The sequence below is a fragment of the Pelobates fuscus genome, chromosome 13, assembly GCF_036172605.1.
Source record: "Pelobates fuscus isolate aPelFus1 chromosome 13, aPelFus1.pri, whole genome shotgun sequence".
In the NCBI taxonomy this organism is placed as follows: domain Eukaryota; kingdom Metazoa; phylum Chordata; class Amphibia; order Anura; family Pelobatidae; genus Pelobates; species Pelobates fuscus.
This window is the reverse complement of record NC_086329.1, coordinates 54752975-54889185: the sequence shown is the minus strand read 5'-3', so window position 1 is coordinate 54889185 and position 136211 is coordinate 54752975. Positions and strand designations below refer to the sequence as shown.

The 136211-nt window shown below is 41.8% G+C and overlaps 2 protein-coding genes across 3 annotated transcripts; one reads left to right on the top strand and one right to left on the bottom strand.

The window, feature by feature from the left end:
• Positions 1-25462: 25462 nt before the first annotated feature.
• SAV1 (salvador family WW domain containing protein 1) lies at positions 25463-64716 on the top strand. Its single transcript, XM_063438985.1, has 5 exons — positions 25463-25742; positions 35940-36383; positions 54594-54864; positions 55346-55501; positions 64431-64716. The coding sequence occupies exons 1-5, from the start codon at positions 25649-25651 to the stop codon at positions 64627-64629; spliced, it is 1164 nt and encodes a 387-aa protein (XP_063295055.1). The 5' UTR covers positions 25463-25648; the 3' UTR covers positions 64630-64716.
• Positions 64717-78290: 13574 nt separating this feature from the next.
• ATL1 (atlastin GTPase 1) lies at positions 78291-133308 on the bottom strand. 2 transcript variants are annotated; one of them, XM_063438983.1, is made up of 14 exons: positions 133197-133308; positions 124853-125100; positions 118162-118296; positions 114944-115048; positions 114691-114741; positions 113448-113504; positions 101917-102009; positions 99455-99593; positions 98474-98601; positions 93856-93912; positions 92589-92660; positions 91105-91536; positions 83830-83844; positions 78291-79410 (listed from the first exon to the last, which is right to left on the bottom strand). In XM_063438983.1, the coding sequence occupies exons 1-14, from the start codon at positions 133228-133230 to the stop codon at positions 79315-79317; spliced, it is 1662 nt and encodes a 553-aa protein (XP_063295053.1). In that variant the 5' UTR covers positions 133231-133308; the 3' UTR covers positions 78291-79314. The 2 variants fall into 2 exon arrangements, with proteins under 2 accessions (XP_063295053.1, XP_063295054.1); XM_063438984.1 differs by lacking the exon at positions 83830-83844.
• Between the last annotated feature and the right edge of the window lie 2903 nt (positions 133309-136211).

Sequence of the window (136211 nt, the reverse complement as noted above, 5' to 3'; positions counted from 1 at the left end):
ATAATTACTGTATAATCATAATGCACTGTGATGTCTAATTCACTAATATTACGCATAAATAATGATACAACATTTTGTTCCTGTTAATAATAATGATTATTCCTATATTAATGATGAAAAAATGACTATGCATCGCTGTGTTGGTCAGGCTGATAGTAATAATAATAATAATTACTATTAATGACTGCCTCTAAGGATAATAATAATGATGACTATATTAAGTAGTAATAATAAAAAGACTGCGTCTCGCTGTGTTGGCCAGGCTGTCCTATCCCGGCTATTCACGGGCGCGATCCCACTACTGATCGGCACGGGGGTTTTGACCTGCTCCGTTTCCGACCTGGGCCGGGTCACCCCTCATTAGACAACCTGGTGAGGCTGAGCTCCCTCGGCCCCACCATATTGATACCAAACTTAGTGCGGACACCCGATCGACATAGCGCAGGATAGACCAGAACTCCTGGACTCAAGCGATCCGCCAGCCTCAGCCTCCCAGCAGCAGGATTACAGGCGCACGCCACTGCACCCGGCCCTGACTCAACGCTGCTCAGTGAGACAAGAAGCTACATTCACTCTGACGTCATGCTCTGCAATGAGCGACATCTACGGGCAGCTTGATACACTGCACAAACACACTGTATAGACTGGGCTACTAATGCAGCGCTCTATAATAAACACTGGGCTACTAATGCAGCGCTCTATAATAAACACTGGGCTACTAATGCAGGGCTCTATAATACACACTGGGCTAGTAATACAGGGCTCTATAATACACACTGGGCTAGTAATACAGGGCTCTATAATACACACTGGGCTAGTAATACAGGGCTCTATAATACACACTGGGCTAGTAATACAGGGCTCTATAATACACACTGGGCTAGTAATACAGGGCTCTACAATACACACTGGGCTACTAATACAGGGCTCTATAATACACACTGGGCTAGTAATACAGGGCTCTATAATACACACTGGGCTAGTCATACAGGGCTCTATAATACACACTGGGCTAGTAATACAGGGCTCTATAATACACACTGGGCTAGTCATACAGGGCTCTATAATACACACTGGGCTAGTAATACAGGGCTCTATAATACACACTGGGCTAGTAATACATGGCTATATAATACACACTGGGCTAGTAATACAGAGCTCTATAATACACACTGGGCTAGTAATACAGGGCTCTATAATACACAATGGGCTAGTAATACAGGGCTCTATAATACACACTGGGCTAGTAATGCAGGGCTCTATAATACACACTGGGCTAGTAATACAGGGCTCTATAATACACACTGGGCTAGTAATACAGGGCTCTATAATACACACTGGGCTAGTAATACAGGGCTCTACAATACACACTGGGCTACTAATACAGGGCTCTATAATACACACTGGGCTAGTAATACAGGGCTCTATAATACACACTGGGCTAGTCATACAGGGCTCTATAATACACACTGGGCTAGTAATACAGGGCTCTATAATACACACTGGGCTAGTAATACAGGGCTATATAATACACACTGGGCTAGTAATACAGGGCTCTATAATACACACTGGGCTAGTAATACAGGGCTCTACAATACACACTGGGCTACTAATACAGGGCTCTATAATACACACTGGGCTAGTAATACAGGGCTCTATAATACACACTGGGCTAGTAATACAGGGCTCTATAATACACACTGGGCTAGTAATACAGGGCTCTATAATACACACTGGGCTAGTAATGCAGGGCTCTATAATACACACTGGGCTAGTAATACAGGGCTCTATAATACACAATGGGCTAGTAATACAGGGCTCTATAATACACACTGGGCTAGTAATACAGGGCTCTATAATACACACTGGGCTAGTAATACAGGGCTCTATAATACACACGGGGCTAGTAATACAGGGCTCTATAATACACACTGGGCTAGTAATACAGGGCCCTATAATACACACTGGGCTAGTAATACAGAGCTCTACAATACACACTGGGCTAGTAATACAGAGCTCTACAATACACACTGGGCTAGTAATACAGGGCTCAATAATACACACTGGGCTAGTAATACAAGGTTCTATAATACACACTGGGCTAGTAATACAGGGCTCTATAATACACACTGGGCTAGTAATACAGGGCTCTATAATACACACTGGGCTAGTAATACAGGGCTCTACAATACACACTGGGCTACTAATACAGGGCTCTATAATACACACTGGGCTAGTAATACAGAGCTCTATAATACACACTGGGCTACTAATACAGGGCTCTATAATACACACTGGGCTAGTAATACAGAGCTCTATAATACACACTGGGCTACTAATGCAGGGCTCTATAATACACACTGGGCTAGTAATACAGGGCTCTATAATACACACTGGGCTAGTAATACAGGGCTCTATAATACACACTGGGCTAGTAATACAGGGCTCTACAATACACACTGGGCTACTAATACAGGGCTCTATAATACACACTGGGCTAGTAACACAAAGCTCTATAATACACACTGGGCTAGTAATACAGGGCTCTATAATACACACTGGGCTAGTAATACAGGGCTCTATAATACACACTGGGCTAGTAATACAGGGCTCTATAATACACACTGGGCTAGTAATACAGAGCTCTATAATACACACTGGGCTAGTAATACAGGGCTCTATAATACACACTGGGCTAGTAATACAGGGCTCTATAATACACACTGGGCTAGTAATACAGGGCTCTATAATACACACTGGGCTAGTAATACAGGGCCCTATAATACACACTGGGCTAGTAATACAGAGCTCTACAATACACACTGGGCTAGTAATACAGGGCTCAATAATACACACTGGGCTAGTAATACAAGGCTCTATAATACACACTGGGCTAGTAATACAGGGCTCTATAATACACACTGGGCTAGTAATACAGGGCTCTACAATACACACTGGGCTACTAATACAGGGCTCTATAATACACACTGGGCTAGTAATACAGAGCTCTATAATACACACTGGGCTACTAATACAGGGCTCTATAATACACACTGGGCTAGTAATACAGAGCTCTATAATACACACTGGGCTACTAATGCAGGGCTCTATAATACACACTGGGCTAGTAATACAGGGCTCTATAATACACACTGGGCTAGTAATACAGGGCTCTATAATACACACTGGGCTAGTAATACAGGGCTCTACAATACACACTGGGCTACTAATACAGGGCTCTATAATACACACTGGGCTAGTAATACAAAGCTCTATAATACACACTGGGCTAGTAATACAGGGCTCTATAATACACACTGGGCTAGTAATACAGGGCCCTATAATACACACTGGGCTAGTAATACAGAGCTCTACAATACACACTGGGCTAGTAATACAGGGCTCAATAATACACACTGGGCTAGTAATACAAGGCTCTATAATACACACTGGGCTAGTAATACAGGGCTCTATAATACACACTGGGCTAGTAATACAGGGCTCTACAATACACACTGGGCTACTAATACAGGGCTCTATAATACACACTGGGCTAGTAATACAGAGCTCTATAATACACACTGGGCTACTAATACAGGGCTCTATAATACACACTGGGCTAGTAATACAGAGCTCTATAATACACACTGGGCTACTAATGCAGGGCTCTATAATACACACTGGGCTAGTAATACAGGGCTCTATAATACACACTGGGCTAGTAATACAGGGCTCTATAATACACACTGGGCTAGTAATACAGGGCTCTACAATACACACTGGGCTACTAATACAGGGCTCTATAATACACACTGGGCTAGTAATACAAAGCTCTATAATACACACTGGGCTAGTAATACAGGGCTCTATAATACACACTGGGCTAGTAATACAGGGCTCTATAATACACACTGGGCTAGTAATACAGGGCTCTATAATACACACTGGGCAAGTAATACAGAGCTCTATAATACACACTGGGCTAGTAATACAGGGCTCTATAATACACACTGGGCTAGTAATACAGGGCTCTATAATACACACTGGGCTAGTAATACAGGGCTCTATAATACACACTGGGCTAGTAATACAGGGCTCTATAATACACACTGGGCTAGTAATACAGGGCTCTATAATACACACTGGGTTAGTAATACAGGGCCCTATAATACACACTGGGCTAGTAATACAGAGCTCTATAATACACACTGGGCTAGTAATACAGAGCTCTATAATACACACTGGGCTACTAATGCAGGGCTCTATAATACACACTGGGCTAGTAATACAGGGCTCTATAATACAGCCTGAGCTATTAATTCAATCCAGTGTATAATACAGAGTGGCCCAGTAATGCAAGGCAGTGTATAATACAGACTGGTCTCAATCTGAGGTCACCTACTCTACTAAGAATCACCCCAAGCATTTGCACATTGGGCAGAAAAAAGCCTGCAAAGTGATTGAAGACGAGAATAGCATTTGCCTGACAATGTATGAGGCTGCCTGACTCATATACCATATTGCCAATAATATCAATTATAATAATACATTTGTGTCATAATAATAATAATTAAAAAACATAATTTTTCCCTGTGTTTAAGTTAAAGCAACATAAAAGCATTAGGAATACAGACACTTATTCCAAATGCTTTATAGCATTCCTGTCCCTAGTTATATAGGTTCCCACCCATTTGTGCCATAGATAAAAAATTAACTTGTTACTTAGCTCTTTCCAGACCAAGGCTCCGTCTGCGCTGATTACCTCTCCTCCCACTACGTCATGGAGGAGTCATGGCCTCCTGCGCAATGTTACATGTGGATCAAAAATATCTATGAAACCACACTATTACACTAAAGGTCTCTTTGGTAACATGGTACTTATACCAGACAAAGGCAGAATTTACAGGGTGTCTCCAACTCTTTTTTTGTAAAAGCCATTGGCATTATTCTATCGATGCTCCCCAAAATAAATGCTCAAAGAGCATTTTAAATGTAAGTTTTACTTACCTTAATCTAGCTTTGTCACAGGAGTTTGACGTCAGGGGAGCCATGCCGAGGTCCAATCAAAGGCTTCTCATAGCTAGAGGTTGGCTTTGTCCTGTGACAGAATGAGGATATCGGCCAGGTACATTATCAACCTGACACCTCTGACCTGCAGCAAGGCCATAACTGGTCGCAGCAGCTTGGTGAAGCCAACAAGAGGCCAAAAGGTAGGCAAGTAAAACTTCTAAAGTTAAAGTTTCACTATCCAATCCCCAGTGAGGAGCAAGTCGCGAGGAAAGTGATTTCCCTCCATCTCGTAATGTCTGCAGCACACCATTTATAGAACCGCATCTGGCTACCCTCTTTAGAACCAAGAAAAAGTTGCTCAAGAGGACGGGCATGTGGGCTCTACTGCCCCTTTTGAGGTGTAGATCCTCCAGTCCTGAATTGACCAGGTGTTTATCAGACCTGGTGAAAATTATAGGATGGGGAGAATGCAACTGTACAGGGGTCCTTACAAACCCGTATATGGTACCGTTAGACCGTCCGGAGAACCCAAGCATCCAAAGTGACAGCGAGCTGAGAGTAAAAAAAGTGGGTGAACCATTCCTCAACAGGTAACAGGGAAGAAAGGTGAATTAGATGGTGACTCCCCGAATGGGCATCTAGAAGGAGCAAATCCTATAGCCTCTGAAACTCCAAGATTAACCCTTCTGTGGGAAGAAGGGGGATAGAGTCCTAGTGTCCTGGAAAGCACTTATCTAGGAGGAGGAGGTAGGGCCTTGACTCTGCCAGAGCAAGCCTGAGGAGAAAGCACGGCCGCCAGGATGGCCACTTTAGCCGCCAGCCGTTGCAGAGACCTTTCTGGCAAAGACCTTGTGCATGGAGTGTTGCTCTTGTCAAGGGCAGGAAAGGCATCTGTCTCTGCCTAGGTCTTTATGAATGAATCTTCAAAGAGTAGCCCATCAGTGTCCTTTCCTATCTCGGTAAGAGCAAAATTTGCAAGCTTAGGCTCGATCTTAAACAATAAAGCCTTCAGTCTCTCTATGGAAAGGGAAGTATTAACATGCCCAGCCTGGCAAATGGTCCGTTTGACCCAATCCAACATTAGATGTGGATCTAGAGGGCGGCCGTCACAAATGTCACAATTCAAATATGTCCAGGTGCTTGTCTTGGCAAGCTTTCAAGGCCGATTCTAGGCCTTTACAGGGGTTCCACCTCAGCTTTATGAGAGACTCATCTTAGGTCAACTGCGGGTGTCTCGCACACACATGGCCGGCCATCAAAGGGCGAGGGCATTCAGCTCTGAGCTCATTCCGGGTAGCCTTAGAGAGGGGGCACCTAACCCTCAACTGCAAGTAAGATACTTTATGGTCGACAGGAACTTACTCTGCCAACCAGGGATGATGCAGTTCTTCTGGGTCAAAGAGCGGATCTCCCAAGGGATCTAAAATAGCTTCCGTATAAGACCCAGGTTTCAAATCGCCTTTTAGAGTCTGTGAAGGGGCAGGGCTAGGATTAGGGAAATTGCCCACATACTTGACAGCAGTAGAACTGTCGTCGGGCTCCGAGGCAGAGTCCATCAAAACCTCCTCTTGAAACCTGAATTCAAATTCGGAGTGCTCTGGCACTTTTCCATTTACGCATCCATTTTACCTGACGCGGTAAGGCTCATTTGCACGGCAAGTGCCGTGTCTTAGCAATCGCTTTCTTGCCTGTAGCAGTAAGGGACATAGGCTGGGGACCAGAAGGGCCAGCCCTGGCAGACAGGGTTGATCCCCAAAGTAGGCAGGGCGTACCTACAGCAATGTCTGGGCAATCGATTGGGTAATGGTAGAAGACCACTCTACCGTGGCAGGCATAATTGCATCACATAGGCTAAGCTGAAAGCAGCAGAAACATCCCAAGGGGCAATGGAGCTTGATCCCTGGGCTCAGGAGAGGAGGGAGGGCCAGAAGGCTAAGGGCTGTGAGATTCCCCATCATCCCTACTGGTAACAGGGGGAACAAACTGCCAGACTGGGACATCTTGAAGCCAGAAAAAGGCTACAGCAGATTATTTGGGATGGCTATTCATGAGGGTGGAGTTTGGGAGGTCACATGTTAAGCATCATTTTTACTTATTGTTTTTTTCTTTGTTGCTGTGTTTAAGTAAAGAAAGAGATATTCACAATATGATAAAATTAACAATTGCTTATACTTTTGTTATTTTAAGATTATGTTGTTGATTTGATGTTTATTTTTGTTTATGACCCACTGACTGGTGACCACTGCGGGACACGGGTGAGCTAGAGATGTGCTATTTTTTTTCATTTTTTTTAAATTCTTTATTTTTGTCATGCAGGTGAGTACAACAGAGCTCGAAGTGCCATAACAGCAGTCTCAAGCGCGAATACATGAAAACAATATAACATGAGTATAGCATGAGGAAGACTTGCACATTTTTAAGTAAAAAGTGGTTCACCGTCAAAACAAGATAACATAAGAGAGTGATGAGTGCATGTTTGCATGCGTGTGGGAAGAAGTATTGTTCGCTTATTCTGAGTTTTGCACAGAGATAGAAATATTAAAGATAAAATAAAAATACAAATATAGTGAGGTAGACATGCTAAGCCGTGGTAGTTAGTTTGGAAGACTAATTAGGCAAGAAGCATGAAGCTCTAAAATTTATATATAAAAGACTTATATATTTATATATAAAAGGTAGTGCAGACATCGAGTGGCTATGAGGTATAAAAAGATTAAAAACAGGATGAGAACAAAGTAGGCATATTACTATAGCTTAGTATATCATGGGGATCTGTACAGTCGTATAGTTAGGATAAGAGGGTATATATTAAGCACCTGTGTCTAGGTGCAAGTTAAATTCTGACTAATGCCGCTAGATTATATAAAAGTATGTGTAGGCACGTTAAAGTGATGTTTTTTTCAACCGGGTGTAAAGGAACTGCTTGGGGGTCATACTCCTCTATAAGTAGGCATAAAGGTAAATCCGGCTGCGAGGCGGTGTCACCGCTAGGTGCAAAGTGAAATATATATTTATACAGTGTTATAAAAGGAAAGATACGTATTAAGCTGGTGCATACATGAAGAGCCTGTCAGCGTGAGGGGAAGGCTATATGTTTCTTATCCGTCTGTGGTTATCAGCAACCGGCTAACCGTTGCAGGCCGGTGTGGGTCCCTTGAAGCCGTGGGTTAGCGGTGGGAGTATGAGTAGTGAACTAAATATTTAAATAAAAACAACTAAGCATGTCATTAACATATTTAGACATTAAACAACATATATGTTAAACTTATGTCGGGCAGTCGGCATACGGCTACCCTTTGATTGTCTTGACCGCGTTTTGGGAGCAAGTGGTGTGCGGTCTGTCCCCTGCTGCGGGCAGTCTGCATTGTCGTCTCTGTTCCGTGCCCTCAGGTCGTGACCGAGGCATACGTAGTCCCCTGGGTCCCCCGTGGTATGAAGGTGGTGACGGTCGCCGGGTCCCAGTTGTGTGGAGTGTTCTCCAGGTGGTGCTTGGCCTTGGAGATTGCGTCGGGAGGGAGTCCCAGGTTCCCCAGGATCGCGGCTGCTTCTTCTAGCTTGTGGATCGTGTACGAAGCCCTCTCGTGGGTGATTATCATCTTTTGGGCCGGTCTCCACCGGTAGGTGATGGTGTGTGTACGAAGCAGCGTTGTGAGAGGCTGTAATGATTTTCGCCACTTCAGTGTGTCCCCTGACAAGTCTGCAAAGAAGGTGAGGGAAGAGTTTTCAAACTCGAAGGGTGAGTGTCCCCGTAAGGCGTTCAACACTGCAGTTTTGTCTTGTCTTGTCTGAAAGCATATAATCAAGTCCCTAGGCGCCTCGACAGGAGCTCTGATGGGTTTAGTGATCCTGAAAGAGTTCTCAATTATCATTGATTTTGCTTGTTTCGGGGGCAAGATTGTGCCCAGTAGGCGTCTCACAAAGTGCGGTAATTCCGCGTCAGGCACTGTCTCTGCTATCCCTCTAACCTTTAGGTTTGTGGCCCGTCTGGCGTCCTCCATGGATGTGACCTTTTGTTCCAGGTCGGCATGGTGTTTCTGCAATGATTGCAATTCCGTTTGCAAGTGAGTTACTTGTTGCATTGTGTTGTGGGAGTCTGTTTCCAGAGCTCCCATGCGGCCTGTCAGGCCCTGGAGGTGGGTGCGGAGTGCGGTAACGTCCACGTGTATATCCAGTCGGAGGCCTGCCAGCAGCTCTTGCATGTCGGCTTTAGTTACCGGCGATGAGGCCTTCTCGGTCGGGGTTAGTGTCGGGGTCACTCTTGGTCTGTGTGGTTCCTGCATGAGGAGGTCTCCATCCCCCAGGGTGTGATCATCCGAGAAATCGGAGCTGGTGTCGGGGTAGGACGCCATCTTGTCTAGCGAGGCGCCATGTGCTTGCCGCCACATGTTTCCGATGGTCATACCCAGGGTAGGTTTATCGGCCCTTTGTTTCTTGGTCTTGCGTCCCATTGCGGTCCGGGTTGGTCGGGGGTCCCGCAGGATTGATTTTAGCAGGTTTTGAGTGGGTTTTGCGCGTATTTCAGGTCCGATTACCCGGAGCTCAAGGGAGATGCGACCGCTCAGGTTAGATGCTAGGCTCCGCCCCCAGAGATGTGCTATTTTAAAGAATAGACCAAGCTGGAATAAGATGACCCAATAGACCTCAGCCCTGGCCCCCACCAGATCTCTCAAAACTGGGAGTGTCATAAGCGCTGACCAATTACGGAAAATAATGACTCTAAGAAATATCTTTTAACCCAAAAGTGTTGAATAGCCCTGGAAAATATAGACTCCTTCTGTTAGGGATCAAAAGACTTTGAGTAAACCTGCAGAAGACCCATATAGCCAAGTCCATATAGCCAAGTTATTATTTGTTATTGCTACTGTTATTGCCAATACTGCTTTTACTATATATATAATAAAGTACTTATAGTTTTAAAGAGATATTCTCTTTTTTTATTATTTTATATATATATATATATATATATATATATATATTTCTACTTTCTCCTGTCATCTACGTTCCTGGTGTATCCTGCATATCCTGGGTGGGGATAATACCACCAACGCTCTCCATACCAGAGCAAGTCATGCTCTGGATATTGTAAGTAGGATACCATCTTTTTATTCTTTTTATTTAAGCTTGTGCATACTACGCCATAAGGTTTTCTATTGTGCCTCCCCATATATACTGGAGGATAAGAACTGCAGATCCATATATATATACACAGACGGGGATTGTACCGTCCAGGCGATTATCAGCAGAGCTCTCCGTAGCTCAATTAATTTTGAGTGCGCACTTTACACACTTTACTTAACATTAAATATTGCTGCTACATATTGCACTATTTGTGTATATTCTTTCAGTTTTTTCAAGATACTTTGGAGTCACAGATGTCATCAGATATATAAGTATATACACCTCTGTTTGCACTATCAGCACTGTATATTCACTTTATAGGGCGCGGTTTATCACTCTGTCTACCTATATTCTCTCTCATGTAGTGTTTTGTGTATATATGCTTGTATAGTTTAGAATCAGGTTTCTTTCACCTGTGACGCCACCCCCCCCCCCTCCGCCTTTTTTTATTTCATCCGAAAAGGCTGTTTTTTTTTTCTTTTTATGTTTTAATTCAAAATGCAAAGTAAATGTAAATTAAATAACTAAAGCCTCAAATTAATAAGCTTTCAAAATGATTTAATACTGTTAGAAAAACGTCTACAAAAATATCTACAGAAGTCAACATTAAAGTCTATAGGAATTGTTGTTGATATATCATTTGGATAGTTATTTCTAACAACAATGAAACACTTGGAATTCATAATAAACAGAGGCTTGAATCAGATAAAATATATGTGTAAGTCAAAGGGGAGTGAAGCATAAATGAACGCATATAAAACAAACTTTTTCTATGTTTGGGAGCTCAGTGATTGTCAGTGAGGTGGTATGTAGCTCCTAGTAAGGGGTTTATCGGATCCACTGGAAGTTGACTATTCAGTATGGTCAAAGTCATCAAAATAAATGGGTGCACCGTTTCACTTTTGGACAGAATGCAGATATGGTCCAGATAGCAATATAAGAGCTAATGTATAGGCTGTAAGAAAACAAAAGAAAAATATATATTTTGCATCGTGTGCTGTAATGTCTGAAGCAAAGTATACAGGACAGAAGTATAATACAGTACATGGCCAAGTGGCTCATATATATTATCCACAACATGGACGAGGAGACAGTCATCTCATCTGAATGCAAATGAATAAAGTCAGTATCGCCATTTCCCCAGCAGATGTCAGAGGTTGGTAAAGGCATCCTAAAAGAAAAGTCATTTTATAGTATAGTGTAGATGGTATAGAAATAGTAAAAGACATAACAGAGATACAATACCAAAGATATAATACTGCTAGAAATACAGAGCATTGCAGGAAAAAGGATCTAGGACAGTGATGGCAACCTTATTACCTTTGGTGAAGGAGGGGGGACACAGCCATCCCTGGTGGTCCGGTGGTGGTAAGTATAAGTCTGCGAAGCAGCATCTTCTATCCTCCCGCGCGATGCTGTGTGGAGCGTTGCCATGGTAACGCGCGGTAACGCTCCACACAGATTGCTTGTGGGAGGACAGGTGAGCTGCTTCCTAGAGCCCTCCCCCTCGCTCCGGACACGGAAGCAGAGTAGGAGCCTGCCATTTTGGGCAGGCAGGTGCCTACTCTGCATTGATGCAAGCAGCCAGTGGCCCCCTCCCCCGGCGACCTATGGCCATGTGCCCACAGAGAGGGCCCAGCGTGTCACCTGTGGTACGCGTGCCATAGGTTCGCCATTACTGATCTAGGACCTCAAATCCTGCATAAAATGAGGTATGTAACTTATGCAACTATTAAATATATAGCAGAACCATGGTAGAGCCATGGTTGTCCCATTTAGTCTTCCCAGTAAGGTCAATATCTCCTTAAGGTGTCAGTGGGTCAGTGGGTGTCATTGTAAATATAGATCTTTTCATTGACACCAACTGATACCTAAAGGAGATTTACATATTTATATATATATATATATAGAGAGAGAGAGAGAGAGAGAGAGAGAAAAGATAGAGAGTTAAAGAGAGATACAGATAAAATGCATGCACTTGAAACAATGATTATGAATAGATGGGCAGTGAGGGTGGAGTAGGAGATATATGTTGCCCCTGTGAAGATCACTAAGGATAGTCTAAGTTTAGTCATAGTAGTATTCTTCAGATATTCAAGCAATAAGATATGTGCCTCTCTGTGACATGAGCAAGGAGCATCTTAAAACGAGTAACTAATGTATACTTTTGTTAGGAAACATACTGATGCATCCGCGCCATTTCGGCCACAGTCCCTCGGATCTAGTAATAATCTTGGCGCATCTACATCAAATCAAGGTCCTCACTCCAAAATTAACTCAACCACATAAATCTCACCAAGGACCCAATGCTCTCACTCCAACATGAGTTCAGCCACGTCAATTCGATCCTATACATACACGGTCGTGTCAAACCCGAAGGCCCGGCGCATCATTTTGCACGCAGCATTATTGCGACTAGGCCAGGGTTGCTTCATTCTGGACACAATCAAACTTAAATTACACAATCCGCAACCTTTGTGCCTTTTTATACATCTATTGGTTGGTGTCCTTTCCGACTCACTGCACATGCGTCAATTATGTAAATTTGATGCAAGAGGCTAGGCTTCTATAAACTCCTGCATATCCATTGTCCTGTGCTCTTTCGTAGTTCCTTCAGCCCTTAGATCCTTATAGACCACATACTATTGCAGGGCTTTAACACCCATTGACATCATAGAATAGCATGCATTAAAAGTACCAACAGGGTTAAATCCAATCAGCCCCGCATATCATTGGATACCAGAGGGTCCCCTCTATATGGACAAAAGTATTGGGACACCTTACCATTACACCAACAGACACTTTTATGACATTGTATTCTGTTGTGGACATGAAATATTAACCTAATTCAAGTTAGTAAAATGTCTATTTACTTTATATAGTTTCAATCAATATTAATCCATTCATATGTGATTTACCTAAAAATGGCCGCTAGGGCCAGGGAGTTTCCCCTCGACATCGACTAACACCCTCACTAACAAGATGGCGCTGTATTATCTGGGGAGACCCGCAAGATACCAGTGACATCACACCCGGTAGGAAGAGCAATAAATCAACCACTTACCCTCTAACCAATTATTGATGTATTAATCCATGTTATGTCTGACAAGGCATATTATGTAATTTTGCTTTATAAGGGGCATGCCACCCCCTCTGAATAAACATTACTCAAGTTTTTCATTAACCTGAAACTTGTGTCGGGTGTGAATTACTTTGGGAGCGTGCACGCATTATTTATTTAATTTGGCCTGGGGCAGATACACAACCATAATCAATTTAATGATTGATTTCCACTTCATATTCTAAATACATAGACACCAATATGTAGTTAGACCCCCATTTGCAGCTATAACATCATCCACTCTTCAGGGAGCGCTTTCCACATGATTTTAGAGTGTTTCTGTGGGAATTTTTTGCCCATTCATCAAGTAGAGCATTTGTGAGGTCAGGCACTGAAGTTCAACGAGAAGGCCTGGCTCGCAATCTCCGCTCCCGGTCATTCCAAAGACGTTTGATGGGGTTGAGGTCAGGGCTCTGTGCGGGCCAGTCAAGTTCTTACACACACAACTCATGTCTTTATGTACTTTCCTTTGTCAAGGGTACACAGTCATGCTGCCATAGAAAGGGTCCTTCACTAAACTGTTCCCACAAAGTTGGAACTTGGAAGCATACCATTGTCAGAATTGCCGTGGTATGCTGAAGCATCACGATTGCCGTTCACTGAAGTAAGGGGCCTAGCCCAACCCCTGAAAAACAGCTCCATACCATTATCCCATCTCCACCTAGTTTTACAATGCAGTCAGGCAGGTAACATTCTCCTAGCATCTGTCAAATCCACACTCGCCCATCAGACTGCCAAACAGAGAAGCATGATTCGGCACTCCAGAACATGTTTCCACTGCTGCAGAGTCCACTCGAACTGAAGCTTGTACTTGGTGAAGTGATGCTTTCAAGCAGCTACTCGGCCATGGAAACCTATTGTATGAAGCTCGCACTACACAGTTTTTGTTCTGATCTTAATACCAGTGGTAGTCTTCAGCTATGGAATCAGCAGAGCGTTGGCAACTTTTACACACCATGCGCCTCAGTACTCGGTGACCCCTCTCTGTGACTTTACGTGGTCTTCCGCTTCATTGCTGCTGTTCATAAATGATTCCACTTTCCAATAATACCACTTACAGTTGAATGTGGAATATCTAACGGGGATGAAATCTCACACACTGACTAATTTCAAAGGTGGCATCCAATTACAATGGATCTGATTCTTAATTCTGATAATTAAGAGGTGTGTCCCAATACTTTTGTCCATATAGTGCAGCTGTTCATAGCCCTTTATTCCATTTAAATTCCTCAGACGTGGTAATTATGAGCCTGCCCCCACCTTAAACCAGTATCTTTTTTATACATTAGGGCCCCCTCCTCTCATCTAAGGCCTCAATTAGTTGCCCCAGACTGACATATGAGCGCTGAACATGGTCCTTTAAATCACCGTGATTCTGAGCTTGTGCCAGCAATGGTGGATACACCAAGATCTCCTTGCATGCCTGTCTAAAAAAATAAAATAACAACAAAAAGGTAACACTGAAAAAAAAAAGACCCAATGCAATAGTGAAATTAAATCACATAAAAATGTACCATTCTCCTGTGCCTCCACGTTTGTACTCACGCCTAGTGGATGTTAACTCCTGTTAATAGTTTGCTAACACAGTATAATTGTTGACCGTATTATTTTATCTCTATTTTCTATCAGTTACTCGCCACGTCTAGTTTATATGCTTTACTTTCATTTCTGTGTACAACCATAAGACGTATATGTATTACTTGACTAACTTTATACCAACAAAAAAAATGTGCTAAACCTAAATGTCATAACTGTAAAATGCTGTAATAATACCAATCTTGCATATGCTGTTGTGGCATTGTGAGATGCTTATGTTCACTCAAGCACTCAAAAATAAAGAATTAAAAAAAATTAAAAAATAAAAAGTACCATTCTGCAGTAGTATGTGTAAAAGATGGGGTAGAAACCAAGCTATACAAATATAAGTAACCAATCTCTCTCTCTCTCTCTCTCTCTCTCTCTCTCTCTCTCTCTCTCTCTCTATATATATATATATATATATATACATATATATATATATAATATATATAGTTAATACATTGCTAAACACAAATACACACACCGGTCAAGCCATAAGACTGACACAACTCAGGAAGAGGAGCAAAGCCAGTGAACCACTCATGGACAGCTGTTTTGTTGTTAATGCATCAGGTTGGTTACTGGCTTGTTATGGAAACTTGGCGCTACTTGAAAAGTACATATCAAAACAGTTGAGGTGGGAAAAAAAGTTTGGATGAAAACCCCTTCCACCTGAAGTAAGTGGATAGTTAATACATAGTGATGTCGCGAACATAAAATTTTCGGTTCGCGAACGAGAACTTCCTCAAACATTAGCGAACCGGCGAACCGCCATTGACTTCAATGGGCAGGCGAATTTTAAAACCCACAGGGACTCTTTCTGGCCACAATAGTGATGGAAAAGTTGTTTCAAGGGGACTAACACCTGGACTGTGGCATGCCTGAGGGGGATCCATGGCAAAAATCCCATGGAAAATTACACAGTTGATGCAGAGTCTGCTTTTAATCCATAAAGGGCATAAATCACCTAACTTTCCTAAATCACAATGGATATGGATTGACACCTGACATATGACATATTGACACCTTGACATATGGATTGACACCTGTCCTCAGAGACCCTGATACACACTGACACAGAGCAGAATAGGGACTGTCCCCCCTACATAGGGTCACTTGGCAGATATGGATTGACACCTGTCCTCAGGGAGCCTGATACACACTGACACAGAGCAGAATAGGGACTGTTCCCCCTACATAGAGTCACTTGGCAGATATGGATTGTTACGGTTGCCTCCAGGCTGGCTGGAAGTTGGACCATAGAAAAGGATGCTCCTAGCGCTCACCAAAGGATCATCAGCACCGTAGACACCATAACTACTGCGTAGCCACCATAAGCACTGCAGACTCTACGAACCGCTGGGCTGGTATCTCGCCGTCTGCTCTGCGCCCTGGACCTACGACCAGGCTCCAGTAGGTGAGCCTCTTCCTTCTGTCGAGCGAAGCAGGATCAGGAACAAGAGCTCTTACAAGAGCTCAGTAGCTAAGGGAGTATGAAGAGCATAGCAATCCCTGTAGTGATTATATCTGTTCCCTACAAACATGAGTCAAGGCTGCAAGTTAGAGGGTCAGAAGAGGTCTGAGGTGCTGGCACACCCAGCCTGGTTTTTATTACGGTTGTGCACATACAGGACACACCCAGGAGGAGGCATAAAATAACCAATCAAGTAACAGTACAACACACACATCCCCTCCCCTCAGATAAGCAATTAACATAATTATTACATACAGTAAAAATACAGTTTCCACACATACTCTGTAACGTTAAAACCATACATCACATTCACATAAAAATACATATCCACAATCAATCCATTCAGGGGAACAACATATTAAAAAATGGCATGAATCAGACCAGGGGTTCAAAAGTTATCAGAAAAAGAAAAGAGGAGTGGCCATAATCCTTTCAAAAAGAATAAATAGAGAAATCATATATGAAGAAGTAGACATAGAAGGACGGTATCAGATATTAATATGTAAGTTGGAGGAGAAAGTTTACACTTTGGTAAACGTATACCTCCCAAACGTACTACCAACTAAATATTTTAAAGAGATTATGGAAAAAGTAGACAAAGTTAAAACAGGATTATTAGTTATTTCAGGATATTTCAACTGTGTGGTGGATACAGTTCTAGACAAAAAAACAAAAAATAATAAACCTATAACTAAACATTTGATAAACCAAGCTAGGATCTTGAGAAATACACTTCTAGAAAATAACTTATTAGATATATGGAGAGTATTTAACTCAGAGGAAAGAGAATATACGCACACTTCAAGGGTACATTCCTCACTTTCCAGAATAGACCTTGTGTTGGGGGAAGCTAATTTAGTAGAACAAATAAAAACCATATGTATAGAAGAGAATGTCTGGTCAGACCATAGTTATGTTATTTTTTTTTTATAAATGATGTCAAAAAATATAGACCTAATACGACATGGCGTCTAGATGACAGTATTCTGAAGAATAGTAAAGACCAATTACAAATTAGAGAATTGATCCAACTATACTTTAGAGAGAATATCTCAGAAGAACTCCCGATACGATAACCACTATATGGTGTGCATTTAAAGCGGTGGTACGGGGGTATCTGATTAAACTTAAAAAAGGGATTCAAATAAACAGAGGTCAGACTAGAGAAAAATTATATATAGAATACTATTTGTTGGCTAGAAGAAATAAAAGATTATTAAATAATGAATCATCTAAACAACTCTTTGAGATCAAAATGAAAATAGAAAAAATAGAGAAAGAAAGAATAGAGAAAAATCTAGAGAAGATGAAATCCAATCTTTATTATGATAACAACAAGATTAATAAACGGCTAACAAAAAAACTTAAAAACCCCAAAAATGGTAAAAACAGGATTAGTAGTATTAGAAACTAATCAATAATTTGTAGAAAACCAGAAACTATAGCAAAGGCGTTTCAAATATACTATGAAAAGTTGTATAATTTACCAAATCAATCAAAAGAAGAGGCTATAAATGATTACTTGAGGGAAATTAATTTTCCCAGGATTTCTGAAGATCAAAAAATAATGCTTAATGCCCCTTTACAAATTAGGGAATTTACAGGTGCCATTAAAAAACTTGTGAATTATAAGACCCCTGGCCCAGACGGTCTGACCAATAGATTCAGATATATAAGATATATGGAGATATTTTGGCAGAATATTTGACTAGAACATATAATGAAATCTCTCTGAAAGGTACAGGCCCTAAAGAATTATTACAAGCAAATATAATTCCTATCCATAAAAAAGATAAGGATCCGCAAGATTTAAAGAACTATCGCCCGATTTCACTTATTAATGTCGATTCTAAACTATTTTCATCTATACTGGCAGATAGGTTGAAAAAGATAATTATGGAATTGGTAGATAGAGACCAGCTAGGGTTTGTCCCAACTAGACAGGCTAGTACTAACATAAGGAGAATGATCAATGTTCTGGATTGGAGTGATAGAACGCGAATCCCCCTCCTGTCCCTGTCACTGGATGCAGAAAAGGCCTTTGACAGGGTCGGGTGGGGATATATGATGGGGGTGTTAAGGGCAATGGGTATAGATGGATGGATGTTGTCTGCAATAGGCTCTATTTATCAAAATCCTATGGCGAGGGTAGTGGGCATAGATTTATGCTCAGATTGGTTCCCATTGAAAAACGGTACACGGCAAGGGTGTCCACTCTCACCTATTTTATATATTCTCTCAATGGAACCCTTTGCAATTAGAATAAGAGAAAACCCGGACATCCGGGGAGTACCAACCTCTGATAGAGAATTAAAAATAAGCATGTATGCTGACTATACCATTTTGACCCTTATAGACCCAACCAAATCAATTGACAACTTGATAAAGGAAAAAAAAATATTTAGTACTATCTCAAACTATAAAATAAATTCAGATAAAACAATTGTGTTATTTAAGAACTGTAGCAAAGAGTGGAAAAATGAATTCTTGAAGACATATTGCTTTACGGATGCGAATGGGAGTTTTGAATATCTAGGAGTAATATTATCGGATAAGTTGGACAAAATGGTGGAGATTAACTTTACTAGGCTTCTGAAGTCCACAGGGATATCGTTAAAAAAATGGAATCCCTTGTTTCTTAGCTGGTTGGGAAGGATAAACGTAATAAATGCGTATATAGTACCTAGATGGACATACTTTTTCAGAATGGTTCCTCTAAAAATACCATTGCCATGGTTGGAGATAATACAGAGGCTTATTAAAAACTTTATTTGGAAGGGGGAAAAAAACCCGGTTTAGAACAACTAACGAATACTATAGAACATGGAGGGGTGAACTTTCCGAATATATTAAACCATTATGAATCCTCTATTATATTCTATACTCAGTTACTAACTAAAAAAAGATTCTGAAAAATCTGGCTGGTTTGATTTAGAGACCCAAGACTTAAATGGAAAAGAACTGATTAGGTATATCTGGCAACCCAAGAAAATTGGGAAAGAAGTCAGCAGTGTAATTTTAAAATATCTACTGAATGATCGGAATAAGATTAGAAAAAAACAAAAAATCTTGGGAAATATTTTTGGGTTCATGAAGATAGAAATATTAGAAGCCCTAATGCCAGATTTAAAAATGGATTCCTGGAGGGATAGGAAAATTGAAAACCTGGAGGATATAATAACAAGAGATAAAACCAAAGATTTTTTAACTCTGTCTAATGAATTTGGTCTCCCTCAGGCAGAGGCTTTTCGATATTTAAGAATAAAATCCTTTATAGATAAATCGCTTGCTAAGAGTAATATAACTAGTTGTATCCTTATAAAACAGATTTTTGGAAACAACAGCTCTCGGAAAAATATGGCAAATTGCTATGCCCTGATAAGATCGATCCCCAAAAGTATAAGGTCCAAACAAATAAAAAGTTGGGAAAAAGAATGTAATTTAAAAATAGACTCAATAAAGTGGGGAAATATGATGGCACAGTTAAAAAGGAATGTTCACAATGTTACCTTGTTTGAGCCACATTATAAAGTTTGCTATCGTTGGTATTTAGTGCCAATTAGATTAAACAGAATTGATCACAATGAATCTAAAATATGTTGGAGATGTGGAAGTAACTTGGGAAGTTTTATTCATATTTGGTGGAGTTGTAGATTAATTAAGAAATTATGGGATGAGGTCTTTAGAAAATTGTATGTTTGGGATAAAATTCTGATAGAACAATCTCCAATAACGGCCCTTCTACATCTTCAATGGCCTGATCTATTAATATACCAACAATTTCTGGTCTGTCATTCTTTTATGGCAGCAAAGATTTTGATAGCAAGAGGATGGAAAAACTCTATGACAATTGAAGTTAAACATTGGGAGAAACAATTAACACTTCAGATTAAAAATGAGATAGGGCTTTTTAAGAGGAAGGATACTGTACAGAAATACGAAATGGGGAATTTTTTTTTAAACCTCTTAGAAAACAAGGAGCAATATTAATTATTAACAATTAATAATCTCTTGTGATGTATACACAGAACTGTTAAATGACAAAATTGACTTTGTATGTATAAATTGATACCCTATTGTATGTTGCGGCCTACTCCCACTATGTATGTATGTCTGATTTATGAATGAATTGCGATAGAAGTTACATGGTATAGTATGAATGGTTTGATGTCTATTACCAATGTAGTAATTGTTCCTATTTTTGTATTTTGTATGATCTATGTGTTTTGATATTGACTCAAAAAATGTAAAACCAAATAAAGATATATTTGTAAAAAAAGAAAGAAAAGAGAGTGCTATATGTGATGGGTGTGAGAGTGCTGTGTTGTGTGAAAGTGCTGTGTTGTGTGAAAGCGCTGCGTTGTGTGAAAGTGCTGTGTGTGATGGGTGTGAGAGTGCTGTGTGTGAAAGTGCTGTGTGTGATGTGTGTGAAAGTGCTGTGTGTGATGGGTGTGAGAGGGCTGTGTGTGATGTGTGTGAAAGTGCTGTGTGTGATGGGTGTGAGAGGGCTGTGTGTGATGTGTGTGAAAGTGCTGTGTGTGATGTGTGTGAGAGTGCTGTGTTGTGTGAAAGTGCTGTGTGTGATGTGTGTGAGTGCTGTGTGAAAGTGCTGTTTGTGATGTGTGTGAGAGTGCTGTGTTGTGTGAAAGTGCTGTGTGTGATGGGTGTGAGAGGGCTGTGTGTGATGTGTGTGAGAGTGCTATATGTGATGGGTGTGAGAGTGCTGTGTTGTGTGAAAGCGCTGCGTTGTGTGAAAGTGCTGTGTGTGATGTGTGTGAGAGTGCTGTGTTGTGTGAAAGTGCTGTGTGTGATGGGTGTGAGAGTGCTGTGTGTGATGTGTGTGAAAGTGCTGTGTGTGATGGGTGTGAGAGTGCTGTGTTGTGTGAAAGTGCTGTGTGTGATGTGTGATGTGTGTGAGTGCTGTGTTGTGTGAAAGTGCTGTTTGTGATGTGTGTGAGAGTGCTGTGTTGTGTGAAAGTGCTGTGTGTGATGGGTGTGAGAGGGCTGTGTGTGAGAGGGGTGTGTGTGATGTGTGTGAGAGTGCTATGTGTGATGTGTGTGAGAGTGCTGTGTTGTGTGAAAGTGCTGTGTTGTGTGACAGTGCTGTGTGTGATGGGTGTGAGAGTGCTGTGTGTTAAAGGGCTGTGTGTGCTGGGTGTGAGAAGGCTGTGTGTGATGTGTGTGAAAGTGCTGTGTGTGATGGGTGTGAGAGGGCTGTGTGTGAGTGCTGTGTTGTGTGAAAGTGCTGTGTGTGATAGTGCTGAGTTGTGTGAAAAAAAAAGAAAAAAAAAAGTAGGCATTATGTCCCCCCCTCCCTTCTTACCTTTAGCCTTGGAGGGGGGGACCGGCAAGCTGGTACCTGGGAGAGAGGGGGGGGGGGGGGACCGGCAGAATCACAGAATCACACCACAGAATCCCTGGTGGTCCAGTGGTAAGTGAACTCTAGCCTGCGGGCTAGAGTTCACTCTCGCGAGATCCGGTCGTTGCCATGGCAACGCACCGGATCTCGCGAGCGGAACCCGGCGGAGCTGCAAGATTGAGCTCCGCTGGGTCCTCTCCCTCCCTCCCCAGCCGCATGTGCCGCAGGTCTGTCCAAGTGGGCCGGTAAGGGAGAGCTTTGATCTCCCCACCGGCCCGTCATGGAATACAGCAGGGCCGGCGCTCGGATACTGCCGGCCCTGCATAGACCGGCAGGGGAGATCTTGTGATCTCCCCTGCCGGCCTCGGCCCTACGGCCACCGCGGCCCACCGGGCATTTGCCCGGTGTGCCCGATGGCCAGTCCGGGCCTGGTGTCAGGAGTTCTCTTGCGCCAACTATTGTAAGTAGTCAGACCATTTTTGAACAGTTTGATTTATCACCTGGGGACCACTGGGCGCTGCTCCCCACCCCCACAACTAACGCTGCAGAAACAAAAGCTCCTTAGCAGGAACATACGTTAGCTCACCTGAGCTAAGCCCTGCAATGTTTGGAATAGCTCAGCAGAGCTTCTGGCTATCATAGAGACAGGGACTGCCACCGGTGGACTCAAAGTAAAAAGTCAAACTGTTAGACTGGTGCGCTGGAGTGGTTATGGTTCTTGGAATATTAATATATTGACCGAAAGGATGAGTGTCTCTGATTTGGCAGGGCTCTCCTGGCATGGCAAATAAATATGTATTATTATTTGTGGCATTTTTATAGCCCCAACATATTACGCAGGGCTTTACAATATTATGAAGGGGGAAGTTTAACAATAAATGAGACAATTACAAAATATTACAGGGACAATAGGTAGATGAGGACCCTGCTCAAACAAGCTTACAGTCTAGTTAATAATAATAATAATAACAACAATAATTATAATAAGACAGTGTCAAACATTTTGCCCTACTTGGGCTATTCGCAGGTTAATGTTACAATTAATGGAAATAAATAAAGTCTGATTATTAGTTTTAATAATATCCATAATAAATACACTGTGTAATTTGTGCAACCCTACCCTGCTAGCCATGGGTTAATAATAATAATAATAATAATATTAATAATTGTGTTAGCCAGGTTACCCTATCAAGGCTACTCAGAGGTTTCAATGAGGATAATAATAATTGTGTTAGAACATTACCATACAGCTAATGATATCAATCACAATCATAGAAGAATGTGATCATTAACAGTCCACATCACCCTTATGTCTAGATTTGTAATTTACAGTCAAGAGGAATAAATAATTTCACATAGTTATTCAAAATATATATAAAACACAAATAATAGATAATTATAATCATTATAACGCAATTAGACATTAATCACTAATGTCTAACTCACTCATAAATAAGGATAAAATATTTATTTAAGAGATTAATTATAATAATAAGAAAAACAACTGTGTTCGTGTATGTGTTGGTCAGGGTGATAATAATAATAATAATTCAAATGTATTAATGAATAATAAATGGACTGTGTTGGGCAGGCTAATGCTACTATTATTAATAGTAATTATAATAACAATTAAAAAGATTGTGTGTGTTGATCAGGCTGATAAATAATAATTAGTATAATATAAATATACTATTATTAGTAATAACAAAAAGACTGCGTCTCGCTGTGTTGGCCAGGCTGTCCTACCCCGGCTATTCACGGGCGCGATCCCACTACTGATCGGCACGGGGGTTTTGACCTGCTCCGTTTCCGACCTGGGCCGGGTCACCCCTCATTAGACAACCTGGTGAGGCTGAGCTCCCTCGGCCCCACCATATTGATACCAAACTTAGTGCGGACACCCGATCGACATAGCGCAGGATAGACCAGAACTCCTGGACTCAAGCGATCCGCCAGCCTCAGCCTCCCAGCAGCAGGATTACAGGCGCACGCCACTGCACCCGGCCCTGACTCAACGCTGCTCAGTGAGACAAGAAGCTACATTCACTCTGACGTCATGCTCTGCAATGAGCGACATCTACGGGCAGCTTGATACACTGCACAAACACACTGTATAGACTGGGCTACTAATGCAGCGCTCTATAATAAACACTGGGCTACTAATGCAGCGCTCTATAATAAACACTGGGCTACTAATGCAGGGCTCTATAATACACACTGGGCTAGTAATACAGGGCTCTATAATACACACTGGGCTAGTAATACAGGGCTCTATAATACACACTGGGCTAGTAATACAGGGCTCTATAATACACACTGGGCTAGTAATACAGGGCTCTATAATACACACTGGGCTAGTAATACAGGGCTCTACAATACACACTGGGCTACTAATACAGGGCTCTATAATACACACTGGGCTAGTAATACAGGGCTCTATAATACACACTGGGCTAGTCATACAGGGCTCTATAATACACACTGGGCTAGTAATACAGGGCTCTATAATACACACTGGGCTAGTCATACAGGGCTCTATAATACACACTGGGCTAGTAATACAGGGCTCTATAATACACACTGGGCTAGTAATACATGGCTATATAATACACACTGGGCTAGTAATACAGAGCTCTATAATACACACTGGGCTAGTAATACAGGGCTCTATAATACACAATGGGCTAGTAATACAGGGCTCTATAATACACACTGGGCTAGTAATGCAGGGCTCTATAATACACACTGGGCTAGTAATACAGGGCTCTATAATACACACTGGGCTAGTAATACAGGGCTCTATAATACACACTGGGCTAGTAATACAGGGCTCTACAATACACACTGGGCTACTAATACAGGGCTCTATAATACACACTGGGCTAGTAATACAGGGCTCTATAATACACACTGGGCTAGTCATACAGGGCTCTATAATACACACTGGGCTAGTAATACAGGGCTCTATAATACACACTGGGCTAGTAATACAGGGCTATATAATACACACTGGGCTAGTAATACAGGGCTCTATAATACACACTGGGCTAGTAATACAGGGCTCTACAATACACACTGGGCTACTAATACAGGGCTCTATAATACACACTGGGCTAGTAATACAGGGCTCTATAATACACACTGGGCTAGTAATACAGGGCTCTATAATACACACTGGGCTAGTAATACAGGGCTCTATAATACACACTGGGCTAGTAATGCAGGGCTCTATAATACACACTGGGCTAGTAATACAGGGCTCTATAATACACACTGGGCTAGTAATGAAGGACAGGTATCATACAGAGAGGGCTAGTAGTGTGGGACTGGGTATCATACAGAGAGGGCTAGTAATGTGGGACTGGGTATAATACAGAGAGGGCTAGTAATGTGGGACTGGGTATAATACAGAGAGGGCTAGTAATGTGGGACTGGGTATAATACAGAGAGGGCTAGTAGTGTGGGACAGTGTATAATACAGAGAGGGCTAGTAGTGTGATACTGGGTATAATACAGAGAGGGTTAGTAGTGTGGGACAGTGTATAATACAGAGAGGGCTAGTAGTGTGGGACAGTGTATAATACAGAGAGGGCTAGTAATGTGGGACAGTGTATAATACAGAGAGGGCTAGTAGTGTGGGACTGAGTATCATACAGAGAGGGCTGGTAGTGAAAAATAGTGTTTATAATATATATAGATGGGCGTGGCTAGGATTCAGGCATACCCTCTCCCAGAGGCAGACTGCGCTGGCCAATAGGAAGCAAGGCGTGGTGAAAACGTCATAGCCTGTTGCTCCTGCGCATGCGCACTGCCGATGTGCTGGGAGAAGTAAAGTTTGAGGCTCTCCGGCTGGCGGAGGGATCGGGGGGGGAGCTCGGGTGATGTGGCCGCAGACTCGGCGGTTGAGGCGGTGGGAGATCTAGTTCCCGGGGAGTGAACATGCCGCCTGGAGCCGCTGCCTGAAGCAGGGAGTTCCCGGGCTGAGGGAATGTTATCCAGAAAGAAAACCAAGAAAGAAGTGAATAAACCGGCCGAGGTGCAGGGGAAGTATGTGAAGAAGGAGACCTCCCCCCTGCTGCGGAGTGAGTGAGACCGGTCACTGCACCGGGGGCTAAACTGGGAGAGGGCAACTACTGGTCTGGGGGGAGCCAGCAGGCACAGGGCAGCAATGCACTGAGTGGGCAGGGGGCAGTGCAGGGCAAGTCACAGGGTGATTGGGAACAGTGTTTGAGGGGAGCGGCCATATGTGGATGGGCACAGAGCAGTGAATGCAATAGGTCAAGGGACACTGTGATATGTGCCATAGGGGCACAGGGCAATGCGTGCCATGGGATAAGGTGTAGAGTGTGGAATGGGTGCCATAGGGTGAGTGGCACTGAGCCCAGTGTGCCATAGGGTGAGTGGCACTGAGCCCAGTGTGCCATAGGGTGAGTGGCACTGAGCCCAGTGTGCCATAGGGTGAGTGGCACTGAGCCCAGTGTGCCATAGGGTGAGTGACACTGAGCCCAGTGTGCCATAGGGTGAGTGGCACTGAGCCCAGGGTGCCATAGGGTGAGTGGCACTGAGCCCAGGATGCCATAGGGTGAGTGGCACTGAGCCCAGGGTGCCATAGGGTGGGTGGCACTGAGCCCAGGGTGCCATAGGGTGAGTGGCACTGAGCCCTGGGTGCCATAGGGTGAGTGGATGCAGTGCAGGAGGTGCCCCAGGTTGAGTGGCACAGAGCCGTGTGTGCCCCAGGTTGAGTGGACGCAGTGCAGTAGGTGCCATATGCCAAAGAGCGTAATGTAGTGAGCAGCACAGAGCAATGGGTGCCGTTATTTGGGGTGAAAGGCACAATACATGTGTTATCATCATGGGTATCCACTGCATTTGACAATATGGAGCAAGTGACATTGCTCTTCCTTTAATTTAAGTGGTGCCTATTAAAGACCATGGCTACATATATAATTGGTTTGCCACCTATAGAAAATTTTCTGGCACTTCTGGTTGCCATGTTTTGAGTACCTTCTATGCCTGGGGTCAGTGTTGTGGATTCCATGGGGCCAGATCTGTGACCTGTTGTGCGAAGGATGCCATGGGATCAAGGGTTACATTGGGTGGCACAGTGTGTTGGGTGGCATGGGGTTTGGAGTAAGATGCAAGGGTTGACATTGACATGAGTGCTCTACGGTGAGGGCACAATCTGAAGATTGCTATGGGGTGAAGGGAGAAATTCAAGGAGTGTCATGGGTTGAAGGCCACTGTGGGTTCCATGTAATTGGGGCACAGTGAGAGGGGTAACACGGGATAATGGACACAGTGCTGTTGTTTACATGGATTGGAAAATGCAGTGAGAGGGCTCCCATTAGGTGAAGAACATAGTTCAGCTGGTTAGATGGGATGGCGTAAGGGGACAGTGTGTAGTGTGCCATGGGTTGAGGCGCATAGTGTGAATGGTGTCCTGTAGTGATGGGCACAGTGCATTGGGTGTATCTAGTTATCCGTACGTATTTCATAGCAAGAAACAAGAAAAGTTATAGCTTCCTCTGGGACTGCTTTGTTTATGTTTTCATGGTAGCAGCTGCAGCAGCTCTGGCTTGGTAAGGTCTCAGGGCAGTGGGATAAGCCATACCTCCCAGAGATGATTCATATGTTCAGTGTTTTATTCTTGGAGGCTGTTGGCTCCACTCAGTGCTATAAGATGTTTTAGAAGCTGCAAATCTTTATGATAATAATCATTTCTGGCACATCTTGTGCAAACTCACTTGGTATTTTTGGCAGCTCATCAGTGGTGTTCCAGCTGTATCCTATTGGTAAAAAAATGTGCAACCAAATTTTGTACAGCAGTATCCTATATAGCAGGGTTAGGCAACCGTCGGCACTCCAGATGTTGTGGACTACATCCCCCATAATGCTCTAACACACATAATGCTGGCAAACCATCAAGGGAGGTGTAGTCCAAAACATCTGCAGTGCTGAAGGTTGCCTATGCCTGCTATATAGTCTTACAACAATATCTCAAACTGCTTTTATATTTTTTTTGTATACTGCAAACACAGATTAAAAGGAATCCATGTTTAAAATGGAATGAGGCAAAAATTTGATTCTTTGTTAAACTAATTTGCATATGCGAACCCAGAATCCTTTGCGGTTGCAACATCGCTGCAGTTTTGGGATTTCTGTGGGAAAAGCAAGTCTTATGGCTTGACTGGTGTGCAGGTTTTTGTTTAACATTGTATTAACCAACTATATATATATATATTTGTACTTGTATAAAACAGATATACACATTCTAATTGTAAAGGAATAGAATGTTATAGTGTTATTGGTGCAGTAACCTGATTGCACTCCAGTAACTTTTAACTTCAAGGTTTAAGAATTTTAAATATATTTTATCGCCAAAAGTACAGCAATGTCTAATCCTTTTGCTCACTGCGTGTGATGTGACATACAGTTCACTGTTGTAGTGTTTAGAATTCAATGTACAACTATACTATATCAAGCTAAATGTATGGCTTGTCTCTGTTGGTTTGCAACAGGCATGCAGATACATACCGTTTGCTGCAAGGACAAGAAATTCAGATATTGATTACTAAAAGTGTGTACATGTGAGACGTGTGGGTGTAAAGAGCATCTGTGGATTATACAAGTAGAGCAGTCTCCATAGATACCAAGGGAATGTTTTTTTCTGATTGAGTTTTATTCCTCAAAGTTATCTTTATGCGTAAAAACGCCACTGACTGTCAGACATATGCATGTCACCTCTACATGTGTGAACTTAGCCTCCAGGGAGATTTGTCTGTATGGCTTTTTTATTTAATATTTATACCTGTCTGGGACAATTGTAGTCTTATAGCCTTAATCCTTGGAATCCAGTTAATGTTAATTTTTAGGCTCACTCTTTTAGATCTGTAAGAACGGGATTACATTTGAATGATTGTCTTCTAATTTAATGTCATTAGCTGTTTTAGAAGCAAAATAAATAACCCTTTTGCACCACGAGCAGTACTGCTAGCAGATAAAACATCCAGTCTATGTTTAGCAATTTTCTACTTACTCTGTACGTATAATGCATAGCGCTACATCCAACTGCTTTCTTTCCAACTGCTGTGAATTGACATCTGATGTATGTTAATGTTGCCAGATAGTCACCGTTACCATATGTGAATTCTAGGTTTATCGACTGGAACTAATTGCAAGTGACGATTGCTCCCAATAGATGCCCAGCCATGCTGAGAATGAAGTTGATCACTTTGTGTTGAATGGTTTAGAAACATATGATTTATATGATTTTGCTATTCCATGACGAAAAGTCATTTTTTTTTTAAGACACAGAGGCGATTATTGCATATCCCTTTCTTCACTGTCCACCAATAGCAACAAAGAATACAAAACAGTAAGAAAAACTGGTATACATGGTAATAGGCCACTCTCATACCAAGTCCCAGTATAATAGTCAGCACCTTTCTTCATACTTCCTCTTTCTTTGGAGATGCAACCACAGAAAACAAACCTTAAACAGAAACCAAAGAATCAGTCCAACTGCACAACGTCCTCTGAATCCCCTTGACCGCCATGGTCGACCACAGGATGGAAAGAATGGGGAATGGATCTTTGCCTCCTGGTAGTTGGGACACTGATTGAAGGAGCCTCTTCCTGAGCTGCGGGAAGAAAAGTAGCGGCAGACCTGGCGTCCTCAGCGAGATCAAACAGCTTGGCCAGGGGCCCAAAAATATCCAGGTGTTTATCCTGGCACAACACAAGTGCAGAGTTCAGGCTCTTATGTGGGTTCCAGCCCAACTTTGACAAGAATTTTCATCCTGGGGTCAACTTCCGGGGTCTCGCACACCTTGTTAGGTACCACTGGTCTAGGGCACTCAGCTCTGAGCTTGTTACGTGCCACCTTGCTAAGGGGGCGCCGCACCCAAATCTATGGGTAGCGGGCCGAATGGTCCGCCGGGAGCCACTCTGCCGACCTCTGGTGATGGTCATATGGGTCGAACAAGGGTTCACCCAGGTGGTCCATGAGGGCAGTCCCCACAGCTGCGGGAGGATCAGCCCCAGGGCTGTCATTCCCGCTGCGGCAGAGGTAAGGAGATCAAGACCCTATTGTCATTCTCCGAGTCACTATTGGACTCCATTCCAGCCTCCTCACTAGACCCAAACTCTGAGTCGGAGTCGCTCTCATTTTGTGCTCTTGGACCTTACCACCACCGCGCCAGTTCTGTGGAAAGGCTCTTTTGCGTGGGTTTGACACGCTTTCAGGGGCGTCCTGAGATACGCCAGTCATATTGTTTCTGGAGGCAGATGGAGAGATGGCCTAGATTTATGGCTTGCTTTTTTTTTGTGCATTCCCAAGGGAATCCGACTCATGACGCGGGGTATGCGTCGAGGGATCCGTGCCCCCTGCGTCCTCATAATGGCGTTAGTCACAGACCTCTGGAGCGCCAGTGATTACGCGTCCATCCTGCAGGGATTGGGGGTCCCCTGACGGGGGCTGGGGGGTAACCAGTCGTAGTTGGATTCTCAACCAACACTAGTGGGCTATCCAACTCTCCAGGGGTAGATGGGCATTCAGGCACCTTAGGCATGGTAAAACTAGCTAAGACCCACAAAATACTGACAGAGAAATAGATTTCTCAATAGCAATGCGGTCAGTGGAAAATGAGGTAATCAGTGAGGGTTGGTCACCCAAACTAGCACACCAAAAGGGACAGAAGGCAGCTCACCAGGGCTCAGACCAGCAGCTAGAAACACGAGGCAGAAGGAGGAGGGTACATGCAGAAACCAGAAGAAAAAAGCCCTGAAAGTCGCAAGATCAAGGTAAAAAACCTGCGATTTCGCAAGGAAAAACACCTGAACTGAGGAATTCGTATCGCGACCAAAGTGCAGTCACGTGCCGAATGCATCTAAGAAACAACTCGCGAAAGCAGCAGCAAAACAAACGGATGGTCGACTACGAATAAACCCGCGAATGAACAAACGTTCGCGGCACCAACTGCAATGATAAAATAGGCCAATGGACGTTTTCAAGCGAACATCTGAACATCCAACACTAGAAAACCACTCAACGTGCTGAACGTGCGCAAAAAATACACAAAAAGGGAGCCAAAATGGCCCCGGGACCCAGTGTAGCAAGTAGGGGAGACAGAAAACGGCAAGACACAAGCCCCCCTGAAGAGAAAGTCAGAAAAAAAAGTATATATAAAAAAAAAAATGGATGGAAAGAAAAAAAGTCTGGCACCCCGAGCACAGAAGCAAACAATATACAATAAAACAGGTACACAAACAGTTCTACAATGTTAACTCAAAGGTCAAGTTAAACTAAAATCCCCAGACAAATAATAACAAATACACAATAATTAATACAACTAAAGTCTCGAGACAAAATAGATGGTACTTATCGGTCGTGGAGCAGCAAAAGAAAGAAGTAGTATGAAGAGAGGTGCTGACTATTATACTGGTACTTGCTATGGGAGTGGGGTATTACTATGTATACCATTTTTTTCTTACGGTTTTGTATTCTTTGCTGCTATTGGTTGAACAGTTAAGAAAGGGATATGCAATATGAGCCTCAGTGTCTTGTTATAAAATCAATATTGGAACAAGTTTTAAAACCTCAAATTAGCATTTTCTCTTATTGTTTAGGGTGATTTGAGTCTGCAGGTAAGATGTAACAGACTTTTAATGGGTAAAATATATATATATGCTTTATAAACCGTGATCTCATTGAAGTGGTCTGGGTGCAACGTCACTGTCCCCTTAACCCTACAAGCGAAAACATTACAGTTTTATATTGCAGGGCTAAAACACTGCCTCTAGTGGCTGTCTCCAAGATGACCATTAGAGACGCTTCTGCAATCGATGCTTGACATCCTTGCATTTTGCATGACGGCATCCAGCATCTTGCAAATTCCCATAGGAAAGCATTGGTTCAATGCTTTCATATGGAGAATAACTAATGCGTGCTGTTCCTTTAGCCTTAAAGGACCACTCTAGTGCCAGGAAAACATACTCGTTTTCCTGGCACTAGAGTGCCCTGAGGGTGCCCCCACCCTCAGGGACCCACTCCCGCCGGGCTCTGGGGGGAGGAAGGGGTTAAACTTACCTCTTTCTCCAGCGCCGGGCAGGGAGCTTTCCTCCTCCTCTCCTTCTTCCTTGCGACGTCATCGGCTGAATGCGCATGCGCGGCAGGAGCCGCACTCACATTCAGCTGGTCGCATAGGAAAGCATTTACAATGCTTTCCTATGGACGCGTGCTCTCACTGTGATTTTAACAGTGAGAAGCACGCAAGCGCCTCTAGTGGCTGTCAATGAGACAGCCACTAGAGATTTTGGAGGCTGCATTAACCCTCAGTATAAACATAGCAGTTTCTCTGAAACTGCTATGTTTATAAAAAAAAGGGTTAATCCTAGAGGGACCAGGCACCCAGACCACTTCATTAATCTGAAGTGGTCTGGGTGCGTAGAGTGGTCCTTTAAGTTCCCTCATTGATGTGATGTGGCAGGAGGTTAAGACTGATCCAGTGCCAAGGGACTTCAGCGCTGGAATCAGGTAAGTGTTTAAAGGGTTAAAGACATTACTGGGGAGTAGAGTTTTGTATTTCTTTTTTGTAAATCTTTCTTTTATTATGGCATATGCGAAATGGGATACAGAATAGAAAGAGGAGGCATTGTGGGGTAACACGAGTTGATAACAAGACGGTGAGCAATACACCTCTGAGAAGGACTGCCATATTTTTTGTGTTTTTTTTGAAACGTCATGTAAACAGATTAATACAGGCTTGGTTCATAAAATAAAAATAAACTAACAATCAAATAATAATTAGAGTAGTCGTTGCTTAATCAGTGCTAGATCTGCTACACATAGAGCGCCATGGCAGGCGAAACAGTTGCACTTTTTCCGTTTAAAGATTTAAAGAGACAGGCTGCACCATAAATTGGTTAGTAAGACTTAAAACATTACAGGCTAGTGATCTTACGTTTCACATATACTAATAAGTCTAACAATGGCACGAGCGTCTGCACAGTTTTAGCTTTCAACAGGCTAGTAGTCGTAGACGTAACTGAACCGTCGGGTGCTGCCAGACAACTAAGTGTGTATGTAGGTAAGTCTGAATCGCAGACTGTAGACAGGTTGAGGCGTCTCACATGTTATATCAATTGCAAGTTGCCAGACACGGTGAGTAGGGCATGCATACGTTCAAAATGGACGTGTAAGCTGAATTTGCGCATTATAATTAAGCTCAATCTGTTTAACACGTCTCGAGAGTTACGAGATGGGTATAAGTCTCACTAGCCCCTCTAGCCCCACCAAACTATGGCAAATAATAATGCATAACAAATTGTGCATAACAGATAATAGGGTGAGATGGATATCCCGCAAGATATGTTAAAAAGTAAGATTACGTTAGGCTAGCAAGGGGCAGCATCACATCAACAGAAACAACAGTAGGCTATGTATTAAGCAAAAAGACATAAGTGGTAGCAGGTTTCGTTATAGTAACCCTCTCATAGCCGGCGTGAGGTGGCATGTTCTGGTTGACCGGAGCGTGAGTTGGGGGGAGTCCTTACAGTGAGGCGTATGGAGTAGAGGTACTCCGAGTCCACAGTACAGTCCCTTTGGTCCCATGCCTGATCCAGGCTTACAGGTTTGCGGCTTCAGCCCGCTGATGGGCATGTAGTGTGTGTCCGACGTTGGGTTGCAGTGTCCTGCTGCATACCAGGCAATGATACTGATGTCGCTTTAGGCCTAGGTTGGTCAGGAGGCCTGTGTTGATTTGCCATAATCTCGGTCGCCACTGGGGTCTGGAGTGTCCCGAGTCCACTGGGGTTCGCTGCGGGCGGGGGATGCTACGCCACGGTCCCTGTGGTGGCTTCTCCGCGGTCGAGGGCCGCTGGTCTTCGGCCTGAGGCCTGTATAGGTGCTCTCGCCCTGTGCCATTGGGCCCATCAACAGGTCCGTGGGCCCAGGGTTCCGCCGGATCCCAAGCTTCTCCCTGGGTGTATGGCAGGCTGTGGGGGGTGGGTTCCCTCCCTGTGAGCGCCCAGCTCAGAAGAAGAGCGAGCGGGCCCCATGACCGTGGCATTCGCAGGTGTGGTAGTTGGTGGATGTCGGGTGCCAGGGGTAGCTTCGGGTGCGAGGGCCTCTGTGTGGCATACCCCTGTATGCAGGTATAAATGATGGCAGATGGTAGGCCTGTGCTCGGGGTTGCTGGTAGTATGCACATGGTCTCCGCCATTTTGTGTGTCGGTCACAGGTTACGTGGCAGCGGTGTCTCAGTAAGCTGTTGAGTCTTAGTTTTGCGTGGACCGGGATCACCCCCCGGTCCAGTGGGGGGGGAAGCAGTACCGGGTCCGCAGGCTTCGTGTCGGGCTCCGTCGGGCGGGATAGCGTTGCGGCGGCCGTCCGCTTCACTCACCGCCAGTACAGGTCCCGCCTGGTGCAGCGGGCCCCATCCTCCGAGGGACTAAAACTGCGAGAGCAAGCCTCTCCTCGGCTCGGGCAGCCCGGGTACAACGATGGTCGCAGGAAATTGCCGGTATTTCCCACGATTTGTAGGCTAATTGTGGCCCTGTTCGCAGGAGCCGAGCTGTCCTGCGACCGCTCAGCTCGGCAGCCCGGCCCCGCCCCCGTATTTCTAATAGTTTAGTGTTCATTTAACCCCTTAATGATGGGCCCGGTCCGTCATGCTGGGGAAGCACTTAACGCCGGATGACGGGTCAGTCATGGCTAAAATTAACAGGCTGTCAGAGCGAGCACATGTGCTGCAGGAAGAGGACACACTCTTCACACATACAGCGTTTCGGCAAACTAAAGTAATTTATGTGTTAAGAGTGTGGCATCTGTTTTTCATTTTTATACAAAGTGAAGATTTCAAAACAATTATGTTTTATTGTTATAGATTATGATTATTATAAATTAACCTTGTTACACCACTTGTCTGTAAATCAGACGACCAGTCCTGTTAATTCCTGGTTGTTTAGCTCAGTGGAGCTAACCTCAATAGACTGGCTATTGCTCAGAGCACCTGTCTTGCAAAGTTTTCTTTTTGCTCCCTTGGAAAGTCTGTGATTGGACAACCACAGAATGTTTTGGTGCGGTTAGTATGGGAGGGCTTGTAAAAGTTTCAGACAAGAGATCTGCAGCCTTTGCAAGCTGTTTTTACATAAACAATTTACATTTACACAATAGAAAATAAATGCATAATTAAATGTATGCATGTTTTTGTTGGGGAAATATCTACTAAACAGTAATGGTATGCTGAGATTACAACTTTTATAGTAGTCAGAGTCCAAAACCGCTACACGAAAGTATATATTTGGGAAAGCGCATTCCCCAGGTTATATAAAGGACCACTCCACACTTTCAAAAAATACCCACAGTTTACTAGATAACCCAATAGTCTAAAAGAGCTTACAAAGCTGCAGTTCTTATGACTGTAGCCTTTGTAAGGCCTCCCTTTTTAAAAAAAAAAAAGAGACTTGGTCTCTTCACCGGGAAGTTTAGACTTTCAGTCTCTTCTCATTGAGAAGCCTCTGACTTGGTCCCGACGTTCACACGCGCACATCTGGAACTGTCGAGCTGGCCTGATGTCTGTGAGGGAGGGGGAGGCACACTTTTTACTGTGTTTTTATAGAAGCGCCTTTAGTGGCTGTCCATAAAAGAGGGGCACTTGGCACCCAGACCACTCTATTGAGATAAAGTGGTCTGGGCACCTAAAGGATTCTTTTACGTCCTACAGGGTACAGAATTGAGCAGTGAGACTGCAAGGGCATAATCTATATATATATATATATATATATATATATACCAACACTGCTTCATTAAGCTAAAGGTGGTGTTAATTTGGCGACTTTAATATCCCTTTAAATTATGTAAAATAATGACATGATAAATCTTATCCCAGATAATGAGCTGTATAAATTGATCAGTAGACCATTAAAGAGCAATGCATGCACACATTAAGCCGTTTTAAAGTTAAAAAGGTATTGTAAACACTATAACTGCTACAAAAAAAATAGATGTAATCTATAAGGATTGGAACATTTATTAACCTCTGTTACACGTTACTTTTTATTTTGGTAGAATGCAGATAATATTCAGGTGTGATGCATAAAGTGCGGTCGCTGTATTTTATTTTTTACATGTGTGGTAACGCAGTTCCAGTAAACTGATCTTTGTGGTTATTAACTCTTTCACTTGTTTTTCTGGATTCAAATTTAGATTTATTTTTAAAGGTCATATTATGGATATTTTTGTAATGCACACACTTTTTTTTTTCTTTTTTCTTTTTCAGATTTGATGCCCTCCTTTATACGCCATGGTCCAACCATCCCACGACGAACTGATGTCTGTCCCCCTGAACCAAAGCCTTCCCATTACACCCCGCCAGGAGATGGCGCTGTGTCCAGGAACCAAAGTTTTTTACGGACTCATATCCAGAGAGCACCACAAGAAGTCATGCGCAGGGAAAGCAACAGACTTTCCGCTCCTTCCTATTTGGTCCGGGGACTGGGTGAAGTGCCCAGGGAATATGGCAACTCTTCACAGTCCTTTCTAACTGAGGTTAATTCTGTGAGGGAAAATGGGGATGGTAATGCCAGATATTATTGTTCAGATCAACAGTTTGATGGACAGAGGAGGAGGCAAGTTGATCGTGCCCATGACGAATACAGATATTATGATCATAACAGTGACCATGTACAGAGGATTATTCACGGACAAGGAAGGCCACAAGCAGGTAGCAATAACACATATATACTTGTACTATTGATCATTTAGCACTTTCTGTTTGCTGGTTCATTGTACTACTCTCAAAATATTGGTAGCAAACTCTGGCCACACAGATGTTGATGGCCAGAAAGTGATGGGTGTTTTAGTTTAGCAAAATTGAGGGGGAAGTAGTGGCCTTGAGATGCATGTTCTAAACTATTCGTTGTTAAAACAAGTCTACGTTTATTTTATACATTTACTTTAGTAGAACCACTACAATAAGCACAGACCAATAATTTATGAAGAGAGAAGTTGTATAATGTGGTGCCAGGAGTGGCTGTCTTGTTGACTTCTGAGCATTCCATAAAAAATAAAGGCACGTACAATAATATTTTTTTTTTACAAGCATGTTTTAAGTTAATAGAAACCATTGTATCAGATGGATTGCATATCACTAACTCCAGTGCAGCTTCCTTCTTGGCAAGAAGTGTGAGGGGTCTAGTACAGTTATTTTCTTAACATTTGGGATTGTTGACCCTGACTTTGGGAGTTCTCGTATGGGAGTACGGTATTTAGAAGCATAGAACGTCTCATTACTTCACAGCCCATTATTTTAAAACCAACATATTAGTTTTGACTGTTTTGGGGCTGTATTTATCAAGGCTAAACAACTCGGTTCTGGACAGAAATGCATAGGTCACAAATTAAATAAATATTGTGACGAAGCTCCTGGTAAACCGGCCGGGTACCTAGGTCAAGCTCGCTTCCTAGCTCTCCACCGAGACACCTGTAGAGCTTCATGCCCTAGCTGCCTCAGCTTGGCTGGGGTCTCTCCGTAGCTTCCTGCCCTTGAACAGGGTCCTTGGTAGAGCTCCAAGTGATCACTCTCTCCTTCAGAGTTTATAGCTGTATAGCTCTGACCCAAACACTAGTCGAGACTTAGTGATGAGTGAAGTAGAAATGGTTTTATTGATTAAACCACAGGTTTATATAGAAGTAATCAGAACAGGGGGGTCATCACACAAAACAATACAAGTCACTCCTTGGTGTGTAGGACAAAATTAGGTCAAGAGTCCATATTTGAATTACCTGCCTGACACCAGGATCCATTGCACAATAGCTATTGTATTATAAACTAATTTCTTCCTTTCTGTTGACCTAAAACACATATAATAACATACAGCAAATGAAAGAGTCTCTGGAACAAAGGGACAGTGCCTGTCTGGGAAAACAACAAGGAAAGGGGGGAAGGAGAATAACGAACAAATACAATTACACACCATGTACCTGTAATGGAAACAGAGAGACTAAAACATATGAATAATCTGGGGACCTCCATAAAGTGTCTGTCTTCAGCCCCCCCCCGTGATGTTGACTAACGTCACAAATATAATCTAACAGCTGTCCTAGAGGTTGCGGCCTTAGGTCGTTCATTGGCTGCGGCTATGTCAGCAGGGCCTGGCAATTGGGTTGGGTGCTGTAGTCAAGGGGATTGTTGGGTAGGAGGGGGGGATGCTGAGGGGGTAGTGGGAAAGACTACGTAGAGGGAGGTTGGGAGCTGCTGCCCTCCTGGGTACGCTCTCCGAGCCCCGAGTAGGTTGGGTTGGGGGTTGGTTGGGTGGGTGTCTATTGCTTCGTTCGCTGTATGTTGGTGGTGTTGGTCGTGTGGTCTTGTAGGTCACCATGGGAGGGCGCTGTGTCCTTCTAGCCACGGGTCCCAAACTTTGTGAAATGATTTAGGGGTGTCGTGTATTTGCGCTGTTAGTTTGTCCATATCTACGCTGTCCGTGATTTTTGTGTGTATTTGAGGGTGAGTGGGAATACGTGGCGTGGACCATGTTTCCGCAATTGCTCTGCGTGTGGCAAGGGCCACTCTTGCTATGAGTTTATTTTCGCTACGGGTGAAGGTGTCCAAGGGTTTAGAGAGTAGAAGGGCCCACGGGTCAAGGGGTACAGGTTTGTCAAGTATTCTGGTTAGGAGGGTCGTTATTGTTTCCCACAAGGGTGTGAGTTTTGGGCACGTCCACCAGCAGTGGAGGAATGTGCCAGTTTCGCCACATAATTTCCAGCAGAGGTTGGTGGGGCTTTGTTTCATAGCCTTTAAGCGGCAGGGGGTGAGGTACCATCTGAAGAGCATTTTGTATGCCTGCTCTTTATGGGTGACCCATATTGAGATGGATTTAAGAGATGCCCAGATGTCAGCCCAATCTGTGGGGTCCTCGGGGGGGGTCCCAGGTCTTTCTCCCATGCCGTGATGTATGGGAGGGCTATCTGAGTATGATGTGTGGTTAGTGTCATGTATATGGTTGATATTTGGCTCTTTCTGGATGGTGAGTGGAGGGTGTCTGTTTCAAACCCGGTCAGGGACGAGGTGGCTGCCATGCGAACTGTGTCCGTTGCTGCGAAGCTTCGGAGTTGGAGGTAGCGAAAGTAGTCATATGTGGTTAGGCTTTCCGGGTTGGGGATGTCAGTATATTGCAGGAGCTTGCCATTGGGGTAAAGGTGTCCTAGCCTGACTATGTCGCGATCTTCGAAGTGGTCATAGTGTTGTGGTGTGAGGCCTGGTGGGAACATCTTGTTGCGGAGGATTGGGGTGAGGGGCGATAAGCCCGTGGACAGCTCAAATTTGTCGCTGAGGTGGTCCCAGAGGTCCAGGGAGTGGGTGATCGTTGGGGAGGTGGGGGGTGGCAGTGATCTGTATTGTTTCTGGTGCCACATGTATTGGGAGGGGTGGTCCAGACCAAAGATGAGGTGTTCCAAGTCCACCCATCGTTTGTGTGTGGGGGGAAGATGCCAATGCTGGATTTGTGTTAGGTGAGCTGCATGTAGGTAGAGTGTAAGGTTGGGAAGGCCTAGCCCTCCGGAGGGTTTGGGTACGTATAGTGTGGATCTACGGACTCGGGGTTTCTTTCCGTTCCAGATGAATCGGTCTATGGCAGTTTGTAGTTGTTTGAGGTCTGTCTTTCTACAGGGGATGGGTAATGCTTGGAAGGCGTAAAGGAATTTGACTGAAGCTATTCTTCCTAGCCAGGATATATTCATCGGTTTCCAGCGTTCCAGGTTTAGGAATGCTCTCCGGAATAGTGGGGGGTAGTTGGCTGTGTAAAGGGCGGTGGTATCGTTGGTGATTTGAACCCCTAGATAAGTGATTGCCGATGGGCAGATACAGAAGGGGAGTTCCCCTTTCAGGGTATGGATAATGGGTTCCATGAGATTGAGCGGCATGAGGTCTGATTTAGTGGCGTTGAGTTGGTATCCCGAGATCTTTGAGTAGTCTTGCAGGGTTGTTAAGAGGGCGGTTAGGGTCGGGGTGGGTTTGGTCAGGGTAAGGAGGATGTCGTCTGCGTATGCTGCAATGGTGAATGTTTCGTCCCTGATCCGGAGCCCTTCTATGCGTGGGTTGTTACGTATGGTCTCCAGCAGGGGTTCGAGGGATATGGCGAATAATAGGGGGGACAGGGGGCAGCCTTGACGGGTTCCGTTCAATATGGGAAAGGAGGGAGGGGTGATGTTGGGGATTACTAGTTGTGCGGTCGGTGTGTGGTACATTGCTTGGAGAAAGAGGGTAAGTTCTCGTGGGAATCCGAATTTGTGGAGCACTGCGAAAAGATAGGGCCAGAGAAGGCGGTCAAATGCCTTCTCGGCGTCTAGGGAGAGTATTGTGGTTGGGAGGCGTTTATGATTGGCATAACAGATTAGGTCTATAGCTCGTCTGGTGTTGTCTTGCGCTTGTCTTTGAGGGATAAAGCCTACTTGGTCTGGGTTGATGAGTCTTGGCAAGAGGGGATTAATTCTTGTTGTCATTACTTTGGTCAGGAGTTTTAAGTCTATGTTTAGGAGTGAGATGGGGCGATAGTGGCCTGGGTCTTCGTGGGTTTTCCCGGGTTTAGACAGGAGGGTGATATTGGCTCGCGTCATGTCGGGGGGGTAGTGGGTTGCCTTTGAGCATTTCATTAAATACTTTGCATAGTCGTGGGGTGAGTATATCTCCAAATGATTTGTAATAGATGGCTGTTGGGCCGTCAGGGCCGGGGCTTTTATTGGGTTTCAAGGTTTTTATCGCTGCTTGTAATTCCTCTGGGGATATGTCTGCTGATATTCGCGTTCTGTCTGTATCGGTGAGGGAGGGGAGGGAAAGTTTTTTGAGGAAGTCATCTGTTAAGGTTTGGATGAGGTCGGTTTGGGGGTCCGGGGTGTGGTTGTAGAGGGACGTAAAGTATTGTTGGAAGGTTTTCCCGATTGTGTGAGGGTCGTTACTCAGTGTGCCGTCCGATGTACGGATCTTGGAGACTCGTTTTGTGTCCGTTTTGCTTGCATCGAGTCTGCCTTGTTGCCCTTCTCGTAGTACTTTTGTTTGGTCCATGTGAGTGCTTTAGTTGTGGCTGAGAGAGAGAGGCGTTTGAGCAGGGCCCTAGCTGTTGTGAGCTGGTCAAGGTGAGAGGGGGTCGGGCTTTGTTTGTGTAGGGTTTCTAGGCGGCCTATTTCGGAAATGGTGTCCATGAGTTGTCTGTTGTGTTGCTTTTTGCGTGCTGTTGCTATGGCTATTAATTTGCCTCTAATAACCGGCTTGTGGGCCGCCCATAGGGTGATTGGGGAGGACACGGATGGGTCATTCAAGGTGAAATACTCCTTGATGTCTTCCGCTAGGGACATGGTTACGAGCTTGTCTTGTAGGAGCTGTGAGTTGAGTTTCCATGTCCAGGGACGTGTCATGTTGGGGATTGAGAGGGTAAGGGAGATGTCGGCATGGTCCGACCAGGTTATATGACCGATGGAGGTGTGTGTGATCCTTGATGTGATATTTGGGGAGATGAGGAAATAATCGATGCGGGAGTAAGTGTTGTGGGGATGGGAGTAGAACGTATAATCTAGAGTTGAGGGGTGTTGGGCTCTCCATATGTCCAAGAGGTTATGTGTGTGTAGGAAGTGGGAGAAGGGAGCGTCGTTGTGTGATGGCCGTGGTTCGCCCTGGGTTCTGGTGGTGCGGTCTAGGGACGGGTGGTGTGTGGCGTTACAGTCGCCACCCACGATGGTGAATGTTGCTTTGAGCGTTGTTAGGTGGGCTGAAAATGTTTGCCAGAAAGTTGAGTCTGGGGTCGTGGGGGCGTATAAGGAGGTGATGGAGTAGGTTGAGGGGCCTATTTTGCCCGTGAGCGTGAGGTATCTACCTTGTTTGTCTGGGAAAGCTTGGACGTCGGTCAGAGGGCAGAATGCTTTAAGTATGATGGCCACCCCTTTGGTTTTGGCTTCTGGTGAATTGGCGAGGAAGCTGCGGTTGTAGTGTTTGTTCTTGAGTGGGAAGTGTTTGTGAGGAGTGAAGTGAGTTTCTTGAACTAGGAGAATGTCTGCCTTTTGGCTGTGGGCCCAACGTAGCAGGGCCTGGGAGGTAAATGGAACCTGGGAGGTAACCTTTGAAACTATGTACAGTAGTGTGTGTACCTCGCCGCGTCTCGGGGCGACAGTAGGTAGTTTGGTGTGATTTGTCTTTGGATTCTTCGGTGTGGGTGATGCGGCCCAGTGTAGGGACCGCACCCCTTTAGGCTCATTCCCAGTGCAAGGGGCTGTCTGGTTTCCTGGGAGTGTCTAAGATCGGTGCAGCTGTCGGGGTATACCATTTCTGTGGGGCTCAGGGCCGTCACAGCCCGCCGCCCCCCCATCCCATAGGAGGGGGGAGGGGGAAGGCCGCCAAGGCCCAGGCCGTCCGTACCCCGCTACCCTCCCAGTCCCGCCCCAAGTGATCAGGCACCATGTGGCCCCGAGGAGTCGTTACCCCCCCCCTGTCTCGGGGCCCCCGAAGGGGGGGGGCGCCCGTCGGCTGTCCTATTGGCGGAGGCCGAATCGTGTGTAGCCTTTGTGGTACAATTCACCCTCCTGGGCCGGGACCGTTGCAGTCCGCCACCCCCCCACCCTGCGAGGGGAGGGGGGGGGGGAGACCGCCAGGGCCCCGGAGCATCCTTCTCCCAGCCCTGAGCATGAAACAGAGTTTGTCCCCAGAGATTGCATCCCCATCCCAGCCCCAAGCATAAAACAGAGATTGTCCCCATAGTGCTCTTACGGTATTCCCAGAGTCCTTAGAGTTCTTATAGTTCGGTTTCTGACAGCTGGACGTTGGGGTGTATTTTAGAGTGCTCCACAGCTGAGTGGGGTCTTCGTCATATGTGTCCGGGGGTGCTGTGCTGCGTTCTTTGGCTTGTTGGGTGGCTCCGTTGGGGTTTCTCGGGGCTGTGGGTGGAGGTGGGCCAGTCTAGTGAAGTTCAGCGCTGTCGGCGCGGGCAGCTGTGATGGATTGCAGAGTTCTCCGGGGGGGACCTCGAGGGTGCTGTGTGTGTCCGAGAGGCTGCGGAACAGGCATGATATCTGGGTGCTCCGTGTCGGGCTTTGGGGTTTGCGGTTAGGTCTCTAGTCCGGTTTCTTTGCGATTTCTGATCAGGGTTCTTCATTCCGTGCAATTGGGGCCGGTCCGCCAGGAAGGGTCGATGCGAGGTTGTTGTGAGTGAGGCCGAGACGCGGCTGCAGTACTGGACATAGGTTTAGGCTGGGGACTGCCTGGGGCGCTGTCTTCTGTCGCGCTCCCGTTATGGCTGTTGGTCCCATGTTCGGTGTTGGGCAGCAGGTTGCTGCGAGGCTGCGTTCATGTCTTGGGCTAGGTCTTGGAGGCCTAGTTGTGCGGCGAATTCCTGGGATTCCGATGGTCTGTACAGCGTGTATGTGCGGTTATCATGTCGCACCATGAGCTTAAAGGGATGGCCCCAGGAATAGCGAATTCTTCTTGCTTGTAGGGCTTGGGTCAAGGGTTTCAGCTCTCTGCGTTTGCGGAGGGTTGTAGGCGCTAGGTCTTGGTATAGTTGTACCGTGTGACCTTCTATTTGAAGTGGGGTCTCTCTCGTTGCGCGCATGATTGCCTCCTTAATATGGAAGTAATGGCAGCTGACTATGATGTCCCGAGGTTGTGAGGAGCCTGCGGAGGGCGGGCGGAGAGCCCTGTGCGCCCTGTCGAGGAGGAGGTCTGACGGTGGAGCGTCAGGCAGCAAGCTGCTGAAGGCCTCAAGAAGCATGGCGTTGAGGGTCTCCGGTGCTGAGGATTCCGGCAGGCCCCTTATGCGGATGTTATTTCGCCTGCATCTGTTGTTCGTGTCTTCTTGTAAGTCCTCCAAGTATGCTATTTGCCCTTGCATTTCCTTGAATGTGGCCTCATGGTTGGAGGTGATGGCGGTAACTTCGGCCATCACCTTTTCTAGTGTATGCGTGCGCTTTGATAAGTCAGTTAGACCTTCTTTGAGCGGGGCTAAATGTTTAGTAAGCTCATCTGCCACTAAAGACTTCATGTCTGTTAGCAGTTCTTTTAAATCTTTCCTTGTAAGGGGCGATGGCTCCCTTTTGTGGCTAATTACGCTGGTGTCAGAGTCTGAGTCCAAGGCCTGCAGGCTGTGTGCGCATGGCGCCTCTTTGTCTGACCTGGCTTTGAAGATCGGCGCCACGGGCGCTCCACACACTTTTTCTTTGACACCCAAAATCTGTTGCGCATCTACAACCGCCAAAAAACACCCATGCTAAATAGTTTCTAAATTTTGTCCTGAGTTTAGAAACACCCAATGTTAACATGTGCTTAGCTTATTTTGTTATAGAGCTGTAAGTACACACTTTGCTATTTCCAAAACATTTTTTTTCCCCAAAATTAACGCAAGTGACGTTGTAACACTGATATCTGTCAGGAATCCCTGAATAACCCTTCACATGTATATATATTTTTTTTAAAGAAGACAACCTAAGGTATTAAACTTGGGGTATTTTGACTCTTTTTCATGCAACCATTTTACCACCAATTAATGCCAAATTTAAAAAACTAAAAGAATAATTGGTGATTTTTTTGACACACACAGCAATTTAAGAATACATGTACTGAGAACTTTAAGGGTTACTGCCAAAGAACACCCCAATGTGTGTTCAGCAACATCTCCCGAGTACAGTGATACCACCCATGGATAGGTGTGTCGGGTTCTCTGGGGGCTAAAATTTGGAGGGTGCGCATTCCAGTTTTCCAACCTGGAATTTTCACAGCTGGTCATCATGCACCAATGTTCCATTTGGGACATTTTTGAAGCCGGCCAATGTAATTTACCCCGATCAAACCAAATATTTTTGAAAAGTAGACACCCTAGGGTATTTCAAATGGCGGTATTTTAACACTTTCCATGCATTAATTCTACCACCAGTCTTTGTCAAACTTTTCGGTAGTCATTTGTTTGCGTTATTTTTCTCTCACGTTGTACTGTAGGCATGGATTCTCAGCTCCTATTATGTGTTACTGACAACGAACACCCCAATATGTGTTCAGCAACATCTCCCGAGTACAACCGTAGAGTTAACCCGCAATGTACAGGTTTTATGGGTTTTTGCAAACTTGCAGGGGTCAAATGTAGGGCTTTTCCATGTTTGCACTTTGCAATTTGCCAGATTGGTTCTCTGGGCCCATGCTGCCTTTGAGACCGGATAGCAGCCGTATAGCAATCCTCAAATGATTCTGGGTGGGCATATGCAAATTAGTTTAACCCCTTAAGGACACATGACATGTGTGACATATCATGATTCCCTTGTATACCAGAAGTTTGGTCCTTAAGGGGTTAACAAAGAATCACATTTTTGCCTCATTCCATTTTAAACATGGATTCCACATGTATACATTATATCCAAACAACCCTAGTTTTTTGTCTCCATACCCCATTAAGAACTAGGGATCGACCGATATTGATTTTTTTTAGAGCCGATACCTATAATCTGTGAACTTTCAGGCCGATAGCCGATAACTTGCCGATATTCTGTATATTTACCATTTTGAAAAAATAAACAATTTCTAACGGTAAATGCACAAAATATACATGCCACATGAAGTGGATGAAGTGTATTTAGACAGGGGAGCTGTGTGTGTAGTGGATGCAGTGTGTATTTGTGTAGTGTGTGTATAGTGAATGCAGTGAGTGTTTGTGTAGTGTGTATATATAGTGAATGCAGTGAGTGTTTGTGTAGTGTGTATATATAGTGAATGCAGTGAGTGTGTAGTGTGTGTATAGTGAATGCAGTGAGTGTTTGTGTAGTGTGTATATATAGTGAATGCAGTGAGTGTTTGTGTAGTGTGTATATATAGTGAATGCAGTGCGTGTTTGTGTAGTGTGTATATATAGTGAATGCAGTGAGTGTTTGTGTAGTGTGTGTATAGTGAATGCAGTGAGTGTTTGTGTAGTGTGTATATATAGTGAATGCAGTGAGTGTTTGTGTAGTGTGTATATATAGTGAATGCAGTGCGTGTTTGTGTAGTGTGTATATATAGTGAATGCAGTGAGTGTTTGTGTAGTGTGTATATATAGTGAATGCAGTGAGTGTTTGTGTAGTGTGTGTATATATAGTGAATGCAGTGAGTGTTTGTGTAGTGTGTGTATATATAGTGAATGCAGTGAGTGTTTGTGTAGTGTGTATATATAGTGAATGCAGTGAGTGTTTGTGTAGTGTGTATATATAGTGAATGCAGAGTGTGTGTTTAGTGTGTATAGTGAATGCAGTGTGTGTGTAGTGTGTATAGTGAATGCAGTGTGTGTAGTGTGTATAGTGAATGCAGTGTGTGTAGTGTGTATAGTGAATGCAGTGTGTGTAGTGTGTATAGTGAATGCAGTGTGTGTAGTGTGTGTATAGTGAATGCAGTGTGTGTGTAGTGTGTATAGTGAATGCACTGTGTGTATAGTGAATGCAGTGTGTGTGTAGTGTGTATAGTGAATGCAGTGTGTGTAGTGTGTGTAGTGAATGCAGTGTGTGTAGTGTGTGTAGTGAATGCAGTGTGTAGTGTGTGTAGTGAATGCAGTGTGTAGTGTGTGTATAGTGAATGCAGTGTGTGTGTAGTGTGTGTATAGTGAATGCAGTGTGTGTGTAGTGTGTGTGTATAGTGAATGCAGTGTGTGTGTAGTGTGTGTGTATAGTGAATGCAGTGTGTGTGTAGTGTGTGTGTATAGTGAATGCAGTGTGTGTGTAGTGTGTGTGTATAGTGAATGCAGTGTGTGTGTAGTGTGTGTGTGTAGTGTGTGTGTGTAGTGTGTGTGTATAGTGAATGTAGTGTGTGTGTATAGTGAATGCAGTGTGTGTGTATAGTGAATGCAGTGTGTGTGTATAGTGAATGCAGTGTGTGTGTATAGTGAATGCAGTGTGTGTGTATAGTGAATGCAGTGTGTGTGTATAGTGAATGCAGTGTGTGTGTATAGTGAATGCAGTGTGTGTGTATAGTGAATGCAGTGTGTGTGTATAGTGAATGCAGTGTGTGTGTATAGTGAATGCAGTGTGTGTGTATAGTGAATGCAGTGTGTGTGTATAGTGAATGCAGTGTGTGTGTATAGTGAATGCAGTGTGTGTGTATAGTGAATGCAGTGTGTGTGTATAGTGAATGCAGTGTGTGTGTATAGTGAATGCAGTGTGTGTGTATAGTGAATGCAGTGTGTGTGTATAGTGAATGCAGTGTGTGTGTATAGTGAATGCAGTGTGTGTGTATAGTGAATGCAGTGTGTGTGTATAGTGAATGCAGTGTGTGTGTATAGTGAATGCAGTGTGTGTAGTGAATGCAGTGTGTGTAGTGAATGCAGTGTGTATAGTGAATGCAGTGTGTATAGTGAATGCAGTGTGTGTATAGTGAATGCAGTGTGTGTATAGTGAATGCAGTGTGTGTATAGTGAATGCAGTGTGTGTGTAGTGTGGGTAAAGTGAATGCAGTGTGTGTATATAATGCAGTGTGTTTGTGTAGTGTGTGTATATAATGTAGTGTGTGTATGTAATGCAGTGTGTGTGTGTTTGTGTAGTTTGTATGTATGTAATGCAGTGTGTGTGTGTTTGTATAGTGATGTAATTTGTGTAAAATGGGGGGGGTTATGTTAATTTTTTTTTTTTTATATTTAAATTGTGGTGTTGTTGTTTTTTTTGTTGTTTTTTTCTTTTAGTCCCCCCTCCCTGCTTCAACATATTCAAGAGAAATCGGCACTTTTAGAAATTCTGTCACACAGCTGGGAGAATGCTCTTCCTCGCTGCATTGTGCACAAAACAGATGTGACAGATTGGTTTCAGTGCTTTTCTATAATAATAATTGCAGGCATATTTATTTTTATTTTTTTGGTACTCTTTGGGGCACAGTAATTTGAATGGGGTTTTAAACACTCTGGCATTATAAATTAAGGTTATTATTTTCCCTTTAAGTACATGTGATGTTTTAATCTTATATGCTTGTTGTGCAATCTGAAATGTAAATTTTTTTTTTTTTTTTTAATTCTTTATTTTTCCAAGGCATACGTGAGGGATACAGAATGAAAAATATGGAAATGCATGTATGAGTTACATCGTCGGGTTAATACAGCAAAACAGTTAATTGATTACATTTCCAGAGAGTTAATGCCTTTATTTTTATTTTTCATGTGTCGATTAATGGTAACGTGTTATAACCAAGCTGAAGTGAATTGCAGTAAGTAATTGTCGTTAAATTATCGTTAATGCTCAGCAGGTTGGTCTGAGGGCTTGTCGCTGTAAGTCATGCCATATGGGCATAAGCGTGTGAAAGTCAGGAGTGTAAAGCACATAGTTAATAGCAGTAACATCAAGCGTTTATATATGTACCGGTTCGGTTGTCACTAGCTAATATCTAGGTCAAACGGATTAGACAGCTAATACTAATGGAGTTAGCAGATACTCCCCTCCGATACCCCTTTAAGACCTGGCACAGAACCACTATTGAACCTGTTTGTATCAGTGGGTGGTAATAGTTGTGTATACTAGCCGCTGAGAATCAGGATTGGAAGATAATGATTATGGTGTTGATGGTGTATCACATAAAGCTTTAGTGTCAGAGTAGTCAGATACAACAGTGCGTTATCAGCCTATAATGCTTGTCAGATAGTATGGTATTAAAGCCATCAAGTCCCCCAAGGCTGCAAACACTATACTTGAGTCTGTTGTCTCAGTGTATATAATGTGAATGAAAGAATATAACCAACAAAAATAAAATACGGACTGTTAATCAGCATGTGCAAGGAGGCATATATTTATATACTTAGGTCCCTTGTGTGGTAGAGACAGTGCATCCCTCAGGACCTTGGGCTAGGTGCTTTCATGTTGTGGTCAGCCTATTCCCTGCATGGGGAAGATAGAGTCCTGCATGGTGTCTCGTGGCTGATGTTTCTCTTGACCCCGGTCTAGCTGGTCTGCAGATCTGTACAGTATCCAAAGCTGGATTGGAGCGAGGTGTTGCGGTCCTCTGGACCTCGGAGTTGCCAGGTGGGGTCGCTTAATCATTCTCTTCTGTTGTGCTTCATGTCTTAGGTAGTGTCCCAGGCGGGTGTTTAGGTTTCCACGTTGGGGTAGATTGCGCCGTCTAGTCCGCCGCCATTTTGAGGCTCGGGTTGCAGTGCGGGCCTTCAGGGACTTTCTCCCTTGGCTGCTTGTCAGTTGTGTGGCAGGTGGGTGAGCTCTGCCCTCTAGCTTGTGCCAGGTCGGCATAGCCGGTGAGGCAGGTTGTAGGGTCGGTTGGGAGCTCCGCTGTCTCTGTTGAGTGGGTCTGTCTGCGCTCTCCGCCATTTTTGATGCGACAGACTCCCGTTGGCTTGTTATCCACGAGTTGCAGGAGTTAATGCGGGCCGGGATCACCCCCACCGGCCCCGAGGGGGGGGGAACAGGGCCCGGTCCGCCCAGCTGAGGGAGTCTGGCTGGATAGCTTCGGGCAGGATAGTGGGCGGCGGCCGTCCGCTTCACTCACCACCCGAGTAGGCCTCATCCAGAGGGAGCGATGCGTACCCTCCCGGGGGACTAAAACAGCAGCTGCAAGCCTCACCCCGGGTCCAGTGTCTCCACAGGTGCCGGTCCATCGCGGTAGGTCGACAGGTGAATCCAATAGGTCTATATTGTAAGATTTTTAAACAAGGTTTACTGGAGCTGTTATGCCGTGCGACCGGCCAGCTCGGCGGCCAGGCCCCGCCCCCCTGAAATGTAAATTTGATTGGAAACGATGATGTTTTTCCAATCATTCCTTGTCTCGTGTTAATTGGCTAAACCTTTTTAAGTTAATGCAGTTTGTAAACTTTTAGACTTGCAATTAAGATTTTTGGAAATATTCCAAATGTTGCAGTCATTTTCTCAGTATCTTTGCTTAAGATTATGGCTTTTCTTATAAAAAAAAAAAAAAAAAAGACATAGACCTGGGGGTTATCTGAATATCAATCAGTGTTAATTTTTGTCAACAAACTATGTTAGTCGACTAAAACTAAAATAATTCAGATGACTAAAATACGACTGAAACTAAAATGGCTTTTTAGTCAAAAGACTGACTAAAACTAAATTGAAATTTGCCGCCCAAATAAACACTGCAAAGAGGGGCTGTAGAAGAGGCAAAAGAGACAGATTTGGGAGAGACACCTAGAGGGTCTGGGAGAATACAAAGAGACACAGAGGGGCTAGGGAAAAGGCAATAAGAGACAGAGGCTTTAACTAAACCCATTAGATTATAGTCATGTCGATTAAAATCTACTGGAGATTTAGTTGACTAAAACAAGATTACTAAAATATGACAAACTAAAATGGCTTTTTAGTCAAAAGACTGTGGGACTAAAACTAAATGAAAATGTGCCACCAAAATGAACACTGGCACCAATGTTTGTAAACTATAACAACATCATCCACTACAGAGTAATGAGGTACTTTTATAAGAGTCAGTGTCAACAGATACTATTACAATTATCTATATAGCGCCATCATATTCAGCTGTGCTGTACAACAGGATGACTATACATCCTGACAAAACACGCATGACATACAAAAACAGAAGGATTAAGAGGGCCCTGCCCAAATCTATAGATGCATTGGAGCTTAGATGGAGAGTTAAAAATATTGACCTCTGTATTAAAGTTGGATAGTTATAGGACTGTAAACGACCTTTAGGATTGACTGAATTTCCGAAGATTACTGCATTTAACTCTTTGGTTCATTTTTGACGGTCTAATAATCTATATTATGCAGGGCCGGCGTGTCCTGTAGGCGTCTTAGGCAGTCGCCTAGGTCGCACCAGCCTTGGTGGCATCACATTTGAGTGACCCGGCAGGAGGGAAGGAAGGAGTTGGAGGAGAGGGAGGACCACGAAAGGAGGGGTTGGAGGAGAGGGAGGACCACGAAAGGAGGGGTTGGAGGAGAGGGAGGACCACGAAAGGAGGGGTTGGAGGAGAGGGAGGACCACGAAAGGAGGGGTTGGAGGAGAGGGAGGACCACCAAGAAGAGGGGCTGGAGGCGAGGAAGGACCACCAAGAGGAGGGGTTGCACTAAGGGACAGAGTGGTTGGGGAGATCACTAAGGAACAGGAGGGGGTAGCTCTGAGGGATGGGTGGGGAGATCACTAATTGACGGGAGGGGAGAGCACTATAAAAAAAAAAAACGGCTGCTCCCCTCTCAGCCCCTATCCTACCCCACAAAGCCTCTTTCACACTGCACACATACACAATGCATCCTTACACATACACAGAAGCACACAATGTATACACACACACACACACACTACACCCCTTACACAAATTGGTATCCCTACACACTACATTCCATAAGAACACACACACATTACATCTTCTACAATAACACATAATACATCCCCTACACATATACACTCCACTCCCTGTGAGCGAACTCATGTGTGGGCCATGTAGGTGGACTAATGGGCGGATCTTGTAGGCATACTCCCGGTCAGGCCCTGGGGGCCCAGACCTTGAGCTGTTTAAGGGGCCCCCAAAAATGGAGCTGCTTCCTGTTCTTTGATTTTTGTGAGCACTGTTACAAACCGCCTCCAGAGAGCCTCTTCGATGCCAGACTGCAGCCTGAGCCCATCATCATCCTCTTGTCCTCATCTGGTAGTAAGTAGGTAATCCAGTATATTTCTAGTATATAGTCACCTGAAGCACTACAGGTTAATGTAGTGGGTTCTGGTGTCTATAGCCTGCCCCTGCAGGCTTTTTTTTATTCTTTATTTTTGCAATGGTATGTGGTAGACAATGCATAATATTGTGGCTCGTGCAAGGGCCTATTAAGTTTCAATAGATAGTATCCATTTACATTCATGTTACAGTACATGGTTGGTTATTCAAGTTAGGCATGGCATTGCTACGGTTAACCATTGTCTTTTATGTGATATAAGAGAAATTAAGAGATTAGAGAGAAGAACAGAAGAACAGAATTAACACAATAACAATAGAGTAAACCTGCAGGCTTTTTAATGTAAACACATTGCCTTTTTAGACACTGTGTGCAGCACTGGCGTTGGCTCATATGGGGGTGAGAGGAAGGGCGGCAAATTTTTGTGATGTCAAAGACCATTGTGATGTCACATGGTGGGCAGAACATAGGGGGGGGGGGAGGCGGCAATTTTTTTTTTGCATAGAGCGAGAAAAATCCTTGAACTGATATTATGTCTACTTATTGCCACCTAAATCTGCATTGTAGGCCTCTGGTTTTCATTGATGGTCTACAGCAGGGGTCCTCAAACTCCCCCCCCCCCCCCCCCCCCCCCCCAATGTTGCTGAACTATAACTCCCATAATTCTCTGGCTATCTATGCAATTCAAAGAACCATGCAACATCTGGAGGGCCACATTTTGAGGACCCCTGGTCTACAGATTGTGTGTGTGATTGTGCATGGTTAAAATCGCTTATCTTCTTCTGGAATTATTCCTCTGAGCTGTCCTGTGGGACTAGCGCCAACAGCTCTTCTTTGAGACCTTCAGAGGCTTCTTAGTGAGAAGCTTCTGATAGGCTGTCTCCATCTCTTCTGGGTAAAAGGGGCAGGTCTTGCAAGGGCTGCATTTCATATGAACTACAGCTTTTACTAGCTCTTTTAAGATATACCCCTTCCTCCCCCCCCCCCCCCCATTCTGTTACTGAATGAATCCACTGCCCCTATGCAGTCATTCCTTCACTATGCAGATCTGCCTGAAGTCCCTGCATTTCCCCTCCGCTCACAGAGCTAGCTATTACAATGTGTCAAACGCTGTTCCCCTGATGTAGTCAGACTCAAGCTTCCATAATTATATTGCAGTCAATTGATTTTGGGAGTTGTAGTCTATCAACATTGATGATACTGGAGTATGACAGCCCTGAGTTAGATTATCTCCTTTTTGGGTGAAATCAAAACTGTGAATTTTGTTCTGATCAATGTTTTACTTTACTTTGCTTAACCCCTTAAGGACCAAACTTCTGGAATAAAAGGGAATCATGACATGTCACACACGTCATGTGTCCTTAAGGGGTTAAAGGAACATGAATTACTCAACATTTTCCTTTTTTTTTTTTTTTTTTTAACGCTTTTAAACAGATGTGCAATCCAAAATAAATAAAGAAAAACGTTTTGAAAACATAATAAACCTTTCTAAACTTACTATAATGCATTGCTGAGCTCACCTATTAGCTAGGGGAGTGTTTTTAGTCTGTCCATCCCCTCCTTCCCACACTCCACACCCCTCATCTCCCCCACCCTTTTCGTGCAGCACCATGAGCGAGAAACTCGCCAGTACCCAAGCCTGCTCTGCATGACCATACTGATCAGACCCCCTCTCTTCTCTCCCTGTCAGGATGTTGAAGTGAAGAGATCTTCCAACTGCACTTGTGCAAATCTGTCAGGCAGGCCAAATGCACCTTTTCAGCTTTCCTAGGGAAAGGACAATGATTTGTTGGATTACTGCCCCCCTGGAGTGGGTGTGGAAAGCATAATTAAGAAGAAGCAAGTAAATATAGAATATTCTTAAAGGGACTCTCCAGTGCCAGGAAAACATATTAGTTTTCCTGGCACTGCAGGACCCTGTAGTGCCCCTCTCCAGCCCACCCCCCATCCCAAGTTGCTAAAGTGACTTACCGGAGTCCAGCGCCGATGTCCCTCGGCGCTGGGTCAGGATCTGCACACACATTAGACCTCCCCATAGGAAAGCATTTTTCAATGCCTTCCTATGGGGATTTCGTGGGGACGTCCAGCGTCGTATAACACACTTTTCGTGTTCTAAGAACACGGAAGTCCCTCTAGTGGCTGTCTGATAGACAGCCAATAGAGGAGGACTTAACCCTGCAAGGTAATTATTGCAGTTTATGAAAAATCCAATAATCACACTTGCAGGGTTAAGGGTAGTGAGAGTTGGCACCCAGACCACTCCCAATGAGCAGAAGTTGTCTGGGTGCCTGGAGTGTCCCTTTAATTAACCTGATTTTTCAGCATGCTGAGTGAGGCAACTGTCATTCAAATCAATGCATGTGTTTTTTTTACCGACTTTCAGCGGTCAGAGTTGCTGACGTGTATCTTCAGCAGTACATGCCATGTAAAACTAAAACTGTACTTTAACTTATTTATTTATTTTCTAAAGCACTATTGCACTAAAGTACTATTTGCAAAAGTGTGGTATTCAGTAAAATGCAGATAATTGGCTGTGGGAGTACATCCTGAGGCAGATTTTGAAACCGTGATTTATCGATTTATCCTTGCCTACTGTATAAATCTGTTGTTTTGTCTTATTTACAGTGTAGCATAGAGGATTTCGTAATAGAGTGAATTTAAAGCTCCATGTATTATGATCTGTTATACATCAAATGAGTTCAAATCTATTCCACATTTAGTTTCAAGATTGCGCTTCTAGTACTTATGTATTTTGTTTTAACTTTGTGTCACTGAGCTGTGCTCTTCAAAGACTGGGATGCCATGGTCTGTTTTCTTGAACGGATCTTTCATGGCTCAGATTCCTGCGGAGGGGGTGGGAACATGTCCTCCCCCTTTTGTGTTTGTGACAGTATTTTATAAAGCATTTGCTTCCGGACTTGTTGAGCTCCTAGATCCTGCTCGTTGCAGTAGTTGTATGTTGATGGAGATATGATTAGAAAATAATGTATTTTCAGGAGTTGGGTACATAAGTGAGGGTTTTTTCCTTGTATTTTCTAGCTCATCTTACAACTAGGCAGGGTAGGTTTTAGAGCACAGAGAGCATGTATATATGTGTTTTTTTATTTTTTGTTTTTTTATTTTCAATTTCTAACAATTTTTTTTTTTAATAAATAAGTTTCCTGAACAGAAGTACCCCCTGGTTTTATAGTATAGTATTTTTTTACTTGCAGTGAAACCTGATAAACATACCTTGTTATTCACAGCAGACCAGACAGTGTTACAATGAAATGATGAACATTGTGACGTGGTGAACATTTTGTGTCGGTTGCAGGTATTGGACGAATAGCGGCTACATCGTTAGGAAACTTAACAAATCACAGTACTGAAGACATGCCTCTTCCTCCCGGATGGACTGTAGACTGGACTATACGGGGAAGGAAATATTACATCGATCACAACACAAACACTACACATTGGAGCCATCCCCTCGAGAGGGAAGGTTTACCCCCTGGCTGGGAACGAGTGGAGTCAGCTGAATTTGGAGTGTATTATGTGGATCATATCAATAAAAGAGCCCAGTATAAGCACCCGTGTGCACCAAGGTATGTTTTATATATATGTATGTATGTATGTATGTATGTGTGTATATATATATATATATATATATATATATATATTAGTTTGTCTGACATTGTAATTGCTAATTCTATATTTATTTGGGTTATAAACCCATTTGTATATGTGTGTTACTGAATCCTGATAATCATTAGAACGGTGTAGCTTGAGCAATATAAGTGAGTAAAGTTCTGAAAGTGTGTCAGTCTCCATGGAAACAAGGGAAAACAACAAGAACATTCCATTGGTAATTACTTAATTTATTTTTTATATTTTTTTTCTTCTGATCACAACACTTTAAAATATCACCACCCTTAGTCTGCAGAATCTGGAATAGGAGAGGTACAGTGAGGGGGTGGAAGCTATGGGGTTTTGGCTATTGAAGTCTAGTTTCATTTCACAGTTGTTGAAAGCAACTTTGACTTGGTGTGCTCATTCCTCTGCTTCATCTTTACTTTACTTGTGCAGCGTTCCCAGGTATGACCAGCCACCTCCTCTCCCTCCACCCATTACTTATCAGCCTCAGCAAGTCGAAAGGAGCCAGCCGCTTCTGGTGCCTGCAAATCCATACCATACAGCCGAGATCCCCGACTGGCTTCAGGTGTATGCCCGTGCTCCTGTGAAGTGAGTCTTCTACATTTTAATTGTGGCATCAGAAAAATAGCTTAATTTTATAAAGGTGGCAGTAAAGCTTACCAGATAATTTTTTTTGTGTGTGTATTTTAAATCAATCAATTTCTTTACAGAAGTCACAACTATTCTGTTTGCTAATGTTCTGTATTAACTGCATAACGCTTTTGCTTGTTCTGTGCTGAAGGAGCTAGTTTGATACTTCCAACAGCTGTTTTTAACTTGAACCCAAGTCCAACATTGCACAGAAGAGGGTTTTGTTATTGTTTGTTGGCAAAACCAAACTCTAGTGACCGCCATGTTTTCTTCTATGAATAAAACCTAGAATTGAAACACTTGTGGAAACCATAATGAAGTACAATGAATGCTTGCTGTCAAGGATAATTTCAAGTTGAATTAATTTGATAGATGTACTTGACCTGTCTATGGGCTTAATTACACATTCTACTGCTGTTTTACAACTGACAAATGACTTTGACCTTTCTGTGTTGATAACACCGTGAATAAATAAAGTGAAGGTGAAAAAGGCCGTTCTAACAAGAATAGAAGACAGACAAGTCTTCCTCCCAAATTTACTCCGAGTAGGAAAATGTTCGGATGAACAGGTGGTGAAAGATCTATCTATGCAATTCTAATGCTTAGACATAACAGAGTGGACTCACCCATATACTGGTGTTGTGGAATAAACACAGGCTTCCTTCAACACATCTGGTGGTCCTGTGAAGAGATCAGACCCTACTGGAAAAAGATCAGGAACACCATACATATAGTCACTGGCAATCACGTTCCATATTCAAAAACGACCATACTTTTCCATCTAACAGGCGAACCACTTTCCAAATATAAGTACTCCCCAACAAATTTTCTTCTGATGGTCTCAAAGGAATTTTTTAAAAGCATGTGGAAATACCCCCAAAAAACACCCATCACGGCTTGGTTAATGAGGCTGGAGCCATACCACACTTTGGAAGAATTAAGATGGTCCTCTCTACAGAATCCCCCAAAATACCTAGCAATATGGCAAGCTTGGATAGACTACATGAGAGCCAAGTGTAACTAATATAAACAGTGGGACCTCGGTTTACAAACGCCTCGGTTAACATAATTTTCGGTTTACAAATGAAAATCCATTGAAAATAATGCCTCGGTTTACAAATTTGTTTAGCAATACAAGGCAAGTTTCCCCAGGATGCATTGCACCTGGAAGGTTTATAGCACCGCCCCCTGCATGCTGGAGCCTGTGGGTAGCACATGGCGTCGCGTGTGGAGATGTTGGTGCGGCTTTTGCATCGAGTTTTGGAGCCATTCTGGAAATTGTTTGCAGTTGTTTTGGGACTTTTTGGTGCATTTCTGAAGCTGTGGAAAGGTAGGGATCTGAGATTCGTCATTTGCATGCCTTTTATTGTGTGTTCTGCATTGTGGGTTGGTTTCCATGTCAGCTCATATTGACTTTTTTTCTCACCTCCAATACGGATTAATTGGTTTTCAATGCTTTTGTATGAGAAACCGCGTTTTGGTTTACAAATTTTTCGCAATAAGAAACGTCTCGGAGAACGCATTAAATTTGTAAACTGAGGTCCCACTGTATATCCATTTTTTTTTTTTGGGCTTACAGGCAGCATTTTACATTGTAACAGTATATGTTCCCTGAGCTTTGTTTTGTAGAATGTTTATTAAGAACTTGAATTAAGCTATGTAAAACGTGGATTCAATCATATCAGGAGCAGATTTCCATTATATCACTCACTAGAGTATGTCATTTTTTTAGAAAATAAATCTAGTTATTTAACGAGGAATCCTGCCCAGGATAAGTATTGGTTGTTTGTGTTCTTATACCGTGTATATATAACAAATGGATATTTATGAGTTGTGCGAAATAAAATTTAAATGTAGAATTCAAAATGTCTTTATCCTGCAGCTGTGCTACTCCATCGTAGTTTACTGTCTGTCATTGTTATAAGCTCTGTCTTTTGCACCTCGCAATCAGCAGACGCTTACTCTGCTTTCATATCGGGAGGACCTGGAGGCAGGGGGAGGGATCTGGGAAGTAGCTATCCTGTCCTCCCGCGAGCAGGTTGTGTGGAGCGTTGCCGCATGTTCCCATGACAATCAGACGCGCGGGAGGACAGGAGAGCTGCAGCCAGTCACATACCACCAGGGCTGGCTGTCACCCCCCTCCCCCCACCCTCCTTCACCAAAGTTAAGAAGGGAGGGAGGGGGTTAAAGATTTTATGTATAGGTCAGGATTATTTTAAAAATAATAATAATAATAATAAAAAATGGCTACCTGCAGCACCCCTCACTCCTCCCCACGCACACTCCGCACCCGTACACACAAACACATACACTGCACTCCTCAATGCAGTGTATGTATTCAGCGGACTGTGTGTATGCCTTCAGCGGACTGTGTGTATGCCTTCAGTGGACTGTGTGTGTGCGTGTGTGTATCTATTGCATTTGTTACATAGTTACATACCTGAAAAGAGACTTCCGTCCATCAAGTTCAGCCTTATCACATATATTTTTGCTGTTGATCCAAAAGAAAGCAAAAACCTAGTCTGAAGCACTTCCAATTTTGTAGCAAACTAGGAAAAAATTCCTTCTTGACCCCAAAATAGCAGTCAGATGTGTCCTTGGATCAAACAGCTATAATTACCCCACTAATTAGAAATTATATCCCTGTATGTTATGTTTTTGCAAGTATTTATCCAATTTCTGTTTAAACATCTGTATGGACTCTGATAAAACCACCTCTTCAGGCAGAGCACTCCATATCCTTATTGCTCTTACTGTATAAAAACCTTTTCTTTGCCTTGGATGAAATCTACTTTCTTCCAGCCTAAATGTGTGACCTTGTGTCCTATGTATAGTCCTGTCTATGAATAGATTTCCAGATAATGGTTTGTACTGGCCCCGAATATATTTGTATAATGTTATCATATCCCCTCTGAGGTGCCGTTTTTCCAAACTAAAGAGATTAAAAAATGTTAACCTTTCTTCGTAACTAAAATGCTCCATTCCTTTTATCAATTTTGTAGCTTGTCTCTTTACTTTTTCTAGTGCTATGATATCTTTCTTTAGAACGGGTGCCCAAAATTGCACAGCATATTCAAGGTGTGTTGGAGAAACTAATAAGAATTAGCTTAATGTTATCTATAATTTATATCACCATTTATAATTTGTATCATTGAACTCTGTTGTGTTCTTCTTTTAAGTTACACATATTTTAATCTTTGCGTTGCCAAGGGTTCCTTAACTATTTTACCCACCGGCTGCTTGTGCTTCCAACTCAGAAACTGTAATTCAAATTGTTGCTTGCTTGCCTAAAAGCAAGTGAATGATAATTTGCAAATATGCTTGCTGCTGGATGCAGTCACTCGCTGTTTAGTTTAAACGTATTCTGAATCCTATACTTTGTAAGGGTTCGGATGCGCACAGCACCATTTTTAATCCTGACACCGAATGCATGCTCAGTGTTACGGATAACGGTAAGTTGAATTTCGACTGAAATTAGCTCTAAAAAAAAAATGAGAATTGATTTTCTGTTCGGAGTTTGATGTTCCAGGAGGGATAAGCCAAATGGCAAATGATTTAGGTAAACTAGAAAAATGGTTGTTGTGGCAGCTGACATTTAATGTTTCTATGTTTGGCCATTTTCACCAGAAGTTGTCCATCCAGACAAAATCCGGTGTTAAATGAACAATAATGAGAGTGCTTATCAATCAGGTACGCTCCAGTTTATTCCTTCAAAATTCTTGAGGAAGTCTTGATTGCCCTACATTTTTGTTTCTGCAAACAAGCGATTTTAGGTTTTCTTGGAATTGTTTAGAAACTTTTCCTAAACTGTTCCAAGCAGCTGTGCTTTTGATTTACTCTGGAATTTGGTTTCCTCACAATGAGTTTCCCAAACTATTTTGTTTAATCCTTGAGACTCCATTGTTTGCTTCACTGCCATTCGATTTTAAGTTCTGAGCAGCATTTTACGCGGTAGCTTTGTTCAATTCATTGACGTGCTGCTTCATCTGCCCTCACTAACCAGCTGAGATGACCCAGGATACTCACGTGTTGTTTGGATTCTGCATTGGAATTACTCTGGCACCTAAGCTTTTTAGGTTTGTTTTTGTTTGTGTCATGTCAAGTGGCGGAGAAAGGTACTTAATGATGTTTTTCCTAGAAAGTTTATGTAGTAGTATTTTTTTGTTGGACCATTTGCTTGCTTTGTGTTGATACAATTTTACTGCAATGGGGCACATCAAGCACTATAACCACTTGTACTCATGCAAGGAGTTTCCTTCCTAATGAGATATGCCATCTATAGTGTCCTAGTCCTCATTTAGCTATCTGTCCCGCAAGGTTTAAAAAGATATTACCTTTTATCACACGCCACGCTGCTCTCTCCCTCCCTGGCTTGCCTCAGCTCCTTGGCTGAGATTATCACGCTTAAATGAAAGCATTGAAGGGTAGCGTGAATGTTTAGCAAATCGCTGCGCCAACCACATGAGACAATCTGATTGAAATAGCGGAGTTTCGGAGGAAGCACATCTAAGATGAAGTGGCCTTGGTGAACTATATATTGTATAGTCTGCGCATAATCTGTATAACTCCAAAGCTTTCTCATAGTTTTGAATCAAATGAATTAGATAATAATTTGTGCTGTAGTTTCTTTCTTATAATTTTGTATTCTCATGAATGATAATGCGAAGGCTGAACTACTTGTCAGGAGGAAAACCAGGGGAGCGAATAGAATTGCCTTACTGAATTGACAAGATTTGTGGACTGTTGATTAAAAAAAAAAAAAAGAAGCTGTTTTAGCAAAATAAAAATGTTGCTTCCTGTCAATTTAGGAATTCAGCTCCCCCCCCCCCCCCCCCTCTCCCTTTTTAATTGTTTCTTATGCTGCAGCCCCTCTGCACTGCTCTTGCAGTATTTACAGAGTATTACAGAAACACCTAATTGACTTTTATGGATTTTCTTTCTTCTTCCTTTTTTTTTTTTTTGTTTGTTTAGAAGGAATGCAAACACATATTTGCCCAGGGACAACAGCACACTTTATACAGTTCCAAACGTCATATGTGTACAATGTCACTTGGGCCACAATATGACTTTTTTAACCTTGGTAGAGCAGACAATCTACACTATTGTCTGAAATTTCTTTTTTTTTCACACAATATCTCTGTTCTTTCAATAGTACCCTGCCCCTGGGTCTGGCTAGCAACACTGATACTAGTTCCTCAAGTTGGTTTGGAAGCAAACACGATCCATTTATTGTGAACTATGTAAACATAATGACTCCTGTATCTTCTTTATATATACTTTTTGTAACTTCATGGGTTCAGGGTAGACTGTCCCAGTACGTCACTTGACGTCGTTTACATTGCCCACCACACCTTGTTTTGTCATATACTAGATTTGAAAATCCATATATTTCAATAGTCTGAGTGTCCAGTCCTGAAACTACAGGAACTGCCTTTTAACCTTGAGAGTAAGAAATAATGTTGAAATGCTGGTATCTTTAATTTAACTGTTTTCTTTTTTGTGTTTTTTGGTTGTTTTAAAAATTTTTTTTTTTTTTTTTAAAGGAATTCTCTTAATTCAAAACCACTTCCCTTCTGTCACACACACCCTCCCCAAAATGAGCATTTCATAAATTTAAAATCTTTATGAAACACTCGCATGGGACTACTTTGTCCTAGTATATTTCCTATACTTGACAAAGGGGCTTGTTACTTCTGTCAAGTTTTATCATTTCCCTCAGCTGAGGTGAAAAAAAAAAGAGCTTTGTCCATGGTGGATATAGACCTCAATGTTTTACTCTTGCACATGTGTAGGACCGGTTCAGTTAAGTAAAACTCACCCCGCGGCAATTGAACTCCTAGTGGAACAATCCTAGTCAGACGTGCAAAATATACCAAGTCAATAGACTGAAGGTAGACCTACATCTCCCCGATACCTTGCCAGCATTGTGGGAGATGTAGTCCACAACATCCCGAGTGCTGAAGGTTGCTTACCCCTGCCCTAGACAATGATAGGACCTCTTTGAGAAGTCTCTGGGCGCAGCCTGAACTCAAGGGGTTAAGCTGTTGGGTTCTGTCTGCCCCTTCTGCCATGTTCTTCCCTACGGCCGACGCACTCCTTATGCTTCTGCTTGGGTGGCAGTGATTGGCTGAGGTGAGCTAGTCACTAAATCAACAAGTATTGGAAGAGGGCCATGAACACACACACAAAAGGAGTGGAAATGCATGTCTGTTTATTTCAGTATGAACAGATTTGTTCACTTTTCAGGCTATTCTGGCCTAATTTAAAAAAAAAAAATTAAATTAGAACTTGTAGCAATCCATATTCCTTAGTGATTAACAATGTGCTTTTTGTTTTTTTCCATTACATGTAATAACTATGCTATAATAGCCGCTGATGATGTCACAGTCCTAGTAGATCACTATAAGCATTCTTTAGTTTTTTCGTCTTTTTTGGTTGTTGGCAGCAAAAGTTTAGCTTTTTTTTTTTTGTTTATACCAGCGTGCTACTACTTATATCACAAAGCATTTAAAGAATTGATGTACCTTCTCTAACTGACAGAAATCCCATAGAGTTATTGTTTGGAACTGACATGTACATTGAGTTCCCTTCACCGGGCACAGAAAACAAGTGCACTTGTTTTTATATGATTTGATGGAACGTTCATCAACCTCTACAAGACTGATGGCTCCCCGAACTTGTTATGAAAGGATTCCTCTATTAGAGGAACTTTTTTATTTGATTTTTGGCAAAGGCTGTCCTTTTGGGAAATAATCAAGTTGCATTCGCCCAGATATAAACCGACGCACTGCCAGAAAACACTGTCCCATGTTTCTGCTGGAAACCATATCATGAAGTTGGAATTCTGTTGTTAATTCTGATTCCTCTTCTTGAACAACACCATCGCATTATGTTTTTTTGGGGGGAGTGCAAAAAGTGTATTTAAAATAAATGATGAAGCTGGGTGATGTTAAAGGGGTTGTAGCAATGTATTATAGCGATTGTAGCAATCTTCAGCCAGTATACGTGGGTCTTGTTGTTATTCTGTTATGGGTGTATATGTAAGGATTACTTAAGATCATGTGCACTTATAGTGTTATCTGATTCTACTGCCCTCGATAGAAACGCCACATTTATTTAGATTGCTTTGTGATTTCTTATCTTGGCTACAAGCAAAGAATGTACTCATTGCACCATTCTAGGTCTGCAAGCTTAGACTTGCGACCCGACTTCCTCTTTTGACACACAATTTATCCATGTTTGTCAAAGCGGTCATACAATTTGTGCAGATACTATTCTGCCTCTTTGGGAATCTTTGTTGCCTCTTGTTTAATGAATATTGCATTCTTTGTGGTAAGCCATGACGTCTCTGTTCTAATTGCCACTTATTTTTTAGATAACTGATACTGCTAAATGGCAGTCAATCTAATACGACTCACGTCTGCAGCTGCCTTTGTAATTGCGACTTGATTTTTACATGTTTGAACTCACTTTTCATGTGGTGTTTAGTTTGTTTACTCTTTGTATACTGATAAAAAGCTGCTAAAAAGTTCAGCGTAGTATACACAGTTTGGTTGCACTCCATATTAAAAGTTTTAATTGAACTTGAGTCACACACAGAAGGCTGTTGTAGGCTCTAGCAGGAGATAAGAGAATCTAAGTTAAACACACTGTGCAATAAGGGAAGCTTAGAAAAGTGAGCTCTATGTCAGGGTGTGTAGGGTCTCGAGTCAGTCTCACCCTGTGAATCTGTCATGGGAAGTATGGCTGCATAAAAGTGATTTTAAATGACCACTAAAGTCACTTAGGCCACTTCATCTCAATGAAGTTGTGTGGGTGCAGCGGTCCGGTCCTTTTTACGCTACGATGTAAAACACCGCAGTTTTTTTAGAGTAGAAATCCACCTCTAGTGGCTGTATTCCTAACCGCCACAAGAGGCGCTTCCATGGCACTGACTGATTAAAACTATTGCGTGGTGCCGAAGCCCCCATAGGAAAAAGGTGAGTCAATGCTTTTCTATGGGGAAGCTTGAATGTTTGTTTGCCACAATGAAGAGCATTGGTGTGGACCACGGCAGAGGAGGCCATATAGGCTCCATGATGTCTGAGAGGCGGAGAGATGTGCAGAAAAAATAATAAAAAAACTTTTTCCAAGGCACAAGTAGATAGACTTTGCTTGTCTTTTCTCCGTTGGTATGGAAATAACGCTCTACCACTCTTTATTTGTAAAACGATTTTAAAAAGTGCAGATTTACATAGAAAGTGGCACTTTTCATAAATTATCTGTCAGCCAGACAACTGGCCCTTTTACTTCCTGGTTATTTAGTTTAGTAGAGCTAAACTCAAGAGGCAGACAAAACCCAGAACACCTAGCTTACAAATACTTCTCTATAGGCTGCATTTGGGAAGTGTGATTGTAAAAGCTCGGAAAGCAGACTGGAAACGGTGGGGGCTTGCAAAGGCTTCAAACAAGATCTGCAACTTTTGCAAGCTGTTAAGTTATGCCCCAAATGATAAAATACATAATTAAATGTGTTTTCCCTACTAAACAGTGGGAGGGTTGAGTTTTTATTTTTTTATTTTATTTATTTTTATAAGGCAATAAGAGAAAAGTGCTTTTTATCCCACTTTAATATACCTATAGCTTCTTCTTCTTTCCTTTTTTTTTTTTTTGTTTTTTAATAAAGAATGTGTCGATTTGGTCTTGTGATTTATGATTTGTGATTTATGATCCCTATTGCTGAAAACTATGGATACAGTTTTGTTGTTCCTTAAGCTCAATGTATCCCGTTTGCTTGGCATTTACAGCTACAAAGTAGCTTTAGATTTACGATAAACATTATGGAGAAAGAAATATGTCCAAATATTATTTTAATTTAGTTTATTTCATATTTTTCTTTTGCTTGCAGATATGACCACATTTTGAAATGGGAACTATTCCAGTTGGCAGATTTGGACACGTATCAGGGTATGCTAAAATTGCTTTTCATGAAAGAACTGGAACGAATTGTTAAGCTGTACGAAGCTTACAGACAGGCACTGCTCACAGAGGTGGAAACTCGGAAGCAGAGACAGCAGTGGTATGCCCAACACAACAAGAACTTCTGACAACTTCTAGGAGTTCCGTAAAGCCCCACCTTGTATTTTATTTTATTGCTTTTCCGGAGTGGAAGAAAGTTGATTTTATTTAATATTTTTGTGTTTTTTTTTTCTTTTTTCTGGTTTTTGTTTTGTTTTTGTTTTTTTATACTTTGTTAGAACTATTTTGTACTATGACATAGAAGTGAATGAACAATTTTAAACCAATTCTTTCTTTGCATTACTAAAAGCCATAAAAAAAAAGCACAAGCTATTCCTCTGGGTTCATTCCTAGACTGGTTGGGAACCCCGACCCCCTGCAGACTCTACAGCATTCAAGGTACGTATTTATATAGACCAAGCCTGAACCAACCATGTGTATATAAGAGATCCCCAACATTGTGCTGTGCAAACCCCAGGAGAAAGGCTGAGGTATTCTACAATTACCTAGCAGTTGTACTACAAGAGATTAAAAAAGGCATTCACATAACAGTTTCCCAATTGGTTTGGAGTTAACCTACTTATGCAGGGTCCAACAGTTTTGCCATTTGCTCATGAAGTAGTTGCTAAATCTACAGCTTGAAATGTACAAATGTGGGGAAAAAAGACGAAACAATGAAAAATGTCTAATTCAAACACTTAATTTGATCCTTCTTGTGAAACTGGAAATCACAATATAACAGGGCCAATCTGCCACTTGATGCATTTTATTGGTGGCATATATATATATATATATATATATATATATATATATATATATATATATATATATATATATATATATATATATATATATAATATTCTACACACACACACACACACAATTTTATGGTCCTGCACATGCCTTTCAGCTGTACTTGAGAAGGTGCAATCTCCAGCCTTATGTTGATAACTAAACACGAAGGAGATTATATATAACGAGCCACCTTTAGAGGTCGTACATTGTTGCAGTGCAAACAATTTCATTTAATCTGTTTTAAAGGGATCCTATAATGCCAGGAAATCAAACCTGTTTTCCTGGCACAATAGGGCTAATAGGTCCCCCAATCCCTTGCGCCGCTACTATCGTGGGGCTGAAGGGGGAAAAACACCTTGAGGAACTTACATGATTCCGGCGCTAAGTCAGGCTCCGCCCATTCTCCTCCCCCGCCTACGTCAACCGGCGGAGAAGACCTAATGCGCGTCAATGGCCGCACGCGCATTAGACCTCCCCATTCAATGCTTTCCTATGGGGAAAATCTGACGCTAGAGGTCCGTGAGGACGTCCAACGTCAGATAACGGACCAAAAGTCCGCTTGGGTTCCCGAAGCACCCCCAGCGGCTGTCTTGTAGACAGCCACTGAGGGCAGACTTAGAGTTGCAATGTAAAAATGTATTACATTGCAGCACTAAGTGCGAAAGGGTCACAGCACCCAGACTACTTAAATTAGCGAAGTGGTCTGGGTGCCTACAGTATCTCTTTAACTCATTTGTTGTATTCTTCCAGAGTTAAGAATTTAAACAAAGGGAATGGAGTTTTTACTTACAGTATAAGAATCCATTTTGGCTTTTGATGTACACACTGTATATTTATTTTAAACCGGAAATGGCTACTTCTTGACACAACTGTACCATGTACTGCAATGCAATAATAATGTTCTGAAACAAGTCTCAGAACTATCTCAAATTCAAATAGTTCTATTTTTTTAACCTCTTATATGAACATCTTTTTTTATGTAAGCATTATCATTTTACAAAGATTTGAGTCTGTTTAAATACTGAGGCAAACTTTCTTCAGGTGGTCCTTATTAAATACATCAAATAATGTGCGTGGGTTTTTGTTTTTCCCCCTCACCCTTATTTAAGTAGATAAGCTACTTGGTCCTTTTCTTTTTCACACTATTTTTAAATATAACATAGTATTATTATGTTATTATTTATATCGCAATAAAGATGTGCACCAGGGACCAAAAGTCAGAGGAGCACGCTAAAGAGTCCTCAGAGTTTCGCAAGGATTAAGAACACATTTATTTGTAAACCTTTAGATATATAGAAAAAATAATAAACAAATAATTTAACACATCTAAATCTCCAAGGAGAGCAGTGAAGCTTAGCTGACCTGAGGGGGATGGATATAAGATTGGCAAATCTATAGGGATTGATGCATGAAAGAATAATGGAGAGTAAGTATCTCAAAGTGTAAGACTTGAATAGTAGAGGCTGTCTGTAGTAGATAAACCAATTTAAAGGATCACTATATGGTCAGGAACACAAACATGTATTCCTGACCCTATATGTTAAAACCACCATTTAGCCCCCCTGGGCCCCTCATGACAAAGATCTTACTGTATTCAAGCCTGAAGCTGTAGCTCTGCATGCTGTTTGACTCAGAAAAAAAGCAGTCTGCTGACATCAGCAGAACTGGTAGCCTGATCCAATCACAATGCTTCCCTAAAGGATTGGCTGAGACTGATAAAGAGGCAGATCAGGGGCAGAGCCAGCATGATTCAAACACAGCCCTGGCCAATCAGCATCTCCTGATAGATATGAATTGAATCAATGAATCTCCATGAGGAAAGTTCAGTGTCTGCATGCAGAGGGAGGAGATACTAAATGTTTGGATGCATTTTAGGCAGCCATGACCCAGGAAGGATCTCTAATGGCTATCTGAGGAGTGGCCAGTGAAGTTATCAGTAGGCTGGAATGTAAACACTGCATTTTCTCTGAAAAGACCGTGTTTACAGCAAAAAGCCTGAAGGTAATGATTCTACTCACCAGAACAAACTCAATAAGCTGTAGTTGTTCTGGTGACTATAGTGTCCCTTTAAATAAAAGGTTTATAAGTCAGATCCAGCCCATATATGCTTTCAGTGGTTTGTTCTTAGGAAATATAACAGTTGATTGTATCACAACTTGCTCCTAATAAGCAGACACTTGAGTTCACATTACTACAATATATCCAAATGCTGAATGGAATAGTGACCAAATTGTAACTATTTGGAAACAATTAAAAAGCGAAACATTCAGCTTGCTGCAGAACACCTCTATAAGCTCGGAACACTATCTGCCTAGTTTCGTACAATCCTCAGCAATAAACATGCTGTCTCGTGAATTACCGGCTAGAAATCAGCCCGTGCTGTTGCGGTGATATGATTAAATATAGTCCTTGCTACAGTCTCCTAAGGAGCCCCCAAATGTCCCAAAGTGGCTAGCAGTATGCCAGGTCAATTATAGTCTCCCTCACACCCATAATGGTGAAAAATAAACTAAGTGTCCAGTGAAAGTGGGGAGTGGGGTAAAGTGACACAAAAGGTAAGGATAGTATTGGACTAATGACAGTTGCAAGAGAGGAATCAGTCGGGAGCTATTTACAGTTTAATTGATACGCTTTTATGAAGAAGTGGGTTTTTAATGATTTTTTTTGAAGGAGTGGAGACTGGGTGAGCATCTAACGGAGGAGGGAAGGGAGTTCCACAGGAACAGTGCAGCCCTCGAGAAGTCTGGGAGTACGGACAGAAGATAGACGTAAGGGCTTGACGGGATATACTTGTGTATTAGGGAGGATAGATAGGTGGGGGTAGCATTATGTAGAGATTTAAAAGCAAGAACCAGAATTTTAAGACACATCCTGGCAGTTACATAGGCTGAAAAGAAACCTGTGTTTATCAAGTTCACCCTTCCTCACATCTGTTTTTTGCTGATGATGCAAAAGAAGGTACAAATACATAAAGTCCTTCTTGACCCCAGAATGGCAGTCAGATTTATCCTTGGATAAAGAAGCAATTACCGTACAATTGAAAAAGTATATCCTTGAATATAATGTTTTTTTTTTCCAAGTATGTATCTAATTGTTGTTTAAACATCTGTACAAACTCTGATAAAACCATTTTTTTTTAGGCAGAGAATTCGACATTCTTATTCTCCTTTATAGACAGTATAGTACTGTTTGTGAATAGATTTCCTCACAATGGTTTGTATTGGCCCCGGATATATTTGTATAATGTTATCATATCCCCTCTCAAGCACCATTTTTCCAAGCTAAATTTGTTAACCTTTCTTCGTAACTAAAATGCTCCATTCCTTTTATTAATTTTGTAGCCCGCCTCTGCACTTTTTCTAATGCCATCATATCCTTCTTTAGAACAGGTGCCCAAAATTGCAAAGCATATTCAAAATGTGAACAAAAAGAGGAAAGCTGGAAGCCTAGAACGAGCACTCTAAGTATAAGGGGATAACCCTAGGGAAACTACCAAAGTAGTTAGAGATAGAAAAAGAGGGGTGAGTGCCCTAAATAATTAATACATAACTTTTAATAATGCATTTTAAAATGTGGTAATAGCCACAAGAAAATAATTAAGAAACTGACACTGTAATAACTCTGGTAGGGAACAAATGTCTGAGAAAGTAAATCATTATACACATGTGGACGTAAACGTAATAAAGTTCCCCAAAGTGTCTGTTACAAGTTCCAACGTTAAAGGGTAAAACCCATATCCGTAGACCCCTAAAACGTCAGAAATGAAAAGCTTCCCAAGTGAGATCAATAGAGAGGACCTGTTCAGAAGTTTTCAGTGTCCTCACTGCGGAAAGCTAAGTGCAAATAGGCGATGGTATAGCACAATCTACAGACATGAGTAAACTACCCAAAAATGTCTGTAAATGTTCCAACGTTTAGGGGTGAAGCCCATGTATGTAGACCCCTAAAGCGTCAGAAATAGAAAGCTTCACTAGTCAAACAATATATATAGAGAGTTCCTGTTCAAAAGTTTTCAGTGTCCTCTCTGCAGAAGCTAAGTGCAAAAAAGCGGTAATTTTGCACACAATGTACATAAAGTGTAAGTGTATGCTGAAACCTCCTGGGTAAAGGCAGCAGTGCACTCACTTATCCATATATAATATAGGCTAAGTTACATAAATAAAGCCTTGAATATAAGTAAATGGGCGATCGTGAGGGTTGAGACCTCCTGGGTAGAGATCACTAATACACCCGATACACAATGTAGCCCCAATTAACTATGTAGCATGTATGCTAACATAGTATACACCTATAAGCCTTATACGGTGCCCAATAGAGCCTTATATATATATTAACGGGTACATTCACGGTCAGAAGTATACCCCAGATGGATTATACATAAATAAATAAAAGACTTATAGCTAAACTAGGAAGGTCGGTGTTGAAGACAACTGGCAGGGTAGCCAATGATAGTGAGGCTTTATGTGGCTAGTTCATAGCAGTAGGAACATAGCCGCTGGTCCTTGCCCTTCCAAATAAAAGCTCAAGTCAGCTCGAGATCCATGATGCCACAAACGCCATAATAAGAAACAAATCTAGTGCATCGGAAATAATAGTAGCTGTGGATCGTCGAGAGGCCCCTGACTCGCGCGTTTCGCCCGCAGCTCATCAGAGGGGAGCCGATGTGCGGGAACTGGACCGATATTTAAAGGTAGATGGCGAGTTTTCATTGGAGGTGTTCAAGAAAACGTCAGACGTTATCAACCTATCATCGTCAGGTAAGGAGGTGATGTAACTGAATGGAATAAACGTCAGGCGGATTAACCCCTTGTGGGTATAATTGTGGGAACATAGAAAGAAATCAAGAATACTGACAACCCTTGCGATATAGAGGGATGAATGTCAATATAACCCGGATAAGTGTAAATATGTAAAAATCGCACAGTGTTGATGTACAGATGGCATGCTCGATGAATGTTACAACCCGTGCTTTGTAAATGTTGTTACATCGAATCAGGAAATCGTAAAAAGCAATTTAACAGTAGAATATCCATACCGACAGAAAATTGGTACACATGGATGTGGACACAAATGGGATGTTATAAAGAAATTATCCATGGAAACCCAGGAGATGTACCGATTGGAAGCAGGTGCTGTCGGTACACAATGTTATAGTACCTATAACTATAGACACACTTAGGTTGAGACCACGTCCTGTATATTGAATGTCATATATAGTTGAAGATCACACAGTGATCAGGTGCCTCTGGCCATACATATCCCTGGATAGATAGCCCTCGTGTATTTGACGTAAATCAGTATGCAGGTCTCGCCGTATCATATGCCTATAATGAGTTACCCATAGATATGTGTATATATACCCCGTGGGTTGTATGTCACATAGAATTAATTATTCAGGACTCAGGATGTGAATACACAGGGGGAGGTAAAGTAATAGTAATCCGGAGATGTGTCGTGGACAGGTGGCGATACAAAGATAATTGAGGTGGACCTAATGGTTGCTAACTGGAAATACGGTGCTTAAGTGGAAAATAAAGCTAAACCTGATCGATCGCCTTAAAAATGCTGGTAACATGCAGTGGAAGTAATGCCTGTCCCTTGTTTCACTCGCAGAGCCCAAGAATTGGGTAGATGAGCCCAAATTAGAGCAACTGCCTAGGGTTTAACTCTACTAGAAGAGTATATGGTGATAGCCCTACCAGCAATTTTGAGATGGAAACACCATCCACAGTGGTGATAAAGCAGAGATATATAGGGTGCAGAAAAAGAAAATCTACTGGAGGTAGAGAATGTGACAATGGACAAATCAAGAGGCATTTCTTTTCCTGGTGGCACATAATGGGTCTGTAATGGAGATCCTGTACTTAGTATCCAAACAGATCCCGTTGTTACGGGTATGAGGTGCCAGGCAAGCTAGTGGATAAATGGGGTGAAGTTGAATTCTTCATTCACCCCCCCTGGGTTTAGAGTTCTAAACTCATAAATCCACTTGGACTCTTTCTGGAGGAGAGTTAGATTGAAGTTGCCTTTCCTGGAGTTCAAAGTGACTTTTTCTAAGGCTTGAAAGGATAAGTGGCGAACATGATTCGCTACAGGAGTACTTAGATTCAGATTGGTGACAGAGTTAATATGCTGGAGAACACGTCTCCTTAACTCCTGGTAAGTCTTCCCTATGTATTGGGTACCACATGAACATGTTATCACATAGATGACTCGAGTGGTGCTGCAGTTGATGAAATGGTTCACTCTGAATTCTTTTGAGGTTTGGCTACATCTCACCATTTTTGAAGTTTTGATGTATTGGCAAGCCTTGCAATGGCCGCATTTATGAGTCCCTATTGGGGCCGACAACCAGTTTTTTGTGGGAGTTTTTCTTTGTAAGTGGCTATGAACCAGTAGGTCTCTAAGGTTTTTTGATCTGCGTGCCGTGATGTTCGGATAGGGTACTAGATTGGTGTCTAGATTTTTGTCGTATTGCAAGATTGGCCAATGTCGAGTGAATATATCTTTGATGGGTTGCCATTGTTCATCAAAGGTGCCAATACATCTAATCATTGGTTTTGTGGGGGTAGGTCTTGTTGATCGGAGACTGGTGCTTCTTTCTTGTGTAAGAGCTCTTTGGAACGCTTTCTTGAGGGTCCGGTTTGGGTATCCTTTGTTTTTGAAACGGATTCGTAGTTTATTGGCCTCAGCTCTAAAGGACTCCTCACTAGAGCAGTTTCTTCTTGCTCTAAGATACTGACCATAGGGGATTCCGGCCTTGAGCCGCTGCGGATGAAAGCTTTGCCAATGTAAAAGGCTGTTTGATGCAGTACTTTTCCTGAAGAGTTCAGTGTCTACTGTTCCATCAATATTGAGTAGAATCCTGAGGTCCAGGAATTCCAAATGTGTCTCATGGATCACATATGTCAGTTTGAGTCCGATTTGATTGTCATTGAGCTCATTCACCATATTAACAAAAGATGGAATAGAACCAGTCCAGAACAGCAAGACATCATCGATATATCTGATCCATTTGTGGATACATTGATGGAACTGACTGATATCTTTCAGAATAGTTTCCTCCCACCACCCAAGATATAAGTTCGCATAGCTAGGGGCACAAGCTGTGCCCATAGCGGTGCCAACTAATTGTAGATAGTATTTGCTGTCAAAGACAAAATAATTGAGAGTTAAGATGAACTCCAAGAGTGCTAGTATTAATTCAATTTGTTCTGAATCATATTTGCTTGGTTTGAGTAAAAAGTAAGATGTAGCACGTAGTCCTATTTCATGTGGAATGTTGTTATACAAGGATACAACGTCTAGACTCGCGAGTAGAGTGTAGGGTGGGACCACTAGGTTTTCCAGCATCAACAGTGTTTGTTTGGTGTCCTGTACGTGTGATTCCAAGTTGATGACAAAGGGATGAAGGAGTTTCTCTATAAATTTACTTGCTTTTTCTGTTAGGGAGTTGTTGCCGGAAATAATTGGTCTGCCGGGAGGATTTGTGAGAGCCTTCGGAAGGCAGTAGAAAGTGGAGATGGTTGGGTAGTTGTTAGGAAGCATAAATTGAAATTCTTCCTTAGTGATTATATTCGTTTCTAGTGCTCTGGTTAACATGGTTCTTAGTTCAGTAAGGAACAAGCTAGTTGGGTCTTGAGGGAGTACTCTGTATTGAGTAGTATCTTTCAAGTGTTCCATACACATGTCCAGGTAGATCTTTTGGTCCATTAGCACTGTTTCCTCCTTTATCAGAAGGTTTGATGATTAGTTCTTTATTATTGATGAGGTCCCTTAGTGCTTCCCGTTCTGCTTTGGTTAAGTTGTCCCTAAATTTCCCAGGTCAAGCCTTAGAAAAAGTCACTTTGAACTCCAGGAAAGGCAACTTCAATCTAACTCTCCTCCAGAAAGAGTCCAAGTGGATTTATGAGTTTAGAACTCTAAACCCAGGGGGGATGAATGAAGAATTCAACTTCACCCCATTTATCCACTAGCTTGCCTGGCACCTCATACCCGTAACAACGGGATCTGTTTGGATACTAAGTACAGGATCTCCATTACAGTCCCATTATGTGCCACCAGGAAAAGAAATGCCTCTTGATTTGTCCATTGTCACATTCTCTACCTCCAGTAGATTTTCTTTTTCAGCACCCTATATATCTCTGCTTTATCACCACTGTGGATGGTGTTTCCATCTCAAAATTGCTGGTAGGGCTATCACCATATACTCTTCTAGTAGAGTTAAACCCTAGGCAGTTGCTCTAATTTGGGCTCATCTACCCAATTCTTGGGCTCTGCGAGTGAAACAAGGGACAGGCATTACTTCCACTGCATGTTACCAGCATTTTTCAGGCGATCGATCAGGTTTAGCTTTATTTTCCACTTAAGCACCGTATTTCCAGTTAGCAACCATTAGGTCCACCTCAATTATCTTTGTATCGCCACCTGTCCACGACACATCTCCGGATTACTATTACTTTACCTCCCCCTGTGTATTCACATCCCGAGTCCTGAATAATTCATTCTATGTGACATACAACCCACGGGGTATATATACACATATCTATGGGTAACTCATTATAGGCATATGATACGGCGAGACCTGCATTCTGATTTACGTCCAATACACGAGGGCTATCTATCCAGGGATATGTATGGCCAGAGGCACCTGATCACTGCGTGATCTTCAACTATATATGACATTCAATATACAGGACGTGGTCTCAACCTAAGTGTGTCTATAGTTATAGGTACTATAACATTGTGTACCGACAGCACCTGCTTCCAATCGGTACATCTCCTGGGTTTCCATGGATCATTTCTTTATAACATCCCATTTGTGTCCACATCCATGTGTACCAATTTTCTGTCGGTATGGATATTCTACTGTTAAATTGCTTTTTACGATTTCCTGATTCGATGTAACAACATTTACAAAGCACGGGTTGTAACATTCATCGAGCATGCCATCTGCACATCAACACTGTGCTATTTTTACATATTTACACTTATCCGGGTTATATTGACATTCATCCCTCTATATCGCAAGGGTTGTCAGTATTCTTGATTTCTTTCTATGTTCCCACAATTATACCCACAAGGGGTTAATCCGCCTGACGTTTATTCCATTCAGTTACATCACCTCCTTACCTGACGATGATAGGTTGATAACGTCTGACGTTTTCTTGAACACCTCCAATGAAAACTCGCCACCTACCTTTAAATATCGGTCCAGTTCCCGCACATCGGCTCCCCTCTGATGAGCTGCGGGCGAAACGCGCGCGTCAGGGGCCTCTCGACGATCCACAGCTACTATTATTTCCGATGCACTAGATTTGTTTCTTATTATGGCGTTTGTGGCATCATGGATCTCGAGCTGACTTGAGCTTTTATTTGGAAGGGCAAGGACCAGCGGCTATGTTCCTACTGCTATGAACTAGCCACATAAAACCTCACTATCATTGGCTACCCTGCCGGTTGTCTTCAACACCGACCTTCCTAGTTTAGCTATAAGTCTTTTATTTATTTATGTATAATCCATCTGGGGTATACTTCTGACCGTGAATGTACCCGTTCATATATATATAAGGCTCTATTGGGCACCGTATAAGGCTTATAGGTGTATACTATGTTAGCATACATGCTACATAGTTAATTGGGGCTACATTGTGTATCGGGTGTATTAGCGATCTCTACCCAGGAGGTCTCAACCCTCACGATCGCCCATTTACTTATATTCAAGGCTTTATTTATGTAACTTAGCCTATATTATATATGGATAAGTGAGTGCACTGCTGCCTTTACCCAGGAGGTTTCAGCATACACTTACACTTTATGTACATTGTGTGCAAAATTACCGCTTTTTTGCACTTAGCTTCTGCAGAGAGGACACTGAAAACTTTTGAACAGGACCTCTCTATATATATTGTTTGACTAGTGAAGCTTTCTATTTCTGACGCTTTAGGGGTCTACATACATGGGCTTCACCCCTAAACGTTGGAACATTTACAGACATTTTTGGGTAGTTTACTCATGTCTGTAGATTGTGCTATACCATCGCCTATTTGCACTTAGCTTTCCGCAGTGAGGACACTGAAAACTTCTGAACAGGTCCTCTCTATTGATCTCACTAGGGAGGCTTTTCATTTCTGACGTTTTAGGGGTCTACGGATATGGGTTTTACCAGAGTTATTACAGTGTCAGTTTCTTAATTATTTTCTTGTGGCTATTACCACATATTCAAAATGTGGTCTTACCAGTGATTTATAAATTGGCAGAATGATATTCTCTTCCTGAGAACTAATGCCCCTTTTTTATACGTCAGTACACTTTGCCACTTCTGATAGGCACTGCACATTGTTGCCTAGTTTGTCTATAACAACTCCCAAATATTTCTTGTGTGTTGTTTCCCCAATTCACTACTATTTAGGGTATAAGTTGCTTGTGCATTCTTTACCCCGAAGAGCATAATTTTAAAATTACATTTAATTTGGCATTTGAGCGCCCAGTCCCCCAACCTATCTAAATCCCTCTGCAGCCAAGAAATATCTTGCTCACAATGTATTACTTTACAGAGTTTTGTGTCATCTGCAAAAACTGAAACATGATTTCCATACTTATTTCAAGATCATTTATAAATATGTTAAATAGAAGTGTTCCTAATACAGAACCCTAAGGGGCATCACTTGCCACCTGTGTCCAGCTTTAAAATGTACCATTAATGACCACTTTCTGTACTCTATGTTCTACCCAGGAACGATCTTTATATAAGATCTTGTGTATGTCACTTATTTTATTTTTTTTCTCCCACTTAGGGTTTTGCAGAGTGCCGTGAATTTAGGAGCTGGCACTTAAAGGGTCATCATGGCAGGCTGGAATTGATCAATTCTTTTAATTTAATGCAGATAATCTTTAATGTAGAAAATGTATTTAAATATATGTAAGAACCAACGCAAAGTAATAACAGATGCATCTGAGCTTGCTGCGTTTGCATGGAAACTGTAGCCTTGAGCGTGACATGGAAGTAGCTTGCCCAATCAGGATTTTTCAATTCTGGTCATTGGGCTCTGAAATGCTGGACATATTAAACTGCATTTCAACAGTTAAACATGCAGACCATGCACTACTGTTTTTTGTTTTTTTAAACTCTAAAGGACAGGCACTAGAGTCTATAAAATAACTCATGCCATGCTATGTCAGGTCTGTTCAGCAGATTGTAGTGCTCTCTGTGAAGCCTCGGTTCTGCCCAGAGCAAGGAATTCAGTTATCAACTTTGTACAAATTCTAGAACCCATTGCTTTGCTTCTTAATGGCATTCACAATTGTGTTATAGAAGAGACAATGCTTACATGAAAGGGACAGAAAAAAACGACGTATGGAGCTCTGGCATTACATACCTCTATTCAGGAACAAGAGGTGCAAGAAGGCAATATTTTAGAACGAGAGATATTACTCAGGGAAGGCAGTGTTGAAATCTTGAAGGAGAAAAATCAAAAAATGCACTATTTAGGCCAAAGGGTATGAAAGCTGTGTGCATGGGATGTCCTCTTAACATTAATAAGTAGAGCTATTAGATGCCAGTGTTGTATATTTATACAATGTAAAATCCTGCTCAGTTTGCAGATCCTTGACAAAAATGAAGCAAAAATACAAACTGTTTTCCCCAGGATTACATTTCCCACAGTGCGCAGTAAACCTTAAAAGGAACACTATAGGGTCGGGAACACAGACGCTGGCTTGGCCAGTCGGCATCCCCTCATAGAGATGCATTGAATCAATGCATCTCTGTGGGGAATTTTCAGCACACTGGACAGTAATGCCCCAGTGGGAGTCTGAGGAGTGGCCATTTGAGGTGTTGTTAGGGAGCAATGTAAACACTTCCTTTTCTATGAAATGGCAGCGTTTACAGCAAAAAGGCTACAGGGATTGACTATACTCACCAGAACAACTACATAATGCTGTAGTTTTTATGGTGACTATAGTGTCTCTTTAACCCCTTAAGGACACCTGTGTGACATGTCATGATTCCCTTTTATTCCAGAAGTTTGGTCCTTGAGGGGTTAAACAGAATGACCTTTCCATGTGCAAAGCACATCAGTTTTATTTTTATATAATGTTACCCTAGTATAATTTATAGAGCATCTGTGGTAAAATGTGTATCTCAGGAGAAATGTGTTTTTTGGATAATGCCTACCTGTGGCTATGTAAAATTTAGTATAAAATCTTAGAGGATCTGCAGAATATAATTAGTTTGGGATCAGTTATCTGCTCTTGATTGTGTCCAAGTAAATGACAAGATTGTGGATGTAACAGGATTTCATGACATCTTTGGTTTAAAAAATAAAATAAATATCAAGGCATTTGTTGTGGGTGGCAACCTCTGTTTAGGTGATAACTTAACTTTAAAGGAACACTATAGTCCCTTAAATTACTTTAGCTAAATAAAGCAGTTTTAGTGTATAGATCATTCCCCTGCAGTTTCACTGCTCAATTCACTGTCATTTAGGAGTTAAATCACTTTGTTTCTGTTTATGCAGCCCTAGCCACACCTCCCCTGGCTATGATTGACAGACCCTGCATGAAAAAAAAACTGGTTTCACTTTCAAACAGATGTAATTTACCCTAAATAATTGTATCTCAATCTCTAAATTGAACTTTAATCACATACAGGGTCTAGCAAGCTATTGACATAGCAGGGGATAAGAAAATCTTAATTAAACAGAACTTGCAATAAAGAAAGCCTACATAGGGCTCTCTTTACAGGAAGTGTTTATGGAAGGCTGTGCAAGTCACATGCAGGGAAGTGTGACTAGGGTTCATAAACAAAGGGATTTAACTCCTAAATGGCAGAGGATTGAGCAGTGAGGCTGCAGGGGCATGTTCTATACACCAAAACTGCTTCATTAAGCTAAAGTTGTTCAGGTGACTATAGTGTCCCTTTAAGGTTTTAATTTGCTTCATATAAAGATTTAGATTTCAATTTTTAATATTTGTATTTTATTTAGTTGAAGAACAAAGATATCCGCAATATGGGTGTACATGTGATACATTAACATAAAATGTTGTCCGTGAGTATTTTACGCATTAGTGAAGACTGAAACATAGCATAAATAGTGTTGCAAGTTTGTGAGAGCCAGTACAGCCCCGTTCCATCGTTATCAACTTGATTATCCATTTCATGTTTCCCGCCACCAGAGTTGTACCGCTGCAGAGTTCAGTACGTCGTCCTTGGCATGTGATTGAACGATGACTTTCCAAATGATATATTTGTCCATTTACTTGGTGACAGAGGGTTTTGCATTGTGTTGTTGCTCAACCCATGGAAAGTAAAGCATTTAACCGCTGCTAGTAAAATGAAAGCTGCTCTCAAATGTGGTTATTTACTAAGCTCTGTTTTTGTTTTTTTGTGAGAGCAGATTTACGTAAGTGAAAAATCAGCGGAAAGCAGCTTCTTTCACCTTCTGGTTATTTGAGGGTTAAAAAAATAAATCTGCAGAAGTATAAGCAGCAGGCAATGGGGCAGTCACAGAACACTATCGGCAGGTAGCAAAGGGTGAATGAAAGGGGAAAAAATACCCAGGAATCTCCATATTAATGTAGGGGTACTGTCAAAATGGACCAACCTATGGCAACATCTCATGTTTGAAGGGTGTGATGGAACATTAGCCGTATAGTCATAATTTCCGTGGTTGGTACTGTATATGGTATTGGGCCAGGTAGCACAATTGCAACTTACCTTTAAATCACTATACTGCAAGCTGACTTAGAATTTGTATATTCCTGGATTCTGTCATTTTGAAACGCGTTGGGAGCTCAGTAGATAACCTTCATTTTTTTCTCCAGTTATGGATACAATGGAAAGGTTGATACCAATAGGTGTATACTAATGCTCATGCATCTTTCCTTTTCCTGGATGGCCTGAAAACTGTACCGATGACAAATCTCTCTTGGCCTCCCTACAGCATCAGAGAAGATGAGGACAGCTAGTTGTTTTTACTCTATGCTTCGTTGTCTGCTTCTGTCTGTGGTGCTGGGAACGCGTGATGATACAAGTGCCTATGTGTAGCTGCAGCACTGTATAGCTTGTAAAGAGCCTGAAAATACAAACAGAGTTAAAAGCATTCACAATAATGTGAATCAGACACACTTTTGTTTGTTTTGGGGTTTTTTTTCTGCAGAAGTTAATATGGCTTTAGTATAAAGAACATTGTAAGAGCTAAAGCATTTTTGTCCCAATTTCGGATCAGAGTGTAAGTTTAGTCTCAAATTAGAAAAGCAAAGGTTTAAAAATATCAGGAAATATTACTTTCAGAGAGGTAGTGGATGCATGGAATAGCCTTCCAGCTGAAGTGGTAGAGAGTAACGGAGTTTAAGCATGCGTGGGATAGGCATAAGGCTATCCTAACTATAAGATAAGGCTAGGAACTAATGACAGTATTTCGAAAATTGGGCAGACTAGAGGGGCAGAATGGTTCTTATCTGCCGTCACATTCTATGTTTAGTTTTGTTTAAACTGCACTGTAAAAGCTAACCTTTCTACAGTACAAGCCAAGATATAAAGATACTGCCACTACATATCTCCTCCTGCAGGGTGAGTGCTAGTAAGGGACATGGCTGCAGCATGCACAGTAACCCTCTTCACAAATGACTAACTCCGCTTTCAAAAATTCCTAGCTTTATGCTGTTGGCGCCACGCACTACTATCTCAACGCGGTTATACCTAGTGCTGCCATGCCACATTCTTGGTAAAAATATTACATTTCTTACACAGACAAATCTTTAATGTATAAATATATAAATAAACCTTGTGATTGTGTTGTTACAGAGCTGTAAAGGGACACTTAGGCACCATAGAGCACACTTTAGTAGTTATGGTGCCAGCAGTCCCTTGTCACCATCTGTCAAACTGTCAAACGGTTATCTGTCAAACTGATTGAACACTTACCTTGCTGTGCTCCACCTGCAGTCCTTGGTCTGATAAAGCAGAATTTCATACGTTCACATTAAGTTTAACCCCTTAAGGACACATGACGTGTGTGACATGTCATGATTCCCTTTTATTCCAGAAGTTTGGTCCTTAAGGGGTTAAACAAGTTAAAACTATATTCATTGGCTTAGTTGTCAGCTATCACTCTCAGCTCATTAGTACTGTCCAAACCTGGTGTGATGATGTGAAATTCTGCTTTATTGCATCAACTCAAATTAGAAGGATTACATGTCTGGCATAGCAAGTTAAGTGTCAAAACGTCCATAAGCGGTTTGGTAGATTACCACCGATGGGACCTGCGGACTCCTGGTTCCAAAACCACTGCAGCAAACTGTAGTGATTATGTTGTTTAGAATGTGCCTTAACCCCTTAAGGACCAAACTTCTGGAATAAAAGGGACTCATGACATGTCACACGTCATGTGTCCTTAAGGGGTTAAAAGGACACTATAGGCACCAAAGCAACATAATGAAGCAGTTTGGGGATATAAATCATGCCCCTGCTGTCTCACTCTTAAGTTAGAAACATAGAATGTGACGGCAGTTAAGAACCATTCGGCCCATCTAGTCTGCCCAATTTTCTAAATACTCTCATTAGTCCCTGGCCTTATCTTCTAGCTAGGATAGCCTTATGCCTATCCCACGCATGCTTAAACTCCTTCACTTTGTTAACCTCTACCACTCCAGCTGGAAGGCTCTTCCATGCATCCAATACCCTCTCAGTAAAGTAATACTTCCTGATATTATTTTTAAACCTTTGCCCCTCTAATTTAAGACTGTCCTCTTGTTGTGGTAGGTTTTTCTTCTTTTAAATATAGTCTACTCCTTTACTGTGTTGATTCCCTTTATGTATTTAAATGTTTCTATCATATCCCCCCGTCTTGTCTTTCCTTCAAGCTATACATGTTAAGATCCTTTAACCTTTCCTGGTAAGTTTTATCCTTCAATCCATGAACCAGTTTAGTAGCACTTCTCTGAACTCTCTCCAAAGTATCAATATCCTTCCGCAGATACGGTCTCCAGTATTGCGTACAATACTCCAAGTGAGGTCTCATCAGTACAATGGCATGGACACTTCCCTCTTTCTACTGCTAATACCTCTCCCTATACAACCAAGCATTCTGCTAGCATTTCCTGCTGCTCTATTAAGTCATCTGAAATAACTACCCCTAAATCCATATCCTCAGATGTTGAGCTTAGGAATCTATCAAATATTCTATACTCTGCCCTTGGGTTTTTACGTCCAAGATGCATTATCTTGCACTTATCCACATTACATGGCAATTGCCACCACAGCTCTGACCACTTTTCTAGTTTAGCTAAATAGTTTGTAATTCGGCTTATCCCTACAGGAACATCAACCCTGTTGCAAATCTTAGTATCTACTGATAACAAGACCTTGCTTCGAAAATACTCTATTGACTACAACCCTCTGTTGCCTGCCATTCAGCAACTGCCTAACTCATTTAACAATATTGGAATCCAAACTTAAAGTTTGCAGTTTATTGATAAGCCTTCTATGTGGAACAGTGTCAAAAGCATTACTGAAATCTAGGTAAGCAATGTCTATTGCACCACCCTGATGTATTATTTAATTACCCAATCAAAAAAATAATCACCTCCCTGAAGTAAACCCATGTTGTCTCTGATCTTGAAATCCTTGTGATTTAAAGGATCAGTATAGGGTCAGGAACACAAACCTGTATTTCTGACCCTATAGTGTTAAAATCACCATCTAGCCTCACTGCGCCCCTCATGCCTCCATAAATATAGCAAAATCTTACTCTCTTCAAGCCAGAAGCTATAACTCTGCATGCTGTTTGCCTAAAAATAAACAAGCAGTCTGCTGACATCATCAGAAGCGGTGGCCTGATCCAATCACAATGCTTCCCCATAGGATTGGCTGAGACTGACAAAGAGGCAGATCAGAGGCAGAGCCAACATGATTCAAACACAGCCAAGGCCAATCAGCATCTCCTCATAGAGATGAATTGAATCAATGAATCTCCATGAGGAAAGTTCCGTGTCTGAATGCAGAGGGAGGAGATACTGAATGTTTGGATGCATTTTAGGCAGCCATGACCCAGGAAGGATCTCTAACAGTTATCTGAGTGGCCAGTGAAGTTATCACTAGGCTGTAATGTAAACACTGCATTTTCTCTGAAAAGATAGTATTTACAGCAAAAAGCCTGAAGGTAATGATTCTACACACCAGAACAAATTCAATAAGTAGTTGTTCTGGTGACTATAGTGTTCCTTTAAGATGTTTAACAACCCTATCAACATGGTTTCCATTACTTTTCCCACTACTGGAGTAAGGCTTACTGGCCTATAGTTGCCTGGCTCCACACTACTACCTTTCTTGTGAATAGGAACAACATCCACTAATTTTCAATCTTCCTGGACTACTACCGTTAACAATGATTGGTTAAATAAATGTTAATGGTTTTGCTAGTACACCACAGAGCTCTTTTAATAACTTTTGGGTGTATTCCATCAGGCCCCATCAATTTATTTGTCTTTACTTTTGACAGTTGATATGGAACCTCTTCCTCTGTAAACGTACATGTATCAAATGACTCATTTGTCCTTTTACCTAACTGAGGTCCCTTTCCTTCATTTTCATCTGTAAATACTGAACAAAAATATTAATTGTGGCACACCTTCCTTCTTTTGGTTTTACTATAACTAATCCTTATTTTACTTTCGTGTTCTCATTTATGTATCTAAAAAAATGTGTTTTACTAACTGGGCTATTTTCTCTTCTGTGTGAGGTTTGAAAAGCTTTTATAACTTGCTTAGCCTCTTTCTGCCTAATCTTATAGATCATTCTGTCTTACTCACTTTTTTTTTTTATAATTACTAAGTGCTAACTTTTAGTTAGTTTTTACTATATTAGCAACTTCTGCGGAGTACCACAGTGGTGTGTTTTTTTTTTTTTTTTTGCTCCTACTTATCAGTAATACAGTTTTATGTTGCCTTTAGTAGTGCAACTTTTAAATAAGCCCAGTTTACTGCCATTTAGGCATTAAATCCCTTTGTTAATAGTCACACCTCCCTGCATGTGATCTACACAACTTTCCTTAACACTTCCTGTAAAGAGATCTAATGTTTAACCTTCCTTTATTGCAAATTCTGTCTTATTTAGAATTTCTCATCTCCTACTCTGTTAACACCCTCCTAGACTGTACAGCAGCCTCATTTGTATGATTAAAGTTCAATTTACAGAGCAGGAGATACAACCTTCTAAAGTAGGTAATTTGATTGAAAACAAAATACTTTTTTTTCATGCAGGCTGTATTGGGAGGTGTGGCTAGGGCTGCGTAAATGGAAACAAACGTTGTTTAACTCCTAAATAGCAAATAATTGAGCGGCGAGGCTGCAGAGGCATGACCTATACCAAAACTGCTTCATTAAGCTAATGTTGTTCTGATGCCTGCTATTTACCATTTACCACATAAGCCCCATTCCTCACATGTAACTATATTCGCATGCATTACCATTCGGTACAGGTTTTCTTTACTTACCTCATTGGTGCTTCCCTTTTGCAAAAGCAATTTTAAAAGAAAGAAAAATGTGTATTAGTCTGTTTGCTAATATAATAAAATAATAGAAGTTGTAAATGTAAAATGCATTGTTAAAAAAAAAAAAATGAAAAAAATTGGCTATAGTACCGGGGGAAGCTTGAAACCTCATGAGGAATGATCAAATTTAAAACGAATATATATGTTATATAAATTAACCAAACTAAGAACATTCTTTATCCGATTTTATTGTTTTAAATCTTTAGAAACCATTGATGTGCCAATCATGTAATACTATGAAGAGAATTGCCAACCACCTAGCTTCTAGGGAATATATTTCCAAACGACATCTCATGAGGGTGTAAAACTGACAGAACCATTTAAAATCCTGTTTTAAAAATCCTGTTAAATGTGACTTTTAAACTTATTCTGCAACGCTTTACAGCTTAACAGCAAATCAGACCGACTATTACACTACACTACAGAGTTAGTAATACATGTGTGTATTCCTAATGATAAAGTGATTTCTCCCTCGCAGTGCTTGTCTCCACTGTGCAGCTCCATTACTTTGGCTGAGATCGACATCAATGATCTCAGCCAATCCAATGCTTAACCATAGGACACCGCCGTGCTGCACCAATCAGTCTATATGAGAACATTTGATAGAAATAGTTGAGTTTTACTCCACTATTTCATGTAAGTGCCTCTAGTGGATGACAGTATGACAACAATGCAATGAAAACATCTGCTTTCCTGCAGAAAGGCAATGTTTTCAGCTGCAGGGTTAAAACATGGGGGCACACGACACCCAGACCAGTTCACTGAGACGAAGGTCTGGTTGCTGATAGTGCTCCTTTAATGCAGGGCTCAACAAATCCAAGGTCGCCATGGCAACTAAGAATTTTGCCCTGGCGCCTGACATTTGTCAGCCATTCCCTCCTCCTACTGTCTCTCCATTTCTGAGCGCCCAGAGGAAGTGAACTGTAACTGCTTCCTCCCGGCGCTGAGGTCGCGCAGGGGAATGACAGGCTGGCAGGGCACTACGTGTCTCTGCTCGCCGCACGTCCATTCTGGAGAGCCGCCCATTTACCTGCATGCACGCCCATTCCGCTAAGCCGCCCGCTGCTCTTTCCCCTGCGCTGGTTCAGCGCGCGGGGGGGGGGGGAATAGTTCACTTCCTTCCGGTGCTCAAACAGTTGCACGGGATACAGAGACAGGAGGAGGTGTCTGGACCACCCGCAGCCAACTCACATCAGCCGCATCCAGTTACACAATAACCTGCTGCTGCCCCCACTGGACCCCAGGAAAGCCACCCTCCTGCGCCACAAGGTAGAAAACTGATATAAAAGATGTATTTTTTTTTTCTGTGTGTGTCTGTGTGTATCTATGAAACTTGTGTGTGTATGAGTTTATCAAATAATAATAATTAGAAAAAAAAATACTTAGAGTGTGTGAGAAAATGTTAAGTCATGGAGTCCATTCGTACACAGAAAGACTATGGGAAAGACTTTGGCTCCATGGCGATTAAACTGTATGTATGTGATCTGAGCGCCATTCGGTAATAATGTGCTCTCAGATCTAAGCTGTCTGGGGATATGTTGAATGTATATGTTTTATGTAGTAATTGTAACTCTGTGTAATTTTATGTCTTTTTACTAACATGTGGCTAATGGAGTTTTTCCTCTGTCCTTGGAGATAATTGGATTACTTCCCAATTATCTCCAGGACAGAGAGGAGGGATTGCAATGCATTGTGGGATCTGTTTAAATGTGTAAGCTTGATTGGTCCTTTTACCCTTTGTGTCCCAGTTTTCCATCTGGTCCCCTAGGGGAGTGCAAGTAGCCCCAGTAAATCAGTTCTGCTTGATCCTCAAACGAAGTGTCGTCTCGTTCTTGGAGGGGAATTGGATTGTATGCTGTTACAGTGCGACTGCCAGGAGTGTAAGCTGTTCATATGGTTTTCCCTGTTCAGCTGTTTAACAGCATTCGTGTGTTTCCTGTTCAGGAGTTGGAGGATTCGTATGGTTGCAGTTTGGGAGATTGGTGATTGCAGTAGCTGCCTGTGCATCTGAAAGGGGAATATCGCCTAAACGTTTTTTAACCTCTTGTGTGCAAAACGGTCCGTTACAGTGTGTGTGTCCGAGTGTGTGTAGTTATTTCTTTGTGTGTGTGTCAGTGAATGTGTATATTTAGGTCACCAGCTCCCCTCCGATTGCATTAAAATGGTGTTTTTACTTACCCTTTTCTACACAGCGTACGCATCTTGCCGCGGCTGGCATGCCTCCATAGCTGAGATTATCAATCTTGATGATCTCGGCCAATACAATGTTTTCCTATAGGAAAGCATTGGGTAGCTAATGAGCATGCGCTGCAAAATGCTGCACCAATCAGCCTCTCCTGATAGAGATGCAATAAATCAATGCATCTCTATAGGGAACATTCAGCGCCTCCATGCAGAGCGTGTAGATGCTGAATGATATTGTTGCACATTGTGCAGCACTGAGGTAGGACACACTTTATTATTATTATTATTTTATTATTTATATAGCGACCATCATATTCCTTAGCGCTGTACAAAGGGACTTTAGTGGCTGTTTGAGTGGCTGCCACTAGACTTGTTGCTAGGCGGTAATGTAAACACTGCCTTTTCTCTTTTTACATTGAAAAGCCTGCAGGAACAGGCTATAGACACCAGAGCCGCTACAGTGGTTCTGGTGACTATAGTGTTCCTTTAGGAATTGTATTTTTGTCGTTGAAAAAAACTAGCTTCTAACTTTTTTGACTGGTTCATAGATTCAAAGCAAATGTGTCAAGCCCTGCTTTAATGAGAACCTGTCTCGAATGGTGCGCTATATAAACACAAGTAGAAGGACAGCGTAAAAATAAGTCAAAGGGTGGAAAAGCAGCAGAATTGGTAAGAGTGAAATGGAGTGTGTCCCTACTAATGAAGTTGAGAGAGTAAGAGATTGGTTGGAGGATCACAGTTACCCAGGAAGGTCAAAGGTTAGCTTGAAGAGTTTTAAGGGACTTTTTTTAAAAGGATAGAAGACTAAATAGATTGTCGTTATCTGCATGCTTTTTGTTAATTTTTAGGTTTTAAACATGCAGCTACAGTTATATTTTTGGGGGGACTGCAAGAGTAAATCTGTGGTTGACCGTGAATTACCTTATTCAAGCTTACAATTTTAGCTTTCATTCACTCAAGTATGAACTGTCAGTCATTCAAAGTTAGAAACCTTTAGCCCAAAATAGCCAAACTGGAACAAGCTGACTTTCTTTTTATAGTTTTTCAAATTTGGTCACTGTGGACTAAAATTAGAAATGTACTTTACATTGCCAACAATTCATACTTTCTTATATAATCCTGCCTGTTCAAAGATTTTACCCCAGGAATAACTATTGCTTAAAATTTTTACATTGAGTATTTCATCTCTCGTGCTAAAATGATTTGCAGCATAATCCAATACACAGTACAAGGATTTCTCATGTATGTAGTGGAACATCCAAAAAGTCATTTTGAAGCTGTGTCTTGGCTGTTTACATAGTTGTTGTAGCAAATCCGTCTTCTGAACAATATATCAATTTAAGTAAAGGGACACTATAGTCACCAGAACCGGTACAGCATAATGTAGTGATTCTTGTGTCTGTAACCTGTCCCTATAGGCTTTGCAATTTAAACACTGTTTTTTTTCCATAGAAAGGGCTTTGCTGCGCATGTGCAATAGCCTCCCATTGCTTTCCTATGGGAAAGCATTGGATTGGCTGAGATCATCCGCCTTGATAATCCCAGCCGCGGCAAGGGAGAAAAAGGTGAGTAAAATCACCGTTTCAGCGCAATAAGAGTGTGGCTGGTCACCTACAATGTCACATCAGGACTATAGTGTTAGGAATACATGATTGTATTTCTGATGCTATTGTGTTCCTTTAAAGCAGGGGTGCCCGAAAGGTAATTCCCCAGATGTTGTAGAACTACAACTCCCTGGTGCTTTGCATGCCTTTAATGGCAAACATCATGGAATCTGTACTTTTAGAACATCTGGGCCATCTACCTTCTGGGCCTCCCTGCTATAAATCTTAGATTTGTTATATAAAATGGTGTAGAGATTATAATTTCTTTATAAAGCAGTTTTTATGTTTATCCACACTTTTTGTTAGTAAGAGGTTGCTTTATATCCCTTTATTATTATTATTGTTTTTCCTTTTCTCGTGAAAAGAAAATTGTTCAATAAAAATAATTTGAAAACAAAATCGGAAAAGCCTGAGGCTAACCTAGCAATATCTTTTCTTTACAGACAGGGTGTTGGTCAATTGGAATAGCTTAGCAGAAGCCATGCAGGGTAAAGCACTGAATCACAGCATAAACATGAGTTTAAATATGGAAATTATGAGATTGATCACAGGAGAAGTGATCTGTGACATAAACCAGGATATTTATGACCTATTCTAATAAATGCCTGGCAGCGTTAAAATCCTTGACAAACAGGGCTGGAAAGGGTGTAACCCCTGCATGCCTAGGGCTACTGCCTGCTCAAAGAAAGGAGTTGAATCTAAAACCAGATGTTGGAGGACATGACAGCTTCGCTTTGAGAAAAATTAAAGTCTGTAATTCTCTTACTCTGCAAAGCAAATTTATCCAAGTAAAACAATGGCTTTAACGCTTTGGTAAACCCTAATACTGTACACCATCTATTGTGGTCAATATTATCTATGTTTATCAGTGGGCCAAATGGGCAACTGGCCACCATAGGAAACATTGTCTACAACAGTTAGGACTGTTTGAGGTCAGAGGGAGACTGGGAAAAAAATGCCTTAAAACTGATGTTTTGGAGTAACCGTCATGTGATAGAAAGGTTTTCTGATATCAAACCGTAATGAAAAGGACACAACTGGCACACTTGGGCAAGCAACACAAAGTAAATGCATTCGATAGGTTTTGATAAAAAAGCAAACCAATGTTTTACAGCCGTCTGCAGTATAACTCCTTATTAGACGTAATTTGGTTACATATTTTGCTTCAATATAAAGGAGAAAAACATGGCATAAATATGCACTAAAACTGTGTCAGTGCCCTAGTCTTTGCTTAAAGGGACACTGTAATCACCAGAACAAATACAGATCGACTACAACTACAGACTGGTAACTATATAGTCAGTCTCTGCAGGCTTTTTGCAGTAAACACTATCTTTTCATAGAAAAGGCAGTGTTTAAATTAAAGCCTAGGGACACCTCCAGTGGCCACTCCTTAACTGGCCACTGGAGGTGCTTCCTGGGGCAGTGCTGCACACTCGTTTAGAGTTTCCACACTCTGCATGGAGACTGAACTTTTCTCATATAGATGCATTGATTCAATGCATCTCTATGAGGAGATGCTTATTTGCCAGAGTGGTGTTCGGCCCAGCCCCCGCCAGCCTTCTTGACAATCTCAGCCAATCCAATGCTTTCCCCACTCCTCGTGGGACGTCAGCGCTGGTGGCAGGTAAGTAAATAAAGGGTTTAAAACCCTTTATTCACATCGATGGGAGGGAGAGGCAGAGGAAGCTATGCATTCCTGCCACTTACAGTATCCCTTTAAAATCTTTAGATTACTACTCCACCCCCATTTCAAGCCTTAAAAAGGTTACAATCAAGTACTAACACAACTTTATTTCATTGCTGGGAGAGGCTCCTCTCCTTTTCCTTTGAAGTCATCACTAGTGATGACGTATGGCCTGTCACTTGCTTATAGTGAAGGGGATTACCTAGGAGATTTATAAACTTGCATTTTCTTTTGAAATCATTACTTTTCAAACCTATGCCTGCAGGGACATGCTGTTAACCCCTAAACCACTTCAGTAAGCTGAAGTGCTTTATTGCAATGTTTCTCAACCTTTTATGGAAAAGTATCCCTGCCTCAAGAAAGTAATTTCTATTGATTTAATTCCAAATGAAACGTGTAGATACTGATATTTAAGTTAATCCCATATTGGAGAACAAGCCTGATTACGTTTAAAATAAATGACATAATGTGAATATTTTGTATGTAAGGAGGAGTGTATGAACTATTAATCGGAAGTCTAAAAGTCACAAAATGAAAATATAATACAACCATAAAAGTTACACACAGACGACACTGACACGCACGTACACGTTTTCGAACACACACACAAATTATTATTTTTATTTAAGTCCATCCAGCCTTCCTACCTTTGGGAGCACTGGAGTGGATCCTTTCACTGGGGTCCAGTGGAGATCCTTTGTGAGTGAGTGTCTAGTATGGCTGCTGTCATCTTCATGGGCTTCTTGATCTGCTCCTTTGCGCGCTGTTGAGTAATGCTGAGGCTAGAATAATGTCATAACCTGGCTCCCAGCATCACTACAGGGCGCGCAAGGGAACAGTGCTGGAAGAGCACAGAGATTGTAGCTCCCTCGCTGCACAGCTACAGCCTCCCCCCAGACACTTAATTTTGCCATCTGGGTAAGAAGGTGCCTATTCTGCCTTAGCGCACAGCCGGCCATGTCCTGGGGGCCCTAAGGTGGCCAGCCAGCCAGCTATTGGTGTGAAACTATGCTTTCGGGCACTGGTGTTTCACCTTACTAGACATACGTCCTTAAGATGACAGGGAAAAAGGTTGCTCACCAATTTACTTGAACCCAAGTTTGTGGTTATAGTAACAGCAGTGTTTAGGAAAAACACACAATGCTCCCACTTCGTATTAGGCTTCCAGGAATGGTCAATCCCTCCAAGGGGAATCCATATAGTTAAATGAAAAGATAGGAGGCTCTCACCCTAAACACAGCAGGACACAGTATAAATCTTGAAAACGTATTACTCATAAGAAATGCATAGACCGTGAAGATGAGAGACATGCTTGTACCTGCTGGACATGTTTATGTGTATAAATATGCAGCTACTTGCTAATGTCGTAAAGGCCCTACAGTGTGAAATTAAAGGAGTTTATTGTTTTGTGATATGCAGAATTTTGGTGCTTTTATGGTGAGAGCCTACTTTCACATTTAACTACATCATATAACTTCTATCTAAACTCCTCATTTCTCATTAACCTGCTCTATATCTTATAAATATGTTTTACATTTTAATAGCTTTTACACACGTGTGAATTCCTCTTGTAATCCGTGTTTATTTTGAATAGAATATACTTTTATTTATTTGTATTTTTACGCCAATCCCTTCAAACTAGAACCTCTTTGATCAGAGCCCTTACCAATTCTTGTTCCAGTACGTCAAACTTATCTTTAATCTGGTTTATATTTTGTGTTCATGTTAATAAACTGTACTTACCTGGTCCCATAAGGCAGCTGCCACTTGGTCTATTACGGCGCCCAGCTCTCGATATTCCCCAGAGTATCTGATATAAGCCCATGTACACAATGTGATAAGAGTCAGTCCCATTATCATATTGCACAGACTGGCAATAATGTCTAGGCCGATGAACCCGGTGACTGCAGCCAAAATGTAAGTGATGAATATGACCACAAAGAGTGTCGCTGGCGTACGGGCCGCATGGAAAATATTCTTGCTGTCATTGTGCTTGATATACTGGACGTAAAGGTCGTCAATTTCGTTTTCCAGTTGCTGCAGGTAACGGCGGCTGAATTCCTCTCCACCCATTTTCTTTACCCCCCGAAAAAGTTTCACTGAGTTTTCTTTCAGCTCCTGGTGTTTACTCTGCAGGTCTGTGGGGGCCAGGAATGGACGGTCACCACCGCACACCTACATGGAGTTTTTGGGATACGACAAAAATATATTAAATAAGATTATACGATCTATAAAATAATACTCTTTAATGAAAGAAAGAAAAAAAAACTCATGGAATGTATTATTTTATTTTTTAATCATAGATTGGAGTGGAAATAGCAGCATGGATTCTATTCCCTTTTGTGTTCTTTCATTCATGACCTCCCTTAGTTCTTTAGTATGTGGACCAAGAGACTCCTTGACCACTAGTCTGTTATTATAGTCCCCTTAGTTATTTAGTATGTGGGCCAAAGGACTGCTTGACCACTGGTCTGTTATATAGTTCCCCTTCATTTGGTTCAGATGGTGGGAAGAAGAATGTGCACTCAGACTCAGGTAAAGTAAGGCCACCCAACTGGGTCTTCCCAAGTTATTAGGGGGTCCTGAGAGCCAATTTGTAAAGGAGGATCAGCTCATTAAATTGTCCTCTTTAATAGCAGGTTCCATTGCAGGTTTCCTCTGATTTTAGAGGATTCTTGTAGAAATCACAACAGTGTGTGTACATAGGTTTCTTGCTACTTGTCATTTCTCAATTGATGTTGACTATCATGCTTAAGTTATCAAAAGCTGGGCAGGAGGTATCTGGGGAAATAATAGTGCCAACAAAATTCTGTCTTACAGTTCTGTTTTTATTGTCTGCAAATACACGTGTGGGAACTCAGATTGCCCAGAGCAAAATAGGAAATGAATGGCCAACATACTGCGTCCTGCAACCACACGCATCCTGCTGGAAAACCCTTCTGGACTTGTCAGCTGAACTCAGAAAGAGCTCATTGGCAGCACATACTCTGTCGTGTTTAATGCTATATATAATTATCTTTCAGTTTCTCTCATTGGGAAATGTCCGGAGCTGTGTTCAGCTAAAAATCAAAGCACTCGCTGATTTTCTGAAGGTTTTCCCAGCCTTATGATTAGTCCCATCTATAATTTTATATAAATATATACATACACACACACACACACACACACACATCCAGCAGTTTTTTGTTCGGTATTTAAAACAAACAAAAAAAAAACACTATTTTTACCTCTTCCATCTTCTTATTGTACAAGTCTTTTGCTGTGGCAACAGCTGCAAGGTTATTGGCTTCTGCCGTGGCCTTTAAGGATGACAAACAGGAGATCAGACGTGGTGTTCTAGTACAGAGAGTTTTGAAGTATGACAGTGTACATGCAACAAATTTTTCAAGGAACTTTATTGTGAATTAGTGGAGTCATTGATTTGAAAATTAACTGTTCCAATAATGGAATGTCGAACAGTCTTCTTTTCTTTACTAATAATATCATCTGACAGGTGTCAATATGTAAAAATATGAACCTCTTCACTATAATTTAATTACAAAAAAAGTATAATGTGTGTTTAAAAATTGTGGTGAATAGCTAGGACTTAAGGAGCAGAGGAATATTATAATCTAGTATTGCTAAATGTGAAGGCTTGGCCTGCAGTTGTGGGAGGGGCATGTTAACCTACTTAAACCCCCTCCTCACCTTCCTCAGTCCCGTTTGTTTTTTGGCGATTCGCATGTCCCCACCCTCCACTCCCTTTATTTATACTTTTCATTACACCTCATGGGTGGGCCCTCTTTTATGACAGGCCTACCACGACGTTGGTTCCGGCACACCACAACCGACTTATTCCCCCCCTTTTTTATTTCCTTTACGGCCTTATTTGCCCCTCACACAACTGATCCATAACATTTTCTATATTTATAAGTTTTTTTTGATTGCAGGTTGATTATTACAGACAGCAAAGAATATATGCTAATAATGCTAATTCAAAGCAGGTGTGTCATTAACCTTTAATATTACTTGTGGACATATCAGTATCTGTTTGGACTGTTTGGACAATTTAGGTATTATTCACATGTGGAATTGTTATGTTGTTGATTTTGCGGTTTTATGTTGAGTACATTACCTCTACTCTATGACCAACACATTCCAAAGCGTGTTTGGGATATAGGTGTGGGTAAATTGATATAATTCATTAACAAAGAAACCATTAGTTATTTGTGGTGTTGGTTCTACTCACACTCAAACACACGATCGTATTTTGGGTATTGGTTAATTGTTTAAAAAGCATTTCAAGCCTTTGTACGTGCTGAATTGGCACAAATCTCCACTGGTTCCGTTATAGTGATTGCTGATACTTAAGTATTCCATAAGGTATATCTATATAAGGTATACTTTAACTACACCAGTAATGGTAAAAGTATTATCAAAAAGAATCTGTAACCAATAGGTTGAATAAAAGTAGGCGTTTTAATCTAAACAGGTAAATTATTTAAAAGCAGTTACCTGCAACATGGATTTGGGATGCGGTAATTCTTCTCCTTGATATATTTTGATGTAAGCCTGGGAAAGGAAAATATACCCTTATTAGTAGTCTGTGATCTTCATGTTCCTTCATACACTTTAGAGTGAAGGAGAGGGTGCAATCTCCAGGTGACAGATGGGACAAGGGTACACTACCCCCTCCAGCCTGTCCTCTCTGTAGCATGTCCTGACAAACATTGGTAGGATTATATATAACATACATATAATTAATTATTTAAAAAAAAATTCCCCAAGTGATAAGATGACCAACTAGAAAAAAAGGCAATAATAACACAGTGGAAGAAAATACATTTTCAATTATGTCAGTTGCAAATTCTCCACCACTCATTGGTGAGTAGATAAACCCCAGGTCCCTGTTGATATCCAAAATGTATTTATCTTAGCATAGTAAATACAGCAGAATGAATCCACCTTGAATGTGGCTGACACAGCAAATATACTATAAGAAATACAGCATGTTGTTATAATTAAAATACAGATGAGGCAATCTAGGACGGGCCTCCCTGGTGGATTCTGGGATACGTTCCAAAGGAGTGCTGTCTTTGGCTTCACGAATGGCGGACAATGGAAAGTTAATCAACATCAACCGGCGCATTGCGAGGCCTTGATAATAAACATATGGTCACAAGGAAATCGCTGTTAACCTCTATCTCATTTAGCATATTTGGCCTCGAGTGTGAGCCAGGGAGTCTCCACATTGCTGCCAATTCTTACTACATCCTGCTTTGTCCTTCACAAAGTCTAACGCACCATAAGACTTACATTCAGATGTGATTTCTATTAAGAAGTGATTGGATGTTATATCTCTCTGTGCCTTTAGGCTATATGTAACTAGGCATTATCTAGATCAGGGGTAGTCAACCTGGTCCCTACCGCCCACTAGTGGGCGGTTTGGGATTTCAGCTGGATGGTGGTGGTTTCTGTGGAAAACGCCTGGTGGGCCTTGATGGCTGTGGGCCAAGGCCGGCAGGGGAGATCCTTTCATCTTCCCTGCCGCCCATGCAGAAACAGCCTTGTACTTCCCTCTCGGGCTGATGAGGAGATAAAAGATCTCCCTCACAATCCTGCTGACACTTAGATCCAGCAGAGAGAGGGAAGGGCCTGGGAGGCTCTGTGTTCCTACCGCTGGCAGGCTGGTCGGAGCGTTGCCGCGCATTACCATGGCAATGCTCCGATATAGTGTTGTGCTTGCAGAAGGACAGGAGAGTCAGCCTGCAGCCAGAGGAGCTGCAGGCTAAAGTGAAGATGCCACCACTGGACCACCACAGCTTGCAGCATTATGTCACCCCCTTCCTGGTAAAAGGTAAGAAGAAGGAAGGGAGGGAGAGACATTAAGATAGATTTTCACATCTCATCCACCTGCACCTTTCACACAGAAACACACACTACACCCCTCACACATACACTGCAACCCTCAAACACACACTGCAACTCTCACACATACACTGCAACCCTCAAACACACACTGCAACTCTCACACATACTGTCCTGGTCACACACCCACTGCCCCCTCACACACAGCCCTACCTCTCACACGCACACACTGCCCCCCTCACACACCACAGCTCACCCTTCACACACAAACAGCTACTCTCACACACCCACTACACCCTTTACACACATAGAATAGAAAAAATGGAAGAAAAAAAAATGTAAGTACATACTTAAAAAAAAAAAAAAATCACACTTGCGCTATAAAATGAGTTACTATTGGCGGGTGGTAAGGAAATTTTACCATCAGCAAATATACAAAAGTGGGCAGTAGGTATGAAAAGGTTGACTTACCCCTGCATGAAATGAACAATAAAAAATAAATAAGAATAAGAGCAAAAATAAAAATTTTGAGGAACATGTAGAATGCAGGATTATATGTAAAGAAGGCCTGCAGCCTTTATCCAGTATCCTATGCACACCTGGGAACAAAGGGAACCATTTTGGAGATCCCATGAGCAGGAAGGCCCAGTTGAGGTCAGAGGAGTCCCAGCTTTGGTCATTGTGGTGAGGAACGCGGTAACATCCACTATGGAATTGAATCTATGAACTGTGCCGTTCTTTTAGACTCTCAAAGCAGACCAGCGGTAGGGTAAAGAAGCGTTACATAATTGTAGAGCTGCTGGGCTTGTGGATGTGCTCCATTGTAGAGTGAAGCGGGTGAGGTCATTATAGAAAGAAAAGTTGTGTGACTGAAAGGTGAACGTAGTCTTTCCCTGAAGGGAAGACATCAGACAACTTTTGTCTAGCATAGTCTGATATCAGACGATAACATTGGCAGATGTGGACTCCATATTTAATTTATTCTATATGCACCATCAAAAGTCAGCGTTTTGGCTTGCTTGGGTGGTTAGTATTGAGGCGACCAGTCTCATTAAAAAGGTGCAGGAGAGTGCCTCAGCCACTATCTAAAGTACCTTGTATCTTTATATTGTGCCATCTACCTCGGTTTTCCAGAGAATCTAGTCTAAGAAACATCTCTTGTTGCTGAGTTTGTTAGTGGGAATGCGGTCCTAGCTTGGTCATCTTTTGGTGCAGTATTAGCACATCTTCGTTGGCTTGGATTCTGTCAATGACCGCTTATACCTCTGTTTTAACACGAGTCTGCAAGAGGCACTGCTGCCGATTTCTGCGAACGCTGGACCATGAATGGTGTGATATGTGGCATTTCATGCCCTGATGGGGTACAAGTAGTCAGGGAAATAACAAGTAAGGCGCTTGTTGCACATGGTTTCAGGTCTCCGTAGGCCCCCTTCTTCTTGCATTGATGACTCCCAGATTGTGGAAACAAAAAGCACATCAATCGGCTGCCAAAACCGCTGTCAACCTATTTTCCGCATGAAACACGCTTATGGCTCCGGAGCTACACAAGATGGCCTCTAATTAGCGTGGCTGTCAAGCTCCGCCCCCTCCAGATCAGACTTTTTTTTTAATACATGGTGAACCTAATAGGGTTATTTACTAAAGTAATAATTCAAAGTGAATTTCAAATTTAACGGCTAGATTTAGGTCAGTGTATACTTTAAAGCAGTCAATGTTTTAACATAGAGTTACTTATTTAAATCTGATTGTATGTTTAATTTACTTCCTCAAAATATGTCATGTTTTATATTTATAGTTAAAGTAATGTAGGAAGTATTTTACTTGATGGTCTTTTTTCTATAGGTTAGAAAAAGTCCCATTCAGAATGCTTATTACTCTAGAATAAAGCACTTCCATTTGTTTTGGTTTTACAAATATCTAGATGTCTTCTTTTAGAGAATAGTGTCATTTTACACCATGTTCTGATCCTGCCTGTTCTTGGCTACACGGTACACTCAGAGTGTCTCAGAATGATCCCGGAGTACCATCGTGGACGCTAAAGCAAAGATTCAATCCCACTTTTGTACACACTCTCCTGTTACACCCCAGTCACTCAGTCTAAGCTTGACAATATCCTGATGATTCTTTGTTTTTCTTAATTTTTGACATAAGGTCTGATGAGTACATCTGCAGCTGTGGTGGATATCTGCTAGAGTTGTTCAGAATTTTATCTTACTGAAACCACTGCAGCTAACTCCAACTGCAAGAGGAGCCAAAAATAGTGACACATCGGTAATTTGATACAGCACAGATTTACTTCCCTACATTACATATAATTTTTCCCTCTTAACATATAAATCAGTAAAAAACCTAACTTTCTCTCTAAAAAAGGCACTAAGAAAAAAAAAAAGTGAGCACAATTTTGCACAAACCATCTGAGTGATGAGTGAAATTATCTTCCCAATGTGTCTTGTGCGCATTGGTATCCTTTTCCCATTATTCCTGCACGTATAGCTGTGTTCATGGACTGCATGCATAGATTCATGGGTCATTTGACATTTGCCTTAGATGCAGGCCTGAATTACAACAAAATCTAATTTTATTCAAATTACAATTAAAGGGACACTGCAGGCACTATAACGGATTCATCTCAATGTTTTGAATCCCCTGGCACAGTACTTCCATTAGCCTGAGCAGCAATGGGCGGCTGTCACTGGCACAGAGTGTCAGCTGACTTCTTTCAGCCTATCACAGTGGATGCAGGTTTGAATCAATATGGCTACAAGGAAGTTTGCAATTTCTGCCTAAGCCATACCTCCAATAGGGGGAAGCCAGGGTGCTCATTCAGTGTAGACTGCTCGAAAATGGTTTAACACTGAATGAAGAGACACTGCCAGGGGACTGCAGGCACTATAACCAGTTCAATCATATGAAATGGTTATAGTGCATACAGTGTCCCTTTAACCCCTTAAGGACACATGACATGTGTGACATGTCATGATTCCCTTTTATTCCAGAAGTTTGGTCCTTAAGGGGTTAAACAGAGAAAAATAAGTATTTTCATAAAAGCATAAATAATAGATATTTTTAGGTATTAGTTTGTTCTGTTACCTCCAAAAAGATGGTTGTTCTTTATATTAATTCATGGACATATTCATTATCACACATTTACAGAACCTGGTTTATGGATCAGTCATGTTGGAAGATATATAAAGGTAAAATGCTGTATATTCCAGTTAAAACAGTAGAAACCGCTTTACCATTTGATCTAAAAATGCAAAAATACCTTAAAATACTCCACAAGACCCCGGCAGGTTATTTTGTTCCCATTGATTTCTTTAATATCGAGGTGCTCCGGACTCAGTAACCATGGAATAAACACTTTGAGGTTTCTTATGAATTCTTCATCTATCTCTACAATATAAAGCAGGAGAACAATTAGACATACACATGTCATACAATATGTCAGCCACAGACTGTAAGAGGCGTTCGTGAACTATATAAAACCAGGCTGTGGAGATCACCACTATTTATTTTTTTATTGATTAGAACATCTCCGCTCCATTGATTAAACCCAAGGAGCCAGGGCTATGAGTGGCTAAAAATCAGGGTTGGAATTTAGGGGATTGTGTGAATTAGGCCAAAGAGCAGAAGAGAGGGATGCCAACAACAACTGACACCAATGTGAAGCTATACTACTTAAAGTGTCTTTGAGTTTGATATATATTGTACACAAACAATAAAGGCAAGTTGAAATTACACCCATCATTAATTGTATACTACTTGTGTAACCTCAATAAGCCATGGAGTCCTTTATCAGAAAGATCTGCAATGTGTTACAAGACACTGACATCCCTGCATTACTGAGAGGGTTAATGAACACCAGCCAAAACCTTGATTAGGGGCTTTGTCGATATTTAGCCCCTTAATTCATGTATACAAGGCCATTCAGATGTTGCTTTGTAAGTTAAAGGAAAAATTGGACCTTTAATAAATATTCTATAGGCAGTGTTTTTTTTTGTTTTGTTTTTTAACTAAACTGGGAATTCTTTAGAATTGACCAGGGAATTGCAAATTGTAGGCCAAAATTGGAAAACGTCACCAACTCAGTTATTGTTTCAGTTTGATTATTTTCTTTGTCAATTCTTCACAGTTTCTGGTTAAGTAAAAAGGCCGCTATTAATAGAAACCTGGCAACGTGATGCCACGTGGCGTTAGTGTGTAGAAGATTTTGCTAGTGACAGTTTTTACTTATACAATAACAAACCTTTCAATTTCCCATCGAAGTTGGGGTTGGTGGCCACGGTAAGTCCTGGATGTGGCAGAAGGAAGCAGGAGATGTTGGTAAAGCAGGAATGGATGTGCTTTCGAACATTCTGCAGCTCCTCGTGTTGGTTTTCAGAGACCTGAAATGACACAAAACTGCAACAATTACAAGAGAACAAAAAGTGCCATTAAAGGGCAACTCAAACCACCATGACCACTTCTGCTTATTGTTGGTAAGAATCGGTACGTGCAGCATTTCTGCTTGACACGCTTCACATAATAGAGATAACTTCACTTTTTGTGATGGGGACTAGTTACACCTCACTCATGTGACATGGGCAGCCTGGAACTCTGTTTATTAAAACAGATGGAGTAACCATTTATATAGGCACCAAGACCACTTCAGCTTATTAAGGTGGTCTGGGTGCAGTATCCCATGCTCCTTAACCCTGCAAGTGTAATTATTGCAGTTTTTGATTAAGTGCAAAAATTACCTTGCAGGGTTAACTCCACCTCTAATGGCTGTCAACCAGACAGCAACCAGAGGGACTTTCGGGTGGTTAGGCCACTTTTGGTCTCCTAAATGACGCTGGACTTCTTCACGTTCTGCATGAGGAGATCCAGCATCATCCAAAAACCCACAGGAAAGCATTATACAATGCTTTTATATGGGGGAAGTCCTAATGCGATCGACGCGATTGCCTCGCATGCCGGCTGATGTCAACCTCGCATGCCGGCTGATGTCAACGGAAGAGGAGCAAAGGCGGAGCCTGAACCAATGTAGAGGGACTTCGGCGTTGGAATAAGGTTAGTGTTAAAGGGGTTTTCAACCCCTTCTGCAACACGGGGATGGGTGGGTGTTTTCCCAGAACTATAGTTTCCCTTTAAAGGAATATGTATCATGGCACAGCATATGCTACTCAATTGATGTGCTAAATAAGGAGTAATTCCTAAGAAAACATTAGAATACCCCAGAATAGCACCTATTCTTGTTGTCTCAAGTCTTTTATTTCTTTAAAGTAGATATACTGAAGGTTTTCATTTCAACTGTGAGGCACTGAGGTCTGTAAAGATTAAGGATATCAGCAAAAGATTATTTTTTGAAAACTGACCTTTGAATTTTAAACTGTGTGCCAAAACAGATAAGTTGCAGAATTTTTCCAGTTTTCACTATTTTGGCTTAAAATCTGCACAAATTTAGTGACTAAGCCTTTGAATTGACAACAAACCAAGGGCTAGATTCCATTATAAGAAATCCGAATATCTTTCATTGTATTTTATAGCCTAGCTTCTAAATTATTCTATAAAAAGGTGTATTGGCAATCTTGCGGATCACGGCTAATAACCGCATTGCAGCCAATACGCAGCTCTTATAATGTGTGCTAGAAAGGTTATATCGCTTTATCACTCTGTCAATGTGTGAAAGTGTAGCATAGCAACAGCTCTCCATGAACCTAAAGCTCTCTGCTAAACCTTGGGGATCCCCCCAAGCCCCCCATATCTTCAGGGGAGGCACCTTACAAGCTTGAATTGATCGTAATCCTGTGAGTGCATTTCATATTGCGCAGTGTTTACATTGTAAACTGTGTTACACTATATTTTTTCTTTATCCATTCTTATTTAGATTAACAGCTGGTTCCCTCGTTGTGTGTTTTTGCCATATTCCTGTTGTCAAGCTGATCGCTAGCTGGGAGCGATCAGAGGGAGGCTGTATCCATCTATATTTGAGAAGTATCCTTGCATATATACTGTGTGTGTATAAGGTACATTATCGTTGGTTGTTTTGCTCTGCTAAACCTAGCAGCAAACACATGAAATAATATTGGCATAAATTAGATTTCAGAATATAATGAGTGTGTTTGACAGACTTCACAGTTGACTTGTAAAGAAATTTGTTTGTACTGGTTTGTCCGAATCAAAATAATTGTCATTCATACTCAAACTAATCAATTTGTCCAAGATTTACATATTTTTCTTACTCAATGAATGAAAAATAGAAAAGTGATCTAATTAATGTTAGATTTTTTTTTTTTGTAAATAAAAATAGGTGCGTATGTGTGCCAGTTTTGAAAGCTTTAGAACTCTAGAGCTACAACTCAGAATCTGGAAGAAAAGCCGCGGATGTTGAAATAATACGTCCCACAAATAAAAAGTTGCAAATGTTACCATTTTAAAAGCACATTGAAACATCTTTAAACATACAGACACAAAGGTGACCATGTGACCAAATAGATCATCGTTCATCACTGCATTTTAACATAAGAAATCCAAGCTATGACTAGAGTTAAGATGGAGAATTTTTCCAGATCAGCTATTTTTCCTAAATGTTAGATTTTGGATTTAACCTGCACAAATTTGGAATTCAGTGAATATTATTTTCAGTATTAAAGATCGAACTATTACTTATAGAAAGTATTATTGGTGCATGCTTTCTATACTTTGCATACATTAGGATTCACAAACCTTTAGACGCTTTTCCAGGAACTTGGATCCACCATCTGATCCATAAAGGAACTCATAGGGGAAACTCCAATCACGCACGAGAAAAATCAGCGACTAGGGGATAAAAATACAATTTGGAGAGAAAAGGCACTTTTAAACAGTTTTTTATTGTTATTTCACACTCATCACACGAGGACTGCCTTTGGATGGCTGGGAATTAGGAGCCATATCTGAGCATCAGTTGGACAGCTATCTTTTTGACCCCAATTAGGTTGCTATAACCACCACAATTAAGCATGTACAGACAGAAATCAGTTATGTTATGACAATTCCTTTGAGATTTGTTCTCTTTAATAAATACATTGTCTTTCTGCACCACTTCGATTCTACATACTGCAGGGCAGCCCTTTTCATATATTGACCATCAATATTAAAGGACCACTATAGTGCCAGGAAAACAAACTTGCTTTCCTGTCACTATAGGGTTATTAGGTTCCCCCCCACCCTCGTGGCCCCACTCCCGCTGGGCTGTAGGGGTAAAAAACCTTTCAGCCACTTATCTTAATCCAGCGCCGGGCTCCCTCGGCGATGGTGACCTCTCCTCCTCGTGCCGACATCAGAGCCGAATGCGCATGCGCAGCAAGAGCCACGCGCGCACTCAAACTGCCCATAGGAAAGCATTACTCAGTGCTTTCCTATGGACGTCCAGCGTCTTCTCACTGTGAATTTCACAGTGATAATCGCGGAAGCGGCCTCCAGTGGCTGTCAGTGAGACAGCCACAAGAGGCTGGATTAACCCTCAGTGAAACACAGCAGTTTCTCTGAAACTGCTTTGTTTATAGCTACAGGGTTAGAACTAGAGGGACCTGGCACCAAGACCACTTCATTGAGCTGAAGTGGGCTGGGTGCCTATAGTGGTCCCTTAAGCAAAGTGTGTCCAGAAAAACAAAGAGTATCTAGGGACACTATGTAATTTATGGTTTCTATGCATATGTGGGTTAACTGTAAATTCTCTTCAAAGCATTTACATATCATTACTGCAATTCATTCTGAGAGCAGAAAACGTGCATTATCTACTAATTAGAATAATTGTACTTTGTGTTTTCACAGTATACAGACATACCTCTCAAGTGGCCTTATTTATTTTGGAGCCCAAATCCCACTGTCCCTCTTTCTGTCCTAATGTCCCTCATTTCTAGAAGCTCCATATTGTTGTTGTGTCTGAGTGTATAACAGAGCTCCACAGCAATAATACTCCCAGTAATGTGTCTGAGTGTATAACAGAGCTCCACAGCAATAATACTCCCAGTAATGTGTCCGAGTGTATCACAGAGCTCCACAGCAATAATACTCCCAGTAATGTGTCCGAGTGTATCACAGAGCTCCACAGCAATAATACTCCCAGTAATGTGTCCGAGTGTATCACAGAGCTCCACAGCAATAATACTCCCAGTAATGTGTCTGAGTGTATAACTGAGCTCCACAGCAATAATACTCCCAGTAATGTGTCCGAGCGTATCACAGAGCTCCACAGCAATAATACTCCCAGTAATGTGTCTGAGTGTATCACAGAGCTCCACAGCAATAATACTCCCAGTAATGTGTCTGAGTGTATAACAGAGCCCCACAGCAATAATACTCCCAGTAATGTGTCTGAGTGTATCACAGAGCTCCACAGCAATAATACTCCCAGTAATGTGTCTGAGTGTATCACAGAGCTCCACAGCAATAATACTCCCAGTAATGTGTCTGAGTGTATCACAGAGCTCCACAGCAATAATACTCCCAGTAATGTGTCTGAGTGTATAACAGAGCCCCACAGCAATAATACTCCCAGTAATGTGTCTGAGTGTATCACAGAGCTCCACAGCAATAATACTCCCAGTAATGTGTCTGAGTGTATAACAGAGCTCCACAGCAATAATACTCCCAGTAATGTGTCTGAGTGTATAACAGAGCTCCACAGCAATAATACTCCCAGTAATGTGTCTGAGTGTATCACAGAGCTCCACAGCAACAATACTCCCAGTAATGTGTCTGAGTGTATCACAGAGCTCCACAGCAATAATACTCCCAGTAATGTGTCTGAGTGTATAACAGAGCTCCACAGCAATAATACTCCCAGTAATGTGTCGGAGTGTATAACAGAGCTCCACAGCAATAATACTCCCAGTAATGTGTCTGAGTGTATCACAGAGCTCCACAGCAATAATACTCCCAGTAATGTGTCTGAGTGTATAACAGAGCTCCACAGCAATAATACTCCCAGTAATGTGTCTAGGTGTATCACAGAGCTCCACAGCAATAATACTCCCAGTAATGTATTTAGAAATCAGGAATTGTAAATAAGATACATTGTTCTTGTTCTAAATTTCATTCTCGTTGTATATATTGTTATTAGTAAGTCACCTAATATTCCTCAGCCCAGCCTCTGGCCACATCCTCATTCACACGCCTAAAATTTAAAAGGTGCTCCTCTTTGCCTATATAAAATGTTAGGAGGTATGTATACTTATATGAAGACAGTAATACCAGATTTCACAGCACCTAACTTTATTAGCATACCTCCCAACTTGAAGAGGAATGAAATCAAGACAGGAGGTGGGGTAGGTTAACACCACTTGTGTCCCTGCCTGGAACGGCAATGGGGCCACCCAAAGAAGGAGCGTGTTAGTCTGGTGTGACTGATAAAGAAATAGATACAAGGTGTAATAATAAACCACAACTGCTTGAAATTGGCTCCTACATGGTTTCACAAGCATCTGAAAATGAGTGAAAGCTCAAAAATCAAAAGAATTGTATGTGCGCTCAAAGATAAATATTAAATAAATATTAGATAAATATAGCTCATATAAAATCACTATAAATAAAAATGAGTAAATAAGAATAAATGAATGAATCAAAACAGACAATTACTGGAAAAATAAAAATATAAACCTGAACCCACTGTTTACAACAATAGATAGATGAGATGAGACGGCGGTCAGTAAGACCGAGTTGACTATTACTGTTGTAAACAGTGGGTTCAGGTTTATATTTTTATTTGTCCAGTAATTGTCTGTTTTGATTCATTCATTTATTCTTATTTACTCATTTTTATTTATAGTGATTTTATATGAGTTATTACTCAATAAACATATTATATATTTCTTACAATATTTATCTGGTGTGACTGACCCCAGGCTGACCCACAGACTTTCTGGCCGGCCCCACTCAGGGCAGGACCATGTACTAAGTGCTGCTGAAGCTCTTTATGCATGGTCCTAGTGCCCTGACACCATTGAGCACAGAGCTAACATGTCTGATGATGATGCGCTGGCTTTGCGCTTTGCGAAGACAGTTTCCTAGTGCCTCGAGATGTGAGACACCAGGGAACAAACCTGGAATGGCAGGACAAGAGCCTAAAATCAGGACAGTACCTCCGGACTTTTGGGAGGTATGTGTTAGTACCACACCAGTATCGGCTGTTTTTACATTCTTCACAGGGACACATCAAACTCCCTGCCCATGCAACGTTACTTGATTTTGGGGGCTGTGTAACAATTTGACATTTTGTAGCACGGTGTAATAAAATGTATTCAAATTAACAAACTGATTTCACACATGAATTTCACATACTGCCCGGCAGCATTATCACAACATTGTATAATTGATATGCAACCACCAAAAAACATGCACACTGGCAGCTCTGTACTCCTGGGCCTAAGACAGTTGGAAACCAGTTTTATTTATATTTTATTGAATCTCTTGGCACAATGTAAAGATCATATGCATTTCTCTTATAAGTAAATCATTGTATTTTTCACTTTAATGGCATTTTAACTCAATAATTAATCCAAAACGCTAAAGAAGTTTAGCTAGGTTCTTAAAGGACCAATATAGCCACCCAGACCACTTCCGCTCAGTGAAGTGGTCTGGGTATCAGGTCTCCCAGGTTTCAACCCTTCAGATGTTAACATAGCAGTTTCAGGGAAACTGCTATGTTTGCATTGCAGGGTTAATCGAGCCTCTAGTGGTTGTCTCCTTGACAGTCACTAGAGGCGCTTCCGCGATTTACACTGAGTAAATCGCACTTATCGGACGCTGGACGTTCTCACAGAGTCCAGCTTTAAATAAGATCCCCACAGGAAAGCATTGAGAAATGCTTTCCTATGGGCGGGTTTGAAAGCATGAGCATCTGGTCGCGCATGTGCACTTGACTCCACTCGGGAGCGGACATCGGCGGGGGAGTAGAGGTCAGCCCGGCACTGGATTAAGGTAAGTGGCTGAAGGTGTTTTAACCCCTTCAGAGCTGAGGGAGGGGGCCCCCGAGGGAGGGGGGCTCTCCAAGAGCCTATAGTGCCAGGAAAACACATGCACAGATTCACACAGTGACATACGTGCACAGATCTGCACACACAGACTGACTCTTTACTTCATTTGTATGGCGATTTCACACAAGCAGGAAAGGAATGTGGGAAAAATCAGACTCCATGTGGGAGATGACATGAAGCATCTCTGAGACATCTTCATCCCTATTTCATAAATAAAACATTTGTGACCTTGTTATTTCCTTCTTGGCCCTACTTCCCTGCTGCAGAAATTAGACTGGGACACTTGCCAAGCGTTTAAATAAACAACGCACAGCGGACATTCTCCAGCACTCCCAGGGTAGATGTTTCTGCACCAGGGTTTGGCCCAGAAAACTCATGAACGACTGGCTTACTGAACCAACATCCATCCTAAGTTTATACTTTTCGTAGAACTGTAACCTCGGAGATGCAAGCTCAGCTTCTACAGTTCTCAGCCAACATTCCCAGGATTCAGATAAACTCAGCAGCAATTCTCTCCCAGTGAGTTTACGGCTCAATTTAGCCTGTTGGAAGAATCGGACAGGGTTATTCACAAGTGAGAATTCAAAGTGAATTTTAATTTCAAATATTTGCTTCCAGTTCAGCTACTTTGGCCTTAAATCTAAACTTCACTTTGAATTCTCACTTTAGTGAATAACCCTACAGATCTGATATTTTACAATTTCTACTAGAAACATAGAATGTGACGGCAGATCAGGACCATTCGGCCCATCTACTCTGCCCAATTTTACATTCTACAAAATTCAAGTAACAGAGCTCGAGTTTGCAGAAACATTTAAAGGACCACTATAGGCACCCAGACCACTTCAGCTCAATGAAGTGGTCTGGGTGCCAGGTCCATCTAGGATTAACCCTTTCTGCTGTAAACATAGCAGTTTCAGGGAAACTGCTATGTTTACCTATGGGTTAATCCAGCCTCTAGTGGCTGTCTCATTGAGAAGACGCCAGCGTCCATAGGAAAGCATTGAGAATGCTTTCCTATGGACTGGCTGAATGCACGCGCGGCTCTTGCCGCGCATGTGCATACAGCCAGGGACGTCAGAAGAGGGAGGAGAGTCCCAGCGCCGGGGGAGCCCGGCGCTGGAAAAAAGGTGAGCCTTTAACCCTCTCCTCCCCCTTCAGCGCCACGTAAGTGGGACCCTGAGGGTGGGGGCACCCTCAACTATAGTGCCAGTAAAACGAGTATGCTTTCCTGGCACTATAGTGGTCCTTTAGTGGAGGTTTATTCACAAAACATTGAGCTGCAACAAATTCCCAACTAATTAGCAGAATATATTGGTAAATTGCTGAGCTGAAATTTTGCATTTATTTATTTAATTTTGACAGGGTAGTAATTTCCAAATCCGTTTTCAACTCACTGCGCAATTCACTCTTGCATGAAAAATGTATCTTTGTTAGTGGGAGAATGTAAAATAACAGACTTAATTAGTATCTTGGAATACCTTTTTTATTGAACTAACAGAAGTTTGGAATGACAAGCTTTCGGGAGACCCTCTCTTTCTCAAGCCTAAAGCATTACATTAAGATATAAGCAAGAGGTCTTAGCAGGGGAGTAGATAGCAAGGCAAACTGCTGACAGATATTTAAACACACAAGGAGGAGTTCCAGTTCTTGTTTACACAATGATACTGGGTGCGGATGGGACATTTCAGCAAGATAACCGTGATTTGTCACCAGGGAACAACATAACAAGGTCTGACAGTCAGCCCACAAGAACATTCGTAAGACATTAAAAAAAAGTCTCTAAATAGTTTGAAGATAGATTTACTGGAATGTAATGGACCTCGTGATTTTTCTGGGAGTTCTAAAACTCTGGAGTTTGATAATCTCAGCCAATCACAATGACTTCCTATAGGAAAGTACTGGATTGTCTGAGGTAGTCAATTCTGATGATCTCAGCCAAGGAGGCTGGGGGCAGAGCCAATCTCCGCCCTGGCCAATCAGCTTCTCCTCATAAGATGTATTGAATCAGTGCATCTCTACAGGGAAAATCAGGAAGTATTACTTTACTGAGAGGGTAGTGGATGCATGGAATAGCCTTCCAGCTGAAGTGGTAGAGGTTAACACAGTAAAGGAGTTTAAGCATGCGTGGGATAGGCATAAGGCTATCCTAACTATAAGATAAGGCCAGGGACTAATGGAAGTATTTAGAAAACTGGGCAGACTAGATGGGCCGAATGGTTCTTATCTGCCGTCACATTCTATGTTTCTATGTAAAATTCTAGAACCTCTATTAGCCATCTAGGCTGTCATGTAAACACTGTCTTTTCTCTTAAAAGGCAGTGCTCACAGCAAAACGCCCGCAGGGAATGACTATACTCCCAAGAACAACTATATTAAGGTGGAGGTGTTTGGCCATTATTCACAGCACCACATTTGGCAAAAACCAAACACAGCATATCAGCACAAACTCCTCACACCAACTGTCAAGCACAGCATTGGAGGGGTAATGATTAAGACTTGTTTAGCAGTCACAGCACCTGAGAATCTTGCAGTCATTGAGACGACATGAAATATTCTGCATACCAAAGTATTCTAGAGTCAAATGTGAGGCCATCTGTCCAACAGCTAAAGTTTGGCTGAAATTGGGTCACGCAACAGGACAATGAGCCCAAGCACACCAGCAAATTTTGAACAGGCTGAAAAAGAAAAGAATCATCGTGTTGCAATGACCCAGTCAAAGTACATACCTCAACCTGATTGAAATGCTGTGGTGGGACCATAAAATACCAGCAAACCTCAATGAACTGAAGCAACGTTGTAAAGAAGAGTGGGCCAAAAGTCCTCCACAACAATGTGAGAGACTGATAAACATCATACAGGAAAAGATTACTTCACGATATTTCTGCTAAAGGTGGTTCTACAAGCAATTGAATCATAGCGTGTGCTTATTTATGGCATTATTTTTGTTAAATAAATCATGACACGGTGTAATATGTCATGTGTTGTTGTTCATGTGAGGTTGTATTTACCTAATTTTAAGACCTGCTAAGGAGCACATGATTGTTATGTCCTGATATGTAAAACCACAGAATTTAAAGAGGGCGTACTTTCTTTATCCCATGGATGTAACTGTTTGTATTGGTCATCAGGAAGTAAAGCCCATACGGTTAAAACCTCCTTACATTTACAAAATGATACCTAAGAAACTGGATACAAATTGAGCTTATATTAATAAAAAATAGACAGGAAAAAATAGAAAGAAATTATATCAGTGTGAAAATGGGTGTAAAAGGGAATAAACACCACCTCCACACTGATCCCATGCACCAGGAGGGCACTCCAGCAATGCCCAAGGGCTTAACCCTAGATACTAGCAACAGAAACCAAGAAGCAAAAATTCACAAACTGAATATAATGCTGACTGGAGATACAGACGTAGGCACCAAAGCATCCAGTGCTATGGAACAATGTAACCAGAGGGAGAGCACTAAATATCTGAAGTAACAGAAAGTATCAACACAAAAATAAACTGACTCCAAATAATAAAAAATACCGAACTAGCCTTATAAGGCTACTCCCATGCCTAAGTAAGTGAGGAGATAAAGTTATTAAACACCTAAGTCTGCAATAGTCATATAGGCTTTATTAGTCCTGGCCCTTTAATGCATAGGGTGTTAGTAAATCTCCCCTTAGTACCCAAGCACCAGAAAAAGTGCCAAAGGGAAAAAGGTCACTGTCTAAAAGATTGGCAGCCCTAAAAATCAAAAGTAGACAGATGGATAAGGTAAAATAAAGAAAGCCTCTCTCCCTGTTAAACTTGCTAAATAGGCATAGAAGAAAAAAATTGAAAGGAAAAACTTAAAGCATAACAAAAACGTGTATCACACAGTGCAGTGAAGTGCCCATGTGTGTGCAAGTTAAAATTGACCCATAGGAAAGAGCCTCATGCGCGTTTCAGTGCAGTATATATGCACCTTCGTCAGAGGCATTCTGTATATCAAAGTATTCTAGAGTCAACTGTGAGGCCATCTGTCCAACAGCTAAAGTTTGGCCGAAATTGGGTCACGCAACAGGACAATGAGCCCAAGCACACCAGCAAATTTTGAACAGGCTGAAAAAGAAAACCTGATTGAAATGCTGTGGTGGGACCATAAAATACCAGCAAACCTCAATGAACTGAAGCAACGTTGTAAAGAAGAGTGGGCCAAAAGTCCTCCACAACAATGTGAGAGACTGATAAACATCATACAGGAAAAGATTACTTCACGATATTTCTGCTAAAGGTGGTTCTACAAGCAATTGAATCATAGCGTGTGCTTATTTATGGTATTATTTTTGTTAAATAAATCATGACACGGTGTAATATGTCATGTGTTGTTGTTCATGTGAGGTTGTATTTACCTAATTTTAAGACCTGCTAAGGAGCACATGATTGTTATGTCCTGATATGTAAAACCACAGAATTTAAAGAGGGCGTACTTTCTTTATCCCATGGATGTAACTGTTTGTATTGGTCATCAGGAAGTAAAGCCCATACGGTTAAAACCTCCTTACATTTAAACAATGATACCTAAGAAACTGGATACAAATTGACCTCATACTAATAAAAAATAGACCGATTTTATTAATAAAAAGGAAGAAAGAAGAAAAAGGAAAAAAACAGACCCACTTTAATAAAGTGTTGTTGTGCTTGGCAAAAGATAGAGCAATACAGCTGGATCCTCTCTCCTCTATCTGTGACAGAAAGCTGGCTATGGAACAACTATTTCACAATCATTCTTACTTAGAGAATTGAGTCAGTACAGTGAAATAATCTTCAAACTGTTTATCTCTGGGTCCGGCCTGCAAGTTAAATACGCAGAGTATGGGTTTGCTATAATGGAGTGCAATCTTCACTGCGTAATTCATTTCTGTCTTCTATAGACACTGTAACAGAGCCCCTTAACCCTTTCAGTTCCAAGCAGGGGAAGGAAGCCATGTACGATAAAGGTTAGCTCAGCACGTGTTAGAGACAGCTCTGTTTTTTTATGTATAGTTCATCGGATGTGGAAATCACACTCTTCCCCCACACATACCTTCGATGTCTGAGGAATCTTTACAATAGGCAATTGCGCATTAAAAAAAAAAAAAAAATATATGGCTTGGTAGGGTTATGCAGATGGAAGATGAAGCTCCTGAATATGGAACATACTTTTCATTACAAATATGAATTTCTTTTGATCGACAGACACTCAATACAAAGCCGATTCGATACAAAATCTAGGAAATATGTATTTGGTCTCCTATCCAAAATCTCAGTGTGATACGGGCCGGCTAAAATTGTGAGCGCTGTGTTTTGGTAGAGAAAGGATGACATGATTGGCTCTGTCCTGGTTGTAATCTGCATACTGTGGTTAGGGTAACCAGGAATGGGCACACAGTAAAGGAGGAACAACAACACACAGGTATTTAGCGTTTCCCATTTCTACACTCAAGGGGAAGAGGGGGGCAACAATTGTACTGTACCAATAGTGGACATGCACACTATTGAGAGCATCTTAGGAGCATATCTCAACTGGGCAGCTGAGATCATGAACCCTGTCCTATCATGAGGGTGGCTGAGATCATAAGCTCTGTCGTATGGTATAGCCAGGTACAGAGAGCATTGGTAGCATGCTGTTCATAAGTAGAGACAGCGGAGAAACTGCCACCGGCACAGCCGGTGAATAAAAGATAGCAGGATAAGGTAGAGGACAGCATCCCCACATCTATTAGGTTTTCATTTGGGCTTAAGTCTCATGTGTTTCTGGAACCTGCAACATTCCTGCATACGCTTATATAAAAATTCAACTACTAATCAACTTTATAAATAACACAGAGTAGAAAAGAAATGGCAGAAGAGAGTCAGATTTTTTTCCACGGCTTTTATTAAAAGAGTAGAAGATTTATCATTCATTCCCTGCTTAAATTAGACAAGAATGCATCCATTCCCTGCTCCTGCCTTTTTTTCTTAAGGAATTCTGGGAAATAAGCGACAATGACATCACCTTACCTGAACCTGTCCCTCGCGAGTGCCGCCATCTTCCTCTGACGGGTCCTCTTCCGCTTCTCGCACATGCACGAGAGCACAGCAATGAGGTCTATGGAGGATCCCACGAGACTTTGGGATTCTCCATAGACAGAGCTGATTCCCTGCAGCCGTCACTGGTGACAGCTATCGGGGGTTAACACGGTAGAAAGTCAAGGGGAGGAAATATACAGAGTCCCTACTTTGTCTCAGTATATCTCTTGACTGGATTGCCATTTCAGTGAGATTTCAACACAGTCAAAATGAGTATTTCATAAACATTCTATTTTTATAAAATACTAAATTTTCACTGTCAAGGGGAGTTTTGGGGGTGGGGTGATAGTGCTGCATTAATATCATTACATTAATATCATTACAATCATTACAATACGTTTATTCAGGACTATTCAGGACATTCCTTTCCGCCTGCTAAACCACCAGGAAAAATTGCGTCACAGGGTCTTTAGTGACTGTATGCTCCCTGGACACTTAACTCATTTTTGGTAATACACTATGAAACAACTCCTCCACCCATCACGTTCCAAAAATGATTGCTGAGAATGGATTAGCACAACCAGAAAAAAAAAATGAATGCACATTTTATTAAAATTAACAGTAATAGTACTCTTAGTTTGTAAGCTTGTTTGGGCAAGGCCCACCTCATCTTCTGTTCCTGTATGTAAAACATGTTTTGTTAGAATTTATTGTTTGTTTTGTCTAACTATTGTACAGCGCTGCAGAATATGTTGGTGCTCCATAAAGAATTGTAATTGTACCAGCTACATACATGCATAAGATCATCTTTTCAGTGACCCAACAATGTCGTATAACTAGTAATTAGCACAAAATACAGAATATACTGCCATCTAATGGTTATCACTGGTATGTACAGATCCTAATATGTTAAACTTCATTCACCATGAATAAAGAACACATTCAGGGAAGGTAGATTGAACTTGTTGCAAGTTTACAAGAACATCCAGTGGATAGAATGACAAGGGAATTGCACATTTTAGGTCAAAACAAATCATACAAAACATATAGCAAAAAGGACTATATTTCACCACTCGTTTTCTTTTTCATCTAATTATCTATTTTGGGCTAAAATGTGTAACATTACTATTAGCCTATTCTGCTCTCCTGTTGTGATTTGCTAAAGGCATTGCTGAATATTAAACAATGATGTGGCAGTGTGAGGATTAAATAATTACCTGGAAGGGTTTAAGGAAGGTCTCCTCCATTGCCAGCCTGCCGTATTCTGTGAAAAGCTATATCATGGAAGAAGAAAATGATTTGTTTTAGACAATACACTGGGAATTTGCATATGTGGCTTCTATTGTAGAGGAACCCTGACAGTCAAATTAACTGCAATTCCCACAAACCTTGCATTCATGGTCATTCTAAACCAGGGATGGCCAAAAGTTGGATCCACAAGATGCTGTTGAATTACTCATCTCATAATGCTTTGGTAGATGTTATGCCATCAAAGAATTATAAGGGTTGTATTTCTATAGCAGCAGTGTACCTACCTTATGGCCAACTTAGTTCTAAACAATCAGGCAGTGACAGGGGCTAATTATAGGAAAGGCCTGGAAGGGGGGAGAGGTTGCTTTCCGGGCTACTAGCATACATGGGTTGTGGGCTGCAGCCTCACAGAACCATTCAGATTCAGATTAGAAGCATATAGAAATGTTTTTGGGTGTCTGCCCGCAGAATACTGAAGGACTGAGGCAGCAGGCAGCAACTGTACAGGGCCTTTGCTAGCTCAGCACTGTATGGGGTAAGTGGTCCAAGATCTCAAAGTTCTCCAGGCCTCAACTGTCCCACTGAGGTATTTTTTGGAATCCGTATCTGTGAGTTATGCATGCAAAACAGGCCATTCATTTGTACTTGCCCCCAGGCTGCAAGTTGAAAGCCCTCTTCAGGCCCTTTAATGGAGACAGATGTGAAAATGAGTCCAACTCTCCGGGCTTCAGGCATGACAAATACAGCCGTTAAGGCGTATTAAATCAATCATACTGGCACCTAACATTTCCCTGTATTCTATAAACACCAAATAGCTTTCTAGCTATACTTTTGGCTAGGAAAGAATATAAATATTTGTCAAATCCTGGCATGGAGAGGCTAGGGGCAACCTTACAAAAAGTGGGTTAACCTTCATATGGTAGATATTTGTAGACTATTTTGTCTATGATGTTCTGTTAGATTTCAGACTACCTAGGCATATTTTAAAAAGTAGTCCTTAAAAAGCTGCAGTGCCAGGGTCAGATCTGTCTGACCTGCAGTATATTCTAGTAAGCGTTGTCTCCTCTATTCTCCCGTTAAAGCTCTATTTTTTATTTTATTGTTTTTTGTGTAGTCCTTTTTGTATGTGTAGTCATTCACACCCTGCACCAGACATTACTACATCTCTAAAAAAAAACATCCATTTCTTTATAAGAAGTCATGAATTACCTGTAAGTGCTGCAGGTCATCTTCCTGGACATTCTGGGACAGATTGTATACCTTTATTATAGAATAGACAGAAAAACAAATGACGATGAAAAACCATTGCCAATAAAACAGTACTTAGACCTTGAATCATAGCAGGTGATATGCTTGACATTGGATACACAACTGCTGTCCAGTTTGCTGAATATGTGAACTACATGGAGCCAAGCAATCAGTGGGGAAGTGAATGACAGATGTCTCTTTGTATGCATCCTACCTGTATGGAACTGATCATAGTACTGAGTGCAAAAACTGTAGCCGAGTCTCTTAGAGTTGATTGACTATCAAATGTCCCCTGGGTGTCCATTAGTAAGACTGCCACCTGCAGGTCAGATAGAAAAATGCACAGAATCTCGTTACATGAAGAGTTTTGCAATTGACGGAGGCATTTCAAATTGTATCAAATATTTAACCCCTTAAGGACACATGACATGTGTGACTTGTCATGATTCCCTTTTATTCCAGAAGTTTGGTCCTTAAGGGGTTAAAACAGTTCTGTCACCCCCCTGAAAATGAGTATTTCATAAAGACAGAGTCTTTATGAAATACTTATATTGACTGTGCTGGAATTTTAACCCAGTCAAAAGATATACTAATACAAAGTAGGGACTACTTTGTCTTTGTATATTTCCTACACTTGATACTTCTAGACACTGGGCAGAGCTACTGCCATTTAGAAGCTTCAATCCCCCAGCCACCACCAGTGACTCGCGGGATCCTCCACAGACCTCAATGCTGTACTTGCGCAAGAGTACATCAATGTGTGCTAGAGTACAGCACTGATGTCAGCTCCTGGCATTGAAGAGGACCCGCCAGATGGAGATGGCAGAGCCCACAAGGCACAGATTCAAGTAAGTATAACTCACCTTTGCCTGACCCCCTGGTCACCGGACCCCCAGTGCGATGTTACCGTCGGGGGGGGGGGGGTCTTTGTAAATTCTGTCTCCAGGTAGTGAATAGTGCTGCTTTAACACTTAGTGAGGTGTCTTCTCTAAACTAGAAATTGTAGAGGTCTGACAAGGAACTGCAAATTTGAAAACTATTTTTTCAACTTGCTTAGTTTACCCAAAAACTCTCCACAATTGCCAGTTTATGGGGGGACACAAAACACAGTTGAATGAAAATTGGTCTCCTGTATATAAAGACCCTTTATATATACACAATACACATTTCAAGGTTTTATTTTAATTAAAGAATCCACCTCTACTATGTATTTTTCAACTCTGTTACTTTTCAAAAACTGAAAACAGTCTGATATGAGAACCATACACATCACCGAGCAATGGACGTATGGACTGCATTTTGATTAAGTTTCTCATGAAGGTGTGTGATTGCTTGTAAATCAGTGCCTTAGGTAGTCATCACTGCCCTAAGAAGTGAAGAGAAGTGACAAGAAGCCTATTAAAGTGCCATATACCCCTATTTTGGACTGGGAATACTGTTAATAGTGGAAGACTTACTGGTTATTTGTTTGTCGGTCTACGAACTTTCCTTTTACTGTATCGCAACTAGGATCTGACATCAGAAAAAAAAAAAAAAAAAAACTTTTCCTTGTCACGAGGATAGGTGCAACCTGGAATTATTGAAAGTATCCTATGCTGTGTGGAACGTAGCAAAGATTCATATTTAAATCGGACTGGAGAGGATCTCCATCAGAATAAATCAAATTCAAATTAATATTACTTACTGTGAGACTAGCCTTACAAGGCTAACCACCAACCTAACCACCAATTTAACCATTTAGGAAGTATACCTCCTTAGCGAGATTAACAGGGAGAGAGGCTACTTCTTTATGTGCCTATCCTATTCTTCCTATCACGTTATAATACATTTTGGAACATATTAGGTATGACGGAACTGTCTGCATAACCTTTGTATGGGACTGCATAATCCTATCACAAGGGCAAATTGATACTTTTAATGTCAATCAGGAATAAGGATATGAACATTGTAACACTTAATTTATAGAGATTTGTTTAGCCGTCTAAATGTTGAGTGAATACTAGACTTTGTAAGCAATATATATTGGAGTATATCAACAGCAATGAATGGTTAAAGGAACACTATAGTCACCTAAATTACTTTAGCTAAATAAAGCAGTTTTAGTGTATAGATCATTCCCCTGCAATTTCACTGCTCAATTCACTGTCATTTAGGAGTTAAATCACTTTGTTTCTGTTTATGCAGCCCTAGCCACACCTCCCCTGGCTATGATTGACAGAGCCTGCATGAAAAAAAACTGGTTTCACTTTCAAACAGATGTAATTTACCTAAATAATTGTATCTCAATCTCTAAATTGAACTTTAATCACATACAGGAGGCTCTTGCAGGGTCTAGCAAGCCATTAACATAGCAGAGGATAAGAAAATCTTAATTAAACAGAACTTGCAATAAAGAAAGCCTAAATAGGGCTCACTTTACAGGAAGTGTTTATGGAAGGATGTGCAAGTCACATGCAGTGAGGTGTGACTAGGGTTCATAAACAAAGGGATTTAACTCCTAAATGGCAGAGGATTGAGTAGTGAGGCTGCAGGGGCATGTTCTATACACCAAAACTGCTTCATTAAGCTAAAGTTGTTCAGGTGACTATAGTGTCCCTTTAACCCCTTAAGGACACATGACATGTGTGACATGTCATGATTCCCTTTTATTCCAGAAGTTTGGTCTTAAATTGGTGGTTAGGTTTAGGAGTAGCCTAATAAGGCAGGTCTCACAGTAAGTAATATTATTTTGAATTTGATTTATTCTGATGGAGATCCTCTCTAGTCCGATTTATATAAGAATCTTTGCTACATTCCACACCGCATAGGATACTTTAGATAATTCCAGGTGGCACCTATTCTCGTGACAAGGAAAAGTTTTTTTTTTCTAATTTTAGAATTAGGGTGAGGCCCTAAACACCCCTGGAGTGTCTAACTGGTGTACAGGTTTTGGGTTATTGATCCCGGTCCCAGCATTAGTGTGTTTTTTTTGTTTTTTTTAGGATCTGACATCCCAGACAGAAACGCTTAACCCTCGATTTTATTATGAGTTTAATATTATACAGAGTGGTTTTATTTTACTACAGAAATTTAAATCCCAGAGTTGCTTTACCACATAGGATATTAATGGACATAAAAATCCTGTGAGTTCATTGTGCTGTGACTTTATCATAAAGTAACGAATAGTTTAAGTGATTTATGTGGGCTGAGTGCAATAATGAGTTTTACATGGTTTTATTATTAGGGTATGAATAGTGTAATTATTTTAGCACTACATATGTGTTTACAGAAGACTTGCCAGAAATTATATTGAGAAGAGCGAATGCTGCACTTGGACTGAATTAAAAGGATTACAGGATCATCACTTAGATATTTTCTAAATTGTCCACGTTTGTACTATGTATTCAATATCATAATACGGTATCCTTAAAGAAATAGAGAAATGGACAGTACCTGACCCCCATCGGGTTTCTCCACCAAAAAGATTTCACTCCAGATCTGAATTCCTGTGGTTTCTCTTTCCGAGCCACCTCTCCACGAGAAGCCTGATAAGGGTTCATTATAATCTCCAAGCCAATCGACAGGTTCCTGTAAAATCAGAAAATAAGCGGATATTAACAATTAATTTTGCACGGTGCAATAGATTTACAATTAAGGAACATTGTAGGCACTGTAACAGCTTCATGTAACTGAAGTGGTTATAGTGTTTGAAGTTCCCTGGTGCTATCCTACCTTTCAGCGTTAAATAGTTTTTAATGTTTTAGTGCTAAAAAAGCAGCCCATGCCATCTAATGAGGAAGCATTAGCTTGAGTAGCAGTGGGTGGCATTGATTGGCTGAGAGAGTCAGGTGACAGCTTTCAGCCTGTCACAGCACCCATTGCTGGTATGAATTTGTATGGCTAGAAGGAAGTGTGTAATCTCTGCCTTAGCCATACCTCCAGTAGGGGATGGGCTCTGGGTAGCCAGGAACCCTTATTTAGTGCTAAACAGCTTGAAAGTGTTTTTTTCCGAAACAAACTGAAAATGAACAAATTCAAAAGAGCTATATACAAAATTTGTTTTCACGAGGAAAATCTGGGACTTAACTACTAAACAATTGAAAGAGCAAAATTAAGAAAATAGCTTCCCCCCCCCCTTATTTTATTTTTACTCCTCCCACTGTTTAATTGATATCGTCCTAATTTGTTATTATTATGTGGTATTGCCATAAATGAGGCTACCAAATAAGAGGCTTATATGCTAAGCAACTGAAGCAGTAAAATTAAGAAAAGGGCTCTTTGTCCTAATTTTCCCCTTTCAGCTGTTTAGCAGATTGCTCCCTAATTTGGCATCCTTATGTGGGATTGCCATAATTAAGAGTACCACATTAGGGACTTCATATATGGTAATAGCAAGTGAACAGTCAGTTCTTGAATATCAGATATTGGAAGCAAGAAAAATTGCCAAGCAAAAAATCTGACTGACCTTGACAAGGGCCAAATAGGGATGGTAAGATGATTGGGTCAGAGCATCTCCAAAACAGCAAGTCTTGTGGGGTGTTCCCAGTATGCAGTGGTTGGTACATACATATCAAAAGTGGTGCAAGAAAGGACAACCAGTTAACCGATATCAGGGTCATGTACGCCCAAGGCTCACTGATGCACGTAGGAGCACAGGCTCGCCCCATCTGGTCTGATCACACAGAATGGCTACTGTAGCTCAAATTGCTGAATAACGTAATGTTGGCCATGATAGAAAGGTGTCAAAACACAAAGTGCATCACAGTTTGTTGCGTAGCTTCAGACCAGTCAGAGTGCCCACGATGACCACTGTTCACGGCCAAAAGCACCTTCAATGGGACGTCAATGTAGGAACTGGACCATGGAGCAATGGAAGAAGGTTGTCTGGTCTGATGAATCCCTTGCTGCATAATATATCCCCATTAGCCTTTACTGTTTCCAGTTGAAGGCTGTTCCATGTATCCAGTAGGCTTTCAATATCACTGTTAGTAGATAAATGGAACAGACTTCCAGTGGAAGTGATATCCAGGTGCTTGATGGCTAGTGCAAACAAAAAGGGGGGACAAGAGGCACCCTTCTCTAGTCCCATTACGAATGGTGAATGATATGGAGAGCAGCCCCCCTCTGCCCACCTTGGTTTCTGGGCAGGAGCACAAGAGCCCTGATTCCCTTAAAGAAGTCCCCACTAAAGCCAAAGCATCTAGCGTTGTATATAAGTAGCTCCAGTACACCTGGTAGTGGTAGAAGGCCTTATCCACATCTGAAGACAACAAGAAAGCCTAGAGATTCCCTCCCTGGGATACCTAGCACGTGGTCTGGATGTACTAAGTTGGACAGGATGAGGTTCAATCACATGATTAAAATACTTGCAAAACTTTTGCATCAATATTTACAAGTGAAACAGGTGTATGGTCTCACCCCCTTTGGGAGAACTACTGTGTGTGTCTCTAGCATTGCCTGAGAAGGTCGCTTGTGTCCTTGCAGGAAACTATTACAGGCCAATAAAGATGGAGATTTCCCTAGGATTGTGTGTTGCCCCTCCCCCTCATGCCTGTAGTAATTGAACCATGTATTCTCTGGTTTATTGACGCAATTTCCATGTCAGCATGGTATCTGGTTTATTTTGTTTCTCAAAGTACTTTTGATTAGTCTTTTGAACCTCCTGAAAAAACATCTGGAACAGAGCAGAAGGTTGAGCTGTCCCTGCACATCCACCAGGGTGCACAGAATGTGTAATGTGTATAGGTGCTCTTAAAGAGAAAGTCTTAAATTACATTGGAACAAACACATAACACGAATTCCAGGTTACATGTTGGCTCAGAAGTTGAACAATTACCTCAGTCCTTAAGGGTTTAACACTGATGACTGTTTACAAACATGACAAGCTGTTAAAAATAAGCTGTTAAGGGGCAGAGCTTGACTGCCATGCTGCCTAGATGTGTTCTGCAAGAGCTCCCAAGACTTGCTCTGATTAATGGGGACTAATCCCGGCCCACTCGCTCTAACTGACCGCAGTCCATAGCCTTCTTGATCACGGGACAACGCTGTTCCCGGGGATACCCTTGCTGAATTGCCCGACTGGAGGCTTGCGGCCTACCAGAACTGGAACTGAGGGGAGGCGGCCGCTCCCCCAATTCCTAGGCCGGAGGAGCAGTCCCCGCTCGACGCTGCCCCCCCCCCCCCTTTGGACCGGTGGGGGTTATCCCGGTCTCCGCTGACTCTCCCTGCACGCCCAGACTAGCTAAATCCTGCTATAATGACACAAGCACCGAACACAGCCACAACATGCAAGATGGCGGCCGGTCTAACCCAACGCGCGAACACGAGGTCGGTGCCAACGCATAGACACAGCCTTCGACCGCTTCTGGGCGCAACTTGAGGCTTACACTCTGGTGGAGCCGGTCCTGGACCGGAAAGATGAGCGGAGCGGAGAGACGCGGGGAGTAAGCACGCCCCCTCAGGGCACAACTATCAAGTCTCCACTAGTACCAGCATGTACTGGCCCACCCGGGCAGAGAGCGCACAGGGAGGTAAACTCCCAGCATCGTCCACAGAAGCGGAGACTCCGACGCCGCATGCGGCGAAGAAACATCACAGGCTCCAGCTATACCCAACATGGGAAGGATCCTGACTCCAAGACGAGCCACCGAATCCGTGGAGCGGAGATGCGAGCTCTCATCAGAGCCTGGGGCTGAAGGGACACTGATCATTGCACCTGCTTTCCACCGCACCGCAACAGTTTCAACGGGCCCCCGAGCGCCGGCATCGGTTGACGCTAGACTAACGCTGCAGGACTGGTCCCCAGCCACCCTAGGCTGTTATCCATGTGGCCACCATCAACCACCTGCATTACTGTGCCACTAACCTGTGGGTATAAATGGTGCAAGACCTACTTTAAGCGGCAACCTCAGTTACGCATGGATATGCGGGGACTCAGTGACTTATATGCCCTCTGAGTTTATGGTTTTTAAGAGAAAAATCATATTTTTCTAGTAAAACAAAAGCAGAATATACATTTATGGCATTGCTGGTAACGTTCAGGAGGCAACATGTTTCAGGATCACAAGAGGGCACACATTGGACCTATGTAGGGAGAGCAAAGTAATCCCAGCACAACCCATTGGATTAGGGAGGGCATTAATTCCAGCACTCCCAAAGTCAGGTAGGATTACTGAGTGGTATGTGTGTGTATAAATGTGTCTATGATGTGTGTGTTTATAAGTCTGTGACTGTATGTGTGTAGGTCTGCTATTGTGTGTGTGTGTGTGTGTGTGTGTGTATGTCTGTGAGTTTTTTGTGTGATGATGTTTGTGTGTATGTCTGTGATTATGTGTGTGTGTGTATGTGTGCATTAATCTATATAATATAGAATGCACACTATAACAACTTCAAACAGTAAATATAATCCGACTTTTTATGTAATAACAAACAAAAACCAAAATAGACAAAATAACAGAAGTAGAGGCAGAAAACAATACAATGGTACAATACCAAGAAATCTTACAAGCCACGAGGCGGAAACACAAGTCACCAAACCCCCCAACGTTTCTGCACCATCTGGTTGCCTTTATCAAGGTTACCCTTGATAAAGGCAACCAGTTGGTGCTGAAACATTGGGGGTACCCTTGATAAAGGCAACCAGTTGGTGCTGAAACGTTGGGGGTACCCTTGATAAAGGCAACCAGTTGGTGCCGAAACTTTGGGGGTTTTGTTGACTTGTAAGATTTCTTGGTATTGTACCATTGTTTTATTGTCTGCCTCTACTTCTGTTATTTTGTCTATTATTTATTTATTTTTATTTTTTTACTAAAAGCTTTTTTTACATAATAAAGTCGGATTATATTTTCTGTTTGAAGTTGTTATAGTGTGAATTCTATATTATATAGATATTTGGATATTTAACATTTAAGGGAGTGTTTATATAGTTTGCACCTGGCTATTTAAATATAATTGTGTCTCTCCATGGGATTTTGGTTTTTGTATGTGTGCATGAAAACATGTATGTGCTTAGTAGATAGCTCCCTAATTTGGTTTCCTTTACAATGGCAATTCCACATAAGGATGGTAAATAAGGGGGATATCCACTAAACAACTGAAAAATCTAAATTAAGAAAAAAGCTTTTCTTAAATTAGATCCTTCAGCTTTGTAGTGGATAACTCTCTAAATTGGTGTCCTTACATGAGATTTCCATAGTTAAGGATACCAAATTTGGTAAGATAGCTTCCTTATTTTGTGTCCTTCAAGTGACACTCCAGACCCCTAAAGTACTTTAGGTTCCTTAGTGCTTTAAGTGTGAAGATTGTGCCTTTTTCATTTTTTAAAAGGTGCGAATTTTAATTTTAATAGAAATTTACACTTTAATAAAATAAAGTTGTTACACCCCAGCAATTGCTCAGAGCACCTGCAATGCAAAGACTTCTTATTGAGCTGAATTGGGAGTCTGTGATTGGACAGCCACAGAAAGTCTGGGCGGGGTTAAAAGGGGAGGGCTTGCAAAAGGTTACAGACAAGAGGACTGCAGTTTTTGCAGGCCGTTTTTAGATTTAGCTCTGATGAAAAAATGCACATCTACCAATATGTGATGAATTTATTTATTTTTGTATTTGGGCAGTGGAGTGTCCTTTTAAAAATGGCAATCCCACATAAAGATAGCAAATAGGGGAGTTATATACTAAACATTGGAAAGATCAAAATTAAGGGGTGTCATTAGCCAGCACAAAACAAGACTTTTGGGTGGCTAATGTGAAAATTAAAATTTGTTTGTGTGATTGACAGTGGGTGTGCAAGGTGTGTATTTTCATGAGACCTATAAATGGTAAGGGTGGATCCTACCTAATTCATCATCTTTTGTGCAGTCTCAAACAAAGGAGCAGTCTGAGTCTGTGCCGTATAAATAGCAAGGTGACTTATGTGAAAGGCAAAGCATGCAGGAACCTTTGGCTATACTGGATCTTCTGTATACTGACTGAGTCCAGAATAAAGGCCCATGCGCAGAGAACAACGACTCTTCCCAATGAGCAATCTAATGATATCTAAAACTGTAGATCAAGAAGGAAAAATACCAAAATATGATAATTTGCTTAAATCTGCCAATGACTCCCTGTGCTTCATGGGTAATTTATCTCCAAAATTGTAGGACTGCTTGAGTATGGCCCTCTTCTTACTTTGGTTCTGTCATCATGGTTCTCGACCATACTGTATCAACTTATCTTCTGTAAATAAGGTGCTATTTGCCATCCTATATCTGGCACCAAAGTGAGATATTTAAAAATTATTTAAAGGGACACTATAGTCACCAGAACAACAACAGCTTATTAAATTTGTTCTGGTGAGTAGAATCATTACCTTCAGGCTTTTTGCTGTAAACACGGTCTTTTCAGAGAAAATGCAGTGTTTACATTACAGCCTAGTGATAACTTCACTGGCCACTCCTCAGATGGCTGTTAGAGATCCTTCCTGGGTCATGGCTGCCTAAAATGCATCCACACATTCAGTATCTCCTACCTCTGCATGCAGAACTGAACTTTCCTCATAGAGATTCATTGATTCAATTCATCTCTATGAGGAGATGCTGATTGGCCATGGCTGTGTTTGAATCATGCTGGCTCTGCCCCTGATCTGCCTCTTTGTCAGTCTCAGCCAATCCTATGGGGAAGCACTGTGATTGGATCAGGCTACCACTTCTGCTGATGTTAGCAGGCAGTGGGCAGGTCAAAAGGAAACAGGGACAAAGTAAGCAGCTGCAGACTTGAATACACGTACGATTTCACTATATTTGGGGAGGCATGGGGGGACCAGGGTGGCTAGATGGTGGTTTTAACCCTATATGGTCAGGAATACATGTTTGTGTTCCTGACCCTATAGTGCTCCTTTAAAATGTGAGTGCCTACAGTTGCAATGTAACATGTGTTTGCACTCTACTTTGTATATAACTGTATGGGCATGTATATTTTTCAATTTTCATTTATACCGTCCATTTTTCTACATCACTATTGTTTAAACAAACATATATTTGTAGAAAATTTTTATAGGTTATTTTTTACATTAACATCTCTCTAGGTCCTGATTCAATTACCACCATTGTTGATTCACTTTGCTTTTCTGATTTTAGGAAAGAAAAGATGCATATAGCCAAAAATGTACCGTTTTGTACATGTATCTCAGCATGAAATCCATCAGGAAGGACTTCCCCTTTCGAAATGCACCAGCGACAGATACAGCAACAACCTCTTTATCCCTGACAGCTTCACATAGTAAAATACGGTTTAACGCCGCTTCATCCAGCTCAAATGAATGGTCATCTTTAACCACAAGGACTTGTACCGGCTGGGCTTTCTTCTCATACTCCTCCTCTTCAGAGCTCCAATCATATGCTCTGTCTGAAAATCCACCTGTAATCAAGCAGAGTCGATGCATTTCAGACAGAATGTTAAAATAATAAAATAATATATTTAAAGGGGAAGCGCTAAGATTGAAAATCGCCTACACATTTTTTAACGTGATGCTCTATGTTACCTGGCACATTTAGCACCAGCAATTTGTGTTATTGCTTTGGCTTTCATTTAATTTTTGAACAGGTAGAACATATTCTATATATGGCAGCAGAGAACAGACGCTATAAAACGACATAACTACATGCATTGTGTGCCTACCTGCACTTAATGGAATTGTTTTATAACAGGAAGATCAAACATGTATGCAAGTAATTCAGTTTGCAAAAAGTGCTTGTTACAGTGTCCTTAACCCTCTCAATATGCAGTATTTTTCCTCTTTGTTCCAAAGATATTGCTGTATTTCTAGTGGCTCTATCAGATCAATATCATTTACTTCACAATGATAAAGTCTCTATGAAATACTAGCATTAGGATTTCATTGACATTAGGCAAGCAAAAAACATTACAAGACGAAGCAGAGATGACTTTGTTCTATGGTCAAACCTGAAGTTGACAAAAGCTTCCATCTTTAAGTTTTGCCAATTCCAAAGGCAGTTACTTGCAATGGCTATGAGAAACAGGAATCTTCTGGTAGGTCAAGGGAGGTGGCATATAAATATTTTCGTGGCCTTGTGGGACCACCCATGGTCCTCCGTGCTGTAATACCCCATATGGCAGATCATTAATGCGGGCAACTTGCAGATGAAACATAGAAACATAGAATTTGACGGCAGATATTTACATAGTTGCCAACATTTCCAGGGACACTTTGCAGCATAGCTATCCATTACTACCGTACCTTGAAAATGTACCACACCCACACCCACTGCCTCAAACCTCAGCCCACTATGTCCAACCCACATAATTCCTAGTGCAGATTACAGTGTCTTCTCAATAAAGAGAGAATTACAGGGAATTGAGATGGTAATTTTAACCTTAAGGCCAAAGTAGCCGAGTTGGAAAAATTCTCCCATTCAGCTGCACTATTTCGGCCTAAAGTTTGAAATTCCCATCTCAATTCCCTGCAATTCTCCCTTTACTGATACAGTATACAGGTATATGGTAAGCACACAAGCTCACTGGTACACAGGCTCAATGACAGGCAAAACTCTGACTCACACACAAGCTTACTAAAGGCAAACTCATTTGTATAGACACACAAGGCTCACTACAGACAAGCTCAGAGACACACACAAGCTGACTAAATAGAAGCTCACTGACACACAATAGCTCACTAAATACAAGCTCACTGACACAGAAGGCTCCCTACAGACAAGTCCACTGACATACACAAGCGGTGCCATCTTAACAGCGTTATGGGCCCTCGGGCACAGCAGTGTACTGGGGCCCTTGCTACACAACAACTCACAGGAATAAAAATTTAAATTATCAATAAAAATTAAGCTTATGTTTATTGGTACCTCCAACAAAAGGAATACATATATACAATACATACACACAGACTGCTGAACACAAGCACACACCGGCTGCTGAACACACGCACACACCAGCTGCTGAATACAGGCACACACAGACTGCTAAGTACACACACACAGCCTGCTAAGTACACGCACACACACACACACACACACACACACAGACTGCTGAGTACACACAGAAAAACTGCTGAGTACATACACACAGTACACTGAATACTCACACAAAAACACACACACAGACAGATGAATACACAGAGAGAGAGAGTGCTAAATATACACAGAGACTGCCTAATACACACAGAGAGACTGATGAAAACACACACACACTGCTGAGTAAACACAGACTGATGTGTACACACAGGCAGACTGCAGAGTACATACACACAGTACACTGAATACACACACAACAAACACACACACAGAAACTGCTGAATACAAACACACAGGCTGCTGAATACACATACAGAGACTGCTAAGTACATACAAACAGACTACTGAGTACACAAAGACAGACTGTGGAGTACACACAGTACACTAAATACACACACAAAAAACACACAGAGACTGCTGAAAACACACACGCAGACTGCTGAATACATACATACTGCTGAATGCACAAAGGCTGCTGCATACACACACACACACACACTTCTGAATACATACAGAATGCTGAATACACACAAGTAGATTGCTAAACACACACACATAGACCGCTGAATACACACACACACACTGCTGAACACATACACTGCTGAACACACACAGATAAACTGCTGAATGCACACAGATTGAATACACACAGGCTGCTTTATACACACAGGCTGCTTTATACACACACAGACTGCTGAATACATACAGACTGCTGAATACACACAGGCTGCAGTGAGGGGTGCAGTGTATGTGTTTGTGTGAGGGGTGCAGAGTGTGTGTGAGGGGTGCAGTGTGTGTGTGTGTGATGGGTGCATTGAGTGATGTGTGCTCTTTGTGTGAGGGGTGCTTTGTGTCAGTGGTGCTGTGTGTGTGTGTGTGTGTGTGTGTGTGTGTGTGTGTGTGTGTGAAGGGTGAATTGTGTGAGGGGTGCTGAGTGTGTGTGAGGGGTGATATGTGTGTGTAGAGGTGCTGTGGGTGTGTGAGGGATGCTGTGTATGTGAGGGGTGCTTTGTGTCAGGGGTGCTGTGTGTGATGTCAGGGGTGCTGTATATGTGTGAGGGGTGCTTTGTGTCAGTGATGCTGTGTGTGTGTCAGGGGTGCTGAGTGTGTGTGAGGGGTGCTAGTGTGTGTGTGTGTGTGTAGGGGTGCTGTGTGTGTGTCAGGGGTGCTGTGTGTGTGAGGGGTGCTGTGTGTGTGTGTGTGAGAGAGGGGTGCTGTGTGTGTGGGGGGGTTCTGTGTATGTGTGAGGGGTGCTTTGTGTGAGGGGTGATGTGTGTATGTCAGGGGTGCTGTGTATGTGTGTCAGAGGTGCTGTGTGTGTGAGGGGTGCTGTGTGTGTGTGTCAGAGGTGCTGTGTGTGTGTCAGAGGTGCTGTGTGTGTGTTAGGGGTGCTGTGTGTGATGGGTGCAGTGTGTGTGCGTTAGGGGTGCAGTTTGTGTGTGTGTGTGTGTGTGTGTGTGTAAGGGGTGCAGTGTGTGAGGGGTGCTGAGTGTCTGTGAGGGGTGCTGTGTATGTGTGTCAGAGGTGCTGTTTGTGTGAGGGGTGCTGTGCCATGGTGGTCCAGTGGTGGTGAGTTTTCTATAGCCTGCAGCTCCTCTGGCTGCAGGCTGTCTTCACTCCTCCCACGTGCAGAATGCTGTGTCGGAACATTGCCATGGTAACACGCGGGTAACACAGCATGCTCGCGGGAGGAGCGCTCTGCCTCCCAGGTCCTCCAGCCCTCCCCGTCACTAACGAAGGGCCTTTGGGCCAGTGAGGGAGATCTTTGATCTCACCGGCCCAAGAGGGCCCACAGCAAGAACACACACAAGCTCACTGACACAAGCTCACGACAGATAAGCTCACTAACACACATACACACACACGTTCACTACAGACAAGCTCAATGACACACACACAAGCTTCCTCACTAGCAGACACACACACCTGAGTATATCAAGCTTGCCTTGCACTGACTGGAGGTTTTTGCTGGGAGGTCAGATAGCCATTTTCTGGCCTCTTCCAACTGCAGCAAGGTCTGCTGCTTAATGGTGGGGGAGGAGCTTGGGGGCGGAACGCAGGGCTTGCATGCGTGGATGGAGTTTGCATCGTGGGGGCAAAGCCTGCTCCGTCTCAACCTTTGTGCAGGGGAAGCTGCTTGGAAATCGGAAGGGAGACTGTCAGTGCTCCCTCCGGCCCCCAGCACCTCTCTATAGCATCTCCCAGCAGTGTGTACCTATCTCCTGAATTCCCTCGGACTGTAAATACATAATAAAAGCACATGGCCAGCAAGTTGCCTGGACTGTCCCGGGGGAGTAAATTGCCCGGGACAGACTCCAGCTTGCCAGGATTGTCCCGGGCAAAAACAGGACAGTTTGCAACTATGAGATAAAAACTATTTGGCCCATCTAGTCTGCTCAATTTTCAAAAATACTTTAATTAGTCCCTGGCCTTATTTTATAGCTAGGACAGCCTTATGCCTATCCCACGCATGCTTAAACTCCTTTACTGTGTTAACCTCTACAGATGTGGACAAAATAGTAAAAAACTAAAAGTTAGCATTTAGTAATTATAAAAAACCCCAGAGTGAGGAAGACAGAATGACCTATAAGATTAGGCAGAAAGAGGCTAAGCAAGTTATAAGAGCTTCCAAATCACACACAGAAGAGAAAATAGCACAGTCAGTAAAAAAGGGGGACAAAAGTTTTTTTAGATACATAAATGAGAAAAGAAAAGTAAAACAAGGGTTAGATTAAAAACAAAAGAAGGAAGGTATGTAGATGAGGATAAAGGTCTAGCTGACTGCCTCAATGAATATTTTTGTTCGGTATTTACAGCTGAAAATGAAGGAAAGGGACCTCCGTTAAAAAAAAGGATAAATGAGTCATTTATTACATGTGAGTTTACAGAGGAAGAGGTTCTATTTCAACTGTCAAAAGTAAAGACAAATAAGTCAATGGGACCTGATGGAATACACCCAAAGCTATTAAAAGAGCTTAGTGGTGTACTAGCAAAACCATTAACAGATTTATTTAACCAATCATTGTTAACAGGAGTAGTCCCAGAAGATTGGAAGTTAGCGAATGTTGTGCCCATTCACAAGAAAGGTAATAGGGAGGAGTCGGGCAACTATAGGCCAGTAAGCCTTACTTCATTAGTGGGGAAAGTGATGGAAACCATGTTAAAGGATAGGATTGTTGAACATCTAAAAACACATGGATTTCAAGATCAGAGACAACATGGGTTTACTTCAGGGAGATCATGCCAAACTAATCTTATTGATTTTTTTGATTGGGTAACTAAAATTATAGATCAGGGTGGTGCAGTAGACATTGCTTACCTAGATTTCAGTAAGGCTTTTGACACTGTTGCACATAGAAGGCTTATCAATAAACTGCAATCTTTGAGTTTGGATTCCAATATTGTTGAATGGGTAAGGCAGTGGCTGAGTGACAGGCAACAGAGGGTTGTAGTCAATGGAGTATATTCGAAGCTTGGGCTTGTCACCAGTGGGGTACCTCAGGGATCTGTACTTGGACCCATTCTCTTTAATATTTTTATTAGTGATATTGCAGAAGGTCTTGATGGTAAGGTGTGTCTTTTTGCGGATGATACTAAGATATGTAACAGGGTTGATGTTCCAGGAGGGATAAGCCAAATGGCAAATGATTTAGGTAAACTAGAAAAATGGTCAGAGTTGTGGCAACTGACATTTAATGTGGATAAGTGCAAGATAATGCATCTTGGACGTAAAAACCCAAGGGCAGAGTACAGAATATTTGATAGAGTCCTAACCTCAACATCTGAGGAAAGGGATTTAGGGGTGATTATTTCTGAGGACTTAAAGGTAGGCAGACAATGTAATAGAGCAGCAGGAAATGCTAGTAGAATGCTTGGTTGTATAGGGAGAGGTATTAGCAGTAGAAAGAGGGAAGTGCTCATGCCATTGTACAGAACACTGGTGAGACCTCACTTGGAGTACTGTACACAGTACTGGAGACCATATCTTCAGAAGGATATTGATACCTTAGAGAGAGTTCAAAGAAGGGCTACTAAACTGGTTCATGGATTGCAGGATAAAACTTACCAGGAAAGGTTAAAGGATCTTAACATGTATAGCTTGGTGGAAAGACGAGACAGGGGGGATATGATAGAAACATTTAAATACATAAAGGGAATCAACACAGTAAAGGAGGAGACTATATTTAAAAGAAGAAAAACTACCACAACAAGAGGACATAGTCTAAAATTAGAGGGACAAAGGTTTAAAAATAATATCAGGAAGTATTACTTTACTGAGAGGGTAGTGGATGCATGGAATAGCCTTCCAGCTGAAGTGGTAGAGGTTAACACAGTAAAGGAGTTTAAGCATGCGTGGGATAGGCATAAGGCTATCCTAACTATAAGATAATGCCAGGGACTAATGAAAGTATTTAGAAAACTGGGCAGACTAGATGGGCCGAATGGTTCTTATCTGCCGTCACATTCTATATTTCTATGTTTCTATGTTACTTCAGCTGGCTATTCCATACATCCACTACCCTCTCAGTAAAGTAATACTTCCTGATATTATTTTTAAACCTTTGTCCCTCTAATGTAAGACTATGTCCTCTTGTTGTGCTAGTTTCTATTCTTTTGAATATAGTCTCCTACTTTACTGTGTTGATTCCCTTTATGTATTTAAATGTCTCTATCATATCCCCCCGTCTTGTCTTTCCTCCAAGCTATACATGTTAAGATCCTTTAACCTTTCCTTGGAAGATGGTGGATCTGCGAGATTCAGAAATGTATATTTTCCTTCAGTTTTGCTCCTGGGCCATTGCACATAGAGAGGGGATGTCACCTTATGGGGTCTTTGAAAAACATGATGTCTAATCATAATTCAGAATTCTTGCAATTGAAATCCAGCAGTTTGCATTCTACAGTAGAAAGCTAACAGTAGAACTACAACTCCCAGGACCCCTTACTACGCCAATAAAGGGGTAAGTTTATGGGGTAAGCTCAGCTGTGCTATAGAAATATGAGAATCATATTGGAGCTCACTGCGTGAGTGTAAATATTTACGTATTGTTTTTGATTATTTGAAATATATCATCTTTTATAATGCACAGTAGCAGAACACTTGAAACCTTGTGCACACTGAAGAATATGAAAAAAATATTTTGTTATACCATATACTGATGAAAAATGCAATCTGCTAATAAGCACCAATGAGAAGCCCTCACACTTCCCAAACACTACTACAGACAAAGAGATTTTTTAAACAGGTGTGGCAATGGACCTCTAAACTTCCAACTGCTGCAGACTGTCACTCCCATGAGCCTCAGCCAGACACAATTTTAAAATGTGTGTGCGGGAGACCTTGTAAAAATTATAAGAATTGCAGCTGCTGGCGTTACCTACCCCTGGGTGTGGCAAATCTAAGATGGCCCTTTGTGGTGAGCGTGAACTAAAAATGGATTGCTGAGATGCTTTTTAATGCTGTCTGGTTATGGATGAAAATGGATGGAAAATGCATTTGCGCACAGCTGGAGTGATAAAGGTTAATTACAACCACATTAAATAGTCTCTCTATCAACTCTTATTCCCTGAGTTAGAAGGGATAGGGAAAAATTGCCCGTTGACAAATGGACAGCGACATGAGGTGTGTCCCCATGTGTCCCCCTCTAATTTACCATGATCAGGTGCTGCCCATGGTAAGTTGCAGAGTTTTAGGAAGATTGTAAGATTCACACCTTACAATCCAATGAAAATCTGCATTGAGGGGTCTGCTTTGCAAAGCGGTGTCTATGGCTTCTGTGATGTTTGCATCCTTGGCAGGTCCCTCGGAGGCCCAATGAATCCTTAGCTGACAAAGCATCACAGGAATTGTAGTAGTTCTTCAACAGTTGGGTGGGCAAGGGGGGAACACACTACACTGTGTCCTACCATAGCTGCTGCAGAACATCTTGGAACATGAACCTGCCAATTACACTTGTGTTTCACAATGCTGCACCCTATAGTGAGTCATGTCTTTCTAGTGCACAGCAATGACTCAGATACAGTGACAAAGAGGTTCTACAGGAGCTCCTACATTCTAGCTCAACATTTGGCCAATCCTAGTATTTATGCATCTCCACCATATATATGTATGTGTATCTATATGTAGATAGATAGATACATAGATAGGTACATAGAGAGATTATATATATTTATACATGTCTATGGATCTATATATAAATATATATCTATTCTATATATTCTAATACAATATATTTATTCTATATATTCTAATACAAACACCGGAATGAATTACATTTAGTCAAGTAGATGTTCCTGAATTTACTAAATCCTGCCTGTTAGCACTGCATGAAGATCTGATCACACAATTCATTGTAAGGAACACACCCTGAACTGGAGCTGCTGCCTACCGTGCCTTCTGCCTGTTCTCCTTCAGATCTATAGCAGTGAGTGCAGCTCAATGGGTGCTGCTCACCCCCTACTCACCCCAGCTGTTCCTCTCCTTGCGGTTCCGGGCCATGCTCAGGGTGAGGGTTTAGTGATGGAGAATTTGCTTGGTCCTGCAGGATGAGGGATGCTGGAGGAGGAGGAGGAGTCATGTGACCAGGAGGAGGACAGCTCAGTGCAATGATACACAGCACCAGGGGTGGGCTGGCAGGAGGAGGAGACATCATAACATATGCATCTGTAGTTACACACATAGCATCTTTTACACAGTAACAAGGGTGGGCCAGCAGTATGAGGATAGCATCCCTGACATACACATATATATATATACACACAGGTACATATAAAAACCCTGCACATAATATCAGGGTTCGTTCGCAGGAGACAAGTTATACTGATAAAAAAAAGCACACAATAAAAGCATGAAGAGCACACACACATATATATAGAACAAAAGCAAAAAAAAAAAAAAAAAACAACAACATAATTACCTGTGCACTATCCCAAATCCCTATGCACATTTACATAACTGGAGTTTTTTTTAGGGTCACTCCAATTGCCATTAGATGTAAGCTCACCTGCCACTTCAAGGCTACACTAACAATACACCTTACTACTTTCAGCTAAAAGGTAAAATCCTTAATGAAACCGAGAGAGGAGTTTTTATAACCCCCTACACAGAGGTGGCTCTCTAATTAGGCGATTTAGGCACCCAGACCACTTCACAACCCCTCCAATCCCGTCCTACAAACATGCCACACCCCACAAATATCACCGAATGATATACATTCCCACATATCACCCCCTTTGACTCACTCTTCATGTGCGGCAACCAATATGCTTATTTAGACACCCAAGGAAAAAAGTGGTAAACCGCGCCCAAACAGTACAAGTAATAATAAAGATGTATACATACAAAATGTCCTATAATAGGGATGTATGGAACCTTCAATAGAAAAATACAAAACAATAATAGTGCAGTATATCAGGCAAGTAAGAGTAGTTAAAACTTATAAAAGACTAACTCACACTTTGCAGAGCTACTCAGAGCTCTGCCGTATAGCGCCTAGACGGTACAATCCCCGTCTCAGGATGTCAAGTGATGGTGCAGTGCGGGGTCCAATCCTCCACAATAGTATATGGAAAAAATAGAGATAGGATCCAATAGTATAGTATGTATTACAAACAGTGTTGGTAAAAAAAGGAAAAATATCCTACTTACAGATTTCAGAGCAAATATCTTGCTCTAGTATGTACAGCATACGGTGGTATAATCCCCACCAACGGATATATGTCAGGATTCAGGAAAATCAGGAACAGCAGAAGTGACGGGTGACGAAATTGTGGTGACGAAATTGTGCCTATGGGAAAGAGGACAATACGAACTACATGCCCCATAAGGCACTAGGAGCTATACCAACGTCACTTCCGTGTTGCATACAACACAAACGGCGGGAGACTACATGTCCCAGCATGCCACGGAAAGATGCGATGACGTCACTTCCGGGCGACGTGCGCAACCCGGAAGTAGGAAGCGAAATCACACCAGGACTAAATTTAATCAATCAGGGACACCTATATAAGCGGATTTTACCCAAACTTGGACTTGATACTTCTGAAGAAGCCCTAGATTGGGCGAAACGCGTTAAGTAGTTGATTTTATATCAATTTGTTCTATTATAGACATATTTTATGTTTAAATAAAGTTACAGTTTTTACTACTTTATTTGCTGTTCCTGATTTTCCTGAATCCTGACATATATCCGTTGGTGGGGATTATACCACCGTATGCTGTACATACTAGAGCAAGATATTTGCTCTGAAATCTGTAAGTAGGATATTTTTCCTTTTTTTACCAACACTGTTTGTAATACATACAATACTATTGGATCCTATCTCTATTTTTTCCATATACTATTGTGGAGGATTGGACCCCGCACTGCACCATCACTTGACATCCTGAGACGGGGATTGTACCGTCTAGGCGCTATACGGCAGAGCTCTGAGTAGCTCTGCAAAGTGTGAGTTAGTCTTTTATAAGTTTTAACTACTCTTACTTGCCTGATATACTGCACTATTATTGTTTTGTATTTTTCTATTGAAGGTTCCATACATCCCTATTATAGGACATTTTGTATGTATACATCTTTATTATTACTTGTACTGTTTGGGCGCGGTTTACCACTTTTTTCCTTGTTTGTTTCACTATTCTGAGTAGGCGTTGGGAATTCCTGCTCGGTTCACTGCTGCCCACCTTTAGTTTATTTAGTGAGCGCCTATTCCTCTTGTTTTTATTATTTAGACACCCGCATCGGAATACAGTCAGAATGCGTTACATTGTTGTTTGACTTTCTTCTCTTAGGCATAAACATTGTTGCTTACATAACGTGCTCTTCATTTAAATATAAGCTACTTATTACTATACATTTTCACTTATCGCCTACTTAGGCCTTACACCACTTTAGTTCAACCAAAATGTTTATTTGACCCTCTGTACCGGAATACAAGGCCTGCCTAATGCGGCAAATGATTTTTAGAAAAAATCCATTTCAGTTATGCATACTTATCTATTTTTACTTGAATGTATAACATTGCTTTCTGATGATTTCATTAGCCTCTGGGCAGGCACATGTGAAACTGCTTTAGCAATTTTGCTATCTTTCTGCCTTTATTATGTATGAAATAAAAAAAAAACATTTAAACCAAACATGCTACACTCACCCCCAACTCTGTCACGCTCGCCCCCCCAACCATGCCACACTCTGTCAAATTAATGCCTCTAATCCTGTCACACCATGTCTTACTCACTCCAGCAAGGATTTTTGCCGCCCTAGGCAAAAGTAAAGTTGCCCCCCCCCCCCAAATGACATCACAATGCCCCACCCATATGATCTGCCATGTTAACTAACGCAAGTGCAGCAGTGCCGCCGTGTTTACATTAAAAGGCCTGCAGGGACAGGCTATAGACACCAGAACCACTACATTAAGCTGAAGTGGTTCCGGGGACTATAGTGTTTCTTTAATGTGAGGTAAATTAGAGATTAGTGCCACGAA

What these genes read in the sequence shown, in the direction of transcription:
- SAV1 (XM_063438985.1), top strand. Translation starts at nt 25,649, where the DNA reads ATGTTATCCAGAAAGAAAACCAAGAAAGAAGTGAATAAACCGGCCGAG. An exon ending in ACAAGGAAGGCCACAAGCAG is followed by an intron (nt 36,384 to 54,593) that starts GTAGCAATAACA and finishes TGTCGGTTGCAG; the next exon opens with GTATTGGACGAATAGCGGCT. An exon ending in TATGCCCGTGCTCCTGTGAA is followed by an intron (nt 55,502 to 64,430) that starts GTGAGTCTTCTA and finishes TTTTGCTTGCAG; the next exon opens with ATATGACCACATTTTGAAAT.
- ATL1 (XM_063438983.1), bottom strand. Translation starts at nt 133,230, where the DNA reads ATGGCCCGGAACCGCAAGGAGAGGAACAGCTGGG. An exon ending in AGAAACCCGATGGGGGTCAG is followed by an intron (nt 115,049 to 118,161) that starts GTACTGTCCATT and finishes TCTGACCTGCAG; the next exon opens with GTGGCAGTCTTACTAATGGA. An exon ending in ATGACCTGCAGCACTTACAG is followed by an intron (nt 113,505 to 114,690) that starts GTAATTCATGAC and finishes TCCATGATATAG; the next exon opens with CTTTTCACAGAATACGGCAG.